This window comes from Chionomys nivalis, chromosome 15, assembly GCF_950005125.1.
Source record: "Chionomys nivalis chromosome 15, mChiNiv1.1, whole genome shotgun sequence".
NCBI classification, from domain to species: Eukaryota; Metazoa; Chordata; class Mammalia; order Rodentia; family Cricetidae; genus Chionomys; species Chionomys nivalis.
Window position 1 is genome coordinate 37,882,736 of NC_080100.1, and position 119,582 is coordinate 38,002,317.

At 42.4% G+C, this 119,582-nt stretch overlaps 1 protein-coding gene and 1 pseudogene across 1 annotated transcript; both read right to left on the reverse strand.

Annotated features, from left to right (window-relative positions):
* Positions 1-21,719: 21,719 nt before the first annotated feature.
* On the reverse strand, positions 21,720-21,804 carry LOC130887684 (U2 spliceosomal RNA; annotated as a pseudogene).
* An 8,315-nt stretch (positions 21,805-30,119) lies between these two features.
* Positions 30,120-94,955, reverse strand: Depdc1b (DEP domain containing 1B). Its single transcript, XM_057789814.1, has 11 exons — positions 94,860-94,955; positions 87,742-88,007; positions 59,006-59,141; positions 54,875-55,002; positions 53,837-53,967; positions 51,402-51,449; positions 47,145-47,285; positions 36,671-36,837; positions 34,645-34,821; positions 32,726-32,911; positions 30,120-31,052 (listed from the first exon to the last, which is right to left on the reverse strand). Exons 1-11 carry the CDS (start codon positions 94,905-94,907, stop codon positions 30,891-30,893), a joined length of 1,590 nt encoding a protein of 529 aa, XP_057645797.1. The 5' UTR covers positions 94,908-94,955; the 3' UTR covers positions 30,120-30,890.
* Between the last annotated feature and the right edge of the window lie 24,627 nt (positions 94,956-119,582).

The following is a 119,582-nucleotide window of genomic DNA, read 5'->3' on the forward strand; positions in this document are numbered from 1 at the left end:
ATTGTATGTGTAGGTTCGTGTTTGAGTTCCTGCTTTCTATTTGTTTGAACATGTAACTGAAAAAAGTATAGTTACTCTATTTAACTTGGGGGGAATTCTCAAAGACTTTTACAGCTTAAGCCTTGTTTCTTTTAAAACAGTCATGGAGGAAGGGGGGTTGAAAGAAAGGGTATCCAAGAAAATGGGAGATGGGAAAATGAAATATCCTAGATCAGTTCCCCAGTGGATCTTAATCCTGGCTGCCCATGCAGTCCCCCAGGCAACTATGTAGCTGACGGTGACATATTTTGGGAGAACTTGCTTAAAACAAAACTTTGGAACGTTCCTTACTAAACATGCCCACCAAACACTGTACTCATTTGGACATTGTGTTACTCCACCCATGCACCTTGCAGTCTTTGTGCAGGACAAAGTCAAGCCCTATCCCGTATACATTAGCTACTCAGCCTTTGGGAAGACTAGATAAGGAAGTTTTGTACTGAACCGTTCGAATGGCTCAATAGCATGTTATAAACCAAACACATATTTCATGGGGAAATAGAATTTATTTTGCCTCCAATAACCACTAACATGCATCATTATCCAAATTACCCACGATAAGAGATGACTACAGTTGATGTACACATAATGTACAGAAGTGTGCTCATTGTTTTAAAATACAAGGCAAACAAGACTCTCTGAAACTTTAGGATACAAGGTCAATTCAATAAAAATGAAAATATCTTGTAGCTGGTGCTAAACTGCTGTAACAGGAGAAAAGTGAGCCCTAAAATAAAGAATAAGTTCACGAGCCTGAAGACGGCCACAGGTTAGCAGTTGGCAGTAAGATGAGAACTTAGAGGTGCATCGTGACTATTGGAAACGAGAATGGGCTTTCCTAGACTACACTGCTGTCCATGAAGGTAAGCTATGTGTTTTGGTTTGATTTTTGATTTTTTTAACTTTTGGAGCCCTGGAATAAATTTAAAAAAAAAAAGCAATGGCTATTATTATCAGATAATGGTAGATGTGTCTAAGAATTTGGTTATGTTGGCTGCCCTTTACTCTTTTATCTTAAAGAATCTGACATGAGGGAAGAGAGTGGGGTCATGATAAAGCACTTGTCTAGCATGTGCAGAGAGCCCTGGGGTCAGCCCCCATCACCATGTTTACCTAGCGTGTGCGAGAGTCCTGGAGTCAGCCCCATCATCATGACAAGAGGACTTGAAAAGAGAGGAGAGCAGGTAAGAAAGGGAGTGGAGGATCAGAACCCTGAAAACATTAGCCCTCATATGGTAAAAATTAACAGAGTAAACCTTGATGAAACCCACAGGTTAAAAATAAAAGAGAAATAGAATCGGATTCAAGCTGACTTACAAGAAGAAAGCACATCAAACTCTTTGGAGGCCCTATTGCTGCTCTGAGAGGAGACTGTGTAGCCTGATAAACACAAGAGAGCACAAAACTGATAAGACTGAGGCATTTATTTCATGGTGCACAGAGAAAAATAAGTGAATATCCAAGAAAAGAGAATGCAGGAAATAAAGACACGGGACTAAATTTAGGATAGGCACACCAGTGAAACCTAACACTGGTTCCTAAGAGCCAATGAAAATGTTGCCTAAATGGCAGAGTTGAGAGACAAGCCCAAAACTGACTCCCTAAGGCAAGATCTTGGGCCTTAGTCTGAAAAGCTACAGATATCCTGAAGGGCATGGTCTTAAGAAAAGCAATTCTGACCATTTATATAAGATGACCTGAATGTAAGTAAAGCCTGCTTTATATACGGAGTTCAACAGGGAAGTCATTCCTGTTATTGCAACACAGAACTGTTTTGGAAACCCTAAGAAAAAAATTATTTGAAAATCTCTCTCTCTCTCTCTCTCCCTCCCTCCCTCCCTCCTTCCCTCCCTCCCTCCCTTCCTCTATCCATCTCTCCCTCTCTCCCTCCACTGAAAATAATTGCTTAAGGCTTATGTGAAGTTCAATGTTACAGTCAACAAAAACTTTTTGATATTTTACACAAAAGGGGGAATTTTGTTAAACTACACTGAATGGGATCATGAAAATTACTTTGAAAATAAATGTTGTCTTATAGTTACTAATATTATAGGTGACTTTAAATGTCTCATATAAAATAAAACAATGTATCTTGTGTTTTTTAACAAGTATTAATTCAACAAATTCAGCCCTGGTTTCTCCATTTGCCCTGGAGGGTTTTTTGTTTGTTTGTTTTTGTTTTGTTTTGTTTTCGAGACAGGGTTTCTCTGTAGCTTTTTTTTTTTTTTTTTTGGTTTTTCGAGACAGGGTTTCTCTGTGGTTTTGGAGCCTGTCCTGGAACTAGCTCTTGTAGACCAGGCTGGTCTCGAACTCACAGAGATCCGCCTGCCTCTGCCTCCCAAGTGCTGGGATTAAAGGCGTGCGCCACCACCGCCCGGCTCTCTGTAGCTTTGGTGCCCGTCCTGGAACTAGCTCTTGTAGACCAGACTGGCCTCGAACTCCCAGAGATCCGCCTGCCTCTGCCTCCCGAGTGCTGGGATTAAAGGCGTGCGCCACCACCGCCCGGCTATGCCCTGGAGTTTTTACATACCTCTTTGAGCCTAAATCCCAGGACAACTCTTCCAAGCAGAGGATCTCTGGGCACATTCCCAGACGAGCAGCTCCCGTCACCTGGTGTGTTACTTGGCTTTATGTTTCGGTGACAAAAAAAAAAAAAAAAAAAAAATTCCTTTCTGAAAGTCAACTTGGAGGAAAGGTTTAGGTCACCTCATAGCTTCAGGGGCTTCAGTATAGTTCTTGACTGTTGTCGCTGGACCTGTGGTGAGGCAGAACATCACGGAAAAGGCGGAAAGAAATGGAGACAACATACACACTTTAAGGACACACACTAACGGTCCCTTCTTCCAACTAGGCCCCACTTTCTAGAGTTCTCATCACATCCTAAAAGCCCAGAAACATGGATCCATTTGTGTTCGCTGCTCTAGAGGTAGCAGACCTGGGGAATGGAGGCAGACTAAAGTCTGATGCAATAGCCAACTTTACACAGTGCCTCAGACAATTTATACTCCGAGGTTTAGGACGAGTCACCTGAGCAAAGTGTCCAATCACAAAGATAAGCCACACAAGGAAACATGTTTTTCCATAGAGGCATATAAACAACCAACAGCCAGCTGTAAAGAATAATCCAAAGTAAACCCATGCATATCTGCTACACCTGGGAAGGTCACGAAACATTTCTAGAACATTTCTAAGTTTTGGAGGAACTGAGGTCACAAGACATTTCTCTTATTTTCTTGGACTTCTCTCCTGAGTACTCAGAATTCTCCTCACAGGACTCCATTCTTGGACCGTGTTCCAGCACATTTGTATGGCCAGACTCAACATGACCAGTCACCTCCCAAAGTACAACTACACTCCTAATATGACTACGAGGGGGCAGACAGGGGAACCAGCTTCCAGAATTCTTTCCAGACTCAAATCCTAACATCCAGAACGGCTGGACACATAGATTCTCGGGCTCCTCCTCAGGCCCATGGACTCCAACTCTAGCAGGAGGGAGCTCCGAGACCTGGGTTTTAACAAGCCCAGGTGATTTTCGTGTCTCTGAAGTACAACAACAGTTCCAAAGCAACTGTGGAAGCTCCCCAGGGCAGGCCTCTGCTTATCACATCTGCGCATGTTAGCAACTTATTCGGAGTTTTAATGGCTCTGGCCAAAGTGGGAGACTAATTATCAGAGAAAGAACTTCTGGGCGCTCACAGAAGAGGAGTTCTACATTTGCAAAAATTGGTCAGAAATCAGCAGTTCCCAGCACACAGCAAGAAATGACAAGGAATGTAATGAGCTGATAATGCTAAGATATACTTGCCTGTGCATTTGATCATTCTCCTGGGTAGACTTGCCCTGCCCCTCAAAAAGGATATTAACAAGAAAAATCGTGAAGAAGTGAGCCCTGAGCTCGAGGCCACCCAATTAGAAAGTGACTTGGTAAAATAAAAATAAGATGTGCTCGTGCTTTATCACCAATTATCCCAGGGTGATGATGACTAGATTTGTTTTATACCCTTTCCTCTCTTATTTCTGCACATATGTAGAGAAGAAAATGAAAAAAAATGTGTCCCCCGAGCTTCTGCCAGCTGCTACACAGTATGGTGTCAGCAGATCCAAGTTCCCCCGGAGTCAGGGAACATGGGTCCCTTAGCAAACTGGGGCAGAACATTTGCCTTCTCAGTTTTGTTTTGGTTTTGCTTTTTAATTTTAAATAATGTACGGTGTGTGTGTGTGTGTGTGTGTGTGTGTGTGTGTGTTTTCCCTTTCCAAGTCAAACAAAAGATTACACTTGAGATGTGTACTGGGTATAGTGGCATGACTGAGCAGAGGGGAAGAGAGAAAATTATGTGGTTTTCAGCTATTCTCCCACTGGAGTACACAGGAAATGGAATTTCCCGAGGATCCGGGTTCTCTCTCCGGGTTCTCTCCCTTGCTGGGCCATTCTGGAGCAGTGGGCGAGAGGGCAACACTCTGAAATGGATCCCTACTATCGGATGCGGGTGACTCTTTACCTGCCTGTTTTGAAGTTGCATCTTTGAAACTGTATAGACAACACATGCTCATTTAAAGTAAAACTGGGATATAAAGATTATATCTGAACCGTCAGGATTTAATGTAGGATTTGAGAAGATGCCCTCAGCTGTGTTCATTTCTGTGCGAATCCTGTGCTGGGAATGATGGGCAGAAAGGACAGATAGAAACACTTACCTATTCCATATCACAAGCATACATTTGTGTTTCCAATGTAGATGAGAATCTGCATCTACACACTGTCTACGCATCTGTCTACGTTGCCACCTGCATTCTGACTCGACCTTTGATCCAAGTGGTGCTCCAGAGGAATTCCAGGCTCTGCAGGCCCTGAGAGGATGGGATCGTCCTGCACCAAGAGAGATTAGGTAGCAAGGGAACAGTGCAGGCATCATACAGAGAAGAGAGAAGCACCAGGAACCGCAGACCTGCCCACGGGGATGAAGCTAAGCTCCAGAATACTTGGCTGCTTTTCTTCCCACTTGTTATAAAGCCTGCTGGTTGGAGATGGTGGGTGGGGGCTGTAAATGTGGGAATGTCAATCCGCATCCTTCCCAGACTGCTCGTTCTCTAAATAAAGTGCAGTTCAAAGATTCTGCGCTCCCTGTTGGCATTTGTGTTTATGAGCAGACCTGGCTCCGGGATTCAGTTACATCAAGTTCTTAGAGATGTATACTTCCCCATACCCTGGTGGCAGGTGCATGGTACATGTGTTGGCACAAGCACCCATGACTGGGAAGATTGCTGAGCGGTCCCAAGGATAATGGTGACCATGATGGAACATTCAGACCCAAGTTGCTTGTGTTGTGACCTCAATTGTGCCCTCCTCTGCCAAGGTTCCCACCAAATTCCCAAGCCCCATTCTCCAGGCTTCGTCTTCCAATCAGTTCTGTGTGCTCCATGAAGCCCATTCTTTGGAAGATTCTCTATAGTGATTTTTTTTAACCTTTCAAGGATAAATTTGAATTTTAGAAGACATAAAGGAATTTTGAAATAAGAAATGGCACTAATTAATATCAGAATTGGACACAAATACACACACACACACACACACACACCACAGGTTTTCCTGCCTGAGAACATAAGCAGTCAGAAAAACTGTGTTGAACAAGTGAAACTAGGGGCATTTTAACATTTCTTGACCTCTCTCTTCAAAGAGATGAAATATTCATTTGATTGTTTATTCATTTATAAATTAAACTCGGTCTCATTACTGCTTACCTAGTGTGAAGCCTGTATGAGCCTGGCAGAACAAGACCTCATGGTGATGCTCAGAATCCTTTATAATTAAGATGAAACCTGTGTTCACAGACTCATGGCTTAATTAAATTAGACCTCATAAGTACAACTCTATTTTGTTCTGCCTAAAAATACATTACCCATGCTATCATAATAATTACATGGCTTTGCCCTGACAATTGACCTCCATAAACAAAGCGCTATCTTGAAAAAGTATTTTGTGGCCATTAAAACAAACAAACGTCTAATTATTTTGTTTTCGGCTACCATGCATGTTTACATTTCTCAAGCCTATCTATTTGTAAATTTCCAAAACTCAGCAGTGTTGAAACACACACTTTCATCTTAGCTCTATCCCAGGCAATTCGCCCAGTTAAATATAAATGAAGTGTGCACTTTGATAGGCTTTGGCACTTGTATCATTATTCAACCATCATAACCGTGATTTAAGAGACACTAACAACAGGTTGGAGAAACAGCTCAGTGGTTAAGAGCACTTGCTGCTCTTGCACAGGACCTGAGTTCAGTTCCCAGCACCCACAGCAGCAGCTCACCAACACTTGCCACACCAGCTCCAGGGAATCCAGTGCTCACTCCTGGCCTCTGAAGGCACCTGCACACACTGGACATAAACACATGCGTGTGCGCGCACACACACATTGTATTATAGAAACTAAAAAAAATAAACTTTTTTTAAAAAAAATAAAGCATCTTTTTTACGTCGTGCGTGTGTGTGTGTGTGTGTGTGTGTGTGTGTGTGTGTGTGTGTGTGCGTGCGCGCATGTTTCTGAGGCCAACTGACAGGAATAAGTTCTCTCTTCCCATCACATGAATTTTGGAACTCAAACTCTGGTAATCCAGTTTGGCAGAAAGCACCTTTACTGGTTGAGCCATCTTCCTGGCCCCAAATTTAAATATCCAGATGCTTTCTCATTTTATGAAATCAAGATTGACACTTGATTTTAAAATTAGGTAAAATGAGAAACCATAAAATGTGTATGACATATCTACTATTAATCATTGTCATTTAAGTCACAAGTAATATCTAGTAAAAAAAAAAAGTTGTCCTTAGAAGCAATTATATCATTATTTCTCATGGAATAACAATTCTACTTGCTCGTTATTATTCTATTGTTGTCTGTTGGTTCATGGTCAACATATGATCAAATTTAGGGCTTTGTTCACCACTATTGGCTATGGATTTGAATTCTATCTCATTTATTTCCTTTTTAAAGTTAAGATCAATCCATTTAATTTAGAACATATGTGATTTATACATTTTTATAATTTGTTTTCTAATAAGTCACCATCTAAATATCTCACCATTCTGTCTTCTTATAAATGACTGATACTTTCAATTGCCTGAGAAATGATTGACAAGCTATATTCATGACAAGTTTTAAGACTTAAGATTTCCTATAGCAGGTTTTCTATAAAGAAACAGATAGGGAATATTCTGGGCCTTGTGGCCATATGGTCTTACTCACAAGTGTTCAATCCTATGCTATAATCATGCCAAAACCTTTCTGTAAAGATAGGGAGCTGCATCCATGAAACCCCAATAATGTGGTGGTCTCAATAAGACCTACACAATGACAACACGGCTTGACATGCCGGTGCGGATGGAGCAATTCCACAAGACCCTACCCCCAAATTAAAAGCTACAGGCAGTCAAAGGCTTCTGAGAGAGGGAGAATTAAGTCTTTTCCAGGGTTGAGCTATTTGATATTATCCATTCCCAAGTGATCAGCCTTAACCGCAAATGTATTGTGCCATTGAGCAGCAGCAAATGGACTCAGAAGGTGAGCTATGTGTATGTGTACATAGATGTACAATTGTTATTACATGTATGTATAACCAATAAATAGGCTATTAATTTGAGAGAAGAGGTTATTAAAAAACAACAAAGCATAATTTTCAAAAAGTTGAAAGCCTGACTCTGATCTAAATATAAAGTAAACATGTATGAAAGATTCATTTTATTCATTAATGTGGGAAGAATTAATGCATAAGATAAGATGGCAAAGGTGAGTCCAAAGGATGGAGGAGATGGAGGAATGTGATCACTGACGAAGAGCTTGCAAAACAAATGCCAAAATACACAGACAGCTTGCTGGTGTCCCACACTAACTGTGACCCCTGGGGTTTCCTTTTCCACTAGACAGAATTTACCAAATCCTGGTCAGTTCTGTGTTAGTCTCCATACCCCCAACAAAGTTAAAAATATGCCCGCCATTAGCCTCTCTTACACACTTCTGCAGCATGGCTGGTTTCAAGCTTGGGCTATCCATTTCTTAACACTTTTCACTCCCGCACTAAACTGCAAACAGTGACTCTTCTGTGAAAAAAAAAAATCATTTCAATTATCTAAGACATGCCCTGATATCACATCTTTCCCAAATGAATTTCAGCATTTTGCTATTATACGGTAAAAGCATGACTTTCCATCCTTATGGCTCAGTGTTTGGAAGTCAGGGCACCCTCAGCATGCGAGTATGTGTGTACATCTAAGAGAGGGCTGCACAGTTCAGGGTGGCTGTACTACCATCTCTCAGCCTGCCTGACCTTCCACCAAGGTTATCTGAATCTTACCTCCCATCAAAAGTTGGAGTGAGTGGTCCCCTTTCTTAATCAGAACAAGCTTATAACTACATAGGAAGTAAAGAAGGACTTAGGACTTCTAAAAGTTAGAGTCTGAAAGCCATATAACTTTTTTTCTGTTTCCTTGGTGCCAATGTGCTATAAGGAAGTCCTAATTCACCCCAACATGAGGACCACACAGAAAGACCTCACCCAAGTGTTCCAGTTCAGGCCACAACTCCAAATGGCACAAAGAACCACACTGGGTATGGTGGCTCACACCCGTAATCCCATCACCAAAGAACCTGCAACAGGAGGATTGTTGAGATTTAGAGGCCAGCCTGGGCTACAAGAGTGAGACACTATCTTAAAACAACAGAACAAAAGATCCGTCCAGATAGTCCAGTTCTTAGCCTGGGAATGATGTCGGGCTCGCCCACCTTCCCAGATAAGGACCAAGACTTAGCAGAATTCCACCAGACATATCTATTGTTCCATGTTCAAATTCATAACCAATAATATGGTATGCTTGAGAGACAGTAACATTGTCTCTTTTTAAGGAACAATGTGCCATTATAGACCAAAATTCCAAAAACCATCCAGGTTGATTTACGGTAAAAACTTCTTTTTTTTTTTTTATCTTTTTTTAAATTTTTTTTTTATTTTTTTTTATTGAAAAAAAATTTTTCGCCTCCCATTTCCCTCCCCCTCCTCCCGCCCCTCTCCCCCTCCCCCCACTCCTCTTCTCCTCCCTCTCCAGCCCCAAGAGCAGTCAGGGTTCCCTGCCCTGTGGAAAGTCCAAGGTCCTCCCCACTCCATCCAGGTCTAGGATGGTGAACATCCAAACTGTCTAGGCTCCCACAAAGCCAGAACATGAAGTAGGATCAAAACCCCGTGCCATTGTCCTTGGCCTCTCATCAGCTCTCATTGTCCGCCATGTTCAGAGAGTCCGGTTTTATCCCATGCTTTTTCAGTCACATGGAGTGGCTACCAGGTGCCAGGGCAATGTCCCCAGTTATTTCCTTGGGCAGCTGAGGATAGGGAACCTGAAATGACCCTATCCTATAGCCATACTGATGAATATCTTGCATATCACCATAGAACCTTCATCTAGCGATGGATGGAGATTGAGACAGAGGCCCACACTGGAGCACTGGACTGAGCTCCCAAGGTCCTAACGAGGAGCAGAAGGAGGAAGAACATGAGCAAGGAAGGCAGGACCACGAGGGGTGCACCCACCCACTGAGACAGTGGGTCTGATCTATTGGGAGCTCACCAAGGCCAGCTGGACGGTAAAAACTTCTTTTAAAATATCTATTGAATTTCCAATATTAAAAGCACCTTTCTATTCTAGCTGTACTCTTTAGATATATTACTGTGACTTTAAAACACACACACACACACACACACACACTTCTTGGTGCTTATGTTTGCTGGTAGAAACTGCATCTCTTCTAGTAAAGGCTGACTTGTCCTGGTGACTATGGCCCAGAACCACGATGAACTGTTCTCTCCGTGGATGCGAAAGAGCTCAACTCAAGCCACGACCAGGACAGCAAATCGGGCAGAGCTGGACTGGCCATGGCTGCCATAGGATGTGTAGGCCTTCTAGGATTTAACCCCAAAAGACAAAGGACAGCAACAGTAGTTGTCTACCCCTACTGCTGAGAAGGGAAAATTACAGGAAGCTCATTCGATTCTATGCTTATTGATGGATTCTACGTTTATTGATGGATTCTACACTTACGTCAGCCAAAAAGGGAAGGAAGAACTTTAAGTCCTGTTAGCTCACACGCGAGCTATAAATAAAACGTCTCTGAGCTCGTAAAGAAATTCTCACCTATGCCCTTTTCGAAAGCACTTCTGCAGAAAATATCCTATGATAGAGTACTATGGGATGTCCTCCCATCCAGTGTTACAATTGCCATTATCTCTCATTACCTTTGAGGCCAGCAAGGCAGGTAGGTTGTCCCTAACACACAACCTCAGGGAGTAATCTTCCTTAGTCTCCCCACTCTTGAAGCTGCTCTTGGTGTAAAGCTGCTCTGCATTACCAATTTGTGTTGTTGTTGTTGAGGTGGAATAAAAACTTCATGCTTAGGAAGTTACCTGGCAACAGAGTCCATACAGATTTTTACTAACAACCGCAATCTCTTATTAGTGTCTTAACCCTCAGATCCTCCAACAACTCTTTTTACATTCATCCACCTTACCAAGTTTTCCAACTATGTCTTTCATCATAATATTCAAAGAAAATATATTTTGCATTTATATTTCACAAGAATTTTTTTAATCTCTGCCTGAATTTCCCAAACAATAATAGGCGTAACTACTGTTTTAACTAGATTTCGGGACAGCCTCCAGTGGCCTTCTCTTGAATTATACACACTTTAATACAGCCCTCTTGCGTGCTGACTAGGGTTGAGCTGTCTAACAGAACATCTCAGAAATGACTATGCATGACTTATGATGCTATCATAGAAAGCATTATGGCTTTTATCTTGTCCTCTCTAGGATGACTCACTTTGGGATGAGCCAACTGTCATGTCATAGAGGCACTTAGCCAGTCTAGGGAGATGACTCCACAGCAAGAAACGAAGGCCTCCTGCTGACAGCCACCATGGCTTTTCAACTGCAAACCTGAGTCATATTAGAATGACTTCCATCAGCCGCGGTCAAATACTCAGAGGACGGCAAACCCTCCCAGGACCTTGGTAACAGCCTCCAAGTATCTCCAAGTCACAGTTACCCTAATCAAGCTGAACAGAATCCCAGACCCACAGACACCGAGGTTTAGCAAACATTCATTGTTTTTGTTTTGTTTTGTTTTATAAGCCAGGGTTTCTCTGTATAATCACCCTGGCTGTTCTGAAAATCACTCTGTAGACAAGGCTGGCCTCAAACTCACAGAGATCCACTTGCCTCTGTTTCCTGAGTGCTGGGATTAAAAGCAGGTATCACCATGTCTGGCAATTCATTCTTGTTTTTTAAACCATTAAGCCATTAAGTTTTAATCTGTTATGAACTAAAAACTAATATGAGTAGTACAAATGGGTTTAAGAATGGATACCCAATACAACTGGCATGAACAGATTTGCAGTTAAATAAAATTAGCAAATGGTTTGGGAATAAAACTCAATGTTATGTTAGAGGACAACCAACTGGCTCTGGTTACTCAACACTATGCAGTGGGCATGCATCTGTATACTTCTATAGAGGATACAGACAGCATAGTTTACCCAACAACTTTGCTAATCAGCAGTCAATGAAGAGAATGTCAAACCACCAGGATATCTTGATTGTTGTTTCGTTGTTGTTGCTTGTTTGTTTTTGTTTTCCGAAGAAAATACTTACGCAGGGTTTTTTTTAGTTCCCAAACTCCCCCTTCACTGAACTTTCTATGACAACGGTTAGAATACCTTGATATGTTTCCTTTTCTAGGGCTTATGAGATGTGTCCAGTTGAGGCAGCTGACCAAACTACCCACCTGCCACATAATGCAATAGAGAACATCTCTGAGACCTCAGTCCTGCTTTTCCCTATCTCATATACCTGGCCACCCTTTTTGGGATGAGAGATGGATGGAGAAACAATTCCGGAACATCAGCGTCCTGGGCTGACTTTAATCACAAGCCCACACCATGACTTGAACAGAAACATTTTACAATGCAGACTCACCCATGAAAGAGAGTAACTACAACATGCAGTAAGATGTTCTATGATGCCTAAGACTGTGGGAATTTAAGGACAGATATATGTGAGATAAATCCCAGACCTAAGACTGAAGCTGGGTTCCGTCCTCCGTGCAGGGTATGAGGTACCATATCACTAGAGACTAGAGGAGTTCCCTGTCTTGTTCATTTCAGAGCATGTCTACAAGCAGGGAGCAGAAGATTATCTGGGTTTCCTGCAGTGGGTCAGGGTTGTAGCTAGTGGTTGGGAAGAGGTGTGCAGAGGGGAAGGAAGTGGAGGTGACAATTCCATAGGGGTTGATAGTTGGCAGGTTGAGTATCACACAGTAGCTCACCAAGGGGTATTTGGGGCTGGGGAGGGAGTTGGAAATACCAGGGCAGACAAAAGGCCTGGAGTGTGCTACATCCAGGTGGCAACAGTTTCAGCTTGTCTGCCCTTGGTTGTGAAGAGACTAAGAGACTTTGGCTTTTGGAACAATGGCTGGGGCAGAACACTATCAGAGTCTTCACACTCACCACACTCACACCACTGTGCAATGGAAAGAGTAGGAGTCCCTTCTTTCTGAGGTGTCTTCACAGCATCTCTGAGACTGTAGGAAGAGACACAACATAGAAAAATTGGGAGCACTATTAAAGTATCCTCCTGGCTTTCTCCAAACTTTGGGTGCTTTTTCTCTACAGAGATCACAGCTCAGATCTGAACAGACCACTAAGCCAACAATGTTATATTTTTCTGATCTTTCTGTTGTCTCTCTATTTGAGATAACAAGAATTGTATATAAAGAATTGTATGAAAAGGTAAGTCCCTTTTCCCATGAGACCAAACTCATGGTTGTTCTAATCCAACTCATCCTTCCCAGAGTGCCCAGAGTGACCAAACCCACCACACTCTGAAAGAAATTTTACTCTTATTTATTCGGGGGAGGGGGTGGTGTTTCCTATAGCCTCTTTTGCTTACGAAGTCAAAACTAATACAAAATTTTCTTTTACTCAATTTTAAGATATACAAAATTTGAGAGAGCCCTTGCTTCTTTTGATCATTTGCTTTTCATGCTGCCAGCACTGTTCAAAACAGCCTATACTAAGGTAACAAAAAGTCAAACGCAGGCAGTTTCTTTCACGCTAGTTATAAAAACCCTGAATCCACTCCTGATCCCTCAGTCTCTCATTCCCCAATCATGGCTACCAAAAGGTGTCTTGATCAGACCAGGTATAAAATCATGTACATAAATTTTCAGAAGGGGGTATATATTTCAAAATCACTTATATTACAGTTAGAACCTTAATCTTCACTAGCAAATGAGAACAAATGGATGGGTAAATGTATGAATAAATTAGAAGATGGGATAGCAGAGAAAACATTGGACTAGAAAAGATACAAGCTTGGAACCTTTAGGGAGGCTTATGTCATAAAATACTCAAGGACATTAACTCTATAAACAACTTTCCATTATCTGTCCTTAAAAGATAGGAATAAAATGATTCACTCTATGAAAACTAGGGCACTGATAATTTTTGCAACACTAAAAAGAAAGAATAAAAGTAAAACTGCTGCCAATGAACTCCAATACAGTCATTGAATTATGCATCTTAGTTTGAGAGATAATGAAATATGGATTTTTAAAAAGCAAGACTTAAAAGTAAGAAGATATAGAAGAAGAGATGGTTAAATTCTATGGGAACTTCTTCAGCCAATAGCCTTAAGAAACTCATGTTTCTGGGAAGGTACTATACACAAAGGTCACCAGCCATTCAGGCTGCACAAGAACACAAAACAGCTAGCAAACCTTCAAAGGTACCAACAGTTCTATCTTTAAAATGGTCAACTGGGGAACCAATATAGGTTAAACAATTACCTTTGACAGAAGAAAAACTGCAAGCTTTAGAAGAACTGGTACAGGAGCAACTAGATGCTCACCATATTGAAGAATCAACCAGCCCTTGGAATTCTCTTGTATTTGTTGTTAAAAAGAAATCTGAAATGGAGAATGTTGACAGGTCTAAGAGCTGTCAATAAGGTAATTCAACCTATGGATCCTCTATAATCGGGAATTCCTTTGCCTTCCCTATTACCTAAAGAATGGCCTCTTATAGCTATTGATTTAAAAGATGGTTTCTTCACTATGCCTTTACAAGAAAAGGACAGAGAAAAATTTGCCTTCACAGTGCCTACTTATAATAATTCTCAGTCTACTAGGAGATATCAATGGACTATCCTCCCACAGGGATTGCTCAGTATCCCCACCCTGTGCCAATATTTTGTGAGTCAGCCATTGGAAATAATACATAAACAATTTCCTAAATCTATAGTTTACCATTACATGGATGACATTTGCTATCTGATGTAGATACTTTAGAAAGAATTTTAAAGAAATAAAGTTTTTCCTAAATGGGAATTACAAATTGCTCCTGAAAAAAAAATACAAAAAGGAGATTCTATCAATTACCTAGATTAGAAAATAGGTTTACAGAAAATTAGAACACAAAAAGTGCAAATTAGGAGAGACCAATTGTAGACTCTTAATGACTTTCAAAGACTGTTAGGAGACATTTCCAATCTATGACCTGCTGTTGGGATAACACCTGATCTAATAATTTATTTAAACAAAACCTTAGATGGTGACAAAGACTTAAATACTCCCAGGGAATTAACAGCTGACGCTGAGAATGAATTAACTTTGGTTGAAGAGAAATTACAGAAGGCACATGTGGATTGGGTGGATCCAAATCTTAATTGCATTCTAGTCATATTGCCTTTCAGAATTTCCCCTACAGGAATTTAGTGCAGAAGGAAGATGTTATCTGAGAATTGATCTTTTTACCACATAAACTGAGTAAAAAATTTAAAACTTATGTGAAAAAGTCTCTGAATTAATTATAAAAGAAAAATTGAGTCTTTGTCAACCAGCAGGACTAGACCCAGAAGAGATTATAGTACCTTTTACTAATGATGAAATTAAAAATTATGGGAAGATAATGAACATAGACAAAGAGCTTGTGCTAATTTTTAGGAGAGATTAACAGCAATTATCCCAAAGGCAATAGAATTAACCTTATAAAGAGAGTTACATGAATCCTTCCCCACATTGTTTACAACACACCAGTAACTAGAGCCCATAATTCTATACTGATGCAAATAAATCAGGAAAGGCAGACTACAAATCAGAAGATTTAAGTAAAATGGAACAAAGCCCTTGTATCTGTCCAAAAGTCAGGATTATATGCTATTTTCATGATACTAAGGGATTTTAAAGAACCTCTCAATATAGCTACTGATTCACAACATGCAAAAAGAGTTGTTTTGCATATTGAAACCACTGAATTTACAGCAGATGATACAGAATTTACTTTATTATTCATTCAGGTTTAAGATATAATCAGGAATAGGCTTTGTCCCAAATACATAAGACACATCCGATCCCATACAGGCCTGCCAGATCCTCTAGCACATGGTAATGCAGAAATTGATTAATTATTGATTGTAAATGTACTGAAGACCTCAGAATTTCATTAAAAAAAATGTCAGTAATGAAAGTTTAAAAAAGATTTTTTTCTATTACATGGCAACAGGCTAAGGAAATTATTAAAAAATGTCCTACTTGCTCTTTCTATAACCAAATACTATTACCAGAATGGAGTAGCCCAAAAGGTACTGAAAGGAATGAGATCTGGCAGATGGATGTGTTGTACTTTACAGAATTTGAAAAATTAAAGTAAGTACACCACACCATTGACACTTTTTCAGGTTTTCAATAGACAACTGCTTTGAACTCAGAAAAGGCTGATTCAATAATCATGCATTTATTAAAAGTTATGGTCGTCATAGGTACACCTGCACAAATAAAGACCAATAATGGTCCATCATATGTCTCTAAGAAAATGAAAGTTTTCTGTTTATTATAATATAAAGCATATTGCAGATATACCAAACAATTCTATAGGTCAGGAAGTTATAGAAGGATTAAATCAAACTATAAGGGATATGTTAAACAAACAGAAAATGATGGAAAATACCCCCAGACATAAATTGCATAATGCTTTATTGAATTTTCTTAGTGCTAATGAGAAAGAAACAATGACAGCAGAGAGACATTGGATAATAGAAAAAACTTCTGAATTAAATCAGCTGGTGAATTTTAAGGATGTGTTGACGTCAGAATGGAAACCAGGAGATGTGCTATGTTGGGGAACAGGTTTCGCTCTTGTTTTCACAGGAGAATAAAAACTATGGATACCTTCAAAATTAATAAAGATTTGAAAAATAGAAACTTCTTGAGAAAGAAATGAGAGTTCATCCACAGAGGTGACAATCATACATGTGGTAAGGAAACCATATAGGGTTGGGGCAGGGTTCTGTTCTTGTCTTTGCAGGAAAATACGCATCTTCAAAAATTCAAGAGACCTTGGACATCTAGATACCTAAAGAAGAAAAGATAGCTATCCAGAAAAAATCACCAAGCAAAGAGAAATCTGACTTATGGTGACATATCATCTGCAGGGTAAAATTTTAGTACCTAAACATGTATGTATCTCTACTTAAAAATAAAAGCTGGCTTTGGAGTTGGACAATGGCTATCCTTCTCTATATATCCAAGCATGTTGTTAAAAGAAAAACTCAGAGTTTCTGTCTCATATAAGGAGCCATCTTGTATGGGGCAGAAAGAAGAATGAATTTAGGAAAGATTTTACTTTTCCCCATAAATATTTTTGTCTTTATCATACCTTTCATTGAATATATGTCTATATATGAATGATGTTTAAGTTTTCCACAATGAACAACAAATATTCCTGCAGGTATCTTTGAAGTATCCTGGAAGAAGAAGGGGTCCCACAACAATGATTCTACCTGGTTGATATGACATCATAGTGCTGATAGTGCTACTTTAAGATCAATTTTGGGTACCAGCTGCTCAAAATGATTCCAACTTGGTTAGCTGAAATGGTGCACCTCCTTACATTCTGGCCAGAAATTCAAATGAGAAAGACCCTACTGACCACTCAGAGATTCTTTGCAATTATACCAGACAGTAATCTTGAAATTTAACCATCATTTTAGTTTGATAGAATCCTATAGAAAGAACATCACCTCTATAACAGCTGGAAGTAATTCTAAAAGACAACATCCCCTCTCCCAGCAAAGTTTGTCCTTAGGGTTAGGAACATCAATTGGGGGTTGGTTTTAACTGGTTGGGGGTTGGGGTGGAAATTATGTAGGCTCAGGGATCTCCATTGGGGAAAAAAAGGAAATTGAGTGGGATAATAGGTAGATTAGTGTGAGCTTACTCACACTAATAATAATAGTGAGTAACAGAATAAATAATTGTGAGCTATTATTATAGACAATTTACATTGGTATAGATTCTTATATATTGATACAAATTCAAATTATATTTGTTATATTGAATATGCTCCTATTTCTGTTTACAATATTTGTAAACCTATGCAAAGTTATTTTGTCATATTGTATGCATGCGTGGTTCTACCTCTGCTTAAAACATTTTGTATATTGATACAATTTTAAGATATATATATTATATTGCACTATACATTTCTACCTCTGATCAAGATACTTATACATTGTTTATACTTTGAGGTCATTGTCCTCATTTGCTGCATAGTTGTTTAAAGATTGTCTAATATTCTAATATGAAGCATTAGTCTTTAAGCTATATAGGTATTAATAATTATAGGTCAATAGTCATCCATGTTTGTCATACTTATAGTCATACTAATCAGGTTCTTTAGATACATAGATTGTATTCCACATAAATAAATAATCTTCAACCATGTCAAAGAACTTTAGAATATGGCATTTAGATAACTCGGGATTCTGTTGATTTGAGACACAATTGCTCTTGGCAGCACTGATCTATTGCTGAAAGAATGTTGGGCATCAAAGACACTCCACTTGGAGTTTGTTGTCTTCTTGGCAAAACTGGCCTTTGGGTAGAGAACTGCCTCTGCCTCAACCACTGACAAAATGCTTGGTGTCTGGACTGAACAAAAAGGATACAAGAAAAAAGACTGTCAAACCTTGCCAAGACAGGGTAAGATGGTTTTGAAAATTTTCCTGCCTCTGAAATGGTCTGTCAGATACTCTAGGCCTTTATCAAAGTTGGTTGTTCCAAGGTTGCAAATGAGAATTTGGGTGATTGCCCAGGTAGACAGTTGTCTCTGTCATTTATTGCACATTTTGGACATTGCTTGATTGTACTTTCTGTTTATTCAAGTAATATTATTTCCCTTTTTGGGTCTTTGATGGGGTTGAAGACCAGATAGTTATAGTTACTTTCCTTTCATGGATTAGCGAAGCAATTTCTAATACAAGACTTAGACCCCTAGGATAGAATAATTATTAGCATTTAGCATATGTTTCATGCTTGATATTGTTTACACTGGTTGTACAAAACTATATACTGGGTTTGGAATTCTTTTATTTAGACAAAGGGGGGAGCTGCTGTGGGAATTCCTTCAGCCAATAACCTTATACAAAATCCTCAAACAATTAATAAAAATAGTTTTTTAAAAGCCTTTTCACAGCTGATGCATAAATGAGTAAGCCCCAGGATTCAATTATACTAGAGATACCAAAAATGCTTTACAAGTGAAAATATTGAAACAAGAGCTTCTGAGATGATTTCTAATATATTTTTTTTGCATTTCTAACTTCCAGAATACACTATAGAAAAAAAAGGTACCAAACTGTAGAATTTTGAAGCAAGTATGTAAGTGTCCCTAAATGTCACAATAGTCAAGTAGGGCAGTGAAAAAATGAGAAGCTGTGTACAACTGGAACCCTGGGAATGTCGCTGGTGGCTGCAAAGGCTGCTGAGCAACATGCCCGGGGAAGTGAAGGGCAAGGACAACACTGTGTCCTGTGGCAGAAAGACTGTGTCCAGTGTATCATGGAAGCACAGGGCACTGACAAAAGATGTCTTGTAAGAAATCTTCTCCAAACTAAAAAAGGAAGAAAAAAGTGGTGGTCTCTGGGCCCAGTTTAATTTTACCTAAAGAACAGAAACACACGACCTGTCAAGTTCATCCTTCACACCACCTACAAATTGATGGCATGCGCAGAGACAGGGGGAAAAATCCACACATGAAAAAAAATATAAAGCATGACTATGAATATTAAAATCTCATCCTTTCAATGTCTATTAAGATAAACAGAGGACCCAGAACACAATAGAGTTGCTCTTGTACATGTGTTTTAGGATTGGATAGCCAATCAGGCAGCTTGACTCTGAAGAAAACAGATCCTCTTTTTCAGCAGTCATTGACTGACAATAGCTCTACACCTAGGGGTGAGACCTTGTAGAATTTCTTGTCTATATTGGCATATCAGAAGGGTGGTGCACGCACGTGCGTGTGTGCGTGTGTGCATGCATGTGTGTGTGTGTAAAACAACAGCTAGATCATGTATTTGAAAGGGAGTAGAGGAGAACAAAAGAGTTAAAAGGAAAAGAAAGATGGATGGAAGTAAATACTCAAAAGTTTAATGAAAAAAAATATAGCATCTAAGTATATGACCAACATTAATATATTAGAATTCAGCTCCTGTTTATGTCTCCTCAAAACTCTGCATGTTTATGAAGTTAGAGTCTGCTTACAATCCATAATAAACTAGTCATACATGGCAGCACACAACAGTAATCTCAGCACCCAAGATGCTGAAATGGGAGAATCATTGTGAGGCTAAGTCAAGGCCAAACTGCAGTGAGAGATCCTGCATCGGTTGTTTTTTAATCAAAGATATTATCAGGGAATTTGAAATAATTTAAGAGATGCTTATTTAGTATTCTTATTTTATATTGAGACATCTAAGAAAATGTCCACATGTATGCGCACGCGCACACTCACACACCCACCCCTCCACACACACACACTTGTGATTAGAATTTGAAAGCAAGCATCAAGCCACAAGTCAGGTGATCTTCAATCTAATGGGATAACTTGTTGCTTTGTAGCAGCTCTTAAAACTCAGTTTTCCAAGTCCTAAAGACTGTCATTAACACCAATAATGATACAAAATGAGAGTATGATTTATATAAATGTACTCAATACAATTGAAAAGGCCATTTATTGTGATTGATGTATTCACTGAATTCAAAAGGCAAATCACTGAAGATCCAGGCTTCCTGCAGGAGTAGGAGATTAACTACATGGAAATCAAAGAAACGCTAAGGGAAACACCGAGTTCACATGTGGAGAAAATATTAAAAGCCTCTCACTGCAGGCAATAAGCTCAGGCAATGCATTTGTGGAGCCAGTTCTAACATTCATTAAGTGTTATGAAAAGGAACAGTGCAGACTCAGGGGCTCAGGATATCAGGCTTCTGGCAGCAAAATGAAAACCAATAATAAAAGGACCACTCTTGAAACAGAGCACAGGGACCATTCATCAACACCAGCAATCTGGCAATGCCCTTGAGGGACCCACCACAAGTGAGCCTCGTGAAAAGGTGGAAAGGGAAAGATGGAAAGAGAAAGATAACACAGCGTCAACCTGAAAAGGACCCAAAATTCCAAGAAGCACTGAGATCCTGATGTAACAGTGTGGAATATGCAAGTAGGGTGTCCATCCTGAAGATGCTACTGGGGAGACTTCAAAAGCATGTGCACCTAGAAAGAATCCTTTTGTACTGCCAGTTCACAGAAACCCTTGCTGTCCCTCTCTTTAAAGGCCTTTTAGACTTTAAAGTGTTTCTATTAGCTGGGAAATGTGAATTGTCAAGTCATTTCTACTGGTCATCAAAGGATGCTCCCTCAAAGGATGCCGCTATGCTACCTTCTTTGCTTATGAACACATCTTCAGAGGTCATCTTAAATGGCAACTCCTAGTGACGTCTCCCCCCAACTTCCCCGGGACACTTACCTCTCCTCTTCAGCTCTGTACTGTGTGTGACATTGATTTCCTTGTCTGTACTTAGATGTAGATGTGGCTGCTTTCCTCCCTGAGCTGAGGCCCTTTAAGAGTTACAGCCGTGACCCTTCCTGCCTCATTTTCTAGCCTTTGGTATCAGACATTAGGCTCCACAGTAAGCTGAATAAATAAAAGGGCTCTCCGTAGGTGGAGAGCTAACTAGTCTTTCTGAGATGTCCTATAGCCTGAATACATTCTGTTGAGGGTGTTAACGTCACAGTAGCGATCCTGAAGCGAAAGTGCAATACCAGCGTTGGCACTGGACGGTTTGACCAGATCCTGAGGACAAACAAGGAGGTAGGGAGTAAAGGCGCAGGGCCAGCAATGAGGAGGAAGAGCAGTGATGAGATTGTCACAATATTAAGTCTTTTAAATCATGAACGTGTGAGGTCTTTCCATTGACCGAGGCATGGAATCAGCTTAAATGCCTGAACAGATGCAGCAATTGTTTTGTTGTTGTTTTGTTTTGCTTTGTTTTTAAAGGAAAGAGTGAAGAAGAGGGAAAGAGGAAAGAAGAACAGAGGGGGCAAGGAGAGAGGAAAGAGACAGAGAAACAAAATTAAAAGGAATGTGAGGAAAGAAACAGTGGGGAGAGAGAGAAGGGTGATGACATGATTAATATGCAATGTAAACATGTATAGAAATAGCAGTCAATCCCATCAGTGTATACAATTAATTTTAATTAAAACAAACTCATCTGAAACTAAGAAAAGAGAGAGAAAAAGAAAGGGTGGATAGAGGACGTATCAGATATTAAACTGATAAGAACAGATACTACACTTGATGTTAGCCAAAAGGCCGAGAAAAAAAAAAAAAAAAAAAAGAAAGGGTGGAAGGGGAAAGAAGGGAGGGAAGGAAGGAAGGAGAGATAGAAAGAAAAATAATTCCTTTTGTGAGATCTGCTTAGACCAAGCCCACTTATCCTGCCTGTGGCAGGATTTAGTGCGGTCAAGGAGGAAGTACTGTGGAACACCAGAGAAAAAACCTCCAGGGGTACCTGTGAGCCAGCATCTCTCCCATGTACATGGCCATCGAGTTCTGAGGAACATTCAGTTTCCTTCTGTAGCAAGCACCGTGTGGTGACACGTCCTCATTCTGGTGACCTCTGCATTCGGATCCACTTCTTTGTGTCTTCTTGGTCCTGGAAAATGTGGGCATTTGCAACCACCAAATACAATCAACTCACTTGACTAAGGTGAAAACCAACTTGGAGAGTTCATAACTTACACCATGACACTTGCTTAACTGTCTACTAGCCACGTTAAAGACTGAAATCCACATTCTCAGTTCTAACCAATATGGCCGCTGCAAATTCCACCAGGAAAGACCACGGGTACTGGATCAGGGGTTGCCCGAGACTCTCAACTACCACCTGCCCCACTGCCTTTCTGTTAGCACGGAGGAGACAAGGCTTCCTCCAGCCCTTCCACGGCAGGGCCACTGCTTCTGACACACCATTCCTGCCACTGTGTCATCAACTGCCCACGAAGCTGCTCTCAGCGACCTCAGCAATGAGTTCTCAGCTCTGCTTTTTAAAATGCTTATTATATTTTAACACCAGCAACTGCAAAAGAATGACTTGGAGGATTATGCTTTGACCTAGATGGCCATCTCTACATTTATTACAACATGCTTGGTTTAGAGATTAAAACATTGATTTTTGTCAGGGGACTAAAACAAAAACTTATCCAATGAAAGGAAGCAAGCCTTGCTACCCCCAGACAGCAGAGAACTGAGCTAAAGCAAGGGGCTGGCTTGTATACAGTTCTCCTACCTCAGTTTTTCTGCTCAAGTTGAAGATGCAGACAAAATTTTCCACTTTAAAATCTAGCAATCAGACACTTATTCCAAATTATTTGCTGCTGAATTCAGGCAATTATTCTTTTCTCCCACTTGTAAAGAGGTGTTGGTGAAAGTCTTCTGGTTAATAGGAAGATGGATGCTTCTTTAAGGTATCGTTTTCACACAATTAATGACTTACTGAAATGCATGGGCCAAATCACTACTCTTTCCCATAGAAGTCAATAATTATCAGCACAAGGAAGAATTCGACTTGGAAATCCATCCTCGTTAGATGCATCATGGCTTGTGAAAAGTCAAATAAACTAAGTGAGGTACCTCCTGTGGCCTTAATACGTCACATGATACAAACTGTGTAAAAACAAAAAATGAGGGATTCGCTGAATATAAAATCATCATCTGCAGGCAGTAATTGTTTCTAATTATACCTGGCATTTTGATTAGAGAAGAAAGCAATCAGAAATTATCAAAGACAGAATGCTGAGATAATCTGACTCAGGTAAGTTTGACCATTCTGCACATTTTACTTAGAGGTCTTATGTTTTTTCTAAGTATTTTTTTCCTTTTGAATTTTCAATACAGGGTTTCTCTGTGTATCCCTGACTATCCTGGAACTCGCTCTGTAGACCAGGCTGGCCTTGAACTCAGAGATCCACCTGCCTCTGCCTTCTAAGTACTGGGATTAAAAACATGAGTCACCAAAACCTGATTTTTCTAAGTATTTTTAAGATTTATTTTTTTTATTACCCCTTCCCAGAGATGATGTTGAATTTCCCCTCTGTATGCTATGACTATGTTTTATTACCATTGGTTAATAAAGAATCTGCTTTGGCCTATGGCAGGACAGAATAGAGCTAGGTGGGAAAAACTATACTAAATGCAGGGGGCAAGTAGACAAAATAAAAGAGACACCATATAGCTGCCAAAGGAGAAAGACTCTGTAACCTTACTAGTAGGCCACAGTCTCGTGGTGATACGCAGATAGAAATGGGTTAAGATGTAAGAGCTAGCTAGAAATACACCTAAGCTACTGGCCAAACAGTGCTTTAATTACTATAGTTTCTGTGTGATTATTGGAGTCTGGGCTACCAGGAGGTCAACACACAGCCTCCATCTATACATGTGTCCCCCCGCCCTTGGGCCCTCCTTATTACCCAGCCTCTCTAGGTCTGCAGATAATAGCATGGTTATCCTTAACTTTACAGCTAATATCGACTTATGAATGAGTACTGTCTTTCTTGGTCTGGGTTACCTCACTCAGGATTATTTTTTTTTCTAATTTCATTCATTTGCCTTCAAATTTCCTGATGTCCTTGTTTTTAACAGCTGAGTAATATTTCATTTTGTAAATGTATCACATTTTCTTTATCTATTTTTTGTTGAGGGATATTTAGGTTGTTTCCGGGTTCTGGCTATTATAAATAAACTGTTATGAATGTAGTTGAGCAAGTGTCCTTGTAATATGATTGAGCATCCTTTGGGTATATGCCCAAGAATGGTATCACTGGGTGTTGAGGTAAATGGAATTCCAATTTTCTGAGAAACTGCCATATTGGGGATGGGATCTTGAGGGATCGAATTGGAGGAATGAATGAAAGGGGAGAGTACTGAAAGAGACAACTGGAAATGGGGTGAGGGGTGCTTATCAGGGTCAGGTAGAAACCTGATAAAAGGAAAACTCCCATGAATCTACAAGGATGACCCCAACTAAGGATGACCCTAGCAATAGTAGATACATCTCCTGTGATCAGATTAGTGACTACCCCAATTGTCATCAGAGAGCCTTCATCCAGTAGCTGATAGAAACAGACACAGAGACCCAATAGTCAAACTTTAGACCAAGTTCAGGAACCCTGCTGAAAAGAGGGAGGAAGAATCATAGGAGTCAAAGGGGTAAGGACATTACAAGAAAATGAACAGAAACTAGCCTGGAACTCACAGAGTCTGAACTGACAACCAGGGAGCCTGCACGGTGCCAACACAGGTCCTTTACATATATGTTACAGTTCTGTAGCTTGATCTACTTGTGGGATTCCCACCAATGGGAGCAAGGGTTGTCCCTAATGCTTCAGCTGACTCTTGGGAGCCTATTCTTTATCCTGGATTCCCTTGTCCAGCCTTAATACAAGGGGAGGTGCTTAGTCTTACTGCAACTTGAGACACCCTGCTTTGTTGATAACCATGAGAGGCCTGGCCCTTTCTGAACAGAAACAGAGGCGGGATAAATTGGGTGTGGGTAGAGAAGGGGAGAATGAGAAGAGAGGAGGGAGGGGAACCTGTGGTTGGGAAGTAAAACAAATAAAAGATTCATTTATTTTACGTGTATGAGTGTTTTGCCTACATGTCTGTATGTGCACCACGTGCAGAGTTCAGAGGATGAGGTCAGATCTCCTAGAACTGAAGCTGTGGATAACTGTGAGCCCCCATGTGGGTGCCAGGAACCAAACCCAGGTAAAAGCAAGTGCTCTTAACCACAGGTCATCTCTCCAGCCCAACGCCAAGGGCCTTTTCAAACGTCAGCCAGCCACGCAGGATGCTGAAGCATAAGAATCACATCAGTCCACAAGCTCAAGACCAGCCTGGGCAAGGTGGAGAAGCAATGTCTTTAGGATAAATGTTCACGCAGAACCCCATGTTTAATTCTTTTCAATTATGCAATCGATAGGCCAGAAAGCTGGTGTCATGTGCTCTGCCTCTTCTGTGATGCTCATCATTAAGATCTCAGGTGATTCAGTTTTCAGTCACACGAATCTAATTTTTAAAACTCTCTCCCAACAGTTTGACTCTGAGCTTTTACTAGCTAAGTCTAACAGACCCGAACTTAAAATAAAGGTACATAGATACTGGTATCCATAGCTACAGATAACGTAGAGCCATGAGGCCTCTGAGAGTCAGACAGTGTGCCGTCCTATACAAATATTTTCAGCAGCCAACAGTCTTGCTATCTTAGTAAATTAACACTGAGGTTGTTTCCCGCCAGGCCTCTTCAAAGGTCATGTGTGAGTCCCTTGTGGAAACGGCGAGTAAAAGGCCTCCACGTTCCCATGTTGGATTTGTCTACAGCATTCAAAATAAAAACAGTTCGGGATGCCAACTGCAGTTTACTTATTTCCATGAAAACAATTTTTAGGCCTCTTTTTTTTTTTTTAAATAAAGCTTTATTTGTTTTGCTAAACATAGAGCACTAGCACATACCACTCCAGAAGACTTCCTCGTTGTGACTGGGAGATGAACTCCGCAGACGAGACAGGCAGCAGTCTGTAGCTTGTGATGGGTGGAGGAAGGGAGAAGCTGTCCTTCCATTCTCTAGAAAAAGCTCTAAATGCTGTCCATTTCCTATTGGAGCAGAAGAACCAAGAGACGTGTTGCGAGCTGAAGAGAACTAACCAAACCATGAGTTACTTTTGTTTTGGAAAGATGACCGGGTGGTAACACTTTTGGGAGAACATAATTTGCAACAGAAAATCAGTTGAAACAAAATTTGCCCAACAATCTCCAAAGTAGAACCTGCAATATTATTAAGGGGATTTAAAACAAAAGCTTAGATTCATTAGAAAACAGTGACATTTATATAACAAAACAGATATGCACTAAACAACCTAAGTGGCATTTTATTGGCTTAGCATCCTGTCATTCCCATTTTCTTTCCCTGAACAGGAGGGTAGAACGTGAGTTTAGCAAACCCTGCAATGTAAAAGCCCATGAATACTTATTCTGCTGAACTAATGAAGGTATCTGTGACCTACTGCACACAGTATCTTTGCTCTTCAAAAGTCAAATACTCCTGCCTTCACTTCCTTTGATGATGGCCCATAAGGAGGTGTATGGAAATAAACCCTTTACTCCCCAGCTGGTTTTGATCATGATGATCCACCATAGCAACAGAAAAATGAACAAGGCAACAAAGTCTACGACCTGGAAAAAAACTGTGAGCAATAAATACCAAAACCCAAATCATCTAATCAAAAACCGGATAAACTGAATACACACTTCTCAAGGGGTGGAACACCACAAATAGCCTGTAAATATTTGGGAGAATCAATGACCGCGATGCTAATGAGGGGTAGATGTGGCGAAATATAAACTTGTAAGCACGGCAGATGGGGGTGTAAACTGATGCTTCTCGGGTTGTCCCTGCGGAAATGGGTGTTGGTGGTCCCAAAGAAAGCGAAAAGAACTGCTAGATGATTCAGCTATAGCACCCCAATACAGGCCCCAAAGAATTCTAAGTCAGCAAACTACATAGATATTTGTACATCCATTTTTACTGCTATTATACTCACAATAGGTACTGTACAGAACCGGCCCAAGACGTCTTTCAACACATAAATGCATAAAGAAAATGTAGTGTAGATATATACAATGGAATCTTATTGCACTCTAATAAAAAATGAAATTATAGTATTCAAAGGAAAACAGACAAAACTAGGGACTATTATGTTAAGTAAAAGGGCAGATTCTGAAAAATTAAAAAGTGCATTTTCTCTTGCATGTAGAATAGAGGTGTGTTTGTGCGTGCGTGTGTGTGTGTATGTGTGTGTGTGTGTGTGTGTGTGAACATTAAAGTAGAAAGGGTGGGAAAGTCCAAACAGGAGTCAGGGGACAAGAAAAGGTACTGAAATAAATGTAATGAAAGCAGGGGATAATTTAGGGGGAAGAAGGGACAGTAAGCGAGGGAACGTTAAGTATGAGGGGAGGGAGAGACAGGAATAAGATCAAAGCAGAATGAAGCACATGTATGAAAACGTCACACAACAAAGCCCATTCCTTTTCATAGTAACAAAAATGAAAATAAGATTAACAAATAGAATAAAAAAAAAATTGATCAGGGAGAGGGAAAGCCAAGGGAGATGCTACGATGTTCATAAGGAGACAGCAGTGTTCATAAGGGAACTGCAGTGTTCATAAGTGGACCACAGTGTTCATAAGGGGACGACAGTGTTCATAAGGGGACCGCAGTGTTCGTAAGGGGACCGCAGTGTTCATAGGGGACGACAGTGTTCATAAGGAGACAACAGTGTTCATAAGGGGACCGCAGTGTTCATAAGGGAATTGCAGTGTTCATAAGAGGACTGCAGTGTTCATAAGGGGACCGCAGTGTTCGTAAGGGGACCGCAGTGTTCGTAAGGGGACCGCAGTGTTCATAAGGGGACCGCAGTGTTCGTAAGGGGACCCCAGTGTTCATAAGGGGACGACAGTGTTTATAAGGGAGCATGTGTTACTTCTACTTTTAGAGGTCCTAACTGGGATGAGGCATAAAACAGGTAAAATATTCACATAACAAAATGTAACACGAAGGCAAGAGGCCTCAAACTCAAGGCTAGCAAACACACACACACCACCACCATCACCACTACCACCACACATTAGTAACAGAATCTAGTCATGTATTAAAAATTTAGGATAATACATTATGATATGGCTGGAATTTACACCACTTTCCACCTAATTCAATGGTGAACTCATATTAGAAATCAAATACCACAATATACCCCAGTGCAATAGAAAGTAAATTCATGGGGCTAGAGAGATGGGTTAGAGACCCCTTTCTCCCATACATGCGTGCGTGTGTGAGTGTGTGTGTGCGTATGTGTGTAAAAGGGAGAGCAGGATCAAGAGGCCAGGAGAGTAAAGAAAAGGCTGGGAAACCAAAATGGCTGAATTATATAGGGAAAAGCAGTTGAGGAAAGGACAGCCCAGCCCCTAGGCTGGAGATGGTCAGGGGAGGAGGCAGGGTAGGCCAGCCATTCCCTCTAACAGGTAGGGACTGAGGGATGCTGGGAGAACCTGGCAGACAGGTACACTTTGACATGTTAAATAGGCAGCTCAGCCATATGTCCCAGGTTTGAGACCTAACATTGACAAGAAGCAACAGTTCCCACATGACGAGCCTCGCCTACCCCCACATGCAAAGGAAGATTACATGAAGCATTGAACATCTGGAATGGCCAGAGAGAAGGCTTAGCACGCACAGGCGCTACTCCCAACCTGAGCTCTTCAATCCCCAAGACCCACATGCTGGAAAGATAGCACCGACTCCTGTAAGCTGTACTCTGATCTATACCACACACATTTCACACGCCACAGACACAACACAGACACACCACAGACACATCACACACACACACACACAAGCACACAACCACCTGCTGGGGGCACCTACAGTAGACCCTCCCACATCAATCGTCAGTCAAGAAAATGCCCCCCAGACATGTCCACAGGACAATTTGTTGGTGACAAATCTTCAACTGAGCTTCCCTCTTCCCAGGTAAATCTAGATTATATCATGTTGACAAAAGCAAACCAGCACAATTGTAAACATATAGCAATAATCACCAAATAAATTATAGATTCAACAATCTAATATATATATACATATATATATATATATATGAATAGTTAGATTTTTATGAAATGTGAAGGCTAAACTATATGGGGAAAATGTACAGATATATTAAAATCAAAGTGAAACCATTATCAGACACCAGTATTTACCTACACATTGATAATTCAAACCCGACAAGGCAAACTTTGGTAAAAATGCTGTGTAAGAAACACACTGATGATGCAGGTATTAACTGGTATAAGCACTTAGGAAAATTGTTGCTACCAAGCATCGCTTGTATTCTTGGTTTACAGTGCTTCCCTAAGAATTTTACATGTTTCAAAAAGTAAGCATAAGGCAGAAAGGAATCACACACACACTTCCAAAAGCAACAAAGGGGTTCTCCACCATGGGGCAAGACTGAGCAGAAAGCAGAACTAGACTTTGCTTCAACAAAATGTCAAAGTCTAAGAACGCTGGGTCTAAAAATCACCTTCACATTAAATATTTGGAACAGTACTCGGGCCAACATGGACACTTCTCCATTTTTAAATGGGCGAAATCTCTGTAGACCATGGAAGATACTCTGTCCCAGGAGAACAGGGGCCGATCTCAAAGGCGAGAGCACAGAAACAGGTCAGGGTACACTCAGAAGTAATGCAGGTGCTCCACTATTTTGCAGAAGAAACAAAGGAGAGAGAAGGGAGGAGGAGGAAAGAAAGAGGGAAAGACAGAGACAGTCAGACAAACAGCCATTGGGGCATGCTCTCTTGAAACCAATACAAAAGCCAAAATAAACCTCACTTACTTATGATACACCAAGTGATGTGAAAATATTAACAAAGGCATTTGAGGAGGCTCCCTAACTTATCTAAAAAGAAAAAAAAAAACACTAGACATAATATTAAAAAAAGAAAAACACTAGGCACAATATTAAAAAAACTTCAGTATTTATTTACACTGCATTTACTTTTAAAAGGATGAAGCTGAGAAAATACATTCATAAAGGAAGTAATTTCATTTTACCAAACCTATTTATACTTTTTTATGAAACCAAACACAGATTTAATTTAGATTTACAGGTCTAAGAGAACCCAAAGAATTCATCCAGCTCAACCTTCCTTCGGTCTTTAGCTAAGACTCACATCACACGACTGTGGGCAGACGCAAATCTACTCCACATCCACACATCTGCAGACTGATATATGGGACATCAAAGAGCCAGCGTTAGTAGATTTCACAGCAACTGACAAACCTGCAATGAAAGGCACAGCCAACACAATGCAAGACAGTAGGGAATTTTGCACAATAACAACAACAACAAAATGGGATGTACACAGAGATCACAGTTGGCAACGAAGTCAATGTACCACAGTCACAGCACCCAGTGTGGTTTTCATTCAAGTATGTACATTATTCTTAGGCTTGGTTTTCACAGACGTGTCAGGGAGGAGAAAGCACACACAAGAACTTTACACACTATAGAAAACAACAAATAGAAGAGGGGGAACACTTTACCTTTAGACTCTGCAACAATCCCAAGCCTGTTGCACCACCACTATACACTTGGCTTGTAATCGTTCACTGATTTGTACATCTCTAAAGACAGCATTGAGATTTATAAAAATACTGACAACGGCTCAATATGGTAAGGGTCAGGTCTGGCTTCTCTGAAACCCCCTATTTCAGTAGTTTATAACTTAGCATTCTTGAGCCTCGACTGACTGAAAACTGTCTCGAGCGCTGAGGTCTTTAAAGCTCCGTAGCCGCATCACATCCGGAAACTTCTCGTCCTCTGAAACGGCTGGAAAGGCTTCCTCAGCGCCCACATAAACAGCTGCGGTTTGGGCTTGGGCTTTTCAGGGAAGAGGAGCGCTTCACTCTCTGGTGTAGGAAATCGCTCCTGGTAGACTTCAGGGTACGATTTCTGAAACTGAACAGGAGTCCAATATGAGTCAAAAAAGACACAGAAGAAATTGGACAGTCCAATTGCAAGACTTCTTGATTCCCGCTCTCCTTTACTTTCGGTAAACTATTTGATGCTGGTGCCCACAGCTCCACTTCACCTTTGATCCAGTCTGCAGATGAAATTGTCCTTGTAATCAAATCCCTCAAAATGCTCTCACTGTCCACTCCAACCAGACCTCACTGTGAAAACCATAAGTCTGAACGGGAAGTGCCCTGTATTTACACAAAATCTCTCTGCTTCTCCAGCTTAGCCTGGCCAGCTTCTACCCAACACAGAGAAGAGAGGAATGTCAGAGGTATTTATCCAAGGAATATTTAAAGGAAGGGCATGTATTGTATTCTTCCTTCAATATTTGCCACTCCAACATTAGCAGAAGAAACATGAGAAAGAGGCCCAGATCCCTGATGTCCAGGGAACAATCCTATGTATGCTGTGTCCAGGAACCCAGCTGTGCAGTGAAGAACAAAAATCAAGAGTGGCAAGGCCCCACTTCCAATTCCAGCACTCCACAGGTTGGGAGGAGAAGATGACCAGGTAGAGGCTGGCCTGGGTGACAGAGCAGGACTCTGTCTGAAAAAACTAAAAAAACAAACCGAGAACTAAATACCATCCACCCGAGTGAAGACCAGGCTTTGAGGATGGTCAAAGTTCACGTTAGGTTGGGATGGCAAATGTCCTCCTGGTGCCATGTTTCGAACGTGTGGTTCCCAACAGGGGGCATGGCTTGGGGAGGTCTTGAAAACTGGGAGGCAGAGCCTGGCTGAAGGAAGTGAACCACTGGAAGCAGGTCCCTGCGGGTACATTACCCTACCCTTTTCCACAGAAGCTCTCTGGCCCATGGTGGCATGAAAAGTCTTTAGGCATGCTCCTGACGCCACACCCTAAATTGTTCCATCATCCCTTACCTGCCACAGTGAATATACCCTCTGGTACTGGGTGCCCATGAAACCTTCCTCACCCCTTAAGTTGCTTCTATCTGTCTTCCTCCACAGCATCAAAACCTAAGTGATGTGGTGCCGTGAAGCGGTGTGCCTTTTCTGGATGAAGACTTTTCTCTAAGAACCTCGGCTGTGCTGCCCCACTTAAGAGGAACTTAGTTTGGCTGGCTGGAATACTTAGTGGGGTCTAAGACAGGAAACCACGCTGACAATGCCTATCTAAAAATAACAGTTCCTACAAGGTGGCTCAGTGGGTAGAAGCACCTTTGCAGAGGCTGAACACCAAGGTACACCAGACAATTAACTCTTAACAGGTGTCTTGACTTTACATGCATGCTGCGGTATAGGCACCTGCACGCACACACACACACACACACACACACACACACACACTAAATATTTTCCTTATAGTCAGTTTCCATGAAGTAATTGTTTGGCTGATTCCTGTCATGTCAGGTAGCAAAGCGAATGGCAACTATAGAATTCAACTCTACGAGAGAAGTACTCAATGATGTCAAACATGATAGAACTGTAGAAATGACTGCAGTGTACCAGTCAACCAAATTTCTGCAACACAGAACCTAATGAAAAACTCACATGCCTAGATAAGATTTACATAAAGCTCATGAAAAGAGAGAAAAAGAAGAAGCAGCGAGAACAGAGGAGAGGGAGAAGCCTCCTCAAGAGCACCCTAATCACCTGCTTCAGCTTCTTCTTCTTCTCCTTATTGGAGAGTTTGGCATCTGCTATGACTTCTTCCAACAAGGCTGCCAGAGGCTCCTGAGAGCCGTATGCCCTTTGGTATTCAAATTCCTCTGGACTGATTTGACGGCAAAAAGAAGGCGCAGACAACGTGATATCCATATCAGCTCCTGGGTATTTTATCTGAGGCAAAGCAAAAAAATCAGATTAAATTAAAACCAGCTTGTCTCCTGGTAGGAGTGAGATATTTTCTTCAGTTTGCTTGGGGGGGGCATACTGAAAAGAAGGGTATATTCATGCTTTCAAAAGAATAACATTTAAAGCCACAGTCTTAAGTTTAAAATACTAAATTGCTTTATTTTTCTGAATTTGAGATTCATTCTAAAACAAAAAAACAAACAAAAAACCCAATATACAACAAAGAACCCCTATATGTGCCCTTCAATAAGATCTGAAATTTAAATAGAAATCAGGGGCCAGTGAGTGGGTGGTGGAACACTTTCTAGAAAAGCCTGGAGAGCTCAGCTTGATCTTCAGGAGCCATGTACAGCCATCACTGACTTTATTCAGCCATAGCGCAATTCCGTCTTTACAAGACCAAGCTCATCTGCGGGCAGATTATCAGCATAGCCCACCCTTGATCCTCAAACCACAGGACTCACCAGCTAAGCTACTGTGATCTACCTGCTCTGTATGTGAGCACAAAAACCCGGCAAGTACCTGGAGCGACAATGGCTGCTCTAACCCTCCCTTGTGAAGACTGAGGAAGTTTTTCATCTTTACTCTTCAAAGTCGAAGCCATAAAAATATCAGGATTGAAAAAAAATGTTAAACTAAAATACTAGTAAGATTATGTGTTTTACCAGTGCAAATGGCAAGGGCATGTGTGTGTATACATATATAATATACATATACATACATATATGCATTACACACACATATACATGGAGATTATGTTCAAAGCAGAGGCAAAGGGGAAATGAACACTTATTTTCTTATGCCATTGACATAAATTAAATTGAAACAATCAAACTAAAAAGAAATTTGGGGGGCTGGAGAGATGGCTCAGAGGTTAAGAGCATTGCCTGCTCTTCTAAAGGTCCTGAGTTCAATTCCCAGCAACCACATGGTGGCTCACAACCATCTGTATGGCATCTGGTGCCCTCTTCTGGCCTGCAGGCATACACACAGACAGAATATTGTATACATAACAATAGCAATCACATACCAGTAACAACAATGGCCTCAACAGCAATTTTCTATGTGATAGACATTAGAACATTACTATAAACACTTTCTATATATTCTAACCAAACAAAATATTAAGTATCATTCCAATTTTACAGAAAAGGAAAAAAGGGATAAAGCACAGTAATATTATTTCATTTGCCTACTAAGAAGGCAGAGCAAAGAAAAGGACACACCATTAACTCAAGCACTATCTACCTGCAGAGTATGCTTTTGGTACTAGTGCCAATCAAGAATATTTGAAGATAGGAGATAATGTTCCATTGTATTATTAAGTAAGAAAAATTAAGTTACTAAAAATAAGTGAGATGAAGAAAAGAATGGAGAAAGGAGGAAGGGAGAAATAGAAAAAGATAAGAAAATATATATTACAGACATTTTAGTGTAACTCTGCTAATTTTCTATATGTGTAATCTGTATTTCCAAGCTTGTTCAATGTATTAGGTTGACCCATATAGCAGTGATTGATACAATTAACCAAACACACATCCCACGGTTACCCATGGTTACAGCAGACTCCTGTAGTGTTCAGTACATGCCAAGTTCAGTGTAAGCACTTTGCTGGCATCAACTCACTTGATCCTTATGACAGATGTCGGGAGGAGACTGGCAGACCTACTTGGCTTCCAGCTGTCAATCTTATAGGACTGACAATGTCTCGTCTTTACCTGAACTCTTCGCAGATGAGCCACGCGCTCCTCTATGGAGGTCTGCAGGGCCAAAGGAACTTTCAGAATTTCCTGGTAATTGTCCATCAGAAATGTCACCAATCGAGCAGCTAGCAACTCATCTAAGTCTACTTCGTCCTTAGAACACAAGATGCACCGAGAAAATGTCTGAACCATCTAAAACGAAAAGCAGGAGAGGGTGAAATCAGCAGAAATGTGTGGCCTTGTTGCCACCTCTAAACTGAGTGCCAGTCAGTCTGCAAAAGAGAAATGTGAAGAGTTGGGGAGAAGGGACAAGGGGCAAGGTGCACATTCCAGCAGGCACCCAGTCACACATGCCAACTCAAATAGCAATCTCCGCTTAAGAGACTTAGCAGGGAGAAGCTTGTCTAAGGAATTGTTGAAACTCTATTTTATACAAGGTTTTGTATGATTATATATTTGTATGTATCCATACATATACCTATGCACATATATTCTGAAAATTACATGAATTTATCACTTTACAGTTCAAAGTACTCATAGCCGTTTCACCAAGCAATACCCCGGTTCCACTTTGTGTTCCCCAAATGTCATCTTTTCCTGGCTAACTTAGTTTCTCTGCAATTTGAGATACACACTTAAGAATTATCTTTGTGTATCAAGTGATAAGACTCCTTTTATGGTAACCAGAAATACAAATATATAACTAATATGAACAATACAGCTTCCATGGAATTCATATTATCTCTTCCTTCCACTCTATGCTCTGAAGTAACCTCTTTCCCTTTCCCTCTAATTTTACTGCAACCATCTCACATCAAAACCTACAAACATAAAGCCACGTGCTGCTGTTTATTAAGTAGTATTAAGACTAGCTTTCATCAACACTATCACGTTATCTTCATATTTGCATATATAAGAAGGCAGAAATTTCTGCTTTGAAACAATAAATTTCAATAGATTTAAGAATGCTTTGAAATCATGTTTAAAATTTTATACTTATATATATAAGTATATATATATATATATATATATATATAGAGAGAGAGAGAGAGAGAGAGAGAGAGAGAGAGAGAGCTGTTAAAGGAAAGAGGTACAAGTTTTCTTTTCTTTGACTTTTCAAAAAGGTTCCTTTTACCCAAGAAAGGATCAAGAGTCACCCTAGTGGGCAGTGCATGTTCACCTGATGCACTGGGCAATCCCCAGGAAGTGAGTGGCGGCTTCAAGAGCACGAGAAGGACACACATGGTATTAAAGTAACATCCTCCCTACAAGACTCTTCTTGAGGAAAACTGAGAGAAGGCAGCGGCAGGAAGAAGTATGGAGAGGAGATGCCAGCTAAAGCGTATGAAGTTCCAATTAGGAGGAAGTTCTAGGAATCTATCCATGGCACCCCAGCCATAGCTACAATAACAATACATGGAATGTGTCAACACTGCTGGAAAAGTGGTAAACAAATAAATGAATAAATAAATAAAGTGATGGACATATTAACTAGTTTTAATTAAATATTTCTACAGTGAGTCTATATATCAGAAGAGCACATGAATCCATAAATGCATGAAATTGCCAATTAAAAAAAAATCTCCCTCTCCTCCCATATTGTCTAGCACAGCTAGGTACTCTGCGCCTGCCTGCTTGAATCCACTACTTCAGCTGCTTCTACCATTGCCGGTGCTGTCTCTCTCGCTTGTTACAATAACAAGGACTCCTCAGTGTTCCCTGTGCTGGAACAAGAGAATGGGTTTCCTATGCTGCCCGCCCACTTTCGTTGTCTTCGTGTTGACGGCAGGTAACAATTTATACAATGTAAGCAAGGACACAGCAGCTGTTTCTGGAGGGAGTGCCTGTTCCCTACTCCCCTCTCTTCACTTTACACCATGTTCTTCAAGGTCCTTAGGCTGAAAGCAAAGAAAGTCTGGGTGGACAGAGGGCTGCGCTCTCAAGCAAGCCTCCCTCCCGCTCTCAACTGACTGCTCAGAACAGGGACTCAGCCTTTCAGACTGAAAACAGGGGTCACAGTAGATGGTAACAGTCCACCTACCAGCGTGCGGGTGCCAAAGCCATCACACAGTGGCGGCATCTCTTTGTTTAAGCAGATCCTTGCCATCATCCTCATCAGCAGCTGCAGCTTTCTCCTGTTTTCAGGAGGCAGAAGGAGACAACAAATCTGAAAAGCTTCGATTGCCATCTTCTCTTTCTGCAGCAAACCTGATTCAAAGAAGAAGTTTCGCCTTTTAGTACCCAACCCACTTGACTGGGACTCTTTCCTCACATTCTTAGTTAAAATTATACAAAATGTTCTCACATATTCAGCTACACCTGGTAAGGTGCACAATACGCATGCACTGTGACTCACAAGTCAGCACAGAAAACGAAAACCGTGAAGCCATCCAGCAGGCACGAGAGGGAGACAAACATGGCCATTTTCCCTCCCAGCTACAACCACATAGACAGACGGAACAAGTTCATAGCTCTCTTTCCCACTAAACTAGAAGCAGTCCCTACTAGCACCAAAGCCCAACTCTAAAACCTACAGTGATTGAGAATATAATACATAAAATGTCATATTAACAGAAGGACAATCATGGTCATCTTGACAGTTTCAGAAAAGGCATTTAATAAACTCAACATCCTTCCAAGATAAAAATCCTGAACAAATTAAGTGTAGAAGGACCATAACGAGGGGCTGGGAAGATGGTTCAGAGGTTGGGAGCACTGGCTGCTCTTTCAGAGGACCAGGGTTCAATTTCCAAGACCCGCATGGCAGTTCACAACTGTTTGTAGTTCCCTTTCCAGGGGATCTGACACGCTCATGCAAGATACATAAGCAGGAGAAAACACCAATGCACACAAAATAAAAATAAATAAATTTAAATTTTTTAAAATTCATCTTCAAAAAGAAAACAACCAACAAAAATACAAAGGACCATAACTAAATACAATAAAAAAAACATTTACAGTAATAAATAGCTGGGACCAGAGAAGTAGTTCAGCAGATAAAAATGCTGACCAGACAAACCTGATGGCCTGAATGTGACCCCTAGAATCACTGTAATAAGCCCAATGCTGTTGCACTTTTGTAAGCACGCCTACGGCAAGGTGGAAGGCAGAGAGGAGACTGCCCGGAAGATCACAGGCTGGTTAGCTGGGAGGAGAAAGCATGGACAGGCAGACAGGCTGCTCAGAAATGAGGGAGAGGGGAACAGCCAATGCCCAAAAGATGGTACACGTGTCCCAACATACGTGCACATTCTCTTACACAAACACAGAGGAAGGGAGGGAGAGGTAAAAAGGTACTTTTGTTTGAGAGAGAAATAGAGACAGAGAAACTGAGAGAAACATGATTTCCATCATACTGATGGGGGAAAGCTGAACGCTTTCTCTAAGACCTGGACTGAGAAAAGCATGCGCACGCTCTCCGCTCGCTATCCCACACAGCTGTGTTTGACTGCACACAGCTGCAGACATCACACCACCTGACTTCCAAATATGACACAGGGGTGGAGGGTGGTTGGGAGCACAGACGGCTCTTCTAGAGGACACCTGCACAAATCCCAGCACTCACGTCAGGCCGCTCACAGCTCCAGCCTCAGGAGATCCAATTCCCACCAGCTACACAGAGACACACACAAAGCTAAACAGTATAAACAAAAGGAACAGAATAAACCCACGCTCTTACAACCGAGTTTCAAGGGAGGTGCTAAGGACACACATAGGGCAGCCATCCCAACCGTGTTGAAGACTACCCCCATACAGACGAGTAAAACTAGATCCCTAGTCCTTACAGTCTCACCAAATACAACCCAAAATGGATAAAAACTTCAGTGTAAGATATTATGAAAGTTCTAGAAGACAGGCTGACCTCAAACCCACAGCATTCCTCCCGCTTCAGCTTCCCAGTTCTTAAATGAGATTGTGTTACATAACATAAGCCAGGAATAAAAAGTCAAGTGCCTCATGAGCTCAATTACATATGGAATCTAAAGAGTTGATCACACAGAACTGGGAGGAAATGAGGTGACGGGGTAGCACTGACCAGTGTGCGCCGAGAGGCAGACACGACGAGAAGGCTCTGGGACACTACTGCATAGTCAAGTGGCAACAGATAACAACACCAGAAAGCTGTACGAAAATAGTTTTTGATGTTTTATGAAGAAGAGGAGGAGGAGGAGGAGGGGGCGGGGGAGGGGGAGGGGGAGGGGGAGAGGAAGAAGAGGAGCAGCTCTAGGTCAGCAGGACGGCTCAGCAGGTGAAGGAAGGCACTGCCACCAAGTCCAATGACCTGAGTTTGAACTGTGGGACCTACAGAGTAGAAAGTGAAAACTGACTCTCACAAGTTGTCTTCTGACTTCTGCAACTGTATCATGACATGTACATACATACACATGCATACCCACACACATTCAGAAATGTAGATTAAAAATTTTAAATACCAAGATGTGGCATGATCAACTAAACTCATTTTAGGTTTCCTCACACTTATGCACCAGTACCTCACTACAGCTTTAACCCATGTGTTCCGAACAACAAATGAGATATATTTTCTTATTGTGTGTCCTTAGGGAATCATCTCTCCTTTACAAAATATCTTTTTAAAAGTTTGTGCCCTTTTTATTGTATTAATTGTCTTATGCTTAAGAGTTCTGAATATATTCCAATGTGCTCATTACTTTATCCGTTGCTGTAGCAAAATAATTGGAAAGGGGCAACTTAAGGAAGAACTTCTGGCCTCCAGTTCAAGGGTATTGTCCCCGAGGGGGAGCGGCGACAGCGGCAGGGATTTGGGTGGTCGGTCATGCTGTGTGCTCAGTAGGGAAACAGAGAGTTATGAACACCAGCTCTCGGTCCCCTTTTTCCTTCATATTCAGTCGGGCTAGAATGACATTGTGCACAGTTAAGAGGGGTCTTCCCAGCTCAATTAGCCTAACCCACACTCTCAGAGAGAGCGGGCTGTTTCCATGGTGACTCCATTCTAGTTTACTATTTTATGTGTATGGGTGCTTTGCCTGTGTGTATGTCTGTGTACCACATGTGTGCCTGGTGCCAACGGGAGCCAAAAGGACATCGGATCAGTGGCATGTGGGTACCTGGAATCAAACCCAGGACCTCTGGAAGAGCAGTCAGTGCTCTTAACCACTGAGCCATCTCTACAGCCCCTCCAACAGGGATTCTAAAGCCCACCAATTTCACACTCAAAATTAACTACAGCACCTAGCTTCAAGCATTTTCTAAGATACATAATAAGCACATGCTATTCCAGGCTCTTTTCCTTGTATTTTAATGGTGTATTCCTTTTTTAATTTATTTTTATTTCCCAGAATATATTTCTTGTGTCTTACTTTTTATTGTTTCTGTTTACCTTTCAATAACTATAAATTCAATCTAAAGAAATACTTCTTTGCCTTGGAAAACAAAAATGAAACGGCAAGGCTTTCATGATGCCATTTGCTAATCTGACATTGTCTTGGAGCAAGATGGCAGCTGAACAGCCAGAGTCTGAATGAAACAGGTATAATTCCGGTAGTTCTAAGAGGAAATGTTGACAAATGATAACTACCGGCTGCATCTGTGAGGGAGGAAACACCATTAGAAAATTCTAAAGTGACTCATGGGCCAAAGGGGGAATGGGGTTAATTAAAGGTCTCAGTGGCGTTTGACGAAAACACAGACTTTGGAAGTTGCTGGAAACAGACAAAGCTGGAGCATCTCAGCATCAACACTCACAACTGTAACAGCACCCACAGGCCACACACACTGCTAAGGGCTTTTCCTTCCATCAGGATCCGTTGGCAGAAGGCTTACTTAGTCCTTTTCTAACACAGGAACCGCATGCCAAAGTAAAGGGAAGAGGTGGGAGGAGCCCTTGGCGGGGTCCTGCAGAGAGGACGGCCCTCTCCGTGGCTCCTGGTTTCTCTTCTTTCTTTTTTTCTTTTTTTCCTGTTTTCTTCATGCTTAGAGACAGAGAACATCTGAACCACAGATGAGCTTTTTGAGCGGAACATTTTCAGGCCTGCTGGGACCCTTGGATGGCCCAGTCTACATTTTTCTATACCTCAACTTGTTTCTCTCTGTAACTTCCGACTGAGAGCCAAGGGCCTTTACTGGTGTGAACCTCAACATCAGGCATGACCTGTCCAGCCTCCTGGGAGAGGAGCTGTTACAGTGAGAACTGCCCGTGAGCTGGCCTGTCCTGGCTACGCTGAACATTAGAACTGCCTGTGACCTGGCCTGGCCTGCCTCATGCTGGACATTAGAACTGCCCATGAGCTGGCCTGTCCTGGCTATGCGGGACATGTCTCCATTTTGGGTACTGGATGAGGCAGGTACTAGTATCAGCCCCACATCTTCCTCTGCCATTATTGTTGCTGGCACTGCTGTTCATGGGTAGTTGTTCCGAGGAGCTGGTCATGCCAGCCAGCAGGGGCCATAGGCCAGTTTCCTCAGAGTGGTTGCTGTTCTAGTGCAGAGACATTAGAGGCTCAACAAAATCATACTACATTGCTGGAGGATGAACAGTGATCTGGGGCCACACCAAGATGATCTATCATTCTCAGACAAAAAAAAAAAAAACGCAAGTCTAGTCTCCCTGAAACCTTGTCTACATTTCCTGGTGGAATAATCGAAACACAAGACACTCCTAATTTGAATGAAGTCAATTTTACTGAATTTTTATTGTTTAAGCTTTCTGTATGTATATCTTTGCCTACCCAAGACTGCAAGAATCCTCTCCTACATTTTCTTCTGGTGGATTTTAGATTGATTTGTTTTGTTTGAGTCTATGATCCACTTTAATTTAAGTTTGAACAAGTATGAAAAAAATACAGAGGCTCATCTTTTCCAGTTGTTCTAACATCATTTACTGAAAATATTATCTTTTCTCTTGCTTTCTTTTGAAAAACCTCTTGGCTATTGCTATATGAAACTCTATGAAATGAAATATAAAAGCAATGAAATATGAAAACTCTAGGAAGCCTAAAAGTCCCAGAAAGGCCAATAGAGTCATGTCTGTTGAAAGGGAGGGAGGGGTCAAAGTTTCATTTTTATTGAAAACATATAAAGAAAAAAGATTATATTGAACCAAGAGGATTTAAAATACAAACCAATTGGCAAGAATTTTTTGCTTAAAGAAAGACACAGCAAGAGAATCTAATTCTTTGGAGATTTTTAAGGAAAGGCAAGCAGGTTACCACAGCGAATTATTCAAAAGTAGATACAGGCTCCCCATGCTCAAGATGATGTCCTTTCTTACATGAATCTCAAATACAGCATTTAATGATCCCTTCGGCTCTTGGGATCAGGAAGTTTTTTACTCATTCATATACTGGATAAAAATGAACCATATTTCATATTACATTTTAAAATAATTTTATCTTTATCTTGCTGAAATGGTATGGGAAGAATCTTGGACTTTCCTCTTGAAAGTACTATCAATCAACTTATACATTGGGTTACATCCAAGGAAAATCTAGACACTTCCCTAAATTGCTACCTTTAGGGAATACCTAACTCCACTGTATTTCGACAATCATTGGAGATATTTGAGGGTGAATATATATCTCTATCTTGACCAGTCTGCATCTTCAGAAGCTCAGGTAACAAGATGTGAGCCCAGAAATCAGATGACATCACCACCAAGAACAAGAGTCCTCTGTCTGGGCAAGCACACTAACCACTCTCCCTCTGAGAAAAGAGGAAATAAGTAACAAGGACCCTGAGGTTGCCTGGAGAATATAAGGGCAGGTAAAGACCACATCCTATTCGACAAGTCACCTGACAACAAACAGTGAAAACACCCAGTCATTTGGTTATTCTACACTATGAGCCTACACAACTCTGGCGCGCACGTGCATGCGAGTGGCGTGCACACACACAGAGATCTCAGACTACCGAGACAGACGATCCAGCGCACAATGACTAGTGAATGACAGTGCGTTTTCAAGCCGGGAGGAAATGACAAAAACAAAGCTGCCATCTCAGCCTTCCGGCTCAGTGGCAGGGAAACCGGGCACCACTGCTGAGATGCAATAATTAAGAAACAGGAACTGAGTGGACTCAGTCAAAGCCTGAGAAGCAATGCAGCAGCAAGCTGGAATCCACGTTCCCAAACACTTGCTCCTTCTACCGGAAGGACATCAACTTGTACCAGCAAAACCTCGAATTCCAGACTCACAGATCCTGCCATTTTTTTTAAAAAAAAAAAAGCTGTAAAAATTAATTTGTCTATGAATCTCTTGCATCTTAAAATATGCAAGTTAATCAAGCTTCTTTTTTAAAAAAATCAGATACATAGTTCAAACTAGAGATGCTTACAGGATATTTAAAGAAGCAAGCTTAGCACAAACCAACAATAGGATCACTCAGTTTCTCATTTCTTATCCACTTTCATTCCCCTCAATATGCAAATTACCAAATGCTACACAAGTCAATGGGCTCTGTGTAGTGGACTATGGAGCACGGGTAAAGGATGGAAAACAAAGAACCGTCGACAGCTGGCTTGGTTAGACTGCTGGACCAAACTGAGTATTTTGTAATTATTGATAAAGAATAAGTCTTGCATCTTCAAACATGTCAAATCAGGGTTTTCTTCCTCCTGATCCCCAATCCCATACTTTATAAATGTCCGATTCCTGAGACAGGATCTTGCTATGTAGCCCAGGTTGGCCTCAAATGTTACTCTCCCCTTCGGCTAGGATTATAGGCATGGGCCACCACACCTGCGTCTTTTCTTTGAAAAATATTAAAATGGACTTGAGACGCCCAGTTTCATTCATCAATTGTGACTAACAGCTCTCAGGGTCACAGCTCTGGTCACAAGGTCTACCATGTTCAATCAAACAGAGGCATGAACCTCAAAAAAAGAATATAAGCTAAAGTGACAATCACGCCCATTGAAAACTGCCGGACAATTTTCAGCTTCTACACAAAGTAGACTGATTACTTCCTTTAAAAGACAACATCCTGCTTCAGTCTGGGCAACGTGTGATTTCAATCAAGGCAGCATCCTATTTCAATCAAAGTCAAGAGTTTAAGAGATGAATCAACTCTACGAAATTCAACCTACATCTCTAGATACTTCCTTTATCCACAGACTGTATTAGGTACTCTTTGTTAATTATAATCTTCCAGTCTGGGTTTTCTTTCTGCACTATAGGAAGATACTTAATTTTTTTTTAAACAGTGATTTCCAATGCCGCTGTCTCGTGCATGTTCACTTTGGAAGGTCTGATAATAGAGCAGGTTAATACATTTTACCAGACACATTCAATAGTTGTGATGGTTTGACTGAAAATGTCTCCCCAAAGGGAGTGGCACTACTAGGAAGTATGGCCTTGCTGGCACAGGTGTGGTCTTGTTGGCAGAAGTGTGCCACTGAGGAAGTGGGATTTGAGGTCTCACATATGCTCAAGATACTGTGCAGTGTTTCAGTTCACTTCTCCAGCACCACGTCTGCCTGCACACCGCGTATTCCCAGTCACCATGATAACAGACTAAACCCCTGAAACCATAAGCTACAATCAATTAAATGTTTTCCTTTTTAATAGTTGCCATGGTCATTGTGTCTCTTCACAGCAATAGAAACCCTAAGACAATAGTCTATTCTGGCTTACAGCTAAAGGCAAAAATTCCTAATATTCATCATTCTCTACCTCAAGTCCTTTATATTTTATGGGTTAACTAATTCTGATATGAATTTTGAATGGAGCCAGCTTTGACTCCTAGCTCAGCTCAAAATGAATAATTGTGAAGAACAAATGATATTAAAAAAAGATTCGTTGGAATTTATGTTTTAAAAAATGTTCCAAGTCATTCTGTTTCCAAATCAAATAATTTTACTACATAATATTTTAAAAAATGGGAAATGAGAAGGAACTATAAGAACTGATTTTTCAATCTAGCCTTTAGAATTCTAGTCTAAGCAATGCTAATGGCAGTAAGGATAGTGAGGATCTAGTCATTTAGTCCATAAGCACCCGCAACAGCAGCAAGCGTTCAGCATTAGCCAAGAGATGCACACATTCATAAGACCCCGATCAAACCCAGCTGAAAACAAAATACCAAGAAGACTCCATAACAGTGATGGGTTGGTGGCACATACCTGTAATCTAGTACTCAGATAGGGGAAGAGGAGAGTTAGGAGTTCAAGGCCAGCCTCAGCTGCATAGTGAGTTCAAGGGCAGCTCGGTCTAAATAAGACTCTATCTAAAAATCAAATCAAAACCAAGACACCCATAAAAGATCAACTGGCCTGAATAAAATACCCAAAAGACTTGCTGGTACTAGAATCCCATAATAAACTAAAGAGGTCCTCCATTTATCCCTAGTGTTGATATTAATACAAAAATAATCATGCCTAAAACAAGGTGGATGAATGGGTAAAGCACTCGCTGGGGAACCTGCACAAATCTGGAAAGAGAAAGCCAGTTGCACAAAGCAGTCATCTGATCTCAACAGGAGCACCATGGCATATGCCTGCACATATACCGGACATGTGCGCACCCACACACATGCACACACACACACACACAGTTACTATTACACAAACGATTTATAGCAACTTTGTTACTTTCAGAGAACCTAAAGAGGCGTGAATCTAGAGTACACTGCTGAGTTCAGGTAACTCATTCACATATGGCTGACATTTTCTTCAGATGCTATGGAAGGAATGCAGAGAAAAATAAAGGAAGTAAAACTGGAAGGGGAAAGATTGTTAATGCCCAGGATGCTAAGGAACAAGAGTATGTTAATTCCTCTCACATCTACGTAACTGACGATATTCACACAGCATTCATTTGACAAGGAAAAGATACTTACAGCCCACGGGTAAATCTGATTTCCAAAAGGAAAGGAACAATAGCAATAATGGACTTTTCTCCCTTTCTACCGTGTCTCCTTGACGGTGTAAATTCTAAGGTAAGTCTATATAGATGAAGAATAAAAACAAGCTGTACATCAATAATGTTACTTATTTATTCTGCATATTTCAAGTATCAAATAGTCCTATAAAGATGTGGTTTTTTCTAAACCTTCAAAATGACAATATACCTCCTACACTGACTGCTCATGAAGTCATACCTAGAGTAATCAATTTAGTATTGAAGAATAAATGTCAAATTTACATTCTTCTCTACCAACAATGTTATGCTCTTCCTTTAGAAATAAAACCTGCTGGGTTTTGCTTTGGGTTTTACAATACAGGTTAACTATTTCTTTTACTCCTTCTGGAGCAGGAATTAAGCAGTCTATCAGTTCTTACCTTGACAATGCCTGTATGGCTAGCTTTTACTGTACAGGAAGGCACTATACAGGCCGCTGAGGACAAAAGTCACCAACACTTTTACCCAGCTGTGGGCCCTATGCTGGAGCACCATTGGCAGGATCGCTATGGAGGTAACCACCCACTTACTGATTGGATTTGAAGCCCTGCTCCATGGGAAGGAATTAACACTTGGTATTTAAAATTAAAAAAAATAAAAAAACAAAACAAAAAAAAAAACCACCTGATTTAATAAATAAATGAATAAAAAGCCCATGACACACGTGGAAAAGCTACCACTGTCTTGGTAAATGCCAGACCCATCCTCTGCCCTCTGATATTCTGCTTATGACCACAGGGCAGTGCTGCTCCCAGCTTAGATCAGAAAAGCATCTCTCTCAGTGGATGATGGTCACTGCAAAGCCTTGCAACTGCTCAAAGTGCTGAGAAAAGTGAGCACTGAATGTTCTGCCACAAACAGGACAGCATACCAACCCCTCCAAGGCCCAGGGAGCATCATCACAGAAGAGAGACTAGGAGCCAGAGGAAGGGGGCGGTGCAGTCGTCCAGGTATGACATGGCTGTTGCACTCGGGAAGCTCACAATGGCTATGATTCCTGCCTAAGACTGGGCACAACACACTGCATCACAGATAAAGGTTCATGCAGGCAGACAAAGATCATTGTGGGGAGGTCAGGACTCCCCACTCTACCCTGAGAAACTGCCGGGAGTTAATCATGGCTGGAGGAGAGGGAAACATTTTTTCTGTGGTGGAACCACTGAAAGGTGCAATGATCCTATAAATAGCTCTTACCAGTGCTTCGATGAGCAAACCTAATGTGTCACACAGAGAGAGAAAGAGAGAAACAGAGAGAGATGAAAGCAGAAGGTGCTGTTTGTGAAGAGAAAAGGAATTAGTAGGAATGAGAATAAGGAAGGATTATGCATTATATACATGTATGAAAATGTCTTCATGAGACCCGTTATTATATATAATTAATATATGCTAATAAAAGGAAAATACTGATGTATGAAATTCGCAAAGTTACAAATAATTCATATAAATATTGAAAGTAAAACAAAAATAAATAGAACAGGATATCAAAACTCAATTTAAAATGGGATTTTTTTAAAAAAATAAAGGATAATGTTCTGAGCTCTTATTAATGGAACTCTGGAGACAGTGACAACAGACGACTCAGTATCAACATGCAGATGCAGTGCTAGATATAAATATAGATATAGACACACACATACTCACCTAGGACACTGACGAAAGCATCAAACAGGTGGAACGTAAGCAGTGGCTCCTTCAGGTGACCATAGTAATCTGCGATTGTCTTGAAGACATCTTTCTCAAACCCCAAGTACATAGGCTGCTTCCAATCAGAACAGTTGGGCCCTTTAAAAGAAGAAAGAGAACAATTAATGAGGCAGTTACTTGTAAGTACCATAGTCTGACAATCTGTGTGTGTGCACAGATAGATATTCGAGAGATACAGACAAGTTTTCATATGGAAATGACATGCCTTTTGCTCAAATACGATTAATATTTAATTGAATGTTATAAAAATAAAGAGCACTTAATATATCTCTATTTTAAAAGAAAAACTTTTTTTTCAAGTCAAGGCAACTTTATTCATGTAAATAATTTCATTTCAAATAGTCAAAATTTTCCTAATCTTAATAAAGTTAAAAAAATAACAATTTGTTAATATGCAACAGATGAGCTATCTAGAAATTTTTACAACTTCTTGAGTTTATTAACTATCCTGTAATATCCTACAATCATACAGTTGAAAGAATCAGTTTCTCCTAACAAACTTTCAGACAAATGAAACTTTTATGCTTTTTGAAAAGATAATGAGAAATATTTTACATTCTATCTTGTCAACTTATTCTAAACTATAAACAATCACTGCCCAATTATTAGAAGAAAACTGATCACACTGTACAGCTGGAGCAGCCTTGGAAGCTCTGAGCCAGCCTGGGCCTGGCCACGCCCTGTGCCACCCGAGGGCAGAGGAAAGCCCCTCTAGAACCCAGTTCCCAGGAGGAATAAGAGATGATCCGCACAATCTGACAGCAAACACCCTCAGTGCACTGCAAGATGAGCACAGGATCATACTGCCAAGCTGACAAGCAAACTGGAGGTGCTGAGGCCTTAAGGAAACAGCGTGTCCCAAGAGGACCATAGAGGAAAAGGAGTGCAATTATGTGACCAGCTCCAGGCCAGCAGAGGACAAAGCTGTTAAACCCAGATAGACTGATATGCCCAAGAGGATGAACAAAGCAACAAAGACGAATTCAAGGAAATTCTTCCCACAGAATTGAGGGAGCTAAGAGATTCAAGCTGTAACACAGGAAGCCGCTCTGGACCATGACATTCAATCCCCCAGGACATCATGAAATGGCTCTTTATGGTGTCCCTAAAATCTCCTTTACTGGGAACTGGAGATGGCTCAGAGGTTAAGAGCGTTCCCAGCACCCACATCAGATGGCTTTACAACCATGTATAACTGAAGCTCCATGGGATCCAATGCCCCCTTCTGACCTCTATGGGTGCCTCCACCCACATGCACACCCCCACACACACATAGGTAAAAATAAAATCTCTACCCGAAAACAAACTTATTGTACCCTTCTTAAAAATTAATTTTATTAGTTAAAATAATGTTGTAAGCATAAACCTAGCAGCAACTGTATAAACCATGTTTGTTTACATCTTCCTCACATAGGAAGCATAATCAAATGATGGTCTGATATATCTCAACAAGAAGACCCATTGCCAGAATTAGTACTTAGCAGCGTGAGCGAGTAATAAACAGTGATATGTCTAGGGAATGTGGCATCATCTTTGTTAAAAATATGGGGGGAAATCCCTTAAAGGAAGCACAGATCTTTTCTTTCTTAATCACCTTAAGTTCTAAGGACATATTTTTCCCTTAGTCTAGCTTTTTATAAATGTTATTCCTGACAGATTCTGGAATGAAATGTTTTGTCTATTTTATTTCCATTTTTGATTGGCTCTTCTAATGTCTACACACAAAAAGGCAAAAGAAATCAGTAAATCCAGTTCTGCATTAACACCAATCTTCATCCTCTGAGCGTCCATGAAAGGGTCTGGCCCACAACTGAGCACGCAGGTCCAAGCGTGCATGGTTTACACTGACTGAAGAAATCTTCAAAAGAGAAGGAAGAATAGCAGACTTCTAGAAAAAGAAGGCACGTAGCCCTTAAGACACCAGATAGTCACCTATACCCTTTCAGAGGACTCAAAAGGAGACTGCACTTACTAAAGGTAAGGACAAAGAGCAGGTCGTAACCGACAGACTCAGAGTAAATTTTCATACACAGGAGAATTCAGGAAAGCTTAGAAATTTTATAAGACTGTCCAACAGGCTGGCCTTGTCCTTTGGCTACCTTTTATATTTGATACATAACCAACCCTCTGTGATATGCTAACCATTTGTAAAGGTTGCTCTCAACACATGTGAGCCCATTCCTTCTCCCAACACTCTGGTCTCTAGACCGTAGCAATTATGAAGTCATAGGACATCTTTCCTCTACTAGATGGCCAGTCACGCCCACCTTACTGCAGGCATCTGTGGCTTTGTGTGTCAACTAGGGAACTGAGTACACACTTCCCAGCATTCCTGTCTTCAGCGAAAGTCACATACAACAAATGCACCTCATGGCATTTCAGCACACATTATAGCTTCATTCCCACTGGTAACTTCCAAATCTTTGGTTCTCCAGGAGCTCAGAAGACGTGTTGGAGCTTCGCAACTGTACATTTATCTCGTCACTGCCACCTCCGGCCAAAGTTGTAATTTTTATTTAATTTACTTTGACCAGTTGAGCAGAAGGGATAAAATGCACTTCCGGGTCAGCAAGATGGCACAGTGGATAAAGACATTCATGGCCATGTCTGACCACCTAGGATTGGTCCCAGAACCCATAAGGTGAAGAAGACATTAACTCCTCCGTGCATCCTCTGGCTTCCACACACTTGCTATGGCAATAGTATGTATACACACACACACACACACACACACAACACAACACACAATTTTAAAATCTTCAGTAAAGTACTTCCCCAGGCTAAAGCCACATTACTCTACATTTCAGTGTATCCAAATTATTAACAAACATCAGTGAAAATTTTAAGAGTTAAACCTGGAAAACTCTGAGTTGTATGCTAACTGGTATTGCCATGTGTGTTCAGAATAAGAGGGAACAACTGCCCACACAGGGCCAGTAAGACAACCATATGAGACTCAATGGTTAGTTTTATTCTATAATCAACAAAAGTGACTCAGCTTAATCAATAATTCAGTCTACTAATTCAATAACTTACACACCTGTGTTTGCATATGGTGATCCTACACAAAAATAAGAAAGTAACCTTTTCCTGAAAGAGCCATGATACTCTAGAGCTTCTCTAAAACCAAATATCGCCATTATTATTAAGCTAAAATAACAAGGATTCTCATTAAAATCACATGCTTGGGGCAGAATAGACTGTTCCTCAGGTGAAAGTGCTGGCCGTTCAAACCTGATGATCTGAGCGAAGACCCTCAGAGCCTAGAGAATAAGAAGTGATCCCCAATCACCTTCTGACCACCACACAGGCACCACAGCACACGCACGGCATCCGCATGCACATGACATCCGCGTGCACACAGCATCCGCATGTGCATGAACATCTGTGTGCACACGACATCCGCGTGCACACATACATATCACACACACAGTAATAATAATAAAGCGTTTCTTCCTTTAAATATTAGGATCCACTCTTTAGATTACGCTTCCTGAAAATACCAAGAACATGGTAGTGTTCATTAAGCTTTTATTATACCGTTCCTTCACGGTGCTGATCACAGCCAATGAGGAGCATGCCATGTATCCACTAAAGAGATTTTCTATGCCTACGAGCATTCCCTCGGGCCCACCCTGCGCCAGGCCTCCAGATCTTACGTGCAGGTCTCCGACACAGTCTTTGTTGTCTCTCTGAATGCAGGCTCCTCTCCTTCTAAGTCATCCTGCAAATCAGCCAGGCCGGTTCTCTAAAACACTCTGTTTTTCTTATAACACTGGCCTCCGAAGCCCCGTAGAGGACAGAAGCTGCCCAGCACATGAGATGTGAACGCGGTAGATACTTAACAACCCCTTTAGGAATGAAAGCCTACAGACCACCACAGGCGGCCGCTGCTCTATGGCGTATGCTGCCACTCATTTCTTTCACCTCTACGATGTGCTCCTAGGAGTGGCACGGACTTGACGTATGATTCATCCATGAGACCAAGGAAGAACTAGATACCTTTAAAACTGCAATATAAAGCACTGTGACTAAGTCATGAATCTAACCGGAAAACCACAATGGTCGCCAAACGATTCCCTGCCAGCCTCACAGGTGTCAAATCAATGTCCAGCCCACTGAGCAGGAATGTTTTCTAATTCAAGGCACTAATTTCTGTTAATTTTATAAAACTGGCAGAGAATTAGTACTTACAATTTGCCAAACACTTCATAGCTGACAGGACCCAATAAGGAAGCTCTTCTGTAGGGATAAAAAGGAAAATACAAAAGATATTTTATTCGTCTCTTTATAACTCAATCAATCTCTCTCTCACACACACACACACACTCACACTCACACACACACACAGACACACACACACGGTATTAGAATGTATCATTCGCCCAGGCAATATGAGACATTTCACCAATTTGTGACAGAACAATTACAAGATAGAAATTTTTCTTTACTTTAGAAGCAATGTCATAACATGTACTTAAATCGGGAATAACACTTTCTCAAAGGACAGGATACACTTTTAAAAACAGTAGTAAAAAGAAAGAATTGGATGATTTGTCCAGAGAAAAACATGGCATGCATGAGGCCCTGGGTTCAATCCTTAGCACCAAAATGAGGGGCTGGGAAAAACATGGCATGCACGAGGCCCTGGGTTCAATCAAATGAGGGGCTTGGGGTGGGGGGTGGGGGAGATGGGACCGACAGTATATTTTGTAGGTCCAATATAGTTATCATTTTACCTGTTACCATTTTCAAAATGTTTCAGGTCAAGAACATTCCACTGACATACTGATCACAGGCTGCGAGTATAGCTCAGCCTCACAACAGTAGCGACATTACTAAGATAAGCCCAGCCCAGAGGCTGGAGAGACTGCCCAGTTAGAGCATGTGGTGCTCTTCATGGGACCAGAATTCAGTTCCCAGCACCCACATCACATGGGTCACAATCACATGCAACTGTAGCTCCGGGGAATAGCTCCCTCTTCTGGTCTCCTTGGATATTGCACTTATTCGTACAAACCTACACAGAAACACACATGCACACAAATAAAAATAAAACCTTTAAAAAAAAGATCCCAGCAAAATAACTTGATAGAGCCTCTTCCCTCTGGGCCTGCAGTGGAGAGGAACTTGTATGATTCTATAGTGTGGGAAGCAGCCTGTTGTATTGCTTCACCTAACAAACCTGAGAATTGGAAACCTTTCCTTCTTCTGGAAAAATTTAGAAAAAAAAAAAAATACTGACTGGTTGTCTAATTGCCAACTCAAGGTACAATCCTGCTCCACTATAGAATCTGCACGGTCTAGGAGTATTTCAAAACCCTCCACTCCACGCACGGGAACCTACTGTGACAGCTAGATAGTAACCCAACAGGCTCCGCCACACTGATTTCTGCCTGCCACTGTCCTCCATTCCTGATGGAGGGCCTACGAAGAGGAAGTGCTCCTGTTTTCCAAGGCAAGTCCTCCTCCTGTCCAGGGACACAGCCTACTTAAACCTCCTCTCCGCTCACACACTGTGACCCTTCTTGTACACGCCACTGGTTAGGAACTTCAGCCTGAATTTACTAACAGTTTACTATGTCCCCCAAAGTACTGAACCACTTTCTCACATCCAAAGGTCACTTAGTTCCAGCCAATTATCAGCAAGAACTTAAATTAAAAGATCAACTCAAAGAACCCTTCTAATTCCAGTCCAACACTGAACCTATAAGAAAGGCTTTTAAATTGGTCTTGAGTCAAATATGAGAACACATCCCTGTCAGCTGAGGCAAGAATATCTCGAGTTCCTGAACTACATAGTAAAACCTTGCCACAAATAAACAAATAAAATCAGTCTGACGATTGTGGCCCACCACAGGCACTATGGGTAATATGACTGCCTTATTACAAAAAGAAATAAAAATAAAAAAAATAAAGGTATGTTTTTGTTTGTTGGTTTGGTTTTGGCCCTGATTTGTAAGCCACCTCAGAGGATAAGGTAGCTTTAAAAGAAAAGAAAAAAAAAAAAAACTTTCACAATTAAAAATAATAATAAATCATAATAAAGACTATCCCAGTCAACCTAACTTATTGAGACCATTGTGAAAAGGTAATACAGAACCCTAAACATGGGGCTGAGAATGTAGCTCAGTTTCTAGAGTACTTGACTAGCACTCACAAGGCCCTAGGTTCGGTGGCCAGTACCACCTGAATCATTACCACATGGTAACTCATGCCCATGACCGTAGCATTCAAAAGAGGAGGCAGGAGGTGAACCTCCATGCCCAGTTTGAGCTGCATAAAACCCTAACTTAAAAACAGAAAAGAAGAAACCTAAATGCAATCAGACCTAAAACTTGTCTCGGGCACTTCCTTAGCTTAAACATTCTCATGTGTCTGGAGTCTCTCTAGAGACAAGGGACGGTGGGAGGCACTTACCATCCTGGCAACTAGACTCTGTGTGCACTGTGCTGTCTTCTACCCTAGACACTCGTCTTTCTATGACATTTTAATAACCCAAACACTGAGTAAATGGTACTGATAGAAAACAGATAAATGTAGTGAGGGTGTAGACTCCACTGAGTCTTAGGAAAAGAGAGACGTATGTGCCAATGTGAGGTCCGAGCAGCACAGGACCATGGACTTACTTGACCTGTCATCCAGGATGACGACGCCCTGCTTGCTGACACTGTACACGTTATGGATGATGAACTTAGAGTTGACAAGTTTGGTGTTTAGAACTTCTTCCAGGGAATCCAGGCCAAGGACTTTCTGTAAACTAAAATGATAAATAATTTATTCTTAAAATAATTTTCAAAGTTTCAAAGTTTGTTTCAGTAGTGCTAAACACTGAGCAATACAAAAGGTTCTCTTCCCCCACCCCCACCATGTGTATGTGCATGTGTGGTGTATGTTTACATGTGAGCCAGCACTCATGCATGCTCATGTCCAGGTCAGAGAAGGGTGCCTCATGTCTTCTCTGTAGCCCTCCCCTGTTTTATGAGGCCGGTCTCACCGAAGCTGAAGCTCGCTGTTTTGGCTAGCTGGCCAGAGAGCTCCAGGAATCCACCTATCTCTACCCCACAGTGCTGCGGTTACAGGCACGGGCAGGCGTGTCAGTCTCTACACGGGCGCTGGAGATTTGAACCAAGGTCCCGCTGCTTTCACTGCAAGCACTCTTATCCACTGAGCATGCCCTCATCACCTCAAAAGATAAATCTTTAGGGTGCACTGCCTTCATTTACTGCCCCCAAACTTTCTAGACAGTGGGTTAGGAATGGAATATTTTTTAAATAACCTAGAATATCCTTTTCCAACAGCATACTTCCTTAATTATTTAATTACACAACAACCTGAATTCCAAGACACTAATTTTTAAAAACTTTAAGTTGTAAATGGTAGGACATACATGCAATCCCAGCACTCCAAAGCCTGAGTAGAATGATAGAGAATTCAAGTCAACAAAGCAACAGAAAAAGAATTCAAAGTCATATTTTAACTATTACATATTTAAAAATAGAAAATTCTCAAAATTCAATTAAATATTATATGTAAACAGCATAAGTAGAGATTATTCAAAGTTGAGATTTTTAAACATAATTTCAGAAAACTAAAAATGCAGAGAGTAGGAAAGAGATAAAGTAGAAAGAAGACCCCACAATTTCCCAAACGTCAAGCGCACATACTAGGATAGCGTCATGGACTTCCAGATCTCCTCCACGTTGGCCTCGGTCAGCTGCCTTCGGTGGACCAGACGGCAAGCCGGCACCTCTCCAATAGCAATGCTGTGCCGCTTGAACCACATCTCAGAATTCTAATGTGGGGGGAGAGGAAGGAGGGACAAAAGGGGGAGGGATAGAAAGAATGAGAATAAATTTTTCAATATAAAATGCTACAGTTTATGAGAAATGCCTCTTAGTCACCTATTTGTAACTTGACTGAAAATATGGTTAGAATTATAATCCTTCTTTGTATGGACCTCGGAGAAAGAATGAATGACTCTCAAGATCAGGTCCTGTTACGACGAATGGCAAAAAAGCTAAGGCACTAAACCACTACTATTTCCTGTGGGAGCTCCAACTAACCTGTGAAATAAATTTTTATAAATTCAAAATTAAGTGCAGAAATGCTTGTCTTGATGTACATTGTCCCAACTGAGTAATCATTTACATATATATATATATATATATATATATATATATATATATATATATACATATATATCTTCTAGAATTCTCTTTAATAAGCAAATATCAGATACATATATAATATTGGAAAGCAATCCAATCCTAAACTGCTAAGGGCAGAAAAGCAAGCAGCCTGCAAGGATGGTTCAGGATGACTAAGACCCAGGGAATGACACCCTTCTGGAGACAGGTGATGGCTCAGACAGCTCTCCACACCCGTGATCCTAGCAGCTCATGCCCCAGTCAGTCTATCAGTCTATTCAATCACAGGGAAGAATTTTGACCAGCGAGAGGCAAAATATGGTAGAAAACATTCACAATGGGTCTCTAAAATATATTTTTGTAAATATACTGCTACAAAAAAAAATCTTACTAATTTGGAAAAAAGCAAGAAAGTTATTTTTTGTTTGTTTGTTGTTGTTGTTTTTAAAGGAGAAAGAGTGGGGTAGATGGGGTGTTCAGGTGCCCATGGAAGCCAGCAGCACTGAATTTATAATGGTTGCTGCCAATAAACATGGGTGCTGGGAACCAAACTGTCATTACTCTGCAAGATCAGGAAGTGCTCTTAACAGAGCTGCTACGCTGTCTCTCCAGCTCTTGCCTTTAATTGGAAAGAATAACCAAATTACAATGAAATTCAAAAGCCAGATGGATGTGTGAATTTTTAAATGTCTAAACCAAGTGTTTGGGCTTGAAGGTAGACAATTACATTTTCCCTGCAAATCCATTTCCAAACGCACCCTAAAAAGTACTCCTGAATATATACATGTTTATCTGTGTAATATCTGCAAAGGCAGTGTTTGGGACATGATATGTTAAAAAGCTGGAAAAACATACCTAGCAATGAAGGGTTGAACAAATAAAATATATCACCTTATATTAGGCATGACGCAGGCACTAACATAAAAAAAATGGGTATACCGTGCTATTTCACATGAAGAGCATGAGGTAGAAGATGACCCAGGCTGACCTTGTTGTGTTAAAACACACATGCAACCAATGGGTACAGGATAAAAACCCTAGCGGGGGTAATTCTCCATAGATAGCACAGAGATATCTGTGTGATATCTCTGATCACCTTTCTCCGAAATAAATAAATCACAGAAGCTATACTTGACCACTGCTGAGAATTTTGCTGCAGAACCCTGCTCTTTGCATTTTACAGGCTAAACCAGCTGACTCTCACAGTGTCCTCCCTCACAGGGGACCAGCATCCAAGCTCACTGGTCAGAACTCTTCCACAGAAGCACAAAGGCCAGCAGAGGAAAACAGGCTCAAACACCCATCACACAGCTGAGACCTGAATGCTGCAGCCTGGCTGCAGACCCAGAAAGCACAGCAAATAACTGTTTACTGTGTTTTGTTATTGTGTTTTATTGCGCATACTGATTGGACAAGTGACAGGACAGGACAAAGCGGGGCTGGGATATAGTCTGGAGACAGATGCCTGCCCGGCACGAACAGGCCACCGAGCTGGATTCTCAGCATTGTCTCCTCTCCCACAGCGACCACCGCCACCCCAAAAAGAAAAAGTTCTGACAACAGTTTCCCTCTGTAAGCCCAGACTGGCCTGGAACTCAGCAGGTAGCCTAGGTTGGCTTTAGCTCAAGATCTTGCCTAAGCCTTCAGGCGTGCACCGCCACATCTACCCTCAAACTCTTTTTAGAAAGATAAGTCATTTATTTACTGGTTAACCTCATTCTAAAATTGTGTCATGGTCCCTGAGCCAAAAAAAAAAACAAAAAAAACAAACAAAAAAAAACTCTACCACTCTTGGCACTCTTGGTTTGGGTAGTGTCCAGGAGGCAGGGGGCAAGCTGTGGTAGAACCCATAACAAGCAAGGAGCTTCTAGCCTTGCATGTCATGTCAGGGGGAGAAGATACCAGAAAAGACAGACCAGAGTGTATCAGAAGAGAAGTATGTATGTATGCAGACAGCTGAAGAAGAGTTCAGAGAAGTGGACAGCTCTGGGGTGCTGGCACACTTCGGGGCTCCCGGAAGCATTTCAGTTGAGCACAGCAAGTACGTCACTGGTGCAGGACTCTGAATAGGGTTGACACAGGCCAATAAACCCTGGACTTCCCCGGAGCACAGAGGAGAAAGGGGAACTCATGTCGAGGGGTCTATAAAACATGGTCTCTGAGCGACAGCCCTCATTAGAGGGTTCTGTTAGGTGTTTAAACAGACACCTTAAGTTTCCGTATGAACTTTTTCTCGACTAGGAACTAACAGCTATTGGGCAGTCCTCGAGGAGCCAGCACCCCGCAGTCTCCATTCCACCGTCTAACACTGTATCATCTGCTTTACTGTCCTTCTCTCTCTAGACTGCGTGCGGAGACCGTGTCGCACGGCACTGAATATATATGTATCGCACACTTGCTATGCACAGACGCTCTCAATAATTTTTTTTAATAAGTAAACGAGGGATTTCCAAATACTGTCTCCCCTCTAAGTTCCAGGGTCTCTGTCTCCATCCACCTGATAGGCACTCCTATTTCCCATAAACCACCATTACTGTCAAACTCATACCAAAGTCAGCACCACCCTCGACAAGTCTGCAAGCCCCGGGGGTCCCTGCTTCTGTCGCTGCTGTCATCTTTGCCTTGATCATCTTTGATAAGCCTGAGCTCCTTGATTATCCTCCCCAAGCGGAGACATCACAGAATTTCTTTGCGGGGGACGGGGGCTGTTTTTTCTTTTAATTGGGTTGTCTAAAAATGGCTTCATCACATCTTTACAAACAAAACTGTCTGAATGTCTAGTCTTATAAGACCTGATTAACCTAAATCAATAAGGTCAGTAAATTTCTTCCATAACTGACATATCAAAGATTCTCTGCATTTTATTTTTTAGCATCATCTCAATCTTGGCAGTCTTGTTAGCACAAAGGATATTTTAAGAAAAAAATATGGAGGAGAAAAAAAGAGGCTGTGTGTTTCACAATATGCTGTCTTTAGAGACCAGAAGAAGCCAGGTTTGTTCATACGCTGTGCTGGGAATGGGGTCACTCCACAGGACAGTCTCCCAGCTCATGCTCCTGAGACAATAATTAAGACAGCCTTCAGGAGAAGACAGGAAAGGGAGTTAGCAGAATCTGCTCTGACTGAACATATGAAAGCAGGCACCACAGGCTCTATCAAATGTCAGGAGTAAGAGTGAAAACCAGGTGAAAGCCCCGTGAAATGGCCTCAGCCCTGGCAGGTGGGGAGTGATTTCACAGCGCCTCCCGAACAGTTCAAACACGACCCAGAAGAGTACACTAGACACGCAGGTAACTCACTAGGTGATCCCTCGTGGATTGAAATCATGACTATTGTTTTAATTAATTCATTCATTGACAGTTCACACATGTGTGCAATACATTGTGGTCACACTCATTCCTCATCCCCTCTTGTCTCCTCACCCCTTCCCACACCAGGTCCCCATGTCCCTTTCATCTCTTTATTTTGTTGTTGTTTTTGCTGTGTGACTCACTGGGTTTACCCAGGACCCAGTGTGTGGGCACGGGTGGGGAGTTATCCACCAGAGTGGATATAGCACCAATGGCAACCCCATGGACCCAGTGACTTCCTCTTCCCAGTAGCCAGCGAATGCAATACTGTGCCCGCTGTCTTTACCGCAGCCCTTACCATCACAATCGGCCTCACGGGAATGTTCTCTTGTGAAGTGCCAGGTGGGGGATCATTCCATTCTGGAAATTTGATGACATCTCTTTGATGCAGGGGCTTCTTTGGATATGGCTTCAGGGGTGAGGAAGGAGGAAACCTAAATCCAAGAAGAAATGCTCTCTATTATTGCAGACAGTAGGAGACAGGTAGTTCAGCACTCAGGGAAGTGATGAGCCCATTCTTGATTAAATTATCAAACGTGTAATAGCATTATCAACAATGACTTTTAAGATATTCATTCATTATGCCCGCCCACCAAATAATATTTATAGAGAAAGGGTATAAAATATGAGACATTTTTTATAATAAGCCTGTTTGAACCTGTGGCATTGTGCACATTACACAGCCCTCTGCCACCGCTACACCCTTAGTTCACCATCAGTCAGTCTCACTGAGACAGGTACTGGCTACAGGGTCCGGACAGACCCGGCATTCACAGCCCTCCAGCTCCCACCTCTGGAAAGCAGGGATCACAGTGTAGACAGCTGTGGCTGGCTTCTCGTTTGATTTCTTTTTCTCTCCCTTTATCTTTAAGATGAGGTCTCACTCCAGTACTCAGGCTTGAACTCCTGGCGTAGGCAACCCCTCTGCTTGTGGTGCCAGAACGGCAGTATCAAGCGTGTGTCACCTCACCAGATCTAAAGGTGCTCTTAATGGAACGGGAGGCCCTTGGTTTCACCCAGCTTGAAATCTTTGCCTCCTGGCTCTAATGCTAAATTTTACAGACGGGGAAATCCTCAGTGGGCAGGGCCGAGGGGCAGCACACTGACTGGCATTCATTGACTCCTTCACTGGCTGGCTGGCAGTGCTGGGTTTCCCACAGCAGACAGGCACCCCACCACCTAGCTAGACCCCAGCTCTGGGTGCACTTTTATAAATACTTCTCAGAAAGACTAACTCCTCTTCCCTGGAATATCCAACATGTCACACAGGGATTGAAATACCAACCAAGAAATCCATCTTCAGGGAGGTAAAAACAGTCTGGAATGTTTCTGCTTTCTCCACATGGCCCCTCTTCCTGGATCTCCTGACTATCAGGGCCATTCCACCTTGAACATAAGAACTCTCTCCTGAAAATGGATTGCACCGCACCAAAAAAGAACTTATGCTAGGGGCTGGAGAGATGGCTCCATGATTAGGAGCATTGCCTGTTCTTCCAAAGTTCCTGGGTTCAATTCCCAGCAACCACATGGTGGCTCACAACATCTGTAATGAGGTCTGGTGCCCTCTTCTAACCTTCAGGTATACACGCAGACAGAATATTGCATACATAATAAAGAAATATTTTTTTAAAAAAAAAGAACTTATGCTAAATATGTCTTTTCTCCTAAGACGTTCCTCTATACATTTTTTAGAACAGGATACGGTGAAATATATCAGTAGGATGGATGTGTGGCTCAGGGGCAGTTCTTGCCCAGCATGTGGGAAGCTTTGGCATTTGGGATATTCAATCCCAGCACTGCAATAAAGGATAGGGGAGCATCTCAAAAGCAATGCAAGAAATCAGGAAGTTGTTAACTTTTGATTTTAAGATTCAGGCCCAAATAAAGGCTTAAAACCTTCCCCAGAGAAATCAGAGAGATGGCACCGTGGCTAAGAGCATGTCTGTTTTAGACGACCCAAGTTCCATTCCCTGCATCCATATCAGGCAGCTCACAACCACCTGCCACTCCAGTGCCAAAGTATCTGATGCCCTCTTCTAGCCTCCATGAGCACTGCACTCACACACATACACAGAGACACACATATACACACATATATTTAATTTTTCCCTGTGATATCTATAGGAAAAGTAAGTCAGATCATTAAACATTTTAGTCTTAAAAAAATGTTTAATTGAAAATTTCATACATGTACACAAATGGATTTTATCTGCCCTCCACTTCACTCAGCTAATCTACCACCCAGCTCTTCCCAGCTTATCTTTTTAAATATTCCACCAAGTCAAATTTGTACCTTCCACATCCTCATGAGTATGAGGCCATCCTTGGTACATTGTCACTACCAGGGGCCACACCCTTAAAGAAAAGTGATTCTTCCTCCCCTAGGTGACATTGGCTGTCAATAGCTAAGAGTGCACAAGCCCCGCCCCAACACAGAGACACATGTACACGCACACACTGGAATGTGACAGGCTTGATCTGTGCAGACAGCCACGACTGCTGTGAGCTCCTAAGTCACATCCAGAAGATGTGTTTGGCCCTGGTCCTCGCTACCTCTAGCTCTCACCATCTTCCCAGCCCTGTCTTCTGCAACGTTCCTGGAGCTTTAGGGACAACAGGTGTGATGCAGATGCTCACGGCCCAAACTTCCATGCACACATAGTCTCACGCTTGGACCGATCGTGAGTTTCTGAGCTGTGAGTGTCTCATTCTAAGGCACACACTGAATCAAAGAGTTCTAAAAGTGCCAACGTCTTCAAAGAACACTTCGCTCATGGTGAGTCAGGAGACATGATGGTAACAAGAGCACTACAGGAACCTCTTCACAACCGTCACAGGAGACTTCAAAAGAGCCGAGGAGAGAAAAGCTCGACTCCACATCCTCTGAAAAGAACATCCAATAGCCGCACTGCATTTTAAGTCAGTCTGAATCAGAAGAAAAACCAGGTCTGGAAATCATCAGTTCAGTTAGATTAACTGAAACCACCACCAGTAGATTTATGTGGCAATCAGATTATTAAAGTAGTGACAGAATCCCAAATATAAAATAAATGAAAACATTAAGCCAGCCAAGGATACTTGAGTCTGTATATTAAGGCCTTCTCTGCTGGGCGGTGGTAGCGCACACCTTTAATCCCAGCACTCAGAAAGCAGAGACAGGTGGAGCTCTGTGAGTTCAAGGCCAGCCTGGTCCACAGACTGAGTTCCAGGACAGCCAGGGCTACACAGAGAAACCCTGCCTTGAACTAACTCCCCCCCCCTCCAAAAAAAGAAAGAAAGAAAAAGGCTGTTTCATAACAGTCCATCTAACATCTAACTCTCCTCTCCTCCTCTTCTCCCTCCCCTCAACCTTCTCTTCTTTTTTTAGACAGACCCTTGCTACGGCCCAGGCAAGCCTTGAACTACAGATAATCCTTGCTTCAGCCTTCCACCGTGCTGAAATGACAGACGCACCACACCTAGGTCCACTCTGATTCCTTAAAACCAACAGTCACAACAAAACCTCCTTCCAACCCAAGCTTATCATGTGGGCATGCGCCCTCCCACAGACTCACCTGTGTATATAACCCGAGTTCCTAAACCACGCACCTCGCAGCTCATTCTCCACTATGGTAGGAAAACTGGGAACCTGGGTTCAGACTTGGCTCTCTCACGCGCTGCCTGTACGTCCTTCAGAAGGGAAAACCTCCTTAAATAGTAACTTAGTGATGTGTCGCACGATCTATACACTCCCCTTCTGCTTTGGAAACTTTATCCTTGTATCTCCACTGAGAAAGAAATATCTCAAAGTACAAAGCAGAATTTCTTATGTGCAGACTATCTCCTCACCCTACCTGGTGATGAGATCTCTGCCACCAGTGACACCTGGCAGCTAGGTATCTTATTTCCTAGGCAGATTGGCGACCTAGCCCGAGGGGGTAAAAAAATGTACAAGGGCTCCCTCTGGCGGTGACTACTGGAGGTAACTTCTGGAGACAAGAAGTTACCAGTTTAATCCTAGCATTTGACTCCTGCGGTCTGGGGCTAGACACCTTATTAGTTGATCTGCTTCAAACTTCACTTGGATGAAATAGAAATATTTCCCAAACAGGAAAGCATTTTTTTAAAAAGCTCCACAACTAACTGGCTCAAAGCACAACACACCTTAAAGATTTATAAGCTACTAAGTAGGTGTGTGAGCATGCCCTCAGGAGTCTGAGCAGCCTGGGAGCACAAAGCCTGTCTCCAAAACAAACACCGTAAGTGAACAGTAGCTCACAGAGACATACAATTTGTACAGAGAAGAGAAGACCCTGGAGTGTTCACCTCCCCTCCCCAACACTCAAGCAGGACAAAGGAAGGGAACAAAGATTCTAAGGGCCTGAAGTCAGGAAGACCAAACCAGCACGATGAAAGGGGAAGGAGCTCACAAGGCCCCATCCCTAGGTGAAAGCTATGGGCAGCTGAAGGTGGCAGGCAGGAAGAGTCCAATTCCTCCAGGGGTGCGAGCCTCTCCTCTCACGGGCTGGTCCTGTAACCCACCTGAAACACCAACCGGACTCAATGAGTTGTTGCTTTTTATTTCTTTATAAAGGAAGAGAATATGAAGTTTGGAGAGGACAGGTGGTGTGGGAAGTGGATATGATCCAAAAACTTTGTATGCACTTGTGAAATTCTTAAAGAATTGATATATAAAATTCAACTTAAAAATAAAAACTAAGTAAACAAAAGCAATTTTTGAAAAGAAAAAAACTGCAGGTCCTTTATTAAATGCTACTGAAAGACATTAAAGAAAAAGTGAACTAAGGAATACCTCAGTGAGAAGGATCCAAAGCAATAAAATATGACGGCGAAATCACATTGCAGAGTTCAGGGGTGAACACCTTTGGACTGTCACTGTCTTTGGAAGGGTGGCAGTCTGCTGTAGAGATGCAGTGTCACTTTTCCTACATGGACCACAGTGGCCTTGTCTTATTTACTGAACAGACCACGCATTCCCAGTGTGCACTGTCTACTCTGTCATTACCCGTGTTTTCAAACTTGAGGATGTGACTTGGATTCACTTTGTTTAGTCCCATGTCTCCCAGCTTGGGACGGACCTTTGTAGGGGATATTTGTCAGTGTCTTGGAGAAATACCTGGTCTTTCCCCAAGACTGAGCCCATCATGAAGTTGCCCAGGGCCCCAGCAGTAACAAGAACTCAGTATTTACCGACGCAGATTGTCACAAGTAACAAGACACTCCTGTCACTTGGGAAATCCCGGGACTGAAGATGTAGTCAATACTCCATCATAGGCTTCAGGAGTCACAAGGGACTATGTCACAGAGGACTTCTAAGTAGCCCAAGACAGAGCAGAAGCTGAGTGAAAGAAGTCTAAGACTGTGACTCCATCTCACGGAGCACGTCACAACAGGATTCCGAGGGAAGCGCAAGCTTCTTAAGACAGGAACAGCAGCGGAACTACCACCCGTGTGTGCAGCTGAAAGGAGAACTGAAAATCAAATCCGCCTCAACTCTTCGAAATGAAATGAGTTGTCATGACTTTCGACCTTCAGGGCACTGGAAGTGTCTGAGCCGCTGCAGACGTTGGCTATTTCTTACACAAAGAATGACTTAGAGGGGCTGGAGAGATGGCTCAGAGGTTAAGAACATTGCCTGCTCTTCCAAAGGTCCTGAGTTCAATTCCCAGCAACCACATGGTGGCTCACAACCATCTGCAATGGGGTCTGGTGCCCTCTTCTGGCCTGCAGACATACACGCAGACAGAATATTGTATACATAATAAATAAATAAATAAATAAATAAATAAATAAATAAATAAATGACTTAGAATGTTGAGCAAAGAATCGAGCTGAGAACCCCACGGAACTCTGGGGAGTGGCAGAAATGGCAGATGTATGTCAGACTGCGTATCAGTAGATGTCGTGACATAACGGGATGAGACAGTTGTCTCATTGGGAGGGTACGGGTCCTTGAAAATGAGAGGAAACTGTTGCAGCCAGAGGCAAACTCTGACAGATTATATTTTCCAAGGATGGCCACAACATAGCTCCCATCCATATGCTCTTCCCATCCTATCCCATATGCTCCTTTTATCCCATATGCTCTTCCCATCCCATTCCATATGCTCTTCCTACCCAATATGTGACTGCGTTTCCATTGACAGGAGCTTTCTCTACCTGACCCCAATGAGTGGGCTGACAAGGAGAACATAACAAGCAGTTTCCAGGCACAGATCTTGGGGGCCCGTCAGCATTCTCTTCGACTACTGGTAATACTTGCACTTGGGAGACCGATGCGTGGGACACAATCTCTCCTAAGCCACCTACCATGGAAATATGGAGACTCCCCTACCCCTGGATATTGCACAAAGCACATACCACAAGAGAGAAGGAAACCTCTGTAGAGAAGAACTGGTCCACGTGCAACAAAGGCACCATAGTTGTGAGAAGGGACAGGAGTCATTGCATTGAGTCTCTCTTGGTGAGTAGCAGCTTGCTCACTGATTTCCTTCTGAGTTCTTCACCAAAAACCAAAGAAAGGAAGAGAGAGAGAGAGAGAGAGAGAGAGAGAGAGAGAGAGAGAGCACGCGCTTAATCTGGTCTTGTGGTACATTATAATTCCAGTCCTAGAGAATCTAAAGCAGGAGAACAAAGAGTTCAAGACCAGCCTGGACTACAATAATGAATTCTAGGATACCTTGGGCTTATAAGCCTTTCTCAAAAATAACATAGATTGCTGGGCAAAGGAGGTGGCATGCCTTTAATTCCAGCACTTGGGAGGCAGAGGCAGGCCTCTGTGGGTTGAAGGCCAGCCCAGTCTACTAAAGGAGTTCCAGGAAAACCAGGACTGTTAAACAGAGAAACCCTGTCTTAAAAACAAACAGACAAAAAAAAAAAGTAGCTTAAATTTAAAAATATAGTTACTTTAAGCCAGTGAAGTTTGGTGACACTGTTTCTCAGCCACAGACAATCAGAACATTGCCTGATTCACACCATGAATTCAAGAATGGTTTGTGTCTTCTGTTATGATCACTTATTTTAACAGCAAAAAATCTTTTATTTACTCAAAATAAAAACTAGGCTAAGGGAACTGCTCATTGAGTAAAAAAAACTACTAGCTACGTAAGTATGAGGACCTGAGTTCAAATCCCCAGCACCTATGCAAAAAGTAGGGTATGACTGTGAGTTCCTGTAAGCCTAGAACAAGAAGGTAGAGAAAGGCAGCTCCTCAGGGCTTACTGGCCAGCCTAATCAAAGGCATGATTAAGTTCAGTGGTTAGACACCTGATACACAACGTGCACACGTGCACACACACGCACACATACACCCATGCATACACAAATATCACAGCAAATATGAGATTTAAGATAATATATTAAAAAATAACACTCAGACTCCAGGTGATGAAGACTTTTTAAGCCATTTCTTTCTTGGGGTTGTGGTGCAGGCCACAGCATGCACAGGACCAAGACAATGGGGGTTAGTTCCTTTCCTCTATATCTATGTCGTGGGGACTGAACTCAGGTGGCCAAGCTTGATAGCAGTGAATTCCAAGCTAGTCAGAGATACAAGGTGAGACCCTGCCTCAAAAAAACAAAAAATAAATATAATAAAATTATTAAGTTTTCTATTCATCAGGATGCCATAAAACAAGGCCAAGAGGTTTTGTGATAGAGCACATGCTTGTCTCACATGTGCAAGAGTCCTGGACTGGACTATAAAAAGTAACAGGAAGAATGGAAGGAAGGGGGAAAGACAGAAGAGGGAAGGGGAAGGGATGGTACAGGAGGGGAGGGCAGAGCAGGGCAGAGCACAGCACAGCAGAGCACAGCAGGGCACTAACAGACAAAACCAAAGGCTGAAGGTGTAGCTAGGTGGCAGGCTGCTTTCCTGGCATACACAAGGCCGTTTCTCAGCACCGCGAAAGGGAGAATGAGAGACCACTACCATCTCTATAACTGATAAAAAATTAATTGACAAAATATCCTATATTGACTACTTAGAATCTACTAGAAGGAAAAGTTCTACAGAGATGTAAAAATGTGAAAGAAACAAGTATTTCCAGATGGGGATGGGGATAATGAGCACGCATAAAAAGACTCAGCCTCATCTGTCACCAGCATAATGCCAAATACCATCACAGCGTGACAGCTCTTCAGGCACACCAGGGGGGCAATGCATAAATCAATCCTTATCAGATATTTTCTACCAGTGGAATAAAAACGAGCATTATGTATGCTGGAAGAGGATCTGTCAGTACCAGCAAGTTGAATATACCCAAACCCTCTAAATGCAATGAACTCCGGGATAATGCTGGGTACCCTAAAATAACACTGGCTGGGCAGATGAAGACAGCTCAGTGGAAGCAACCCACATCTCTACTGCCGGGGGACAGGCTGTGGAATGCTGGTATGACAGGGTACAAACAGCCAACTGTAATCACACACATCAATATGAACAGATCTAAAAAACTACCACAAACAAAAGACTATACTCTGGTACATTTTATATAAAGTCAAGGACAGAGAAAATACTTCAGAAACAAAGACAATTGGTTGTTAGGAGCTGGGGAAAAGGCTCAGTGGTCAATGGCACTTGTTGCTCTTGCAGAGAACCCAGGTTTAATTCCCAGCATTGACGGCGTAGCTCATAACCATCTTCACCTCCTGTTCTATGGGATCCAGTGCCTTCTTCTCCCTACACAAGCACCAAACACGCACATGATATACATGGGCAAAATTCTCCTACGCATAAAATAAGTGTTTAAAAATAATACTGAATTGTTTAAAGAGTACATGGATAAAAAATTGAAGAAAAATATAGTAAACCAGAAGCAGTGGAATCATCCGTACCTATGTCCAAACCCTGGCGAGCTATTAGGTGATGAACACTGTGGGCAAAGAGGGCCCTACTCCCTTACCAGTACACACACTGTTCAACAACTACAGCTGATCGCCTCCAGCATGGGAGGTCCCTCACACTAAGAGAACATTCCAAAGACCATGGCTCCCTCTGCTGGGTAAAGTGTTTCTTTCAGAAACTGTAAATGATAAATTTCAGAACTGTAAAGTCATATTAACGCCACATGTGTATACCAAAGACATTAAGAGCAGCAAAGTGATCAGCCTCCCTGACTAGCCAACAAAGCAACCCTGGTCTCTTAGCGCCCCCTCCGTCACCAAATAATAGCTGAAAATGCCCTCTAACACAATACAAACAACTACTATCCTCAGCATACTTATTTGAAAAAAATTAAATTTAGTATTTAATCAAAAGCACAATAAGACATCTAAGTCATAAGGAAAACACTCTTTCTAAGTCTTTGAGGGCTAAGAAGATGGTTCCCTAGGTAAGAGCAGTTGTTGGTCTTCTAGAATACCAGAGTTCAGCTCCCAGCAGCTACGTTAAGCAGCTCACAACCACCAGTTTCAAATGATCTACACCTCTCTTCTGGCCTCTGTGTGTGCAAGTGCGCGTGTGCGCAAACACACATACACACACACACACACCACATCACAAATAAAAAATATAACCTTTAACAAATCTTCTGTTTCTTTGCCTCAGGCTTTTAGACTAACAAAACAAAACTCAACATCAACCAAAACCTGCCAGAGAGTAATTACCATGAGCTCTGGTCTTTTCAGGGCTGCTGTTTCCCAGAAATCCATGAGTTAGACAAATGTTCAACAATTCTAAGGCTTTAACTGTGCCCTATAAAGCCTCTCAGCACACGCAGTAGTATGGTGTGTGTGTCATAAATATCATACACAAATACTGAAAATTTGCTAATTATATTTCATAAAACTGCTTGAAGCTGTGTCAGGAACATATAACTGTATACAGTAACATCAAAAAACACGAACGACCTAAAATCTAATGAAACATATTCAAAATTGAAATAATTTAAAACAGTAGAACAACAGACAGACATCAAACAGAAAGATGTCTATACTCTGTTTATGACTTGGAAGATTCAATTTTGTTGAGAAGTTAAATCCCAAATGGATCTACTGAATTCCACCAGAAATTCCATTCAAAAACCCCAGGAGGAATTGTTATAAACACATTGACTCTAAAACCAATGTGGAAAGACAAAGGACCTAGACCAGGAATAAGATCTGGAAAAGCACAAAGATGGAGCACTGGAGCACTGCACGAAACTGACCTCCGGGGCTGTCAAAAAGCTAAGTGATCAGGGCAGCACTGCACGGGGGCCACACAGGCAGGGCCTACAGCAATGAACCATCTGAGAACTAAGGGATCACTATGGGAATGGCTGTCCCTTAGATTACAAACCAAAAATCAAAGGATGCTCTCCTTTGATTGACCTTGCTCTCCATCCCTCCTAAGAGGGGAGTGGCCGTCACCACCACTCTGGATTCAGCAGGTAGTATTCCTGACCCCAAAGGGATAAACTCTTGCTAGGGTACCGAATGGGGACACTCTGGACTGCTCCTGTGGCCAGGGAGCAGAGGGCGAGAAGAATGACACCACAGCAAGGGTAAGTGGTTCTGACCAGAAGGAAGGATGACTGTGCTCGCACAGTGGAGGCAGAAGGAACAGCTAGAGCAGCGATGTCTGCATGGCACCCTTGCTACCTCCTTGTCCCATTGCAATTGTGGATGGGACAGTACAGAAAGACTAAGCTTGAGAAGTGCAAGATGATCAAGGGGGGTGCAGACCCTCGGGAATGACATTCTGGGTCACTCTGCCAGGTACAGCACTCTAAGCCTGCAAGGTGATTACAGAGGAGAGAGAACTCACGGTGGAAAAGAAGGCAGGGGAGAAGCAGCAGCTGACTAACTGTGGGGACCGGAGCTGTGGTCTTCCTAGTAATTCCCATCCTCTTGATCTCCCCTTAGGGAGAATGTCCCACAAACATGCATGGAGAAGTGGTTCTTTGCAGCACACGAAACAGCCTGTGCTCACCACAGAGGTCATCTATCTCTCTCTTCAGGCCAACAACCCCCAGCCGCTGTACCATCCCTGTTTTCTACAAGATGCTTCTGGCCCATCATGGGGCACACAGAATAACAGAATCAGTCCATTCCTTCCGGAAGAGGCAGGGCTTCAGCAGCACTCTGCGTGAGAACTCCCCAGGAGCCTGGGAAAGGCTCTCTGGTCCTGGGTTCCTGCAGTTCCTTCCTTCTCAGGTGAGACTTGCATCACCATGTGCTGCTCACTTCATTATCTCCTGTATCCCTCTGGGTACTCCCTATCCACAGCACTAAAGATCACTGCCTCAGCTAGGGTTTCTATTGCTGTGAAGAGACACCATGACCACAGCAACACCTATAAAGAAAAACATTAATTGGGGTAACTTACAGGCTCAGAGGTTCAGTTCATCATCAGGACAGGGAGCATGGCAGGCAAGCAGATGCCATGCTGGAGTAGTAGCTAAGAGTCCTACATCTTGTGGCAACAGGAAGTCAACTGAGACACTAGAGGGTATCCTGAGCTCAGGAAACCTCAAAGCCCGCCTCTACAGTGACATACTTCCTCCAACAAGGCCACACCCATGCTAACAAAGCCATATTCCCTAGCAGTGCCACTCCCAATGAGAATATGGCAGCCAATTACATTCAAACTGCCACAATCATGCATATCTGGTACTATCTTGCCACCTCCTTCTCTACTCCAAAGTCCTAAAGGATCCTGTATTTGCATTCATTCGATAAAACTGCACATGGATGCAAGAAATACAAGTACCTGCTATACACGAGACACAAGGGGGTAAACCTCGGTCTAACAGCTATGCCTGCACGTCAAACTCCATCATTTGCTTTATAAATAAAGTCTTTCTGACACACTCTTTACATACTATTTATAGCGGCTTTTGACAGAAAGCAGGCGAATCGGGCTGTGCCAGAGACTGCAAGACAAGCCATCTCCTATCCAGCCACATATAAAACAAGGCTGCCAGCCCCTGGTCTAGTGAACAGACGTAACGCTGTTTCCTCGGGAGTTACACAGACAAGGAACAGACAGGCCTACCTTGTCCCCACTGCGTTGCCAACAACAAGCACATTCAGTCTGAATATTATAGCGGCAGGAGAACCATCAATCCCTACTCCTAGGTGTGGGCCAAGACCAAATGTTGGCATTCCTAGTTTGTAGATGAGGCCACAGGGCCGCGGAGTATACGCAGTTTACTCAGAGATGCATGGGTGGGAGACTGTAAATATCTGGGTTTGGAGCCCAGCCCTGCCGTACTCCACACCCTCTGTTACAACCCTCCCATCGCTGAGCTCATGTTATACTCCACTCCCCTCACATGGTGTGGGAAAGCGACAGCCAGCGTTACTAGAAAAAGGGGGTGTAGTGAGAACTGCTGGCTTACAGTAAGGCTGGGAGCTCAGTCTTCATTGACTAACCTTCGGACTTCTTTCTCAATGGGTACTAGGTCCTTGTTGGAATGATGGGGACACCCAGATAAAAAAGAAAATTCTATCACACTCTTATCTCCCAGCACTCCCTTGTAATGACACCCAACTTGTTTATTGGTTTCCTCCACAGGCAGACACCTGCTACTAATAAAGATTCAACTGAGTGCCACCTTGAAAGCAAACTTCTCTGAGGGACTTCGCAGAGATAACCTTCCTACAGTCCTGAAGTCATGTCCTATCAGAGGCTTCAGAAGAGATCCAGGGTTCATCCATTTGCAGAAAGGGGTACCCATTTTCTCTGCTCTGCACCACCGTGGATACAGTAGGTGTGGCAAGTGCTTGAGAAAGGATAAGAAGAAACAGGACAGAGAGAGCAAAGCAGCATATGTAAGGATATAATTAACAGAGACACCCCCCCCAAAAAAAAAACCACAAAATGATAACAAAAGAGTTCAATACTGGGTCAGCAAGACAGCAAGTAAAAGCACTTTTCACCAAGGCAGATGATCTGAGGTTGATCCCAAGGCCCCACATGGCAGAAGGACAGAATCAACTCTCATGAGTGGCCCTCAGGCCTCCACACATGCGCTGTGATACACTCCTGGCACTGCGTAAAGAAATAAAACTAAAACTTAGAATACAGCTCAGAACCTAACTTTAAAATATCTTTTCAAGTCTTATGCACACACACAAAATACTAGCCCCTCATATCAGAGCATAAGTTTCAATCAAGCAATTGATAAAAGGCTGATGTGAGTGGCATAAATACACTTACGTCAACTGTGCTTCCTGAGGCTCACATGACACATCTGCCTGGCGTCACTCATTCCTAGCTTACCAGTCTGCCAACTCCACACGCAGAATGGTGTGTCTGCTCTGCCTTTCAGGAACTTCTGTTCTCTGTTAATCCTAAAGTACGCTTTCCTGAGAAAGACTAACCCCATGTCTCTATCCCGTTGTTTCTGTGTCAATAACAGCTGGGATGTGCTCCTGTGCAATCTCCCTCCAGGTCGAGAGAGCTCTCTGCCGTCTAACAGGGCGGAGCACTTGTGAACCACACTGCTCCCAAGAGACTTCTGAATTCTGGTTCCATTCTCTACTGAAGCTAGTGGAGAAAGAAAGGAAGGAAGGAAGGAAGGAAGGAAGGAAGGAAGGAAGGAAGGAAGGAAGGAAGGAAGGAAGGAAGGAAGGAAGGAAGGAGAAAGAAAGAAAGAAAGAAAGAAAGAAAGAAAGAAAGAAAGAAAGAAAGAAAGAAAGAAAGAAAGAGTAGCTATAGAGAAATAGAGAAAACTAGCTAAGGAGCACAGAAAATAGCAATTTTAAGGATAAACAGGTAGCAGTCACATGGCTAAAGCAAATACAGAGGGAAAGGATAAAGAAACCTACCAGAGAGTGTGGAACACAGAAATATTTCAGGGTCAGGATAGAGAAAACAACTCACAGGTTTGAAATTAGCAAGAATTAATCACCAACACACCTTAGACAGGACTTTACAAAACTGTGTTGACAATCAGGCTTCGCCTGGTTTGACTAGAACAGCGTATTTCAACATCCCATTGGCATGTCTACCAACATCCGGGCAGCTTCCACATCACAAGATGGCAGTGATTGGCTGTAACTGCAGAATTGCGCTGATTTAATAGTTCCGTGTATAATTCTCAGCCCAGGGTTCAACTGGTGAAGCTCCCATCCTTGGCAGATCTTTCCCTGTGCCTCGGGGCTTTCAGAGAACACCAAGGATCCCTCCTGCCTCAGAATGTTGCACAACAGTCTGAGTCAGTGCTTTGCTCTCAGATGGTCTACACACAATCTTCTAGGCCGAAAAAGCTGCCCCAACTTAACGTGCTCTGCAGTCATTGCTTGTTCCATCAGTATACATTCTTGCAGCTGCAAACACCAGAAACCAATCTTGGCAAAGTTAACTAGAAATGAATATGAAAATATCAAATAGGGCACAAACCAGCAGAGACCTAGAGAACAGAAGGAACAAGAATGAGGCAGAGACAAAAACAGAGGGCCAGGTGGCAAACACAGCTAGAACCACATTTGAGACCAAGCCCTAGGAATAGGTGAGTCCCAAAGCCAGCACTGGCACTATGTCCCTGTACACCATTGTTCCTACCGACTATCGCCTCTGTCTAAATCTGCATGAAGATTTAGTCCTGGGTGCAAACACCTAAACAGCCAGAACGGCCATGTGCCTGTGTCTTCATTGCCATGAGGGATGAGGAGGGTGGGCTCAATCACCTAGGCTTTCACTCTAATGGTCTCCTTCCCACCAAGACCACAAAAGAGGAACTCCCACAAATAGAAAAGTTGAGCATGATTAGCAACAAAAAAAGCTAAAAGCTCCATATAAATATTAGCATATGTATGTTTAAATTTTTCACCAATATTCCAGAACTCCAACCTGGCTGTTAATTACAGACCTTTATGAGATCATATATATGAGATATATATGTATGTATGTGTGCTAATTACTGACCTTTATGAGATCATATATGTGTATGTATACACATTTACACATATGCACATAATACATACAAATATACATATATACAAATGCATTATATATATATAGCTAGAGAGGTGGAGAGATCCTGGACATTTACCCACTTCTTAATGCTCCATACTTCTTGAGATACTAACTAGGTGCAAAGTTCTAAATACCCTGAAATACTGAAGATGTTTATGAAGAACTGAAAACTATTATGGATTCTTAACCGGCTCTAAAAAGACTAAGATTATAGTCTAAGCCTCAATAAGAAAATGTTAAACACCAATAAAAATTCTAAATAAGATGGCTAATCAGGTAAAGGCCTCCAAGCCTGACTACCTGAATTCAATATCAAGGACCCAAGGAGTGGAAGGAGAGAGATGACTCCTACAAGGTGTTCTCTGGCCTACACACACGCATGCACGGACACACACACAACACACGGACACACGCACACTGTTACTATATTAACAGTTGTACACCACAGGCTTCCTTCCTGCTCAAAGCCCTTGCCTTGGCTGCTTTCTTACATAACAAATGTCTACTCTAGGGGCTAGAGAGATGGCTCAGTGGTTTAGGGCACTTGTTGTTCCTGCAGAGGACCCAGGTTCAATTCTCAACACCTACACTTGGGCTCATAACCATCTATAACTCCAGTCCCAGGGGATCTGACACCCCGGTGCACATACACACATGCAGGCGAAACACTCATACATACAAGATAAAATAAATAAATCTTTTTTAAAAAGGCCTATTCCATAGCTATAAACCTAATAAATTCTACCAAATTCACACCTATGACATCCTAAGACTAGCCATATTTATAAATTCCACCAAATTTTCCCCTGTGATGTCCTAAGACTAGCCATGTTTATAAATTCCACCAAATTCACCCTGTGATGTCCTAAGACTAGCCATGTTTGTCTCCTCCCAGTTGTCACATGAAAGCATGAAGACTTGGGCCCCATCCCAACAGCACCAGAAAAAAAAAAAAAACAAGAGGAAGGAATGATGGACCTCATTAACCCGTGATTCGCTATTCGAGAAAACTAACGCCTAGGAAGGCAAGAGCACGCCTGCTCATCACTGGGGTGGAGAGAAGATGAACAACCGTGGTACAGTCTAGGGGTCTGGATCAAGTTCATCTTATCTGCCAGTTAAAGGATGGAAAAGAGGTGGAGAAATCTCAAACACTGCCAACAGGAGCAGACAAGATCAGCAGTTGAAGAAAGGTGTCTATTGGAGTGAACACACACACACACACACCAGAAACACGGAGAAAAAGACCTTCTCTCAAAGCAGGAGGGTGGGGAGTAGTCTCAGGAAGCCTAAAAAACCCAGTCTCTTCTCAGGGGGTGGGGTTTTTAAAGTCCCTGATTTAGGGCTGGTCCTTTTGAGGAAAGAAGGGATGTGTGATTGGCCCTCAGCTGTTATGTAACTCGTTCTGAGCCAGCTTTGAACTTGCTCAGCCAGTCCATCAGCAGCAGGCCTCCCGGTGAGAGAAAAAAGCCTTCAAGGTCTTTGTTTAAAGCTGTCAGAGTCTGTCTCAACTGGGGAGAGTGAGGAAGAAACCTGTCATCTTGGAAATTTGCCACCTTTGTTACCTAACCATGGCCCTCTCCCTATCTGTCTGCCTCCCAGAGTCTGTATAACATCAGACCCTAGATGGTACAGCTGGATAGAAGGAGTCACTTGGAACAGTTCTAATAGCGCAATACAGTAACTGCGTCACAACGTCAACTGAGTTTTTCTATATAGCTAGCAGAGGGGATTTTTAATGTCCAACACGAAAAATGAGACATTCCCAAGGTGACCCGAGAGTCTGTGAATGGAATCTGCTCATAAAGCACATATTCTTGTGTGGAAAGGCCACACCACACCCGGAAAAGATGTAATTAGTGGGTCAACTTAAGACGAGCATATATCTAAAACAAAAAAACATCAACAGACACAAACTATTCTCTGATTAATGTGCTGCTTCTCGTTTTAAAACTAGTGTTGCCAAAACTGAAAACGGGTCATATGTGCCAATAAAGAAACCTCTAGCAAAGAGTATCAGGTGTGAGTCTGAACTAATTTCTCAGAGAGAGAGAGAGAGAGAGAGAGAGAGAGAGAGAGAGAGAGAGAGAGAAAGCATTCCTTATACTTTTAATACTCCCAAACTCAACTGACCAACTTGACATTGGATATTTTCCTTCTACTTGCTTAAGAAATGAAAATAAGTCCCTGCGCCTCCTGGTCGCTGCATTCCACTGGTCTCAGCACCTTGACACTTAAACTTAGCGCCTGAAACTTGACCCTTATGGACTTGGTGAAATGAGAAACGGGAGAATAATAAAATCACATATATGCATTTTGTGCTCTCCTACTGAAAAAAAGATGACCACTAGAGGGAGTAAAGAGTCCATCCATTGTGGGAGCTGAAACAGTTCCCTTCAAAGGATTTACAACATAATCTAAGAATTTGCAGGAATGTTTCACAGGGTGACAAAAAAATGACTCAGGGGTCATACATTTTAAAACATCTGCTCAAGTTTCTGTCAACAGAGATACCAATGAGATTTTTCAAATCTACAGCTTATTGGCCTACTGAAAAGCTGATTTGGGGGTTGGGGGTAATATGATCCTATCAACTTTAACACACAATCACATTTGTATAGCCTTCATTTCTATCAAGAAAGAGGTTTCATTACTTCCCCAAACACTCTCTTTCCTTCACCTTATGGTCAACACCCTTCCCCAATCTGACAGCCTTCCATTGTGTAGATGAACTGTGTTGTCCAGCCAAGCATGGGACGGTTAGGTTGTTTCCAGTTACTGCTAATTATTAACAGAGCCGCTACAAACACAAGTTTTCCTTTTGTACACTAAATTTTCATTGCTGTAGGGAAATACCCAAAAGGAATGCTGAGTGAGGTCCTCTATATTAACTCTATATGAAACTGCCAACAGGTTCTCCAAAGTGACTGCCGACCTAGGATTCCCACCAACGACAGAGGTCTCAACCTCTGCACCCCAGCAGCACTTGACGTTGGTGGTGGCATTTTTATTTTAGCCACTTAGTAGTTGCTGCTTTACTTTGCATCTCCATAAGGCTTACTATGTTAGACACCTTTGAGGGCTAGCTGTCATCTGCATATTTTGAAGTATCTGCTCAAACCTCTCCCTCATTCTTGTTGAGCAACTACTGAATTCAAACGTTCTTCATATGTTCTTGGTACCCATCCACTGCCACATATGTGATTCACAGATACTTCTGCCTATTACTTGTCTCCTTGTCCTCTTTTTCTGTTTGTTTTTTGCTTTGTTTCATTTTTAATATGGATAGATGTTTGTGTACCTGGTGGTCAGAAGAGGGCTTCAGATCCCTGGAACTGGAGTTACAGTTATAAGAGTCAAGTACATACTAGGGATAGAACCTGAGTCCTCTGCAATTGTGACAAGCTGATGAACTCTTAACTGATGAACCAACTCTCTAGCACCCTTTCCACGAGCCTAAAGATCAGATGAAATTACTGAAATGGAACTGCCTCATAAACAGGGAAAGGGAAAACATCCTTTTTTTTCTGTGCTGGGATCAAACCCAAAGAGGGGATCAATCATCAGATGTCCATCCAGGCAATATTTACTTTGCTTGAGTTTTGGGAGAGGTTCTCACTATGCAGTCCAGAGTGGCATCAAACTGAGCTCCTCCTACCATCACCCTCTCGAGTGCTGAGATCACAAGCGTGCAACCACCATGCTTGGCTTGAAACTGCTTATGAAAACATGTGGCACAAGAGTAGTACATGTGACTCTAAAAGACTGTGTGGTATGACCAGCTGTGTCCCTCAAGCAGAGGTCTGGGAATGTAAAACTGCTAAAACAGTCACCATCTAGTTCACCTATGAGCACCTATTACTGAGACCCAGGACTCTGAAGTCACTGGTGTTGGTAATGGAGAGAGGGAACCCTAGACCGCACTGGGAGCTTCTCTACTGCATCTTCCCTCAATTTCATGGATATCCAGACAGCAGGATCTCACTTTCCTTCTTACACACTAAGCTCTCTCTTCACATTCATTGCTGTTTGATTCCTGAAAAACCATAGCTAAGTTAAGGGCATTCACCAAACAAATACAATGAGCATTTTTAAAATCTAGAGATATTTGATTCCTTCCAAAATGAGGGCTTTATTCCTCACCCGTGTTATAAAATTACCCAATACATATATGCAATTTCTCTCTTTAAAACACACAGTCAGGAAGTCCGGGCGGCAGAGGCACCGGCGTGCAGGCAAGCCCGGGTGGCGGAAGCACCGGCAGTCAGGCCCAGCAGCCAAGCCTAGGCGGCGGAAGCACCGGTGCGCAGGCAGGCCCAGGTGGCGGAGGCACCGGCAGGCAGGCCTGCGGCGGAAGCACCGGCGCGCAGGCAGGCCCGGGTGGCGGAGGCACCGGCGCACAGACGGTTCCGGGCGGCGGAGGCACCGGCAGGCAGGCCCTGGTGGCGGAGGCACCAGCAGGCACGCCTAGGCGGCGGAAGCACCGGCGCGCAGGCAGGCCCGGGCGGCGGAGGCATCGGCAGGCAGGCCTAGGCGGCGGAAGCACCGGCGCGCAGGCAGGCCCGGGAGGCGGAGGCACCAGCAGGCGGGCAAGTCCGGGCGGCAGAGGCACTGGATGCAGGATAGTGCGGGCAAGAAACAGTGAAGCCTGCACTGAGAGCAGATTGCCCCGCTACAATTAAATCAAACCCAATAGATAGCATCGGTAAGAGGAGATGGGCAGACGCCAAGGCAAGAATCCACCCAACAATCTGAAAAACAACATGAAAACACCAGAACCCAATGATCTTACAACACAAGGACTTGAACACCCTAACACAGGAGAAGAGGAAAAAACTGACTTTTTGAAAGCAATAGAGTCCCTTAAACAACATGTAAAAAACGCCCTCATAGAAATGGATGAGAAGTATAACAAAAAGTTTGAAGAAATGAGTAAATACGTAAATGATACCCTGGGAAGCCAAGAAAAAACGATCAAACAGGTAATGGAAACAGTCCAAGAATTGAAAACTGAAATGGAAGCAAGGAAGAAAACACAAACTAAGGACCAGCTGGATATGGTAAATATAGGTCAACGAGCAGAGACTACAGAAACAAGCATAATCAATAGAATACAAGAGATAGAAGAAAGAATCTCAGATTCTGAAGACAACATAGAGAAAATAAACGGACTGATCAAAGAAAACACCAAAACCAACAAATTCTCATCACAAAACATTCAGGAAATATGGGACACAATAAAAAGACCAAACCTAAAAATAATAGGGATAGAAGAAGGAGAAGAGGCACAGCTCAAAGGTACAGAAAACATTTTTAACAAAATTATGGAAGAAAACTTCCCCAACATAAAGAAAGATATTCCTTTGAATATTCAAGAAGCATACAGAACACCAAACAGACTGGATCAAAAAAAAAGTCCCCTCGCCATATAATAATCAAAACACAAAATATACAGATTAAAGAAAGAATATTAAGAGCTGCAAAGGAAAAAGGCCAAGTAACTTATAAAGGTAAACCGATCAGACTTACTCCTGACTTCTCTATGGAAACCATGAAAGCCAGAAGGTCCTGGATAGAGGTACTACAGACACTAAGAGACCATGGATGCAAACCCAAACTACTATACCCAGCCAAGCTATCGTTCACTATCAATGGAGAAAACAAGACATTCCAGGATAAGAACAAATTTAAACAATACGTTGCCACAAATCCAGCCCTACAGAAAGTAATAGAAGGAAAATCACAACCCAAAGAATCCAACATTGCCAACACTGCCTACAATAACCCAGGCATCTAGCGGCCCTTCAACAGCACAACTCAAAGAAGGGAGACACACAAACTCTTCTACCAAAAGCAGTAAGAATAACCGGAGTTAACAACCACTGGTCATTAATATCACTTAATATTAATGGTCTCAATTCACCAATAAAAAGGCACAGGCTAAGAGATTGGATACGAAAACAGGATCCAACAGTCTGCTGTTTGCAAGAAACTCATCTCAACCACAAAGACAGGCATCTACTCAGAGTAAAGGGTTGGGAAAAGGTTTTTCAAGCAAATGGTCCTAAGAAAAAAGCAGGCGTGGCCATACTAATTTCTAACAAAACTGACTTCAAACTAAAATCAATCAGAAGAGATCGACAGGGACACTTTATACTCATAACAGGAACGATTCAGCAGGATGAAGTCTCAATCCTGAATATCTATGCCCCTAATATAAAAGCACCCACTTATGTAAAAGAAATATTGCTAAAACTCAAGGCAGACATCAAATCACACACACTAGTAGTAGGAGACTTCAACACACCTCTCTCACCAATGGACAGGTCAATCAGACAGAAAACTAATAGAGAATTAAGAGAATTGTTGGAGGTAATGAATCAAATGGACTTAACAGACATCTATAGAACACTCCACCCAAATAGGAAAGAATACACCTTCTTCTCTGCAGCTCATGGAACCTTCTCGAAAATTGACCACATACTTGGAAACAAAGGAAACCTCCACAGATACAAAAAAATATCAGTGTCCACCTGTGTCTTATCAGATCACCACGGATTAAAGTTAGAAGCCACCAACAAAGCTACCCCCAGAAAGCTGACAAACTCATGGAAACTGAACAGTCAACTACTGAACCACACCTGGGTCAAGGAAGAAATTAAAGTCTTCCTTGAATTTAATGAAAACAAAGAGACAACATACTCAAACCTATGGGACACGATGAAAGCAGTGCTAAGAGGAAAGTTCATAGCACTAAGTGCCCACTTAAAACGGAGAAAGCATACATTGGGGACTTAACAGCACACCTGAAAGCTCTAGAAAAAAAAGAAGCAGACGCGCCCAGGAGGAGTAGAAGACTGGAAATAATCAAACTGAGGGCAGAAATCAACAAAATAGAAACACAGAAAACAGTCCAAAGAATCAATGAAACAAAAAGTTGGTTCTTGGAGAAAATCAACAAGATTGACAAACCCCTATCCAAACTAATTAAACGACAGAGAGAGAACACGCAAATAAATAAGATCAGAAATGAAAAGGGGGACATAACCACAGACACAGAGGAAATTCAGAGAATCATTAGATCTTACTACAAAAGCCTGTATGCCACAAAACTGGAAAATGCAAAAGAAATGGACACTTTTTTAGATAAGTACCATATACCAAACCTAAACCAAGACCAGGTGAACGATCTAAATAGACCTGTTAGTCACAAAGAATTAGAAACAGTTATCAAAAATCTCCCTTCCAAAAAAAGCCCAGGGCCAGATGGTTTCAATGCAGAATTCTACCAGAACTTCCAAGAAGAGCTAATACCTATACTTCTTAATGTATTTCACAATATAGAAACAGAAGAGTCATTGCCAAATTCCTTTTATGAAGCTACAGTTACCCTGATACCAAAACCACACAAAGACCCAACCAAGAAAGAGAATTACAGGCCTATCTCACTCATGAACATCGACGCAAAAATTCTCAATAAAATACTGGCAAACCGAATCCAAGAACACATTAGAAAAGTTATCCATTATGATCAAGTAGGCTTCATTCCAGAGATGCAGGGCTGGTTCAACATACGCAAATCTATCAATGTAATCAACCATATAAATAAACTGAAAGAAAAAAACCATATGATCATTTCATTAGATGCTGAAAAAGCATTCGACAAAATTCAACACTCCTTTATGATAAAGGTCTTGGAGAGATTAGGGATACAAGGGTCTTACCTAAATATAATAAAAGCTATTTACAGCAAGCCGACAGCTAACATTAAATTAAATGGAGAAAAACTCAAAGCCATCCCACTAAAATCAGGAACACGACAAGGATGTCCACTCTCTCCATACCTCTTCAATATAGTGCTTGAAGTTCTAGCAATAGCAATAAGACAACATAAGGGGATCAAGGGGATCCATATTGGAAAGGAAGAAGTTAAGCTTTCATTATTTGCAGATGATATGATAGTATACATAAGCGACCCCAAAAACTCTACCAAAGAACTCCTACAGCTGATAAACACCTTTGGTAATGTGGCAGGATACAAAATCAACTCCAAAAAATCAGTTGCCTTCCTATACACTAAGGATAAGGAAGCAGAGAGGGAAATCAGAGAAGCATCACCTTTCACGATAGCCACAAATAGCATAAAATACCTTGGGGTAACTCTGACCAAGGAAGTGAAAGATCTATTTGGCAAGAACTTTAAGTCTTTGAAGAAAGAAATTGAAGAGGACACCAGAAAATGGAAGGACCTTCCTTGCTCTTGGATTGGGAGGATCAACATAGTAAAAATGGCAATTCTACCAAAAGCAATCTATAGATTCAACGCAATCCCCATCAAAATCCCATCAAAATTCTTCACAGATCTGGAGAAGACAATAATCAACTTTATATGGAAAAACAAAAAACCCAGGATAGCCAAAACAATCTTATACAATAAAGGATCGTCTGGAGGCATTACCATCCCTGACTTCAAACTCTATTACAGAGCTACAGTACTGAAAACGGCTTGGTACTGGCATAAAAACAGAGAAGTCGACCAATGGAATAGAATAGAAGACCCTGACTTTAGCCCACAAACCTATGAACACCTGATTTTCGATAAAGGAGCTAAAAGTATACAATGGAAAAAAGAGAGCATCTTCAACAAATTGTGCTGGCAGAACTGGAAGTCAATCTGTAGAAGAATGAAAATAGATCCATATCTATCACCATGCACAAAACTCAAGTCCAAATGGATTAAAGACCTCAATATCAGTCCAAACACACTGAACCTGATAGAAGAGAAAGTGGGAAGTACTCTACAACACATGGGCACAGGAGAACACTTCCTACGTATAACCCCAGCAGCACAAACACTAAGGACATCATTGAATAAATGGGACCTCCTGAGACTGAGAAGCTTCTGTAAAGCAAAGGACACTGTCACTAAGACAGAAAGGCAACCCACTGACTGGGAGAAGATCTTCACCAACCCCGCAACTGACAAAGGTCTGATATCCAAAATATACAAAGAACTCAAGAAATTAGACCGTAAAAGGCTAATCAATCCAATTATAAAATGGGGCACTGAGCTGAACAGAGACTTTTCAACAGAAGAAGTTCAAATGGCCAAAAGACACTTAAGATCGTGCTCAACTTCCTTAGCAATCAGGGAAATGCAAATCAAGACAACATTAAGATACCATCTTACACCTGTCAGAATGGCTAAAATCAAAAACACCAATGATAGCCTCTGCTGGAGAGGTTGTGGAGAAAGGGGCACTCTCATCCATTGCTGGTGGGAATGCAAACTTGTGCAACCACTTTGGAAAGCAGTGTGGCGGTTTCTCAGGAAAGTCGGGTTCAACCTACCTCTCGACCCAGCAATACCACTATTGGGAATATACCCAAGAGATGCCCAAACATACAACAAAAGTATATGCTCAACTATGTTCATAGCAGCATTGTTTGTAATAGCCAGAACCTGGAAACAACCTAGATGTCCTTCAATGGAAGAATGGATGAAGAAAGTATGGAATATATACATATTAGAGTACTACTCAGCAGTAAAAAACAATGACTTCTTGAATTTTGCATACAAATGGATGGAAATTGAAAACACTATCCTGAGTGAGGTAAGCCAGACCCAAAAAGAGGAATATGGGATGTACTCACTCATATTTGGTTTCTAGCCATAAATAAAGGATATTGAGATTATACTTCGTGATTCTAGAGAAGCTAAATAAGAAGGTGAACCCAAAGAAAAACATATAACCATCCCCCTGAATATTAACCTTCATCAGGCGATGAAAGAAGACAGAGACAGAGACCAACATTGGAGCACTGGACTGAAGTCTCACGATCCAAAGGAGGAACAGAAGGAGAGTGAGCACGAGCAAGGAACTCAGGACTGCGAGGGGTGCACCCACACACTGAGGCAATGGGGATGTTCTATCGGGAACTCACCAAGGCCAGCTGGCCGGGGACTGAAAAAGCATGGGACAAAACCGGTCTCGCTGAACATAATGGACAATGAGGACTACTGAGAACTGAAGAACAATGGCAATGGGTTCTTGATCCTATTGCACGTAATGGCTTTGTGGGAGCCCAGGTAGTTTGGATGCTCACCTTAATAGACCTGGATGGAGGTGGGTGGTCCTTGGACCTCCCACAGGGCAGAGAAACCTGCTTGCTCTTTGGGCTGAGGAGGAAGGAAGACTTGATTGGGGGAGGGGGAGGGAATGGGAGGTGGTGGCGGGGAAGAGGCAGAAATCTTTAATAATTAAATAAATTAATTAATAAAAAATAAAAAATAAAACACACAGTCAGGTGCTGGAGATATAGTTCAAAGGTAATAGAAGAGTCTGGGTTTGATCTCCATCACTATAGAAACAAAACACAAAAGATAACGAACTGTTTGTATTCATGTCGCTTTCTCTAATTGCACAGACTCAGGTACCACCCTGCTGCACTTAGATTGACTGTTGCCCATACCTCCTTCATTTAGGATGTTCGTAAAGAAGGCACTATATCAGTTACCATTCATCACAAGAACTCTGTGGCTACAAACATGCTGCCCACAAATGCTCCTCACTGGACTGTGATTATTCATCATCAACATATCTGTTGAGCTATGTCAACCTCATCTTGGGGAAACTGAGTCAGCCTGGCATATCACAAGAACACAGGCTTTAGAGACAGTCCTTGACTCAAATGATGAGCCTTCCACTATTAACTCCAAGACTCTGAACATGTTTGTAAGCCCGGCTTTATTCATTTCCTAACCTTCATATTTCGGGAAGCTCAGAGTGGTAGCTCAGGCCCAAAACCTCAGGGCTTTGAAGGCTGGGAGAGGAGTGCCACAAGTTCAAGCCATCCTGGACTATAGAGTAAGACTGTATCTCCAGAAAAGAGAAAATCATAATGAGGATATCAGCTTTACATCTACAGAGATAAATGGCAAATTACATACCGAGTTTGCAACATCAGAGATGTTCTGGAATGTTAGTTTCTTTCTTTCCAACAAGAACGCTCTACCTTGTTCTTTTCAGCACTTTCTGACTACACAAAAGAACTGACTCCCTTCCACAGATCTGGACCTTTTGAAGTATGTCCTAAACTCTGCTGACTCTCCATTCACGCCAGATCTAACCTGCCTTGACGTATTCTCTCTTCTTCAGCTTCTACGATAACTTGACTTTTGTGTTCTTCACCTGAAGAAAGGAGCTGGAGATACACGGGTCAGCATAGCAAAGGCAACCCTCCCCAGAACTCTGGCATAGAGCACCAACTACGGAAGCCTGCATGTGCATGCCAGCTGGCTGTAAACTCACCTCCATACAAGTCACAGGCCCCTTCACCAATGGTTTACATGTTTAAAGAGGCTCCAACCAAGACTGATCTCATGGCAAAAGTCAGTGGTTAACTTACAGAATTCTCATGCAGAAAAAAACCAAGGTGATAGTGAGCATTCAGTGCTAAATAACAAAAGGCTGTCCTGTTTATGAGTCAAGTACTCGGCTACCAAAATAAGACACTACGGAGAAAATCATTAGAACCAGCCCCCCATATCCATGAGTTCTTTGTCTTAAGATTCACCCAAGCTTGGACCAGCTAACATCATATGCAGAAAAGACTTCTGGCAGATGAAGTGGCTCCTATGTATACTCTCAGACCTTCAGGACACTGACACAGAAGGAGTTCAAGCCCAGCTCAAACAATATAGCAAGACCCCCATCTCAAATATTTAAAAAAAAAATAGTTTGCAGAAAGTTCAAAAAGCAAAACTTGAATTTGTAGATGTAAATGCTAGGCTGAGCCCATGGGAGTGAGCAGTTACTGCTGGAGCCGCCACCTCACACGCCCTCAGATTCTCGTGGGCACTCCCAGCGGAGCTTCATTTGCCTCCCCTAGTTCACCACACTTCCTGTTCACCATCTGTGTAGTCAGGAGTACAGTGCTTGTATCTGGATGGCATATGTGTGCTTTGGTCACTATCTCATAGCAATAAGATAACTACATATTTATATTGGGTAATGTAAGGAATTGAGAGAGAATTTAAAGTGTAAGAGCTGTGTTTAGGTTATATGGAAATGTTATATTTTATATAAGGAACTTTAGCACATGCAGATTTTTAGATAAATGGGGAGTTCCTGGAACCAACACTTGGTGGACCCCAAAGGACCACCACACTTAATGAAGAAACATCTTCTGTCATGTGAATTCTTTTATCAACAGGGATGTGTGATTAAGTTTAATATTGAAAGGAAATATTCTAGTAATCAGCGTTCAGTGGTCAACTCCAAGAATAAACTCCTATGTTATTCTCCTGAGAATTCGAGAGCCTTAGGAAACTCCATGGGAGATGCCCTATTTAAGATCACAACAGGAAAGACTGTACATTATTCATTCAGAGAAGTCTCTCAGAGGGGTTCTAGCCAAGTCTTGATGAGTACAATGAAGGAATTTCCCGAAAGGACAATCACTTAAGAATCCCCAGTGCAGTTTGGTATGTGCAGCCTGAACGGGACTTCCCACCATCTGATACCAATAAGTACTCAGGCCTCAGAATAAACTCAGGCCATTCAAGACCCTAATCAGAACTTAGATCAGCAAATAATTGCCAAATGGAGAAACAACTAACAGCTCAGATGACAATCCTGACATCGGGGCACTGGAGACATTGGAGGACATGCCCTCAGGCGATCTGGCAGGAAATGCACACCAGCATCTCTTTAGCCCTACATGCTACGACCACCCTACATGCCACGACCACCCTACATGCCATGGCCACCCTACATGCCACGGCCACCTTACATGCCACGGCCACCCTACATGCCACGGCCACCCTACATGCCACGACCACCCTACATGCCACGACCACCCTACATGCTACAACCACCCTACATGCCACGGCCACCCTGCATGCCACGGCCACCCTGCATGCCACAGCCACCCTACATGCCACGGCCACCCTACATGCCACGACCACCCTACATGCTACGACCACCCTACATTCCAGGGCCACCCTACATGCCACGGCCACCCTACATGCCACGGCTACCCTACATGCCATGACCACCCTACATGCCACGGCCACCCTACATGCCACGGCCACCCTACATGCCACGACCACCCTACATGCTACGACCACCCTACATGCCACGGCTACCCTACATGCCACGGCCACCCTACATGCCACGGCTACCCTACATGCCACGGCCACCCTACATGCCACGGCCACCCTCACCCTGTTCTGCTTTGCACAAAAGTTAGTCCAGGAGGGGAACAAAGAAATAGAACAAGTAGAAGACACATGCTTAAAGCCATGTATCCCGGGCTGACAGGCTCATTAGACATGTTCTGATCAAGATTCTTGCTTTTCGGTTAGAATAAAGGAGAGCAAGAGGTACAAGTCCCCCTTATTCAGCTCTCCACTCCTGGTTAAGTCCTCGCTAGTTCTTGGCACTGACAGGCTTCTACAGAGGATAAACAGCTCTTCTCTGCACCTGCGTGACTCCATTCCTCTTTAGTTGTCTTCCGTCACCTGAATTTTAGGTAGGTCTCCCAGGCCTCCGTCAATAAAATACCCTACTGTTCAGAGAGAAAGCACCATAGATCTCCATATCCCCTCAGAATACCTGGTACTAACTGTCCACATCATAAAGTATTGTCAGCCAATCACATGGAGAAAGCAGGTGTGCAGCACCCAGCTAATTAGAGACGAGAAGGAATTCTAACACAGTCCTACACATGTACCCTGAGCTGTTTCAAGACTGGACATTCTGCCCCTGAGTATTCCAGTCCTTGGTCCTCAGCAAAGCTATCCCCAGAGGGACCGTTTCACCCCGCCAGGCACTCTGGAATTACTAAGTCATTACTAAGTCCAGGCAAGCAGGAAGCATGGAAACTTTTCCCTGCTGGAAAAGCATCCCAACAAAAGCCTGTTCCGTGCTGCTCTGCTGGAGCAGGACAAACTGCAGTTGGTTTGATTTTAACAGCCCATTTAGTCAGGCACTTAGCACATCACAAACAGAACCATCGCTCCAGTGGGCACAGGAAATTCCTTCACTTCAGGAAGTTTCCAGATGCGGAGCAGACGCACTCAGTCTCTCTATGGTCCTTCTGCAGACTTTACACACTGCCAATACCTGTAGAGCTGACGGTTGTCTTCAAAATCCTCCTGGCCCCATTTTCCCTTGATGTCTTCGATCACGTGATTCTTCAGGAATTTCTTTAGCAGCTGGACTGTCTGTTTGCGAGTTACCTCGGGCCCAAAGTTCTGACTGTTCCTCAGAAGCTCGTGCAGCCAGTCCACAGCTTCGGCAGCTGAGAAGCAATGCTCGTAGCTCTTGAAACGACAGCGATGTTTCCGTAAAGGCATCCTGGCACGAAAAAGCTCCACCGTCTCGTTCCACTAGGCAAAAGACACAAAAGTGTATAGTTACTGACCAGTGTTCTTTAAGCGTTACTAAGTCCCAAATATTTAAATCAAGGAATACCAATTTTCCATTTAACAAACTGCAGGAAGACTGGGGACGGCTTAGCATACGCAAGACCCTAGGTTAGAGGATAAATATAGATTGATCCACAAACCGGGAGGCTGCTAGGTAGGTAAACAGGTAAACAGATAAAATCTAATTATTTAAATAAAAAGGAAAAACACTGGAATAACAGATGGAGATTTAGTATTTTATTTGCAACCTTCAAATTCTTAAAGTCTTAAAGAATGACTGGTGGGGGGTAATGATTACAAACTGGTGTGGATGTAATCATGCCACACAATGATACACTTAGAAATAGTTAAAATAGTCTAACTTGCCGGGTGGTGGTTGCGGCACATGCCTTTAATCCCAGCAATCGAGAGGCAGAGACAGGTGAGTTTGAGGACAGCCTGGTCTATAAGAGCTAGTTCCAGGACAGGCTCCAAAGCTACAGAGAAACCCTGTCTCAAAAAAAAAAAAAAAAAAAAAAAAAAAAAGAGTCTAAGTTATGGTTATATGGTTATTTTGTTACAATTGAAGCAAAAATAGAACCCATTTACAGAAGAAAAACAAGCAAAATGCAACAACAACAAAAAGGAAGTTATTGAAGATGCTGCCAGCAAGCCAAGCTAGCAGTGAAGATCTGAATTTCCATGAATGGAAACCATGGTAGGAGTACTGGTTAAAATGAAGCTCATCGCTGGGCTTGGTGCTGCACACGTGTATATAATCCCAGAACTCAGGAAGCGAGGCAGAAGGGCTTTGAGTTCAAAGCCAGCCTACAATTCATACAAAGTCCCAGGCCCAGCTTAGATCATATAGTGAAACACTGCCAACAATTCATTTCCAGAAGTCCCATGTTTACTACGACTTCACGCGGCAAACAGACTGTTCACAGTGTGAGAGGCATCGTGTGGGGAAAGAAAAAAGGCATGAATAGTAATAACGACACACCTTCCAATGTCACAGGGCTCAGGACAGCAGAGAAAAACCTTTACAAGGTAGTATCAAGCGTTTGCTTAGTCACTAAGGAAAGCTGTTTGAAAAGACTCACTAGTCAGTCAGTCTCTCAAAGCATACACACAAACTGTAAAGCCCCTTCTTTTCTTTTGTTACAGTCAAGTTTTCCCACTCCCTTCGCTTGCCTGAGAGGGAGGTTGGCTTGGGGCTCTTCTGAAGAACACGGTTCAGTTCAGCATGATGTCCTCAGATGCCACAGGGACACAGAAGACTAAACAGACAGAGCTCAGGCTCTGACGCCCTGTCTGACTTCACAGCCTGCTCTGCCAATGACCAGAAGGCCAGCCTAATATCGGAGTTGGCCGAGCCTGTGTATCTCCAGGTACATCTCAACAACGACCAGAGACATAAAAAAATAAAATAAAGATAAAAAGTGTATCACGGTGTCTGCCCTGAAGTAAGTACTTAACAAATCTTACCCATATACTGCTATCGCCTTTATTGTCAGGGTATAGCCATTAAAGCTGAGCAAGTATGCAGAAAAGCCCCCGCATTGAGTCTCCAAGATTCAGTCCAATCTCTACCAATAAGCAGAATACACTGGGCATGGTTAACACATTTCTGTAGATATAGCAATTATAGCAAACTAAAACTCAAAATAGTTGAGATTCTGATATCTGAAAATCATGGAAACCAGCTGGAGCACTGGCATGTGCTCATATTCTCCTGATTTGCCTTAAGGCAAGACGAATGTGAGTTCAAAGCCAGCCTGAGCTAAAACAAGTCCCCCCTCCTTACCCACCCCACAAAGAGAGCAATCAAAAGAAGGTCATGGAGGTAGGTGTTACCTATGATCAATCTGCTATGAAACAGGGCTGGTTCAATCTACTCTAGTCAGATCAGAGAGAAACGTGGGTCCTGCTTACACTCGGTGTATGAACTTTTAAGCAAACAAGCCTGTGTCACATGAGCGCATACTGACTAGCGCTAACACACTGTTGCTGATGCTTAAGGCAGTGAGTCTGGCCTTGGCTAAGAGATGTCTTCAACAAGACAGAATCAATCTCTGAAGAAAGGGAAAAATATGAGGTGCTGGGTGAGACTGGGGTTCTAATCCCAGAGTTTCTATTCACGGTTTACGCAAGGTTTGGTACATGTTAAGTACCATAAAAATATCCAGTTTCTTTCTGTTCCCAAATGCCACTGGTAGAATCACATGAGCCACTATGTCTCTTTAAGACAAAATTCAGATCTCTCTTGATGTCATTTTTTAACAACCTCAAGACAACTCAGCCTCTTCCTCCTTGTCTTTCAGTGATAGGAAACCAGGACGTGAATAGGTCTAGAATAGGGAAGCTTTATGAACATGGCAACGACCTAGTCAATATCCCAGCAGTCATCTGACACAGGTAGCCGGGAGTGGATACTGTAAGCATCAGAGAGTGGTCACTATATAAAACAGTCAGTTTTCCGCAGGCCAGAGACACCAAGAACAACACAGCGATGTTCCAGGCATGCCTCAGAATTAATCCCACCACTCATGAGGCTCTTGTCCATTCTTTGCTTCCAGAATGTGAATGTGTGAATAAATAGCTACCATTTCTGTTCCTCACACAGCAGGACTCAGCCAGCCTTTCTCTCCACTGTGCCTTTGTATTCTGCAGTCCCCATAGTCGCTGTTTCTGCTCTATTGGAGGCATGAACCTGGGGTAGAGGAGCTTAAGAAGGAGGCGGGCTAAAGTCTCCTGCAATAGCCATCTTTATTGAGAGCACCAGACGATTTATATTCTGAGGATATTATATTGTGAGGTTTGGAAAGTCATATGAGCAGAGTTCACTTGAGTTCTAGCTGTATACAGTCACAAGGGCACAGTCACATGAGTCAGGCTGTATACTACCGAGGACAGCTCCTGTTTAGAAACATCATTCTAGGTAATCATGGGCAAGACGAGGGGTGACCTAAAGTAAGCCTACCCCTATTACACCTGGGAGAAGCAGGAAAAAGTACACTCCAAGAACAACCCGCGTGCTGGAAAAACAGAGACTACAAGACGCTTGCCCTATTCCCTGGAGTTATCTCACAAGTTCTCAAAAATTCTCCTCACACAGCTTCATGGACCATGTTCCAACACTAACTGCCTTCCAAAAGGTTAGGGATTGTTCCAAACCACACAGCACTCGCCTTCTGAAAACTATTTTTAAATGAGTTTAGGCAACAAAAAGCAAAAAAAGACAGCCGTTCCAATGAGAATGAGCAAACAGCTGACTAGCGCATGTGTTGTCGTGAACTGGGCCCATCATTTCATTTTTACCATAAAATTTTAGCTAATCTGTAAAGTTTTATTTTCAAGCCAGACATCGGGGCTTTAGAAAATGAGGAAGTTACATGTTATGAGAAAGTACAGCCAACCAGGAAGGAGAATATAGACCCTGCCATTCGTGTGCTAAGAGTCTCCAGGCTCTTCCTGAAGAAACAGGAAGTTGAGAGTAATACTGAGAGAAAAAGAGTTGGGCCAAGGATAAGGGAAGGAAAGGCCAGTCTTGAAGGACAAGAGAGGATGAGTTACAAAACATTTATTTATGCAATAAAAGTTTTAAGACACAGCTGGACTATATTTGGAAAATATCCACAGGTTCTACTTTTAATAATAACTAATTTCTGGTAACAGCAACCCTCACAGTTAAGGGGGAAAAAACTGATGATCACTGTATCTTTTAAAATCTTAATAATTAAGTTTCTCAAATACATAATAAGACTGCAAGGTGAATTGATTACCTGTAAAATACTGGTAAAACTGAGGGTCTTTATTAATTATCCATATACTTTTCTTTTTAATTAACTGATTAACCTAAAGTAGGCCTGAATGTCATGGAGGTAGAAATTAAAAGCATCCAAAGAAAGTATTTTTCTTTACAGACTCCTTCAGTAACATGCAACAGGAATCCAGTAGCATCTATATATGAAACCTCTGCAACCAAGAGGAGAAGCGCTCCATAAACACAACTGCCTGAGACAGTGTTCCACTGCTGTGAAGAGACACCATGATCATGGCAACTCTCACAAAAGAAAGCATTAAATTTGGACTTCCTTACAAATTCAGAGGTTTAGTTCATTATCATCATAGCAGGAAGCATGGTGGCACACAGGCAGATGTGGTGCTGGAGACGAACCTAAAAGCTCTACATCCAGATCAGCAGGCAGCAGAAAGAGAGAGGCACTGGGCTGAGCTGGGCTTCTGAAACCTCAAAGCCCAACCACAGTGACACACTCCTCCAAAAAAGCCACACCTACTCCAACAAAGCCACACCTCCAGATCCTTCTCAAGAAATGCTACTCTTGATGACTAATCATTCAAATATATGAGCCTATGGCGACCAATCTTTTTTAAACCACACCAACAATGTTTAAAGTACTTCCAATTACAATATTTATTTTTTATCATAAAACAGGATATGGACTTGCCGCACCAAGATCCAGTTTGTTTCCCTTGAACAAGTATTATGGATAAATAGTGTACAGGATAAAACGTGTTGTTTTTTTTTTTTATCCAAAAGGACGATGTAATAGTCAAGCCTTACCCAAAGTTTCAGCAGCCCACTGTTAACAATAATCTGAATAATAAAAAATTCCAAAACTTCACAGTTCCTAAGTTTTCAATTGCATGCAGCTCCGAGTGGCAGACTGAAATTGCCTCATCCCGCCAAGGATGTGAATGATCTCACTGTCCAGGGCATCACACTGCATATGCCATTCACACATTAGTCATTTAGTTGTGTTTAGGTTATCAGACAGGGAGGTATCATGGTGCATGTGCTCAAGTCATCTTTATTTTAATGACCAATGGCTCCAAAGTATTACAGTGAACTTTATTAGAGTATGTTAATTGTTCCATTTTGTTATTATTGCTGTTAATCCTTCATTGTATTAATTTATAAATTAAACTGCCATAGATATATGCAGGACAAACACATACTATGTATACTATATATAGGGTCTATCGTAGTTCTAGGCGTTGACCGGGTGTCTTAGTCACTATTCTATTGCTATGAAGACGCACCATGACCAAAGCAACACTTACATAAAAAGTATTTGGTTGGAGCCTTGTTTATAGTTTTAGAGGCTTAGTCCATTATCACTATGACAGGGAGCATGGCAGCTGGCAGGCAAGAGCTGGGAAAATAGCTAAGAGCAACATCCTGATCCAGAGAGAGAGAGAGAGAGAGAGAGAGAGAGAGAGAAACTCTGGGCTTCACATGGGCTTTTCAAACCTCAAGGCCCACCCCCAGTGACACACTTGCTCCAACTAGGCCACACCTCCTAATCCTTGTAATCTTTTCAGACAGTTCCATTCCTGAGGACTAAGCATCCAAATACATGAGCCTATGAGGACCATTCTCATGCAGCCACCATGTGGCGTTCTTGGAACAAACCCTTCACAGATAGGAGAGGACGGCCATTAGAGTTTAGAGAAGTCACTGAAAGGAAGATCTTCTATCTGCCCTGGGGTTGGAGCTAGCAATAGTCCTGACCTCAGGCAGTTTAAATGCTGGAACCACTTCTGCAGAAACAGTTATGAAAACACCATTTAGACTCTATTATCTTCCTCGCCATTACCATTCATACCTCTTAGAAACTAGCTCTAAAGAAAACCTAAATTTATTACTTTAGGATTATTAAAATAAATGGATCACTCTGGGTGTCCAGTAGATTATACAATGATTCCTTCCAACAACCCTCATCACAGACATCTTAGCAATGTGACATTTTTAGCCAAATGAAACAATGCCATAGTCCCTAAAAATCTTAGGAAAAACCTCACATGAGGCAAGTGCTCTTTCCTGTGAAGGTTCGTAATTTATTATTATATTATTATTCTCCAAGTGCCCCATAAGTCTAATAAAAAAGTAAAGAACAAGCAGCCCGAAATCTGGGTTCCATCCATCCGGAAAGTGGTTTGACTCCACGGAACACAGAGTGCCTGGCTCTAGAAAGAAAGAAAACTATGTCTCTAGAATATGAGTCTAATACAAGAGCTAGCGTTTAGATCCTCATCCCCACCTTTCCCAGGATATTTCTTATAGAGAGTGGTGAGACTTGACTGCAAGGTACATATACCTGAGAGTGGTTCAAGACTAAACTCAAGTCCTCACCTGTGCCTATTCCGTTAAACTAATCCTTGGAGGCGGGGTCAGTAAAATTACTTCCTCCAAGTAATAAGACAGATCGGCTAAGTCTTTGCATCTTGTTTTCAGAAGAAATTGCCTCACCCTGGCGCATCTACAGAGTTTGCAGACCACCTATCAGCGCTGATCCCTAAGTGAGGTGGGTGCTGACAAAAAGTGAAACTCCAGGGGCAGGAACCTTTAGAGGAGGAATACACCTTCACGCTGTGCACCGTTACAAAGAACTCTCGTCGAGTGTCAACAGTGTCACTCAGGAAGGAGGCACGCCCTTGGCTGGTCACCGCAACCCACAAGTGCAACACGGGCAGGGTGGTCCTAGAGCTCCACCCAAGGTCAATCTTGTCCCAGACGCTAGAGTAGGTCCCGAGGACAAAGGGGAACGCGATCGCCAGGTGTTCGCTTCCCGCTAATGCCGAAAGCGCCGTCTACCGCAGATAACATAACCATCGCCCGCTGATGAAGTTCATCCCGCCCTGGTGAGGCTGGCTCCAGGCCTCGTCTGCCCGCTGCGGGGCAGGGCGAGGAGCTGCAACCCAGCAGACGCTTGCCCACCAGCACCGGCAGACCCCAGCGGATGCGCACCGTCCGAGTCACGGCGGTGACGCCGGCACGGGGTCCGCCTGACCCGCACTCTCACTCACCAGCCTGGTGGCCCGGTACGGCCCGGGGCCCACGATGCGGTGCTCCATTGCCAACCCGCAGCAGTCGCCGGGCAACGCCGGCGGGGACTCCCGAGCTCGCCGCGCCGCAGTTTGAATCACAAGCCTGGAGGTTCTGGACGCTGATTGGACAGGGCGAAGGCACGTGACAGGAACTGCGTGAGTGGGCGGGGCCGTGCGTGTCCTGGTTTTCTCTGCCCTCTAGTAGCTGGATGAGGAAGATGAGAGATGTTTCTTCTTTCTCCCCTGTGGGTGCTCGAACACACGCGCGCGTGACTGATCGCGCAGGGTGTTGCCGGCCGGCCGTGGAAGGCGCTGCCAAACCCTTCCCCGACTTTGCCCGATGCGTGCCCGCTCGGCACACCAGCTCTGCAGCAGAGCCCAATGAGTCAAGCCTACCTGGAACCTGGTGGATAATTCTGTCAGCACCCATGGCAGAGAACCTGCAGGTTAGCTAAGAGAGGAAGGAGTGGGTGGTGAAAGGAAGCGAATTGACAGCTGTCTAAGTGGAGGAACTTTTAAAAGCCAGATAAAGGCAGTCCTCCATAAGGGGTCGTAGAGAGACTATCAGAGCAATAAGGAAGCCCTGGTGGGCTTCTATTCTGTCCTCTTAAAAAAAAAATCATCTTTTCCCTCTTTGAACTTCTGTTTTCTATTTAGCATTTGACTGAAATTGTCAGCCCTTTGTTTATGGGATTGATGACTACGTTTTCTCCGCACTGAATCGCCTTTCTACCTCTAGCCCTTTGGAATTGTTGGCCCGACTTGGAACTGTTCAAAGTGACAAATAACTTTCCCGGTCTCTATACTCTGTGCCTTAAACTCAGGACTCCTTTTCAGAATCTGTCTGGACACCTCGGTGAAGACCAGGACAAGAGACTGCTGAGCAACCACCTTAATCGTGGAAGTTGCTTTTTGCAATAGACAGTGGTTAATTCAGACGCTCAAAAGCGGTGGAAGTGCCGAGATTAAGTAGCACTGAGCATGCCATACTTATGTGAACACCACCTCCTTTCAGGGAAACTGGTAAAAGAGGGTGCAGAAAGAATGTACGATCTGGGGGGGGGACAGCGAGGAGTTCTGTGAAACGCTGTCCTCTGGATACAATATGGCTCTCGCGCTCATGAGCGCACAGCAAGTTTGATTCCCTGTACAAGACCTGCACATGATGGAGCCTGACAACATTCCAGCAGGCCAGGGAGGGAGGGCCAGCCACTAGTGGGGAGGTTATTGGAAGTTAATGGATGCTGAGAGAGAATCATCTATTCCAGTAAATAACGCCACACCCATGCTCATGTAAGCAACCCTAATTAAACTCAGTGAGTCATTTAAAAAAAATAAAAAGATTACAAAGTAAAGCCTGGACATGCTCCGTTAAGAACTTGCGGACCTGACGTGAGGCAGCTCAACTAGTAAAGGTACTTGCCACTAAGGCCAATGCCCTGAGTGTGGTCCTGAGAGGCACGGCGGTGGAAGCAGAGAACTGACTCACCCAGGTTGTGCCCTGACTTTCCACACAGGCTTTGGTGACCTCCTTTCAAGAGCTGAGGATACACACGTGTGCCCTTAAGTCAGACTCATAATCCCTGTGTTTGCAAGATGTATTCCAGAGCTTTTTCTAATCACTGATCATCACATTTGATTAGATATGTAAATGGGAGAAACTCCATTTTATAGCTAAGGAAGGTGAGCTTCAGACCAGCCCAACAGCTTGCTTAGAGTTCGTTGTCTAATCATTAATAGGAAGTAGACCTCCACCTGTGCTTTCTATTACCAAAGCCTGTATAGAGTTTGATTTCATTTGATAATATGAATTGGGTGGTTTTAATACCTTCAATGCTCAAAATGGACAGTCAAAATAAAGCCTAACATGCTTATACAGAGACATTTTCAGTAACCCGTCATCAGTGTACCTAAGTATCTTTATCAGTTCTGAGTTTTATAAAAGAAAAACACACAGTTGAATAACCAAATAATGATCAAAATCAATGTCTTTAATTATCTTTCAGTCCCCCGATTATAATTTGGGTTGAACCAGGGTTCACTGAATATATAATATATATTTAATTACCTTACTGCCTCCCTAAGTGTAGCCCTCACTTATGTCTCAGTTTGATCATTGCATTCACTTCTACATCCTTAGCATAACAATTTTAATAACTTGCTATGCATTCCATTCTCTTCTGTGGCACGCTCCAGTGTGCCGCTGTGGAGATGCTATAGGAACTGACTCAAGGTGCAAACGTCTTCAGGGGCTGAGTGTCATTTACCAGAGAACTGGCTTTCACTGACCTGCCCCTGGCAATAGGAAGTTGCACACTGGGCAGCAGAAAGAAGTTTACCTCAAGTACACTGTGTTGGAGGTTGTGTTTCTCAATTGCTCTGCCCTGGCACCCAGAGGATTCCTGGATGTCGCATTCTGTACAGCTCCTGCAGAAGTCACCACGCAAGTCACTCACTGACCAAGTCGCTCGTTGCTTACATCAGACATTAGCTCCACAGAATGCCCCTCGGTGGCCATTCAGTGTTTGGTTTTAGCATTTTAGCCGTCAAAAAATCTCTACATGCAGGTGCTGGAGAGATGGCTTAGTAGTTAAGAGTGCTTTGTGTTCTTCCAGAGGACCAGAGTTTTCAGCTCCCAGTACCCATACTGGGTAGCTGACAACTCCCTGTAGCTCCAGCTTCAAGGAATATGATTCCCCCCTTTGGGCACTGCAGGCACACGCACTTAGATACACACACACAAACAGACACACACACACACACACTTCATTTCAAAATAAAATAACTCGTAAAAATTGTCCATTTGCTGAGGTTCTTAAGAGTTAAAAGTCTGGCTTGCTTTGCACTGCTATTGGTCTGTAGCACCACTACCCCATCAGAAAATGTTTCTGCAGAGCTTGCACTAATGTGATTCACAAATAGGATTCGCAAGTGAAGAAGGAAGGGTAAAGATGTATGAAAAATAGTTTTTAAGAACCATGTAGTTTGGTTGTAATTGTTTAAGCTATTAAGTAGAATTATCTCAGAATTTAAAAAGACGAGTGTTCACACAAAAAAAAATAAAGAAAGAATCTATGTTTGGTCACTCAGTGATTCAGTAAGTATGCAGGGGCACTGTGCTGCTCCAGTTTCTAGAATCCAGCAGTAGGTCATGCAGAGTCCTTCTTACCAACAGGTGGCATCCTAAGTAAGAAGGGATGGAGAACTAAATATAATATGGAGAGACAGACAGACAGACAGAGGAGATCGACTTTTGGTGATTGAGTGCAGGCAAGGAAAACAAAGGGGTGGAGGAGAAGATGGTGCAGAGAGATACTCTTTTTAGTTTGGTGATCAGACACGACCAAGCAAGGGGCGTATGCCACATTATAGTCCATGGAATTAAAATATTGTTCTAAATTAATTAAAAGTATATTAAAATTTTTTTCCAAGCAGACAAGGGTCACGCTCTGGAGGGTTTTTAAGTGCCACTCTGGCTACTGTGCCAACAGTGATTGGCTAGAGGGGCACCAAGCACAAGGATGGAAACAGGTAAACCAGTTAGGAAGCTGTTGCAACAGCCCAACAGATAAACAAATAATCAGCCTGGTATTGGCACAAGTTGGCATCCAACAAGTAATTGCTGAAGGAATAAACAAATAAGCAAATGAAACTAAACTTGAAGAGGGTTTTAATTTTTCAGATTGCCAAAATGGCTCAGTAAGTTTAAGTGGTTGTGCTAAATCTAAAGACCTGGTTTGATCCCCAGGGACCCACACCTCTGTGGTGGAAGAGGAGAGCAGACTCCTGAAAGTTGTCCTCTGTAAACAACAAAACAACAACAACACACACACACAATCAATCAATTGACCAATCTAATTTTAAACTGTAGAATTATTCAGTTCTGCTCTATGTCTGGGGTTCATGCCTGTCATCTCAGTACTGAGAAGGCAGAGCCAGGAGGATCAAAAATTCAAAGCCAGCTTGGAATACACAATGATACTGTCACAATTTTTTTATTCATTTCTCGGAGCTGGAGAGATGGATCAGCAGCTAATAGCACTTGCTGCTCTTGCAGAGGACCTAGGTTCAATTCCCAGCACCCACACAAAGGCTTACCACCATCAGTAAGTAGCTCCTGTCCCAGGTTCCCAGAATGTTCTTCTGGTCTCTGCATATCCAAAGCATGAACACAGGGTACTTGCATAAATGTACACAGTGCATAACACATAAAATTAAAACCACAAATACTTTAAAAATTGTTAATTTCTCAAAGAACATTTTAATTGACTTTATAGTTGATGTTTCTTATATAAATCCATTCTACAAAATTACGACTGATCATAGTCACATAATCTATCAAATTTGTTCCTGAATATTCTCCTCCGCTACTTTTGATCATTACAGTTGTCTGTATTTACTTTTCCTTTTGAGTTTGGAAAGTGTAAGCCACACACATCTGGTGCCTTAGTTTATAATTTGCCCCTTCACCTGCAGCCTCCTCATACTTCATGCAGTGCAGTTCAAAAGGTGTCCAAATTTGAACATTTGCCAAAGAACACTGCTAAATGGGTTTATATATTTGGGGACAAGCTAAATTTCTGGCATATATTGGCCATGCCAAGTAGCATTTACAATGAATTGTATTTCTCAATAGCTGGAAACGTAATTTGATGGAAAAGCAATTTGTAGCCAACCTTTGCCTGAGGAATATTGGATGGATTGGTGGAAGATTCTGGAGATAAGCAATGAACGTAGAAAATCATTGGAGGATTATAGACATGAAATCACAACAATGATGGGGTGGCACATGGAAATAGTATGTGTTCTTGATACTGGTACATAGCAGAGTTCAGGGGACACCTCTGGAGAAGTTCCGGGTTCTTACACCCTGGAACGAGTTGGACAGAGACACATGGATAGTAGCAAGAGAATCTAAGAAAGGAAACACTTCTGAGGGAGAAGCGGGCTGGAGAGAAAGTATAGTTTAGTACCCGAAAGGTCTTCAATGTGACATGTAGTTCCACATACAACTTCTCATGTCTCATTAACATCTGAAATCTCCACCCACAGGTAACCTGACAGTGGAGAGCGCCTCCGCTCCTATGCTGGTGGCTCCATTTGTGTGGTGGACTCTCACTATTGGGTTGAGTCAAAGGAATTGAAATCAGTGTATTGGAGAAATGGCTGCACTCCCATGGCTCCCAAGTTTCTTACAGCACCGTGTACAATGGCCAAATGTGCAATCAACCTAAGTGTCCATCTGTGGATGAATAAATGGATGAGAAAATAAAATTAAAATGTGGCATATCAACCATGAGTCCCTGAGTTCAGTTTTTAGCTCCAAAAGAGAAGAGGGTTTTTCTTTACAAAGTAAAGAAGAAGGAAGAGAAAGGGAGAGGAAAATGAAACATTTAACATCACAATGGAATATTATTCTACCATTAAAAAATGGTGAGATCTTTGTAGCAACATAGATAGAAGAAAAGCATATTATATTAAGTGAAGTAAGCCAGGCACAGAAAGACAAATGCTATGTTTTCTCACTTATTTGAGGAAGCTAAAAGCTTAATCACATTGCAATAGAGAACAGAATAAAAATCACGAGGCTATGATGGTTCGGTGGGAGGGAAGATGGAGAACAAAGAAAATGGGTACCAAAAATGTAGAAATATAAGGAAATGATTCCAGTGTTCATAGACAGTAGGGTAAACTATATAATAATTATTGTATGTTTATAAAGACCTAGAAGAAAAGGGTTTGAAAGTTTACAAACTTCTTAATATTTGAGAATATGGGAATACTAATTTCCCTGATTTGATCATCCTATATTTTATGCATGTGTTTTAAATTATAATACTTAACTCCATAAGTACAAAGATTGTAAATCAAGTAAAAAGTCAGGGTCAGGGTCTGGAAAACTGACTCAATTGGGGTTCTAGTTAGCTTCTGTCGCTGAGATAAACACCATGACCAAAGGCAACCTGGGGAGAAGAGGGTTTATTTCATCTTACACATCCAGGTAACAGTCCGAGGGTAGTCGGGGCAGGAGCTCGAACAAGAGCAGGGGCAGGCATCATGGAGGAAAGCTGATTTCTGGATGTGTGCTCTCTACATAGATAGATAGAGAGATAGATGGATAGATAGATATAGATAGATAGATAGATAGATAGATGATAGATAGACAGACAGATAGATATCTGCATATTTATCTATCATCTATATATCTATCTATCAATCATCTATCCATCCATCCATCTATCTTGAATTCAACCTGCTTTCTTCTACTACTCAGGACCACCTGCCCAGGACTGGACAGAGGGTTGTGTTCTTCACATCAATCATTTTTTCAAGAAAACACCCCCACAGACATGTCCACAAGGTCACTCTGATGAAGGGAATCTGTCAAGGCCCCCAAATACCTCCAACTCATGGAACTGACAAAAAACCTTCCCCAGGTCTGTGTACAGAAGTTGACAATGCATGCAGAAAATGTCAACCAGAACTTCTTCCTCCCAGATACTCACAGCCTGAGAATGCTTCTCTACTGAGACCCCCCCCCCCGAGATTGCTAAACCTGCCTCCTTGATCGGCTGTATATAAAACCCCTGCCTCCTCATTCAACTATCTACAGTAAACCTGCCTCCTTGTTTCAGACTGTGAAGTAAGCATGCTGAGGTTCGGGGCTGTTGCTGGTGTATCTCCATCAGAGACCACAGCCTACCTGATCGCAACTCTGCTGTATGTGTGTCTTCTCTTTCTTCATTCCCTACGGTCCCAGTTAGGCCCTGTATATAAAGAATGAGGTGGAATAGCAATCCAAGAAAATGCCTTTTATAAACCTAGGGCTTTCACAGGCACACAGGCACTTGCATGCACACATGTGCCCACACATGCAAATACATATACACATACATACGCACACACTTGCACCACTCTTATATACACATAAAAAATCACTCAGAATATTGTTTGACTAATATCTGGATATCCTTTGATGCAGTCAAATTGCTGTATAAAATTAACTGCTGTAAGTTCTCGATCTGGAGACTTGTCAGTGACTACCAAACACCATGCTAGGTATTGTGATGAGATATTTTGCACATATAATTAAGGTCCCAAATCCATTATCAATCATGATAGGTATCAGTGCTTTCAAGTTTGTCTTAAAGCTGAAGTCAAAGATCCATAGAAGAACTGAGCTCCACAAACCTAAATGAGTTACAAACAGAAAGATTGAGCCACAAGTCACTAGGAAATAGGAGATGTCTGTGTGAACAAGAAGGAATGTGAAGGGTTACAGACTTTATTATGCTCCAAATCACCAAGGTAGCTTATGATTCAATTTTATGACTTTTATACAGAAAGGTACCTAGATTCCATAGCTGGTTTATGGATTTGACTGTTGCCTCCACCAATCTCTACCCGGATAATACTTTGACTTCAGTTCTTGATACCCGATACTCTCAGCACAGGCAGCCACACCAGACCAGATCACCGACCAAGTGAACAGTTAGCCATTAAATATTTGTTGTGTAAAATCCATTGACGGTGTTGTATAAGATCCAGTAGGCATATGTCACTTCTTGTGTAACAACAGAAAACCAATACACATTTTATAGAAAAAAAAAACTCTCAAATATTTGCTTGAAATAGCCACAACATGACAGTAAGAATAAAAAGAATGTCAATATTTAATGAGTGACTAGTAGCTATAAAGGAGGGGGTGGAGCACCAAAGATGGCTTCAAAACCACTGCAAGGCTGGCAGAAAGACTGAGCCACAGACTACAAGGATACAGGAGATGTCTGTGTGAACAAGAAAGAATATGAAGGGCTGCAGACTTTATTATGCCCAAAATCACCAAGGTAATTTATGATTCAATTTTATGAATTCCATTCATAGAGGCACCTAGATTCCATAGCTGATTTATGGTTTGGACTCTTGCTAACAGTTTCCGTCATCTATGACAATCATAGATTTCTAATCTCAATGCAACTTTCACCCTGGAGGCCAAGTATAAGCTATTTCCCAGTTTGTGATTGATCGCAACCAAACATCTATGATTGCTAGCACGTGATGACCCAGCTAGCTCCATATTCTATGCTTTGCATGCCTATGATTGCTGTAAGCAACATGTATGCCATGCTGGTATTTGAAAATTCACCATAGTCACTGAGTCTGATCCTCATACTATAACAGAGGCCACAGAAGTTGGAATTTAGAGTTGGTGAGGTGGATTCATTCATTGGTAAGCAAACTTGGTATACAAGCCTTCAGACCAGAGTTCAAATCCCCAGTACTCAACAGAAAAAGCTGGGCACCACAGTGGTGTCCACAAACTCAGCACTGTCTAGAAGGATCTTTGTGACTTGTGGGCTACCAGCCTAGCTCCAGGGTTAATGAGATACTCTAGCTCAAAGAAGTAAGGGGAAAGTGAGAAGTAAAGCAGGACCTTAGACTCTCTCTGTCCTCCACCAGTATGCACATGAGAATGAGTACTGCACACATATGCACACGCATATACTGAAACGCCACACACATGTGCTGACATATGCCACACACATGCGCTGACATGTGCCACACACATATACTGTATAGACTCAAGATTTTTTTAAAGTTAAAAGTTGGAGTTTAGACATACAACATTTGATTGTCATGGAAACATCAAAATAAAGATAACTTATAGTCATATAAATTCTCCTAGGTGGTAAGGGTGCAGCTGGGGAAATAGAAGCCAATGAGATTAATTAAGTCATTGAGGGAGGAAAAACAGAGAGAGAAGAGAGACTCAGCCAGGGTTCTGTCGACTTCAGACCTGGCATCTGCTGCTTTGACTCGGTCCTCTGGCCCACACCCTACTGCTTCACTATGTATCTAGGCTTGCCTGTCCACCCCAGCTTCCCCTGTGTCTGTGACAGTTCCATTAAGGGACTGTCCCCTTTTAAGCATCCCTGGAGGCTCAGGCTCTGTAGAACTACCAAAGGCCCCCTTGCTCTTAAAGACACAAGATCAACATTTTGCTTCTGCAGAATTACAGCACATGATATGCTGTTATAGAGCCTTCTGGTTGTTGACAAACAGCAAAAGGATACGGTATTAGTAGATCATTTGTTTGAGCTACAGTCTCTGAGCTCAGTTCTGAAAGAAATCAGCTGGTTAAAATGATCTAAATTAAAAAAAAAAAAACTTCATCACAAATGGTCCCTGAATAACAACCATACTTGATGTAACTGGGAAAAAAAAATTATTTCACAAAAGAAGAAGATCAGAGGAGGATAGCAGGAAATATACAGAGAGCTGGGAAGGCCTCTGGCTTCATGGCCATCTTAAAAGTCGTAAGGGACTTCCTTTCTGCCAGACAAGGTACTTAATAGCAAATTTTCTACTCCTAGCAAAACAGCAGAGGACCCTGGGAGACCAGACCCTGGCGCACAATGCCCGTGGAATGGGGTGGTAACACCCACACTAGAATCTGAAGTGCTTTGGTGTTGAGCAGCACCAAGCTAGAAACTGGATGTAACTGAGATGGGGAGGCCAGGGCACTTAGGAAACAAGGGAGGCCTGTGATCCGGGGCTGGGGGAGGTGCTGTGCGTGTCAGGCTTGCAGCAAAGGCAACAAGCACCTTGTGTTCCTCCCAACACTGTGGCCCTTAGAGCCTTTCAGAGCCGTGCAGCTGACACCCGCTTGGGCATGGAAACAAGAACAGCGTACACTTTTGTCCTTAGTGATAATGATTACTTTATGGTGTATTTTTCTTTCGCTTGTTCCCATTCTCTCTCTCTCCCTACCCTGCTTCCTCCCACCCTCCTGCCCTCCCTTCCTTCTTACCTCTCTTCAGCTCCAGTCTGTCTTTCTTAATTTTTCAAAGGTTCTAGTGATAATTCAAACTGTATGCTCATTACACAATTTGATTATATAAATTGATTATTTATACATATTCTGTATATATACAATAATATACAGGTTTTTAATTTACATTAATTACTGAAAGGAGGGTTCCACAGAGGTCAGAGGACAACTTCCGGGAGTCAGTTCTCACCTTCATCTTGTGCCAGGGATCAAACTCAGTTCATTAGCCTCGTCAATAATATCCTTATCCGCTGAGCCATCTCACTGCCTTTTGTTTGTTTGTTTGTAAAAATATGTGTAATGGAGGGAGAAAGAATCAAAGTGTTTCATTGAATGGATAAAATGCAGCATTTGGTTTCAGCATTGACTAGCTGTATCATTTGGGGGTTTCTTCCTTTTATTTAAAACTAAAGAGACTTTCCAGACACCGAAACCTGCTTGACGGCATTTTCTTTATGCAGCTTTCTCTGTAAAGCACTAATTGGCTGAATCCTGGAATTGACTGACAGGCAATGGTTTGACTGCTTTTCCAGTAAAAGATGGGTAGGGACCAGGCTCTGGAGATCTCACTCAAGGTTCTCCTCTGACCTGTCTATGTATAAAACCCTGACTTCAGGTCCTGGAACACATCCCAGCATTCTGTTCTGTCTACTCCGCCTATCTAAATTCTCCCTATCAAAAAGCCAAGGCAGTCTCTTTATTAACCAATGAAAGTAACACATAGACAGATGACCCTCCTACACCACAGGACTTATACTTGCAAGGAAGGAAGGAAGGACCAGGGGTGGGAGGAGGAGCTGGAGGACAACAGCTCACAGTCAGAAATGGGGGTTCCCACCTGCAACCCTAGCCCTGAGGAGGCTGAAGCAGGAAGTTCAGGAGTCCAGCAAGTTTTGGCTTCCTGTGAGTAATCACACTGCAGTTATCTTCTGGACCAGTTGCTCAAGGTCTTACATCAGAAGCCCTAGAGGACTTGCAGAAACAGGTTCCTGGGCCCTGCTCCCAGAGTTTCTGATTCAGAACAAGTTCCTTGAGGCCCAAGACCATTTCCAACAAGTTTCCAGGTGATTGCGGTGATGAACGTCTAGGGACAACAAGCTTAGAACAATGGCTTTAAAAATGTCTTTTGAGAATATGTATGACAAAATGATACAACATCCAAGGCACACTTAAAGGCAATGTAAAGGAAAGAACACAGGTAGGGACAGAAATAAAAGATTGCTAATGAATTCATCATTGTTGGAGCTAGATGACAAGGACATAAAGAGTAACTACTGTTCTGTCTTCTTTTACATTTGAATTTACTGTTTAAGATTGATATAGATCTGTGATCCCACCTAAGGCATGAAGGTCTTGAATTCAAGGCCAGCCTGTGATCTTAGGGAGATCCTAAAAAGTAAAAATCGGCTGGGAATATGGTTCAATGCACTACAGCACAGGCATACTACCACACACACATACATATACACACACAAGACAACATCACACACACTTTTTAATACACACAAATACACATCAGCCCCTCCACATCACACATACATGTACCACATCACACACATACATTTTACACACACACAAACACATGACCCACATACTACCCCCACACACATCATACACATACCATTCTCTCTCTCTCTCTCTCTCTCTCTCTCTCTCTCACACACACACACACACACACACACAAAGAATAAATAGGTCAATATTTCTGGGGATGTAGCTCAATAGTAGAGCACTTGTATACCGTGCACTCAAGAGCCATGGAATTTGTTTTGTTATTTTACTAAGCAATGTCTTCTTTTGTTGTAGCTCAAACTATCCCAAATTCATAGTCTCCTTGTATTAGGCTATGTAATATCCATGTGGGCCTCTCCTACCCTTCAAGGTCCTTTTTTGGTGTGGGGTTAACTGAAGCTGTCCTAGACTACCAAACCCAAGAAGATCTCTTCTTGATTTTAAAGTAAAGTAAAGTAAAAAAAATCTCAACAAACTAGAGAGTAGTCGAGAACTCCCTTCCCCGACTCAAAAAAAAAAAAAAAAAAAGGAAGGAAGAAAGGAAAGAAGGAAAGAAGGGAGAGAGGGAGGGAGGGAGGGAGGGAGGGAGGGAGGGAGGGAGGGAGGGAGGGAGGGAGGGAGGGAGGGAGGGAGGGAGGGAGGGAGGGAGGGAAAGGAAAGTGGGGGAGTCTATTGAGCTTAACATACTTCAAACTTGTTCTGTAGCCTTGCCATTGAATGTCACCACTAGACTCAGGTGTGCCTGGAGCTAGTCACATGCACGCGCGCTCACACACACACACACACACACACACACATCTCTTCCTTCCATGGTCCATCTGCAAGGAATGTGAGCAGGAATTCTCCCAGCTACAAACTACCATAGACTCTCCTTGTGACCCCGGAGATACTGAAATCATAGGGCTCTCTACTGTATGAGTTCTACTGGACATTTTCTTCTGAACTCTGGGGCACTGGCTTCTTTTCTTCTCTGCCAGATGTTGAGAAGGGACGCATGCTATTTCCCTCTCAGATTTCCACATGGAGAGACTTCGCTTAGGGCAGTGGTTCTTGGTACAGTGTTGTCGGGTAGGAAACATCAATCCCACCCACTACCTGCCTTCTGCCTCCATATATTGTGATATAATGGTCTTGACATGTGGCTGGGATTTGGAATCCACAAAAGATACATTATAATATTCAGTTTAGTCTGAGAACCACCATCCCGAGTCAGGGCTTCTTCAACTTTTTTCACTTGTGACCCCTTTTTGCCTGAGAAATTCTTACTCCACTCTGGGTATAAAAGTATATAAAATGTACATACAAATCAGTTATGACAGAAAATCATAAATAGATTTTTTTCCAAAACAATTCTTCGGTTTACATAAACGTTTACTAATTATTAAAGACAAAATAAAAATAACAGATGAGTGAGATGGATTCTTAATTCTCTCTTACATTGCCTTATTGACTCAAGTACTCATTGGATGCTTGCCCTATACAGGGCTATGCTAAGCTGTGGAGGGGAGACATTGTTTTAAATAATTTATTATTATTATTATTATTATTATTATTATTATTATTTACATCCCAACTGCAGTTTTCCATCCCTCCTCTCTTCCTAGTCCCTTCCCCCAGCTCCCCTCTACCCCCCTCCCCATTCACTCATTTCTATTCAGAAAAGGGCAGTCCTTCCATGGATATCAACCAAGCATGGCATGTGCAGAAAGACTAGGCACCTCCTAGTATTAAGACTGGATAATAAATAGGGTCCCAAACGCTGGCTGACAGCCCCTGTCCCCACTGTTAGGAGTCCCACATATAGACCAAGCTACACAACTGTTACATGTATGCAGAGTGCCTAGGTCAGTCTCGTGCAGGCTCCCTGGTTGCAGTTTCAGTCTCTGAGAAACCCTGTGAGCCCAGCTCAGTTGATTCTGTGCATTTTCTTGTGGTGTCCTCGACCTTTCTGGCTCCTACAGTTCTTCCTCTCAGGGGGAAGGATTTTAAGCAAGACGTCCAGCTCTTTAGAATGCTTACAGTCTTAAGGGAGAAGATAAATGTGAGCTGGGTGATTATATATTTGAATCAATATGTTGTAGATGGTCTAAAAAGTAGGCACATTGGTTTCTAGAAACATATCAGGGAATGTTTCTGGGCATTTGGGAGATGGTATCCCTAAAAACATGAACTGAGCTATAATATCTGAAAAATTGGTTGGAATTTCTCGGTCAAAGGATGGGTTTTTGTGTCACTGGGTTAGGCAGGGGACAGTCTGAAAGGGTGGTGTGGAGGAGGGGACCTGGTGATCAGGGCCGTGCACAAGCACAGAGAGAAACTCACAACAGCTGAGAAACCTAGAAAGATCAAAAAAACAAACCCTAACTGTGGCTGCAAGGCTGGGCAGATGCTGCCTCTGTGGGCCTTGAGGGCAGTCCTTTCCCCTCCCCCACCCCAGTATAACAGAAAGCCATTAAAGGGTTTTACCCAGAGAGGCATAATTAGGTCTGTATTTTAAAATGCAGACTGACTAATGGCGGAGACTGGATGGTGCATGGGGGCGTGCTAGCCTGCCAGCTGGGCGACTCTGCAGCAATGCAAGGAGCTGGCTGGCACTCAGCACACCCTAGGGCGGTGCCTGTGAAACATCACTGTCACTTCCTGTCACTGAACAAGCAAGCACACACCCATTCTGTGGCTTCCTAAAGATTTCTACAAACAATAAGGAATCGAATTGAACTCTTCTCTAGCCTAGCATTCCCAGCCTCCCCTCGTCCCCAGTCCCTTCTTTTATGCCTACTAGGGAAATGCAGTGCTGAGGTTGAATTTGACCAGAGAGTTTGGGAACACAAAGGAACTTGAGTCTGAACACTGGCATTAAAAGCCTAGATGTGTGGGAGGGACAGAAAGAGAGTTGGTGTGTGTGTGTGTGTGTGTGTGTGTCTGTCTGTCTGTCTGTCTATCTGTGTGTGTGTGTGTGTGTGTGTCTGTGTGTGTAGAATGAATTTGACTCTTTGGAGGGGAGAGAGGAAGGGAGGTGTCTCCACACAGTCAGTATCACTCTCCCCTCGCCCCAAAGGGTCTGCTCCTTTGCTGCTGTAAGGCATGGCTCTAGAAAGAGTCGGAACACAAGCAGCTGTAACTGGAAGTGGAGCACAGCAGGAAGACCTAAGGACTGCAGGAAGGTGACACTGGCCCTTGTGTGTGAGAGAGAATTTTAGCAGATAGCTAGCTGAGAGTCCAGAAAATATGCTGTTTCTTTAAAAGCACATACAGAGCCAGGTGTCATGGCCCATACCTGCAGGCCCAGCACGTGGGAGGCAGAGCTAGCCTGGGCAACATCGTGAAGATCTCTCTAAATGAATAAATAGCCAGTGTGGTTCTATATACCCCACAATCCCTCAAGGTCATTGTCTCCTATACATAGTGAATTTGAGGCCTGGGTAGGTTACATGAAACACTATCTCAAAAACACCAATGATAAACAAAGCCAATGTGCTGCACACACTACTCCAGTGGTTGAGACAGAACAGTGACTTGAGTTCAATTGTTCAAGACCAGCCTGGGCAACATAACAAGACGGTATCTCAGAGATGGATAAATAAAAAACAAACAAACAAAATAAATAAATAAATAAATAAATAAAAGCACATTCAATTATTGGGCTACAGAGGTGGTTCAGAGGGCAAAGTTCTTGTTGTGCAACCATAAAGACATGAGTTCAGATCCTCTCTCTATACCCAAATAAAGTTGGGGCACAGCAGCACCAACCTGTAATCCCAAGGCTAGGGTGTCAGAGAGAGGTGAACCCCAGGTTCTCAATGGCCAGCCCGTTTAGACAAAATAGTGACATCTAGGCTCAAAATATAGGGTCGAGAGCAGCAGAGAAAGATATCCAAAGTCTTCTCTGGCCTCAAACACACATGAACAGGCAAGCATGCCCCCCAACATGTGAATGCATATATAACACCAGTAGAAACGTACAATTCCTAAGTTATGTGAAACTATGCTGAGATGTTTAAAAAGTCAAACATTTCTTACTTTTTCCGCAAAGCAATCCTAACGTTAAGTGAGCAGCTTAGTGGCACTGAGTGCATTTGCATGCTGTGCACTGCTCCAGAATGCTCTCAAATGCTCTGGAACTCTTCATTCCTTTCAACTCAGCCCTCTGTAGCTTATTACCCACTGTCAAGAGACACAATAACAACATACTTTACAAGTTTTGTTCGTTTACTTTCCATGCCGGGATGTGAACCCAGGTCCTCCCATATACTCTAAAGGTCTTAAATACCTCAGTACTCTACTCCAGAGTGAGGCAACACTTCAGTATCTGAAACCAAGAACTTTGAGACTAGAACAGAAGAGGCAAGTCTGAGAGTCATGAAAGGGCTGAAGAAATAAGAAAGACAACGAATGAAAACGAAACTGGCCATTTCAAATTGCCTTCATTATAAGGCAAGAGCAGGGAGATTTAACAATAGAGAAATAACCCATTGGTTAGCATCTAGTTATTTTGGGTTACTAATTTTTTTTTTAATTTCCTTGGAAGGTCTTACAGTGTAGTCCAGCCTGGCCTCAAATGCTATCTCCCGTCTCTAATTCTCAAGTTCTAGGCTCACAAAGATTCACTAGGCCAAAGAGGCTACCATTTTATGTAGAATTCAGATGGAGAGAACTTCACGCCAACCGAAACTAGCCTGCTGACAATAGTTGTTTCTCTTTCTAATCCTGGTTTCTCTGGGAAGATAGATAGCTTGCTTTGAGCTTGTGAGGTGGAGTTTCAGCAAGAGTGACTCCATCTTGAGTTGGAGTGATGGCTAGTGGATAAAGTACTTGATACGAAAGACTAAGGGCCTGAGTCTGACTCTGCAACACCCATGTAAAAGCTACACACTATGGTGTGACCCTGTAATCCTTACACTCACACATATGTACACGCACATACATGAACATGTGTACACATACCACATATACACACATATGCATACATGCACATACACATAGGAATACACACATGTACACATACACATGTGCATATACATAAACACACCTACATGCACATATGCCACATTCACACATATACCACATACATATGCATACACATATGAATACATGCATACACATATGCATACTAATAAATACACACACACATGCGCACCATTACTCTACTTTGATTTCTAGCCTAGCCTGTTGGAGTTCTAGCAAGAGCATAGAATCCAAAACAATCGCCTTCTGTGTTTCTTATGGGATTAAAACCAGCTCCTAACTCTCCCATCTTCCAGCCGCTGCCAGTTACTGTTCTCTTTATTCTGTAGTTCCCTAGAAAGTAGAATTAGAGAGTCTTTGTCTTTAGGTGATTGGCTCATTTTGCTTACTGTGATGACCTTAGAGTTCACCCGTGTTGTAGCATTATCAGAATTTGTTCTTTTCGAAGGCTGAGCGGTATTCCATTGATTTGTTCATTCACCCATCAATGAGTAGTTTCGCTGCTCCTTCTTTTTTGTGCTGTGAACAATGCTCCTATGAACAAGATACACAAATGTCTTTTAAAAACTGGACTTCAGGGCTTGGGGTGGAGTATATATGCCAAAGTGAAATTGTTAGACCACGTGGAATTTTATTTTCAATCTTTTTGGTAGCTCAGCATTCTGTCTTCCATAATGATCACACCACTTTACTACCTCATAATAGAGCATAGGAGTTCCAGTTTCTGATAACCTAAGCTGATTTCCAAGACTCACAAGGTGGAAACAAAGAACAGACTCCCACAAGTTGTCTTTTGGCCTCCACACGCGTGCTAACACATGCATGCCCACACACATGCACACACACACATATAAATAAATGTACCGTTTCAGAAATTAAAGGAAGCTCATGAAAAGAAAAAAAAGGGAAAATAAAAGAAGATTAAATAGTAAAAGAGGGCTGGGGATAGATCTCAATCGGCAGTGTACTTCCTGGCAGGTATGAAGCCCTGAGATAGTCCCCAGCAGCATGGAGGCACATTTCTGTATCCCAAGTAGGAGGGTAGAGGCAGGAGCATCAGAAGTTCAAGGTCACCTTCGGCTATATGACAGTCTTAAGGCTAACATGGGCTACATGTGAGGAGGAGAGAATGGAAAGTGACAGCAAGACCCCAATGACAAGATGTCAACCTGTTCCTGTGAATGACAGATGGCAATTAAACCCACAAGCGGTAACTGGATTTATTTTTATTGATTCATGTGTTGTTCTACAATGGGTTCTGAAATGTGCATTGTCAAAACATGGTAGTCACTCATAACCCGGAAGAAACGAATGAGAAGGAAGGGGGCTACCGAGGAGAAAGACACCCCTACAAACCAGCACAACTGCTAAGTGCTGACCTACCTGCCCTCTCGCTTCTGGCCAAGGCCATGAAATAAGGCATTGTTCCTTTGCTTATATGAGCAAAACAGATGCAGACAGAATATATTCCACTTATGCAAAATGTTCTCCAGTGAAGGAAGGAAGTGAGGGCAATGGAATACACTTTGAATGAGGAATTGCCACACAAAGCTGGCTTCTGTGTCTACAGGAATAAAGTCGATTCTGATTCACAAACACACCCGTAAAGCCGCTCTCTCGGCAACACTGGAGATTACTCTTACAGTCAGTAAGGGAATTGTGGAAAGCATTTACCTGGATTCACTGCTCACATGGTGCAAGGAAGAGAGGGGGAAAATGATAAGTGGTCAGGAGGGGAAGGTAAATGGGTGCACTGCAGGCAACGAGGCCAAATGACACACGGGGCTGACCATCAACAGCAACCAGGAGAAGTCACGCTCTCAACTTGGGTCTCATTCAAAAGACCTCGGAGATCTGGGACTCTGAGAGAATAAAGCCCACCTCCCGGAGAGGCTAAGTGTAGTTTTGCATACATATGACAAATATGGATCTGTTGAAGGACAGAATTAAACCAATTAGGTTTAAAACTCTTGGCTGTGTTTATTTTCTGGGAATCAAGTAATCCTTCATGCCATGAAACAGAGTAGGTGTCCTAGAGCCTGAGAAGAAGTTTATTTCGTAAACAGATAAAGGCTGCAAGAAGGCACAAACAAGGGGACGGAAGACAAACTGGACACTTCTGGTGGCTTCTAATTCAGAGTCAGGGAGATGGAGCATCAGACACAGAACTCAGGGTCAGTCTTCTGTTGCTCCTGTGATACAATACTTTGGCAAGAGCAACTGACAGGAGAAAGGGCTTGTCCCACTTAAAAGTTCAAGGGTACTGTACATTGGGTCGGGGAGTTTGGGGGCAGCCAGAGCTTGAAGCAGCGGGTCACATCCCCTCCACAACCAGGACACAGGGATAAGGCTGGAGCTTAGCTCGCGTCCTCCTTTCTACACAGTCGAGGATCCCCTGCCCATGAAATAGTCTTACCCACAGTTAAGGTGGCTCTCCCCAGGAGTGGAGAGTTGGCTCATCAGGTAAGTGCACTGACTGCTCTTCTGAAGGACCCGAGTTTGATGCCCCAGCAGTCACAAGCTGGCTCAACTCCATCTGTAATTCCAATTCCTCAGGATCCAACGCTTGGGCCTCTGCAGGCACCAGTGACATGCATGGCACGCATACATATGCTTTGGCAACAGTCCCACACATGAAACAAAAAAAGAAAGATTAAGGAAAAAAACTCGAGTCCAAATAATGGCCTCCTGTACTTTTATTTGTTTATTTGTTTGGTTGTTTACGTGCATGTGTGTGTATGTGTGTGGGGGTGTGTGTGTACATTCATATGCCAGTGCCCACAGAGGGCAGAAGGTATTGGATCCCCTAGAGCTGGAGTTATAGGAGGTTAGGGGTCTTCCAATATAGGTGTGGTACTGGGAACTGAGAGCAGCAAGCACTCCTAATCACTGAGCCATCTCTCCAGCCCTCCCAAAATATTTAAGAATTTCTTGTTCATAAACTTAAGAGAATGGACTTTTTTTTCTATTCCTGTAGTCTAATTTAAGACCTTGGCTCCCATGGGCTCAGCAGCTCCTTCATACATTGGGACCCACCTAAGCCCAGATATCCTTACCAGGTGCTACGATGTGGACCCGTGCTCCCCAAAGACTCATATGCTGAAGGTCTGATTGCCTGGGAGTGGTACCAGGAGGCACAGCGGACTTTTCAACGTCCTGGGGTCATTGCAGGCATGCCTTTGAAAGGACCATGGATCCCAGTCTCTCAGGTAGATTCCTGGCTTGAACCATAATAGTTTGCTCTGCCATGCTCTACTGCTGTGCCATGCCATCGTTGCCAGAGTGCCGAAGCAGAGAACACCTTATCTTGGACAGGAACTTCCAGAGCCATGCGCCAAAATAAACCTTTCTCTTTGCAAGTTACTTGCCTCAGAGATTCTGTCGTGACTTCACTAGCTGACTAATCTGCCAGGCTCTTTTATCTCTGCCTGGCTAAATGCCCCATACTTAGGGTAATGCTACCTTTCTGAAGATACTGCTGGGGAGCAGGCAAAGGTTTACCGTCTTAGAACCTCGGGTATCTCTCAGCATCTTCAGACTCTGCTCTTCATCTGCCCACACAGAGATAAGCTGCCCAGGGGAAGACTGAAAAGGATGTAGGCTGTTTCTTCAGACATTACACATAGGAGTGAGAGTCCTTGGAACACCCAGCCCTTCAAAGGGATGACTCCATTAAAACCCTCCCCCCAGAGCTCAGGGATCCCAGCAGAAGAGGAGACAAAAAATAATATAAGAGCCAGAGAGGATGGAGGACACCAGGAAAATAAGGTTTTCTAGGTCAACATGAGCCAAACTCCGATGAACCCACAGAGACTGAAGCAGCATGCACAAGTCTGTACCAGTGCAGGTCTGCGTTTTCCGGCTTCTGGTGTTGTTATGGGATTCCTGGGCAGTTGAGTGGGTGCGTCTTTGATTCTTGTGCCTTCTCTTTGGGTCTTTTCGTTTTGTTGGTTTGTCTTGTCCAACTTCGATGTGAGGGTTTGTTGTTTCAATCTCATTATATTTTATTGTGTTATATTAAAAAATGAATTACAGAATACATGTAAACCTAGTCACTAGGGTAAAGATTAATAATGGAACTGTCACTTATACCTGCTGAGAGAGGGAAGATCATTTTTCCCCCCGACAGAGTGACACTGGTTATATCAACCACTTTAGGGAAGCTCTCATGTTCAGAAGTAGTTGATCAACAAATAATGAACTTCACGGTGTGTGTGTGTGTGTGTGTGTGTGTGTGTGTGTGTGTGTGTGTGTATGCTTTTATTTGGTTACTGTCTGGTGGAATATTTTTGCGGGAGTATTTTGTTTTCTAGGTTTGGGGCATTTTGTTCTATTGGGCTTGTAGGTTGTATTTTGATAAAGAACTTAAAGTTGGATGGTTAAGAAGGGGGAAAAGGTATGGATGAACTTGAGTGGGGGAAAGAATATGTTCAAAATATATTTAAATTAAATTTTTTTTTTGAGGCAGGGTTTCTCTGTGTAACTGCTCTTGGCTATCCTGGAAAATACTCTGTGGTAAAAATTGCTTTAAATAATAAAAATTTTTTCAAAAGAAATGTATAAGTGAAGAAGTAAAATGCCCACATTGACATGCATTCAGAAAATATTATTTCAACTATAAAATGAGGTTGTAATTCCTTGCTTATTTGTAACAATGTTTCATAACAAAAAATATAAACTAAATATTTCTTCAAGAAAAAAGGATACAGGCTGTTTCTGATGGGAATATGCTGCACATATATCATCCAGTTATGTTGGTATCAGCACAGCAGAACTAGATGGCGGACAGTCTGGTTGTAAACCTCTCTCAACAGTGGACAAGTATATTATCTTAGACTCAATATTTCAAGTCATTTTGATTCCAGCAACACAATGAAGGGGATAAAATGAAATTAAAATCAGCTACTGTTAATCATTTCTTCTTCTTAAGTTTTCTGTATTTTCATATAAAATTTTCCCTTTTTAATATTTGAAGAAAATTAAAAAAAAGATTTCCTGGTGGTGTTCCAGAGAGCTGTGTGCTATACACATCAATAGAGACACAATTGAAGTCCCCCTAATTCCTCTCCTTGCTTATAAATCTGAGTTAGATGTGAAAATAAAATTATGATAGTGGCTTGTTTGGGTAGCAGTCAATAATGAAAGGCATTCAGATTTCTGCCCTGAAATATGTGTATATTCACCCAACATGAATAAGCAAAGAGAAATTAGTCCCTGGGTATCCAAATCAGGTTTGGCCAACAAGTTCATTTGCTACAATTCGCAACTCTATGGCTTCTCGTGATGGTGACTCTCAACCTGAAAGCTTACGTCATCTGCCTGTACAGACCTTATTCCTTACCCCTTACTAGCAGGATCTAATCTTATTAGAGATGATGGCGTACCCACCTAGAAAATCACATTTCCCAGTTTCCCTGGTAACCAAGGACAGTCATGAGATACTCTTGACCACTGAGAGGCAGTGGAAGCTGCTGTGCAGGACTCCTGGGAAATTCTGTTGGTAGAGAATGGAGTCACAGTCTGCCTTGTCTGGACCCCAGCACTTTACAGATAAAGGCCTTCTTTCTCTGTGCCTGGATTCTCCAGAGCACTTGGATGCCTCGCACCACGCTGTAAAACAGCACCTGATGACCACTTCCTGTTACTCCCAACTGCTTCCTGCAAGGAGGAAGTAGTTAAACGGTGGCAGGGAGCCTCAGGTTTCCTGTGAAGGGTTTTATCCAGGACCTCTCAGATCCACACCGATCATGTCATTTCCCTGATCAGAACCTTCAGAGGTTCTCTAGGAACCTTCCTTCTTGTGTCCCTCTTCATCGCCCCCTCCCCTCTTCTCTTTTGACATAGTGTTGCTATGTACTCCTGGAATTTGTGATCATTTCCCTTACCTTCCATCCCAAGCATGAACCACAAGTCCCAGCAGGAACATTATTGTTGTAGCAAGACTGTCACCTTAGGAAAAAGTCTTACGCATTTGCAACAAAAGTTTTACTTGGCAACACGTAGCCTGCCTTGGTTTTTATTTATTTTTTATGTAGGCTTCTTTTCCTGCACACTCCAATAAACCTCTTAAGATCAGGATCCACATAAGAACAGTTTAGGTACATCCACTGGCTGCTCAACAGCAAATAATCATATCAATTCTGTCACTTTGATGTCTTCCTGGAATCAAAATCGTAATGGCAAAATATACACATGCTTTTGAAAAGCTGGGAGCTTTCAAGTATGTACAAAGGCAGAGGAAAGTGTGCTCATAAAGTCGTTACCCAGGTTTAACATTTAGCACCACTTCCCAGTTTACATTAGGTCAAAGGACAGCTTTTAGGAGTCAATTCTCTCCTTCCACCATGTGGGTCTTGGGGCTTGGGTCATCAGGCTTGGCAGCAAGAACTTTTTTACCCGCCGAGCCTTCTTGTCAGCCCAAGATTTTTATGACTAGCAATAAATACACAGATACATGTAAATCCCTTGATTTTAAGGTCTCCATTCATTACATTTGATTGTTTTTCCATGTACGAAGTGTCCTCTAGGTCAGTGGTTCTCGACCTGTGGGTTGCAACCCCTTTCACATATCAGATATCCTGCATATCAGATATTCGCATTGTGATTCATAACAGTAGCAAAATTACAGTTATAAATTAGCAAGGAAAATAATTCTATGGTCGGGGTCACCACAACATGAGGAACTGTATTAAATGGTCACAGCATTAGGAAGGTTGAGAACCACTGACCTAGAAGACTAACGCTAATACTTGCGTTTCTTATTCTAAGGATATTTTAAAGTAAAACCATACAACGGTTGATTATAGACAACACATGCATGCATGCATCAGTGTGTACATGTAGCTTCATAAGAACTTTTTCTAAAATCTGGCTGCAGTACAGAGATTATACCCAGTATTAAATTTTTATAGCATCTTATATTATCTGTGCCATGTTCAGTTAAACAACTGTTGTTTAAAAATCCTTTTATAATTGGTTTGTTCAAATCTATATTGAATTGCTAAAATTTAGGTCTTTCTTAGTTGTCTAGAACTCCCTTCCGTATCTTCATTTTAATTTTTTTTTTAGTGGTGCTGGGGATGAAGGCTGGGGCAGGCTATGCAGGTCCTCTGCCAGTGAAATTCCTAGTCCTTCCTTTTTTTTTTTTCTGACTTTCTTTCTTTAAAGGTTATTTTTGGTGAATAAGTAGGGCCACTTGTCTTATGAAATCCCTATGCTTTAATACCTTTTATCTGACTGAATGAAGCAGCTTAGTGCCTTTTAACAGCTTCCTCTATCCACAGGATTATTTATTATTATTATTATTATTATTATTATTATTATTATTATTAATCATTACTATTATTATTGTAGCTGATTTAGAAATGAACATGTAGGTTCAACTATAAAACACAAACTGGGACAGGAAGATCTCATGGTACAATAAGATGCTAAAAGTCATGTCAACACCTCAGCTTCTCACTTTTATTGGCATTGAGATGATCTGTGGTTTCGCTCAGGCCTCAGTCACCATTCCCTGCTTTCCCATCAGCCACTCATCAACTGTGTCAACAGATTGTAGAAGGAGTGGTGGACTGTGTTCCTGCCCGGCTCCCGCAGAGTGCCACTCTGTAGTACGGAGCTGCAGGCCGCTTCCTGCCTCCCAGCTCCCAGCCACAAGCTAGCTTTACCCAAAATAATTACATGGAAACTGTATTCTTTTAAACACTGCTTGGCCCATTAGCTCTAGCCTCTTACTGGCTAATTCTCACATCCTGACCCATTTCTAATAATCTGTGTAGAGGTGGTAGTTTACCAGGAAGGATCTTAACCTGCGTCCATCTTGGAGAGGAGAGCTATAGCATCTGCCTGAAGCATCTTCCTGACTCTGCTTCTTTCTCCCAGAATCCTGTTTTGTCTACTTCGCCTATCTAAGCTGCTGTCCTATCAAAAGCCAAGACAGTTTCTTTATTAACCAATGAAAGTATCACATAGACAGATGACCCACCTACATCAATAGATGTAGGTGATCATTACACAGAAACTGTTATTTCAGGTAGGCATGACAAAATTCTTTCTAAATTTCTTATTTACTTATTCTTATGTGTGTGCTTGCTTACGTGCGTCTGAGCATAGTGGGCTTGTCTGGTCCCTATGGAGGCAAGGAAAGAATGTTGGATCCTTTGGAACTAGACTTAGAGACAGTTGTAAGCTGCCATGTGCAAACTAAACCCAGGTTCTCTGCAAAAACATCCAGTGCTCTTAGCCACTGAGCCATCTCTCCAGCCCCTTGTTATTTGCAGATATCTGGTCTACTAACCTACTATCCATTTTGAATTGCATACATTTTACATAATACAAACTCACCTCCAAATGCCTTCATAATATTTGTGTGTGTGTGTGTGTGATTATGA

What these genes read in the sequence shown, in the direction of transcription:
- Depdc1b (XM_057789814.1), bottom strand. Translation starts at nt 94,907, where the DNA reads ATGGAGCACCGCATCGTGGGCCCCGGGCCGTACCGGGCCACCAGGCTG. An exon ending in CGTACCGGGCCACCAGGCTG is followed by an intron (nt 88,008 to 94,859) that starts GTGAGTGAGAGT and finishes TCTTTTGCCTAG; the next exon opens with TGGAACGAGACGGTGGAGCT. An exon ending in AAGTCCATGACGCTATCCTA is followed by an intron (nt 53,968 to 54,874) that starts GTATGTGCGCTT and finishes TTATCATTTTAG; the next exon opens with TTTACAGAAAGTCCTTGGCC.